At 37.8% G+C, this 144,179-nt stretch overlaps 4 protein-coding genes, 1 non-coding gene and 1 pseudogene across 6 annotated transcripts; 4 read left to right on the top strand and 2 right to left on the bottom strand.

The window, feature by feature from the left end:
* The first annotated feature begins 46,276 nt into the window (after positions 1–46,276).
* Positions 46,277–85,727, top strand: LOC107646715 (putative dolichyl pyrophosphate Man9GlcNAc2 alpha-1,3-glucosyltransferase; annotated as a pseudogene).
* Positions 76,919–77,026, top strand: LOC148554950 (small nucleolar RNA R71). The gene has a single exon (XR_015887266.1). It is a non-coding gene; the product is annotated as a small nucleolar RNA R71 (small nucleolar RNA).
* Positions 85,728–87,420: 1,693 nt separating the features above from the next.
* LOC107647915 (uncharacterized) lies at positions 87,421–91,950 on the top strand. 2 transcript variants are annotated; one of them, XM_016351967.3, is made up of 9 exons: positions 87,421–87,528; positions 88,079–88,279; positions 88,651–88,718; positions 89,169–89,222; positions 89,679–89,945; positions 90,059–90,121; positions 90,549–90,617; positions 90,725–90,770; positions 91,501–91,950. In XM_016351967.3, the coding sequence occupies exons 2-9, from the start codon at positions 88,084–88,086 to the stop codon at positions 91,560–91,562; spliced, it is 825 nt and encodes a 274-aa protein (XP_016207453.1). In that variant the 5' UTR covers positions 87,421–87,528; positions 88,079–88,083; the 3' UTR covers positions 91,563–91,950. The 2 variants fall into 2 exon arrangements, with proteins under 2 accessions (XP_016207453.1, XP_016207451.1); XM_016351965.3 differs by lacking the exon at positions 87,421–87,528 and having other exon boundaries at positions 87,831–88,279.
* A 46-nt stretch (positions 91,951–91,996) lies between these two features.
* On the bottom strand, positions 91,997–92,810 carry LOC107647916 (arogenate dehydrogenase 2, chloroplastic-like). Its single transcript, XM_088491430.1, has 4 exons — positions 92,650–92,810; positions 92,475–92,544; positions 92,311–92,385; positions 91,997–92,196 (listed from the first exon to the last, which is right to left on the bottom strand). The coding sequence occupies exons 1-4, from the start codon at positions 92,685–92,687 to the stop codon at positions 92,107–92,109; spliced, it is 273 nt and encodes a 90-aa protein (XP_088347556.1). The 5' UTR covers positions 92,688–92,810; the 3' UTR covers positions 91,997–92,106.
* Positions 92,811–127,076: 34,266 nt separating this feature from the next.
* LOC107646712 (uncharacterized) lies at positions 127,077–130,041 on the bottom strand. The gene is made up of 3 exons (XM_088489262.1): positions 129,453–130,041; positions 128,000–128,992; positions 127,077–127,900 (listed from the first exon to the last, which is right to left on the bottom strand). Exons 1-3 carry the CDS (start codon positions 130,039–130,041, stop codon positions 127,077–127,079), a joined length of 2,406 nt encoding a protein of 801 aa, XP_088345388.1.
* Positions 130,042–136,190: 6,149 nt separating this feature from the next.
* LOC107646711 (protein FAR1-RELATED SEQUENCE 5-like) lies at positions 136,191–142,406 on the top strand. The gene is made up of 5 exons (XM_016350878.1): positions 136,191–136,349; positions 141,086–141,197; positions 141,315–141,457; positions 141,638–141,736; positions 141,843–142,406. Exons 1-5 carry the CDS (start codon positions 136,191–136,193, stop codon positions 142,404–142,406), a joined length of 1,077 nt encoding a protein of 358 aa, XP_016206364.1.
* Positions 142,407–144,179: the final 1,773 nt, after the last annotated feature.

The following is a 144,179-nucleotide window of genomic DNA, read 5'->3' as shown; positions in this document are numbered from 1 at the left end:
AGGGAACAGCTCCGCTCAAACAAAGGAACAATCTCGAAGCAGGACTACAAAGAAGACGATAACTAAAAAGGTTCTATAAGAACACTAAAAAGTTGTTGGACAAGTTAGCCCGGACACCAAAGGATCACCTCGCCCAAGCAGAGAGCAAGGCATGATCCAAAAATGGGCCAAAAACCCACACTAGGTCGAACAGGAAAGGTACCAAACCTCTGTAAAAATCCACAAAAGTTACAACGGTATGATTAACATGTCAACAAAGCATATCTATCATAATAAAGCATTAAAGACTCAAATGGCCGCCCAAAAAGGCAGCCTCAAAGCTTAAAGTGTTTTGTTTTGCAAAATAAGGTTGCCAAGAGGCAACCAAAATCTCAAAGGAAGTCAACCACTAAGAGATTTACAAAAACTAAGTTCAAAAGTCCACAAACTGGACTATAACACAAGCACAAGAAAATTATAAAGGATCTAAACTCTCCCCAGTAGTAGCATCCTTGGCTGAAGGAGGAGGAATGGTCGCAATCGGGACGGCATCAAAAGTTTCATTGGGACGATTTAGGATCTGCACGTCAGGATCAGACTCTGGCTGGTCGGCCTCAGAAGGAACAGAGGAGGCTGAAGTAGCTACGGCTTTCCCTGGTGGCACAAAAGGAGGGTTCTCATCCTCATCATCAGGGGTAGGCACTATCTTGTCATCCTCGACCACATTATCCAAACTAAAAAGAGTCAGGTCAAGCTCAGGGGCCAGAACTCGGATTTGGGCTTTCAAGTTCTCATATGCATCAGTCACACTGCCTACCAGATGACCCTGGAGCTCGGCATAGTCGGCCTGGGCAAACTCGAGCCTCTCTTTAATTTCCAGCAGCTCGCCGTAAGTACGGGTATAGCTCTCCTTGTAATTTTTTGCCGTTTCTCCAGCCAGATTCGTAGCTGCCTCAGCAGCGATAGCCCAGGACTTCTCTCTCTCCACATCCAGCTCCAACTTAGCCACCCTGGCATCCAGTTCATCCTTCAAGCCCTTAATCCTGTCAAACTCAGCCTTGGCTTCCTCCATAAAAGCCTTAGTGGCATGAACAAGGGACTCCTTGATAACCCGGGAAAAAGCTGCCCCAACATTGGCCACCCAGATACTACTACTCACAACAAATTCAAGATGACGAAGAATGGACACATCATCCAAAGGAATACTACCATGGGGAGCAATCAGTTCAGTTACAAAACCCACACGGTCAAAGTCCTTGGCATTCAGATAATAAGAAACAGTAGTTTTTTGACGTTTTGGGGGAGGACCAGCAACAGTGGCAGCACCAGAAGATGGTTGAACAGGGCCAGAAGGAATCGTCCGGACTTGAGGAGTCGGAATGATCTTCCTCCACCTGGAAGCATCAGAAGTCGGCTGCTGCACCTGAGAAGACCCTTCCCCCGAAGCCTTTGCCGACAAGTTCTGTACAGCCGTCGCCTTCTTAGCCCTACGAATGGCCTTTATGGAATCCGTTGATTTCACCATTTCTGAAAAAGGAACCAGAGAAACAACGTTACAAATCGGCAAATAAATAGAAGAAAGCCATTATAAAATGAAGTCAAACACTACCCAGCTCAGCACGAAGGAGGGAAGGATCCCCTAGAAACCTTTTCGTGTCTAGATGATGAGGCTCTCCCCAGTTCTCCTCTAAAATACCAACAACATCTTATTCTAACTTGCTTAAGCTCTCCCAAGAATACTTAACAACTACTGGGTCCTTTTTCCATGACAACGGAAAGGTGGGTTCATTATTTTCATCTAAAAAGAAAGGCCGAGCACCCTCAACAGCTCGGACCTTGAAGTAATAATTCTTGAAATCAAGGAAAGACTCATCATACATAGAAAACACTTTCTTTCCTTAAGTAGCTCGGAAAGAAATCCAAAAGACTTTCTTGTTAGCTACCCCAGGCTTTGTCAACACAAAAAGATATAGAAAGAGAGTCTGGGTAGGTCAGACACCCAACTCCTGACACAACAGTTGAAAAATTATTATGAAACCCCATGAGTTCAGATGAAGCTGGGAAGGGGCCACATTACAAGACCATAACAGGTCGGTCTCAAAAGTGGAAAAAGGGATGGTAATGTTCAGCTGACTAAAAAAGTAGTCGTAAGCATAGAAGAAGGGCCGTTCTCCCTGAGTCAAAGAAGGAAAACTAACCCTTTCCTCAGGGTCAGGTGACACCAATTCATAATTCTTCTCTTCGTCCCTATCACTACAAATTCTATGGAACTTCCTAAGCCTTACACAGTACCCGGGGTCAGCTACAGTCACACACATTAGAACTATCGAATCCAGCCAATCAGCCATACCAGCAGGAACTTTTGAAGACATCTCAACAATATTTTTTCGTGAAGACATAGGCCAACTATCCCTACAGCAAGGAAAAGAAAAAGCGGTCACTACCAAATAACTCGGACAGTAAGAAGACACTAAAAGAAGCAATCAGCAAATGTCAGATATGGCAACAAAAGGGAAGCCCCCAGACTCGCAAGAAGCGGAAGATTGACAAATAAAGAACAGGGGCACCCTTTGGAGGAAACAACAAGACAAAGAACCCAGAAAAGAGAAATTGGCACAAAAGTCTGAACCCTGAAACCAGCTCTAACCCTCTAAAAAAAATACAAGAAGTTCAAATATCATTTTTTCAGCATCTCTTCATAACAAACAGCAAAGACCATGATTATCACAGACCACACAGAGAATCATCAAAATAACGTTTCAACCTTTTTCTACCAAAATTTCAACAAAGACTAAAACTTTCTACGAAAAGAGGGCATGCAAGGACGAAAAGCGACAGGAGCAGTGACAAGCAAAACATACAAAGCACGAAAGAAACGTAATAAAAGAAAGATGAGGAAAGAAAAAACCAACCTGAGCGATGGAGAAGAGGCAAGCACGATAAAACCAATGGAAACCCTAAGAAAGCCAATAAAAGGAACGAGCTTTTCGGCAAAGAAAATGAAACTCCTTTTTCGCTGGGCAGAGAAGTGTAGAAAAACGAGCACTGGGACAAATAGAGGAGGAAAGAAAGAGAGCTTCTTTCAAAATGAGATGCACAAACGAGCCAAGAGAAAAACCTCTTCTTTAATTTCAAACAAGAGCTTAAAGAGGGAAAAGAAACGGCAAAAGCAAAAAGTAAAGTCCAAATTAATGAGCATTAAAAGCATGTGCGTATTTCCGAAGAGAAATAAAAGAGGCAAACAAAAACGCTTTGTATTTAAACTTAGCGTGAAACTCTCCAACAAGAAGTACAGCCTGGACCAAAATGCTCGAGCATGACTTCCTCAAAGGGGTTGAAGTCTAAAGACACGACCTCAAGGGAAAGATCAAACTCGAGCAGGGGAACTGTTCATACCATGAGTCGAGCTAGGCGAGCCTGGCTGGATGAAGACCAAAACGACCGACCTCTTAGAAAGGTTGGTCGACACCAACCTCTTCCCGAAGAGCTCGGCCAAATTACTATAAGGGCCCAAGTAGGCCCAAAGCAGAAGATCGTAGCCCACTTAAAGATGGCTGGCCGAAGATAAGGGGACCCACCCACAAAAGATAAGATAAGATAACTAACTTATCTCAAAGGAAGGTCACTCCACACTACTATAAATACACTGGAACACCCAGGTATTAGGGGTGTTCAAAACCAAACCGGACCGATCTAAACTGACTGACCGAATCAAAAAAACCGAAAACTGAAAAACCGAAAAAAATAAGTTTTGCTGTTTTATTGCGGTTCGGTTCAGTTTTCGGTTCTAACCATGAAAATATCAACCGAACCGAACCGAACCAGTTTATGAAAATCCCTAAAAACCAACCCCCATCCCCTCCTAGACCCCAAACGTGAACACCCCCCAGCCCCCAACTCCCCAAGTCGTGACCTAAAGTCACACAACCCCCCCTCACCCCCAATTTTGAAACCTAGCTTCTCTTACTCTCTTCTCTCAGTCTCGCCCTCGCAGAGTCACAATCTCACAGTCACTCTCTGCTGCTCTCAGTCTCGCCCTCGCAGTCACTCTCTGCTGCTCTCAGTCTCGCCCTCGCAGTCGCAGAGTCGCAATCTCACCAGCCACCAGCACCCGAAGCCTTCTTCCCAGTTCCCAGCGAGCACCGACCCAGCAGGCAGCAGCGTTCTCTTCCCAGCAACGCCCAGCGTTGCCAATGAGCACCGACCCACTGACCCAGGAATGTTCTTCCCAGCAGCGCCGAGCCACCGACCCCAGTTCCCACCGAGCCTCCATTGTCTTCTGTAATGGAGGCTAAGCCTCATGTTTGGTTTTTTGTTCTGAATCTATTTTTATTTTTAAATTCTGGTTTAGTCTTATTGATTCTAATTTATAATTAATATTTGGTTGAATTGTTCTTGATTTTATGGTTGAGTTGTTGATTCTGATTTTGTTTTTTAATTCTAAACTTTTTGTTCTGTTTTGATTTAGGGGTTTAGGGTTAATTCTGATTCATGATTTTCAATTCTATTTGTATATTTTGGTTCACAAGTTTAGGGTTGTTGGTTCTGATTTTTTGGTTGAAGGTTGTTAGATTTTTATTCTCTGTTCTGATTTTATTTGTTGTTGATTTACTAAAATTGCTTCTGATTGTTGTTCATTGTTCATTGTTCATTGTTCAATGTATTGTTACGGCATAGCCTGAATAGTTGTTTTTTCAATTCCCACTGTATGGAATGGATGTTAGCAAGCAAAGTTGTATTTACTGATCATGATATCTGGAAAGCTATTTTTGGTTTGAAGACCATATATTTCGAACTCTCCATGGATGAATCATAGGCCACAGTATGAAAATCAATTATTTCCAATGGTCTTTTTCATCCTTCCTTCTAGTCTATTCTAGAGTATACTAGGTGTTTTGTTTTGTTTGCATGCTTTAGAACTCTATGAGCTAGTGAGTAGTGACCCTTTTCCTCTATTGATTTTAGGACTTTATTACTGGGTTCAGTGTTCATTGTTTTATTTGTTGTTCATTCTTTAGGGAAATTGCTTCTGATTGCTGGTTCACTAGTTCAGTGAGTTTCTCTCCATGCATCAATCCTAGACCACATGTTTTGTCTGCTCCAACGAAAAGGCACCTCACTTAACCAGTCAACTGTGATAAAATTCTTATTTAATTAGTTTGTTTTACAATTAAATAAAGATCTCTATTTTGAAGCTTTTAATGCAGTTATATATTAGAGATACACTTGACTTGTAGGTCGCTAATTAAATTTGCTTGGATATCATTGTATTCAGGAAGAGAACAGAGAAAGAGAAAATAGAGTGCATATCATTAACTTATGTAGCAAATACTGATCATGTAACTGATTTTCCTATACCATTCTTACATACTCTTATCCAGTAAAATTTTTTCACTCTCAAAGGGGAGAGGGGTGGGGCTTATATAATATTTCCTAACCAGTTCATCTTATACTTATTTTCTTTTTGACTCAATAATTGATTATTTGAATTCCTTTTGTTATTCAATTTTATTAGATCAAGATTTTGTTAGCTATTGGGAATTTGTGTTTGTCTATTTTAAGGTTATGACTTTGTGAAATAGTATGGTAATATTTCTTTTAAATTGATTGAAAAAACCAAAAAATCGAACCAAACCAAACCGATTTTAATGGGTTTGATTTGGTTCGGATGATCTTGATAAAAAAAACCGAACCAAACCGAACCGCAATTTAATTAAACGATTGGATCGGATGACTTTTTGTTCAAAAACCGAACCAAACCGCACCGCGAACACCCCTACCAAGTATAACTCATACTCTGATTCTACACAAAATACCTGCTCAAAGCCCATGCTAACTTAAGCATCGGAGTCTCTTGCAGGTACCACCACCCTCCGGTGATTAAGGATCAGCGACACCAGCTCCAACAAGTCGGACACGGCAGATCCGGCCACAACAACATATCTCATCCGAGATCGACCTACAGTTTCAGGTAACCCTCGAAACATGTAGGTTCGTTGCAAGTATAGCCCAAACCAACAAATAATCCTCTCAATCAAAGTTTAATATTTCTAAAACATATAAACTGAGAGTCTTTCAACCTCGGGTCATTCTCCCTAGGACACAATTGAGTGTTTCTCTTTCAGTTGTTAAGGGGACAAAATGGGTTTTTCAATCAAAGAACAAAAGATTAAAAGAACTTAAGAAATCAAAGAACTAAGGAATGAGCGAAATTGGGATTTAATGCAAGTAAAGAGAAAACAAGATCAAAACTAGTAAAAATGCTATAAATGCAATAAAGAGCCTTGACTTGGGAATGAGAGGATCCAAGGAATCCTATCATCGCCATAACCACAACTATGATAATTATGATGAGTCAATCTCGCCTACTTAACCCCTAACATCGAGGAGTAAGTCAAGCAAGCATAATTGACCTTAATCCATAAGTCCTGGCCAACTTACCAAACTAGTTGATAAAAAGCTAGCATCAATGGAAACAAGAGTCAACTAACTACCCAAGAATTACCATTAAATGTCGGACATTATGACTCTAGTATCCTAGGAACTCAAATTCCAAGCCAAGGTGTGAAAATCTACTCAAAACTCACAATTGGCATTTTCACAAACACCTTGGGTGCATAGAACCAAAAATAGAAAATTGCAAAGACAAGTAAAAGCTACACTCAAACTATCCACAATATCAACAATAAACATCCAAACAAGCATAAAGAAAGCATAAAATATTAAATTCATCTATCAAAATCCCAAGATACCAAAATTTCATATATAAACAAAGTAACTTGAACCATAAGAAAATAAAGGCAAAGGTAATGTAATTAAAGAGAAGATTAAAAGTACTTACAATAAAAAGAGCAAAAATCCAAAGAAAAGTTTGCTATAAAATGCTACAATGGAGATGGAAATGAAAACCCTAGGAGAGCAATCTACTCTACACTACTCTTACTCCTAATTAACTATGCTAAAAATGTAAAATGTGGCCTTCTACTCTCATGCCTTCATACGGCTTCAATCCCCTTGATATAGCACTTCCCATTCAGCATTGTTCCAAAACTAGGCCAAAGGCCTCCAAAATCGTGCAGCACGTGTTTCATTAATGAAATCATGTGTAGGGACCTGTGCATACGAACACATTGTTGAATGTCCACCTGTGCGTACGCACAGAGGGTTGTGCGCATGTACACATACAAATTCCCTCTTGTGCATACGCACGCGTACTTGTGCGCACGCACACGTGTCTGTGTGTGTTTTTTCTTGTTTTCTTCATGTGTTCTCCCTTGTATATGCTTTCTTCCACTTTTGCCTAGCCAGTCTTGCCAAAATGATCTGAAATCACTCACAAAACATATCACGGCATCGAATGGCATGAAAGTAGAATCAAAATCACTAATTTAAGCACAAAAACACATGTTTTCATATTTAAGTCCAGATTAGGGAGATAACACAAAAGTATGCTATTTGAGTGCTTAAGTGTGAGTTTATGTGATGAAATCCATTCAAATCAAGGCAAAATATATTGTCAAATATGGACTCATCAATTCTCCCACATTTAAACAATAGCATGTCCTCATGCTAAACCAAACAAGGAGAATAATCAAAGGGGAACAACTTATTGAATGCAACTATCTATATGCATGCAAGTATGTATGTATATATATATATATATATATATATATATAGAATTGGTGAAAACAAACAATCAAATTTTCAAGCAAGAGTATAGACATTTAGGGCTAAGCAAGGAAATAATCCAATGCAATAAAAAATCTAAAGAATTGATTCAATTCATCAAAAAGAAGCAACTTGCAAGAATACATGATAAGAAGGGTGGAGACATAGAATTGAGTAATTGAACCATCACTAGGTGTGTATACACTCTAAACGCTCGGTGTTTAGGGTCAATTCACTCAAGTCTCCTTTAATCATGCTTTCAAGGATTTGCTTTTTCTCTAACAATCAACAAACATATGATGAATGAATGCAATTATCATGAGAACTTATTAGGGTTGTAATGGGGCTAGGGTTAAGGTGGGATAGATATGGCTAAGTGGACTAAAGAATTGGATCTTTGATTACCTCAAGTATCTTACTCAACCTATATCAACCAAATCACAAAAATGCATTCTAACCACCCATTACTTCTTTTCACACACATTCATGCCTTAGTTTCTATTCAAAACACATATGCATTTCTTATTTATTTTTTTTCTTTGGGATAACTTTTGTCCCATTTTATTACTATATTTTATTATTTTTTTCATTTCATTTTTTTCTATGACAAATGCATATGGTTAAAGCAAATTGATACATGAATGCGCACCCATTTTTTCAAATTTTTTAATAATTACCCAAAATAAAATTTTTCTCTACCAATGTTTTCCAAAATTTCCCCACACTTAAATAACACACACTCCTCAACCTAAGCTAATCAAAGATGTAATTCAAAGTTATTCATATTTTTCCGCTTAAGGTTGTAATGTGGTAACAATTAGAACAAAGGGGATTAAAAAGCTCAAAAGGGGTTAACAAGGGTAGATACAAGGGTAAGGCTATATGGGTGAGTAAGCTTTATTCAAAGATGGCCTCAATCATGCTAAATGCATTCAAGACATCAAACATCAGAAATAAAGAATCAAGCAAAACCAAGATCACAATCATAGAAGAGATATAGCACACAAGAACAAAAATTGTGGTTATAATATGTAACCACTCATTAAAGCTCAAAAACTCACAAGGCATTTTGTTCTATCTCTCTTCTATGTTCTATAAAAATTCATTCAAGCAAGTTTAAAAACAATTTTTTTCAAATCAATTCAATAGAATGCCCTTGAAACAAAATTTTTGAAATTTTTTTTGTTGTTTTTCACCAAAATTATTTCCTATATGTATGTGATGGATGCATTTTTCAAAATTTTCCTAGTTCTATTCCTAATTTTCAACATTGCAAAAAAATTAACATGAACAATTAGGACAAAATTGAACTAGGTGCTATACTATTCACATTATCCAATCACAACTTCTATCTATAAAACATATACTATGCAAAAGATGCAAAATACAATAACTATGGATGAACTAAGATGTATATATATATACTAGAAGAAAGTGCAATGCAACAATAAAAAACACTTCAAATATCTGCAAGAAACATAGTAAAAAGAAACAAAAATAAAGTGCAAAGTGTTTGAAAAAGTAAGTTTACGCCCCAAAATGACAAATCCTCCCCCACACTTAAGCGTTGCACGGTCCTCTGCGCACGAACACGATCCGGGGAGAATGTCTCTAAGGTTCCTCCACTTTCGTTTGGCGGATGCGGGGGCTTGGGTTGTGTGGAAATCGCCAATGTCCAATGCATTCTTGGCGTCTCCATCCTCGGTGTCCTCCTCCTCTCCTAGCTCCTTGCTTTATGTCTCATCCTAAAAAAGAATGAATAAACTATAATTATGAACTCATAGGCAAGTAGCACAAAAAGGTAAAGGAGAGAGCAATTAAACATCTAATTGAGGAAGTTGCATAGTGGTGTGGTATGATAATAAAAATTGAGCCATGTGTGTATTCCAATTATGCGCGCGATTAGAATACACACAACGGCCGCATCCACACAATCAAAAAGTAAGTATGAGTTCCTCAACTAAATGGCCTAAGATGCAACTAAGAGATGAGCATCAATTAAGTACAAGCAAACTTAGGCAACTACAACAAAAATGAATTAAATGTAGGAATTATGGGATATTGAAGTTGTGCAAGTGAAAGAGCAAAATTGATATAAAATAGCACAACAAACAATAACCAATGCAATCATAAAGAGAAACTACCTATTCATCCTTAAGAATAAGGCAATAATCACATGGGAAGGTGCTTGCTACAAAAAGTGACAAGTCTTGATAAGAATCAAGTCAAGTCAACTCAAACAAAATGCAAAGCATTAACAAGGAGCAAATACCTTGTGATGTGATTATGTTGACTTAAAAACCATGATGAACAAGAAATTCCATTTAATTCACTAAATTCAATATGTACTTGTTAAAAATTTTTCCATATAAAAGACAAAAAAGTCAATTTCTAAATCAATTTGGTGCTAGTAACTCAAGACAATAAACAACAAGTACATGATTGAAAATATAACCATTCAAAGGTGCACAATTCTTGATTAGAATGCCAAACAAGGATATAGTCTAACACATATGGTCATGACTACATATGAATTAAACCAAAAGTTCATTCAGGCATTTAAACAAACACATGGTATGCGGTGCACATATTCATTAATTCAAGCCAAAATTCAAATATCAACAACCCATAAGTCAATAATTGAACACTTGCAATGCAAAAAACAAGCAACTAAGCAAAAGTTAAGCTAAATAACCAAAGTTAAATAAAGAAAACAAAAATTAAGCAAGCAACTAAGCATAAAAAGGAAGATTAAAACAATAAAATTGAAAAGATGAAGAATAGAAAAGAAAGGGATAGGTAACATTGGCACTTGTGTTAGCCACTGCGAGGGTCACGACGATGGAACTTCGCCGGAGAAGAGAAGAGAGAGAGAAGAAAAAGAAAGAAGAAAGAAGGAAGAAGAAATAAGAAGAAACAAGAAGGAGAAGAAGAAGAAGAAGAAGAAGAAGAAGAAGAAGAAGAAAGAAGGAATAGAGAGAGAGAGAGAGAGAGAGTGGTGGCAATGGTGGTTCCGGCGGCGGCGGTGGTGGTGGACGGCAAAATGGCTGGGTGGTGTAGAGGGGTGGAAGAAGAAAGAAGGAAAGAAGAGAAGGGGTGAGGAGTGGAAGAAGCTGGCACAACAGGGCACCCTTTCTTATTATTGCCCAGACCGCGACTCGTGTGTACGCACAAGGGAGTGTGCGTACGCACACAAGCAAAAACTGGGGGCGTTCAGACGCACAAGTCGTGCGAGCGCTACTGGCAGAGAGAGTCAAAAGACGTGTGCGTGCACACAGAGCTGTGCGCACGCACAGAACACTTCTTTTTTTTTAAAGTAGGTAAAATGACCACGTGTGCGTGCGCACAGAGATTCGTGCGCGCGCACAGAATGAAAATGTGGTGGGGGTGCGCGTGCATCGAGTATGCGAGCGCTGCGAATAGAGCGTGTTACAACGGGTGTGCATACGCACACTACTGTGCGCACACACAGGTGGGGAAAAACAGGGGAAGTGTGCGTACGCACAAGGCTGTGCACTGATGAGCGGATAATTTACACGCTTTTTGACATTGTTTTTAGTATGTTTTTAGTAGGATCTAGTTACTTTTAGGGATGTTTTCATTAGTTTTATGTTAAATTCACATTTCTGGACTTTACTATGAGATTGTGTATTTTTCTGTAATTTCAGGTATTTTCTGGCTGAAATTGAGGGACTTGAGCAGAAATCAGATTCAGAGGTTGAAGAAGGACTGCTGATGCTGTTGGATTCTGACCTCCCTGCACTCAAAGTGGATTTTCTGGAGCTATAGAACTTGAAATGGCGCGCTTCCAATTGCGTTGGAAAGTAGACTTCCAGGGCTTTCCAGCAATATATAATAGTCCATACTTTGGCCAAGAATAGATGACGTAAACTGGCGTTCAACGCCAGCTTTCTGCCCAAATCTGGCGTCCAGCGCCAGAAAAGGAGCCAAAACCAGAGTTGAACGCCCAAACTGGCACAAAAGCTGGCGTTCAAAATCCAAAAAGGACCTCTACACGTGCCACACTCAAGCTCAGCCCAAGCACACAACAAGTGGGCCCCGAAAGTGGATTTATGCATCAATTACTTACTTTTGTAAACCCTAGTGACTAGTTTATTATAAATAGGACCTTTTACTATTGTATTAGATCATCCTGGATTGTATTTTGATCCTGTGATCACGTTTTAGGGGGCTGGCCATCTCGGCCATGCCTGGACCTTTCACTTATGTATTTTTAACGGTAGAGTTTCTACACTCCATAGATTAAGGTGTGGAGCTCTGCTGTTCCTCAAAGATTAATGCAAAGTACTACTGTTTTCTATTCAATTCTTCTTATTTCGCTTCTAAGATATTCATTCGCACTTCAAACTGAATGTGATGAACGTGACAATCATCATCATTTCCTATGAACGCGTGCCTGACAACCACTTCCGTTCTACATTAGAATTGAATGAGTATCTCTTAGATCTCTTAATCGGAATCTTCGTGGCGTAAGCTAGAATGATGGCGGCATTCAAGAGAACCCGGAAGGTCTAAACCTTGTCTGTGGTATTCCGAGTAGGATTCAATGAATGAATGACTGTGACGAGCTCCAAACTCGCGATTGTGGGGCGTTAGTGACAGATGCAAAAGGATAGTAAATCCTATTCCAGCATGATCGAGAACCGACAGATGAATAGCCGTGCCGTGATAGGGTGCGTTGATCATTTTCACTGAGAGGATAAGATGAAGCCATTGACAAGGGTGATGCCTCCAGACGATTAGCCGTGCCGTGACAAGGCACTGGATCATTTTCCCGAGAGATGACCGAAAGTAGCCATTGACAATGGTGATGTATCACATAAAGCCAGCCATGGAAAGGAGTAAGACTGACTGGATGAAGATAGCAGGAAAGCAGAGGTTCAGAGGAACGAAAAACATCTCCATTCGCTTATCTGAAATTCTCACCAATGAATTACATAAGTATTTCTATCCCTATTCTATTAATTATTATTCGAAAACACCATTATCAATTTATATCTGCCTAACTGAGATTTGCAAGGTGACCATAGCTTGCTTCATACCAACAATCTCCGTGGGATTCGACCCTTACTCACGTAAGGTATTACTTGGACGACCCAGTGCACTTGCTGGTTAGTTACACGGAGTTGTGAACCATGGTCTTGGCATCATGTTTTTTGGCGCCATTTCCAGGGAAAGAAAGAGCAATGAACTTTACATAATTAAAGTGTAATCACGATTTCGCGTACCAAGTTTTTGGCGCCGTTGCCGGGGATTGTTCGAGTTTGGACAACTGACGGTTCATCTTGTTGCTCAGATTAGGTAATTTTCTTTTTATTTTGTTTTAAAAAATTTTTCAAAAATCTTTCAAAAATTTTTCCTTTGTTTTCGAAAAAAAAAAATAGGAGAAAAAAAATATAGAAAGAAAAAAAAAGAAAAAGCAAGTAGAAAAAGCCAATAACCCTTAAAACCAAAAGGCAAGGGAAAATAAAAAGGATCCCAAGGCTTTGAGCATCAGTGGATAGGAGGGCCTAAAGGAATAAAATCCTGGTCTAAGCGGCTAAACCAAGCTGTCCCTAACCATGTGCTTGTGGCGTGTAGGTGTCAAGTGAAAACTTGAGACTGAGCGGTTAAAGTCAAAGTCCAAAGCAAAAAAAAAAAGAGTATGCTTAAGAACCCTGGACACCTCTAATTGGGGGCTTTAGCAAAGCTGAGTCACAATCTGAAAAGGTTCACCCAATTATGTGTCTGTGGCATTTATGTATCCGGTGGTAATACTGGAAAACAAAGTGCTTAGGGCCACGACCAAGACTCATAAAGAAGCTGTGTTCAAGAATCATCATACTGAACTAGGAGAATCAATAACACTATCTGAACTCTGAGTTCCTATAGATGCCAATCATTCTGAACCTCAATGGATAGAGTGAGATGCCAAAACTATTCAAGAGGCAAAAAGCTATAAGTCCCGCTCATATGATTGGAGCTATGTTTCATTGATAGTTTGGAATTTATAGTATATTCTCTTCTTTTTATCCTATTTGATTTTCATTGCTTGGGGACAAGCAACAATTTAAGTTTGGTGTTGTGATGAGCGGATAATTTATACGCTTTTTGACATTGTTTTTAGTATGTTTTTAGTAGGATCTAGTTACTTTTAGGGATGTTTTCATTAGTTTTTATGTTAAATTCACATTTCTGGACTTTACTATGAGATTGTGTGTTTTTCTGTAATTTTAGGTATTTTTTGGCTGAAATTGAGGGACTTGAGCAGAAATCAGATTCAGAGGTTGAAGAAGGACTGCTGATGTTGTTGGATTCTGACCTCCCTGCACTCAAAGTGGATTTTCTGGAGCTACAGAACTTGAAATGGCGCGCTTCCAATTGCGTTGGAAAGTACACTTCCAGGGCTTTCCATAAATATATAATAGTCCATACTTTAGCCAAGAATAGACGACGTAAACTGGCGTTCAACGCCAGCTTTCTGCCCAAATCTGGCGTCCAGCGCCAGAAAAGGAGCCAAAACCAGAGTTGAACGCCCAAACTGGCACAAAAGCTGGCGTCCAAACTCCAAGAAGGACCTCTACACGTGCAACACTCAAGCTCAGACCAAGCACACACCAAGTGGGCCCCGGAAGTGGATTTATGCATCAATTACTTACTTCTGTAAACCCTAGTGACTAGTTTATTATAAATAAGACCTTTTACTATTGTATTAGATCATCCTGGATTGTATTTTGATCCTGTGATCACGTTTTAGGGGGCTGGCCATCTCGGCCATGCCTGGACCTTTCACTTATGTATTTTTAACGGTAGAGTTTCTACACTCCATAGATTAAGGTGTGGAGCTCTGCTATTCCTCCAAGATTAATGCAAAGTACTACTGTTTTCTATTCAATTCTTCTTATTTCGCTTCTAAGATATTCATTCGCACTTCAAACTGAATGTGATAAATGTGACAATCATCATCATTCCCTATGAACGCGTGCCTGACAACCACTTCCGTTCTACATTAGAATTGAATGAGTATCTCTTAGATCTCTTAATCGGAATCTTCATGGCGTAAGCTAGAATGATGGTGGCATTCAAGAGAATTCGGAAGGTCTAAACCTTGTCTGTGGTATTCCGAGTAGGATTCAATGAATGAATGACTGTGACGAGCTCCAAACTCGCGATTGCGGGGCGTTAGTGACAGACGCAAAAGGATAGTAAATCCTATTCCAGCATGATCGAGAACCGACAGATGAATAGCTGTGCCGTGACAGGGTGCGTTGATCATTTTCACTGAGAGGATAAGATGAAGCCATTGACAAGGGTGATGCCTCCAGACGATTAGCCGTGCCGTGACAGGGCACTGGATCATTTTCCTGAGAGATGACCGAAAGTAGCCGTTGACAATGGTGATGTATCACATAAAGCCAGGCATGGAAAGGAGTAAGACTGACTGGATGAAGATAGCAGGAAAGCAGAGGTTCAGAGGAATGAAAAGCATCTCCATTCGCTTATCTGAAATTCTCACCAATGAATTACATAAGTATTTCTATCCCTATTCTATTAATTATTATTCGAAAACACCATTATCAATTTATATCTGCCTAACTGAGATTTGCAAGGTGACCATATCTTGCTTCATACCAACAATCTCCGTGGGATTCGACCCTTACTCACGTAAGGTATTACTTGGACGACCCAGTGCACTTGCTGGTTAGTTACACGGAGTTGTGAACCATGGTCTTGGCATCATGTTTTTTGGCGCCATTTCCAGGGAAAGAAAGAGCAATGAACTTTACATAATTAAAGTGTAATCACGATTCCGCGTACCATGCACACGCACAGAACTCTGTTTCTGCAACATTTTTAAAGCCTCTAAGGCACCAACCATGATATCAATCAAGGGTTTTCGAACCCGAAACACATCATTATTTAAAAACACATGATCAAAGATAAAATGCAACTAATTTAAACCTATAATGCAATCAAACTAAGCTAATCAAAGAGGCAAAATTCAATAAACAAAAATTAAAAGAAAGAAGGGTTGAAAGGATATTACCATGGTGGGGTGTCTCCCACTTAGCACTTTGGTTTTAAGTCCTCAAGTTGTACTTTTGGTTAGAGCTCACATCAAGGAGGCTTGTGCTTCCATCTATCCTTGGTTGCCAACCATCCTTGCTCTTCAAAAAAATCCTCCGGGATTCCACACAAAGTACATCAACCTCTCAAGCAAGCAATTGGAATCCAAAATTGTTGGTTGTAAGGATGTATGCCCAGATCCCACACTTTGGTTTCTCTATCATCTTCTTGTTGACTTTCACTTGTACCCTTGGAAGAACAACCTTCCCAGGTACCTTTGAAGCACCCACTTGAATGTTGGACTCCTCCAAATTGGATCTTGCACCATTTATACCTTAAATTCCTTTGGCAACCAACACCCATTTCTTCATCATTCCATGTTCCAAGAAGGGCCTTAAGTTGATGGTCTATTTCCAATAGAGCAAATTGATGTCGGTCTATGAAGCTCAAGGAGGAAATTGTCACCCATTCAAATTGCCCTTGGATTGGAGTCATTCTCTTGGACTCTTGCAAGAATGCTTCCACTTCTTGGATGTCTAACTCTCCCTCACCACTCTTTTCTAGCTCTTCCCCTTATCTCTCAAACTTAAGAGTGGGAGGCTCCTCAAGATCATTGAAAGGGTTGACCAAGGTGGACAAAAAATCATTGACGATGCAATCCACTTCTTGATCAAACTCCCTCAACTCTCCATTTACCTCTTCCGGTTCACTAGCTCTAACTTCCTCCTCATGTTGCAATTCTTGTCCTATCTCTTCTTCTTTTCCTTGTGGTTCCATGCTCTCCTCTTCACTACATTCTTTAGTTGATCCTACACATTCCTCAAGAGGAATGCCATGATCGAATGAGTGTGAGAGAACTATACGGTTCACCGCCTCGGCTATGGTGGCCATGAACTCCCCTTACTTCTTTCGGAACCCTTCTTGCTCTTGGAAGAATCCTTGAAGGACTTGTTGTTCTTGGGGCAAGGGTTGGAAAACTTCACATTTAGGTGGAAGAGAAGGTTCAAAGGTTGGGATAAAGGTTGTGTAATTGGAAGATGTGTCATGTGGGTGGGGATATTGAGGTGGTGTATAAGGGGGTGATGGTTCATATGGTTGGTAACAAGGTGTATAGACATTTTGATTCCATGGAGGTGTATGGTGTGGTTCTTGAAGGTTTGGTGGTTGAGGGTTGTGTATAGGGTATCTTTCATATCCTTGGATTTGGTATGCACATTAGGGAGGGTTTGGGGGAGGATTTGGCTCGTTGTAGTATGGGGAAGATTGCTCCTCCCTCCATCGATTTCCCCACTCCTTGATGCAATCTCAATTTGAATTCATCATACCCTACAAAATACTCACAACCAAGCTCCAAGAAACAAGGGTGATAGATCATAGAAAAAGTAGCAAATAAAAACAAAGGACATTAACAAACAAGAAAAACAAACACCTAAGTATAAACAAAAATAACCAAACAACCAAAAACTAGGATATTTACACTATCAACATATTTACAACAACCTAAAGGTAGCACTCAATTGCGTCCCCGGCAATGGTGCCAAAAACTTGATGAGTGAGAATTATTGTCGATCTAGAATTTCTCAAAATAGAATATATAGGTTCGTTGCAAGTATAGCCCAAACCAACAAATAATCCTCTCAATCAAAGTGTAGAGGACACAATTAAGAGTGTTTCTCTTTCGGTTGTTAAGGGGACAAAAGGGGTTTTGCAATCAAAGAACAAAAGATTAAAAGAACTTAAGAAATCAAAGAACTAAGGAATAAGAAAAATTGGGATTTAATGCAAGTAAAGAGAAAACAATATCAAAACTAGTGAAAATGCTATAAATGTAATAAAGAGCCTTGACTTGGGAATGAGAGGATCCAAGAAATCCTATCATCACCATAACCACAACTATGATAATTATGATGAGTCAATCTCGCCTAGTTAACCCCTAACATCGAGGAGTAAGTCAAGCAAGCATAATTACCACTAGTTGATAAAAAGCTAGCGTCAATGGAAACAAGAGTCAACTAACTACCCAAGAATTATCACTAAATGTCGGAAATTATGACTCTAGTATCCTAGGAACTCAAATCCCAAGCCAAGGTGTGAAAATCTACTCAAAACTTACAATTGGCATTTTCACAAACACCTTAGGTGCATAAAACCAAACATAAAAAATCGCAAAGACAAGTAAAAGCTATACTCAAACTATCCACAATATCAACAATAAACATCCAAACAAGCATAAAGAAAGCATAAAAAATTAAATTCATCTATCAAAATCTCAAGATACCAAAATTGCATATATAAACAAAGTAATTTGAACCATAAGAAAATAAAGGCAAAGGTAATGTAATTAAAGAGAAGATCAAGAGTACTTACAATAAAAGGAGCAAAAATCCAAAGAAAAGCTTGCTATAAAATGCTACAATGGAGATGAAAATGAAAATCCTAGGAGAGCAATCTACTCTACACTACTCCTACTCCTAATTAACTATGCTAAAAATGTAAAATGTAGCCTTCTACTCTCATGCCTTCATATGGCTTCAACCCCCCTTGATATAGCACTTCCCATTCAGCATTGGATCTTCCAAAACTGGGCCAAAGGCCCCCAAAATCGCGCAGCACGTGTTTCATTAATGAAATCACGTGTAGGGACCTGTGCCTACGCACAGAGGGTTGTGCGCACGCACACATACAAATTCCCTCTTGTGCGTACGCACGCGTACTTGTGCGCATGCACACTTGTCTGTGTGTGCTTTTCCTTATTTTCTTCATGTGTTCTCCCTTTTACATGCTTTCTTCCACTTTTGCCTAGCCAATCTTACCAAAATGACCTGAAATCACTCACAAAATATATCATGGCATCAAATGGCATGAAAGTGGAATCAAAATCACTAATTTAAGCACAAAAACACATGTTTTCATATTTAAGTCCAAATTAGGGAGATAACACAAAAGTATGCTATTTGAGTGCTTAAGTGTGAGTTTATGTGATGAAATCCATTCAAATCAAGTCAAAATATATCGTCAAATATGGACTTATCACACAGGCAGACAACATGGCTAAATAAAAGGCTTGTAATATGCAACACCACAATGCATTGTAGTTACCATGCTTTAGGCATCTAATTTCAACAAAATATTGACAGCTTCACAGTCACCTATGCAAAAAGTAGGAAATTTGACTAAAGGATTTAAGAAGCATTTTAAAAACAAATCAATTAGTTATTATTTTAGTCAGGCTCAGCATCAGTGGGCACCACAGGGTCTTTAGATGGATTAGGCTGCCTTGATCTATCTAATTCAGTTGACCCTCCCAGCATATGATCCGCTAATGCTTGGATGTGTCTTTAATGCTTAGATGTGTCTTTATTTATAAGAGAGAAAAATTATGGCTGCTCACACTAAGTATGAGAAGTTGGAAGATATAAAGAAAGCTACAACTAACTTGGTCTCTCAAGCAGGTCAGACAGAGAAACTGAAACTCTAGGGAGCGTGATCAAGAGGTTGCTAGCATGACATCACAAGAAAATTCATATATTTCCATACAATCATTGGTGCCCTGCATACGTCTTCAACCAGTGGAAAGTTATGGTGCTCTCAATAGATGAACCATAACAAAAATAAGAATCCAAAAAATAAAATTGTTGATAATGAGTATATGAACCATAACAAAAATAAGAAGCCACATAAATTTTCATTCCTTTTTTTTTAAGGAATAGAACAAGACCAATGGAATGCTATGGTGCTCTCAATAGATGAACCATAACAAAAATAAGAATCCAAAAAATAAAATTGTTGGTAATGAGTATATGAACCATAACAAAAATAAGCAGCAACATAAGCTTTCCTTCCCTTCCCTTTTTTTTAAGGAATAGAACAAGATCAAAGTATGCAGAAAAAAAACTTAGAAGTGATAGCTTAGTAATATTAGGCAGTTAAACTATTAATGAACCTTGTGTTTAAGCCTCTGAAGTATGAATAGTCTCAGAACTTGCTAATGATCAAGTCTTCTCTTTGAACAGTAAGGCCTTGTTATAAGTTTGAAATCATGCATACAGAATAAAGAGATTGACAATTAACATGAGGCCTTCAAATATTAATAGATCAAAACATTATTCAAAGCTTACTTAAGATATCAATAAATCAAAACATTATCCAAGGCTTACTTCACAATAAACATAGAATCATAATTTTCAAAAATAATTGCATACCTAAATCTTTATTAGCAATAACAGAACATAAAACCCTCAAAAATCAACAAACAGTGCAAATTCCAAAAGGAACCAACAACTAGGAAAAAAATAATAAGATCATAAATTTTGACCCAAATCTGCCGTCTGCCATACTCATCATCATAATATATAACATAAACAACACCCAAATTGGAACAATTGAAACAATTAATGAAGAAATTGAATTTTAAATTAAACTGTAGGAAAAAAAGGAAATTGGAAAAGGAAATTGTGTCAAATAAAATCTATTAACATTTTACTTGACCAATCTTGATACTAATGTCTTAAATGAATTGCAGTCAGTAAATGGCAATTCATTCTGTTATTTGTTTAGTTTGAATTTAGTACCTAGCTTCCATAAACATACATTTGCAATGAAAAAATATTGAAGTAATGTGGGACGCAACAATGTTGGTGGATAAGCTAAGTTTAAATCTGCATTTCCTTTATTTTTTTCTTTATCATCGTTTGGGATTTGATAACTGTTGTTAGTAACTCTTTTACAGATGAGTGCATATTTTTCCCCTGCTTTTTTCAGCCATCTCCTCGGTAAATGCTTGAGGCATAAACATCCACTCCTTGAGGTATCAAAACTGAGGTTTCATGTTTTGGAAACTTTGCAGCTATGTGGCAGCCTTATATGTATTCAAAGGATTCCATTTTAGAGGTAAAATACTGAAATTGTTATCATTGGCCGCTAGAAAGTAGATTTAATCCTAAATCCACCAAAAGTTGGATTGTTCATTCCATTTGTTGTATGCTCTTGATGCATGGAATTGGAATTCATTTAACATTACTGTTACTACTGTGCTTTATTTGAACATAGATTTTAATACCTGCTTGTGCTATTTGCTATTTATTTGATTGCTTGATAGTTTATTTTTTCTTAATAAAAGTTACATATATATGATGCTTCTACCTGGTCTCTGGGGTCTTAAATGTGGTATTAGAAAGTTTGTTATTTGATATAGAAACAATAGGTCTAGCCATCTAGACTAAGTCCAAGTGAGTGTGAGATTGAGTTCGGAGCCTTTTTTCCAACTTTTTTGTCACCCATTTCTTACTTGCCATGTTGCTGCCAAATTCTCTAGCACAAGTGTGCTGAGGGGTATAGGTTTTTGATAAACCACTATTTTATGGTTTATCTTGTGCTCAATTGAGTGGTTTTTATCAAGTCTTTGCATACTTATTCATACAAATTGCATGGTTTTACAAATCCTTCATTATTCTGTGATATAGTTAAAAAATGTTTCCTAGACCTTTAAACTGTTAATTTTTTAATACTATTTATTACCATTCGATGCCATAATTTGTGTGTTAAGTATTTTCAAGCTTTATAGGGCAGAAATGGCTTAGAGGACGGAAAGAAAACATGCAAAAGTGGAAGGAACGCGAGAAAATGAAGTTTTGAGAAACTGGCAGCGACGCACACGCATGGACGACGCGGACGCGTGCCTAGTGCAGAACACGAGCGACGCGTACGCGTGACTAATGCGTACGCGTGGAAAGGAATTTCGCCAAATGACGTGCACGCGTGACCTACGCATACGCCTGACATGCGCCACGTGCAGAAAGTTGCAAAAAGCGCTGTGGGTGATTTCTGGGCTCCTTTTTGGCCCAATTCCAAGCCCAAGAACACAGAATAGAGGCTGGAGAATGGGAGAATCAATAATCATTCATTCATTATTCATAATCTTAGGTTTTAGATGTAGGTTCTAGAGGGAGAGGCTCTCTCCTCTCTCTAGGTTTTAGGATTTAGGATTTCTCTTAGGTTAGGTTTACTTCTTCTCCATTCCAGGTTCAATGTTCCTTTAATTTAGTTTCTCTTCTACTTTTATTTATTCTATTAATTTAGTTTTTTTATTTTCCCAATTTGGTTTATGAACCCCATGTTAGATTTGATTTCTTTATTTAATGCAATTTGAGGTATTTCAGATTTATGGTTGCCTTCTTCAATTTATGTGATTGATGCTTTCAATATTTAGATTTCTCTCCTTTTGGTTTTGGTTGAGTAATTGGTGACGCTTGAGTTATCAAACTCCTTTGTTGATTGATAATTGGAATTTGCTGGTTGATTTGGATCCATCTAAAGCTAGTCTTTCCTTAGGAGTTGACTAGGACTTAAGGAATCAAATTGATTAGTCCACTTGACTTTTCTTTATTTAGTAAGGGTTAACTAAGTGGGAGTAATGAACAATTCTCATCACAATTGATAAGGATAACTATGATAGGATTTCCAGTTCTCATACCTTGCTAAGAGCTTTTTTAGTTATTACTTTAATTATTGCAATTTACTTTTCCTGTTCATTATTCAAAAACCCAAAAAGATACTTCTTCTATAACTAATAATAAATACACCTCCCTGCAATTTCTTGAGAGACGACCCGAGGTTTAAATACTTCGGTTATTAATTTTATTGGGTTTGCTTTAGTGACAAACAATTTTTTTTGTACGAAGGGATTCTTGTTGGTTTAGAAACTATACTTTCAACGAGATATTATTTGTGAAATTCTATACTAGTAAAAATCTGTTCGTCAAAAATGGCGCCGTTGCCGGGGAATTGCAAATGTGTGCCTTATTATTAGTTACTGTAAATATTTGCTTTTTCGTTTCTTTATTAATGTTTCTAGTTTTAGGAGTTTATTTTCATTAATTTTTATTATTTTTTGTTTTTATTTGCTACTATGAATTCTCACCCCTTTCGCTATGAGTTTGATTCCAATGTTGTTGTAGGGAATGGGGGCTATAATGCGAACATCCATCAAGGTTGGAATAATCAAAGATGGGAAGAGCCACGAGGATTTGATCAACCCTTTCGGCAACAACCCCCTCCAATGCGCTATAACCAACAACCATTCTATGATGCATACCAAGACAATAGTTATGGTGGACCTCTTCATGACAACCAACCTCCACCAAATTTCTATGGTCAAGAGCCATTCCAGAATGTGTACCAAGATGACGGGTATGGTCGACCCCTTTGTAGTTACCAACAAGCCCCACCATATGCTTATGAACCATCTCCTCAACATAGCTTTGAACCACCATATTCACAAGCACCTTACCACCAAACACCCCCATTCCAACACAATTACTCCCAAGAACCGCCACCTCAATATATACCATCTCCTTATCCTTATCAAGAAGAACCACCTTCCTATCATGAACCATTTTTCCCATGTGATGAACCCTTCCAACCACCCCAATCCCCAATGAATAAAACCCTTGGTATACTTCTTCAAGGGCAAGAAAGGATGACTGAGAAGGTACTAGAATTCATGGCTGCCTTGACCGAGGTAGTAAATCGATTAGCCTCCCAGCGGTTGGACACTCAAAAAACTCCCATAGCTTCATGTGGAGAATCTAATGAAGAACGTAGCATGAATGAGACACTAGAAACTCTAGTGGACAATGAGAAACATGACTTTGTATTGGGACAATTGGAGGAAGCCGTAATCATTGAAGAAAAGGAAATGGTTGAAGACCTAGGAGATGTTGAACCTCCATGGAAATCGAGAGTTGTAGAGAATTTCGCCAAAAAGTTTGAAATTGATGCTAAGGAGGATAGTGAACAACCTCCGAGGCATATGCCTTATGAAGAATTAGATGGAACAGATCAAGAATCAAGTTCCCTTGGCAATGATGATCATGAATCAAGCTCTCCTAGTGATACACTTGCATCCGCAATTGAACTCCTTGAGCTTGAAGAACCTTCCCCAAGTGAATATGAAGATGATGTGGAGGTAAACTTTTCTCAACCTCCAACTTATGACTTGAGTGATGGGGAAGAAGTCGAAGAATTTGATCAAGACGTAGTTGCAGTTGAAGAGGTTTTCAAGGAGATGGAAGAATTCACAGAAGAGTACAAAGGAGTGGAGCTTGAAAGACCACTGGAAACACCTCTCCCAACGCCATTACCACCCAATACAAACTTCAAGTGGGTAAAATCCTTAGTCTTTATCTTTACTTTCCCATTTGAATATGGTTTACTTGAAACAGATGGCCAGCTTAGAGCTCTTTGTGGCTTTAAGAGTAAGAGGGAGATGGTTAGTAACAGGAGTTGGCAAGGTTCAATATGGTTCCACGCTCCAAATTGAAGTACAAGGATTGGTATAGAACTCGATTGAATGGGTCTCGGATGATGTTTGGTTATCTCAGTGAGAATTCAGATTGCGCACCACCCGGTCGGAACAATGTAGATCAAAGCGAAGACAGGTGCAACAGCAAGGTTTGGGACCCCGGAATTTAGTCTAGCAACCAACACTCCTAGAGCTTGGTCACTTGCTTTAACATGCTCGAAGGCTTTATGTGCCTAGTTTGGGACCCTGGAGGCCATTGGAATTGCAAACATTGTTGGAGATTTCTGGATAAATTCAAGCATAAGCCACCATGACAGAGAGCTCACCAAATGTCCAACTTAAGGACTTTAACTAAAAGTGCTAGGTGGGAGACAACCCACCATGGTATGATCGTTCTTTTTCAGTCTTAGTTTTATTTTGTTTTGTTTTATTCTTAGTTTTATTTTATTCTATTCTTCTTAATGTTCGTTCATAACACCTGCTTCAGCATCTACATTCTGCATTCTACATACTGCATAAAAAAATAATAAAAAAAGGGGCGCACCACGCGAGCACGTAGGCCACGCGTGGGCGTCGATCCCAAATCGGCGTCTCCATCCAACGAACAAAAAGTTGGGCTGGAATCGTTGCGGCTGGTGTGCTGTAAGCACAAATTGGCTCACAAGTATGCGTCCATGACGCGTTCGCGTCAATTCCATTCTAGCACATCACGCGTGGGCGTGTGCGACGCGCACGCGTCGCATGAAAATTTTTGCCCCCTCAAATGGAATAGAGAGTTGCGCCAAAACGATGCTGGACTCGTGCATTTAGCACAATTCTGGTCGACGCGTATGCGTCATCTTTATTATTCCCTTTTCACGCGTTCGCGTCCATGACGTGCACGCGTAGATGGATTTTTGCCTCATCCACGCTCACGCGTGATCCACGCGTACGCATGGATTTAAATTTTGATAACCTCCTGACGCGAGAACCCTAGCCCCCCTCGCGTGTTTTTCCCCTCCCCTCTCTCAACGTTCCCCCTTCTCCTCCCTCAAACCTCCATCGCAGCAACCAACTCACCACCAAACCTCCATCGCAGCAACCACACCGCAGGAAACCCTAGACCGCCGCTGACACCACCCCCTCCTCTTTTCTTCTCCTCTTCTCTGCCTTATCTCCCTTCTCAACCCCCTTGCCCCGACCCTCACTGCCGCGCCTCTGCCGCACCACCCTGTGCCACCGCAAGGATCGTCTCCGCCACCGTTACTAGGTGGCGCCACTGTCTTCCTCCCTTTCCATTTTCCAGCACCCTTCTCTTCTACCATGTTCCAGGTTCCCATGCTTCCATGGCTTTGTTTCCTCCCCACTTTAATTAATTTGTGTTGTTAATTCTAGTTTGTTAATTATTTACTCTAAATGTTAGGCTTAGATAGAAATACATGTTGTTAGGTAGCTAGGTTGTGGTTAGAGGATTCTACGTCTGATAATTGCCCCGTTCCTGCTTTGGTTTGAATTATCTTATTTTCACCATTGCTTTGCTGTTAATGTTGCTGGCTAGCTGTTCCATTGCTGTTTGATACTGTTTTGCTTCATAAAGTCAATTCACATAAGTTGATTTTGTTATTGCTGACTGACATTGTTGCTCTGAGTTCCTATACCATGCTGATTGCTGTTCTTTTCTGAACTGCTTGTTTTTGCTACATTAGTACCATATTTCAGCCTTTAATTTGTTTCTTCTCAAAGAAAGCACGCTGCCTGCACTCAATTGGTTATGAACTCGCTGCTTATTGCTATTTTATTGGCCTATTCGCTTTATCAGTATAAATTTCCACATGGTTATATTATTTTCAATTGATACAACATTCTTAGGAAATCCAAAATGCTTGATTGATTTTGGGACTAGACTGCTACTTTCTTCTACTTTATAATGTCTGCGTCACATGAATTACCCTGTTCTTCATGCTGTTGCTATATATTGTACTTCATGTGCTGATTGAAATTACTGACTTATTGCATGATTCCTGTTGCTGCTTTTCTGAAATTTCCTTTCCTTCATCAAGTGCTCCATTCCAATTCTTCCATTTTATTCCGCACTTGTATCTTTAAACTCAACCGTGCTTGATTGTTGCTTTTGGTTAGTAATCTACTTTGAGTTTATATTGATTCAAATTTCTGCTCACTGCCATATTACTTGCTGGTTTGGTACAACTTGTTCTGCGATTCATATAAGATGTTAATTCTGTTTGAAATTGCTGTTGCTTGCATTGATTATTTTGTTGTTTGATTTTTCGGGAATGCTCCTTTTACTGCTAGAATGCTGCCCAATTTTTTCTGAAATACTATTTTACTTAACTTCCACTCATAAATGGACTTTCATGCTTTTGACATTGTGGCTTACTTGGTTTACATGAAAGCCATTTCATGAGATGCTGGGCTAGCATTTCCATTCCAATTGGTTCCCTACTTCATTGAATTGCATTGTTGATGATTCTATTTCTCTTTGTGCTTTCTTTACTACCTAATTTGTCATCAATAATCTGCATTCTTTGCTTGAACGTGAGTTGCTTGTTCTTCAAACTTGTAAACTTCTGTTAACTAGGAACTCCAGTACCATGCCACTAATTTTAACTTACCTTTTTAACTCTTGACTTCCTTAACCTCCTAACTTCTCTCTTAGTTTTACATTAATTCCTTTCACCCCTTTCAAGGCATGTTTATTGTTGTTTCTTGCTAAAACAAGCATCCTACATTTCATTTAATAGTTTTTGGATTGTGATTTTTGATTGAATTCTTTGAATTTTATCTTGCATTCAGTCTAAAATTCTATATCTTTCTGACTCACTTCTATATTGCTTGCATACTATTTGCCTTCCTGTTTTTCTACTTTAGTTTGATAAATTGTATCCTGGACTTTCTGGTTTTCAGGATGTCTGATCCAACAGGAAAAGGCAAGGCTAAAGCCGGCACGGGTAAAAGGAAAAGAGGACAGTCATCTGTCGCTCTGTCAGATACTCTGCATGATGATTCCTGGCGTGAGAAGAACTTCACTCCGCAGGAAAAAGTAGATCAACTAGTGCCTGCGAATGATCCTATCAAGTTTGCAAATCGCTACTGTGAACTGAAATATCAGGTCTTTGCTGATAAGAGGCACCTATATTTGGAAAAGACCCTCAGAATACCACCTGCATTATAGCAATACACTACAGAGCAGATCAAACAGAGAGGATGGTTCTTTCTAGAAAGGAATTTGACTGAGGTTAATGCATCCTGGGTCCAGGAATTCTACTGAAACTATTACAAGATGACCCTGGATGCAGTACAACTAAGAGGAAAACAGATCCTGGTTACTGAGGAGGCCATAGAGGATATCCTCCATTTCCAGCCTAAATCAGACGAGCCAGATGGTTATCAGAAGGCTGAGGAGTCCATGACGTTTATGAGCTTTGATTGGGAGGTTGTGAAGCGCACCATAGCCATTGATCCTGCTGTTCCCTGGGTTATGGGTAAGTCGACAGTAAATCCAAAGGGCATAAAGATTATTTATCTTAATGATGAGGCTCGGCTATGGCAACAAATCCTGAGTAATTATGTTATGCCAAGCACTCACGAGACAGAGGTGCCAGCTGCTATGATAATTCTCATTTGGTGCATTATGGAAGGCAAAGACCTGTACCTTCCACGGTTCATCAGGCAGTACATGGCTAGGGTTCATGTTCGAGGCACTCTACCATTCCCCTATCTGATTACCCAGATGGCCCGCCGGGTTAAGGTACCCTGGGAGCCTGAGGATAAGAAGCCACCAGCTGCCGAATACAAAAAGATTATTCCACATGGCAAGTGGTTCGAAGCTTTAGGCCACAGACCACCATCTCTTACTGCCTCCGCTGATGCAACCACATCCTCTGCAACCCCTTCAGCACCTGCTGCACCACCCACATCCACAGCACCATCACCCGCTTCCCAACCCATCTACCACCTAGTGCACCGACTCTTTGAGTGCCTGGATCAGATGGAGCGTCGCAACCAGTGGCGTTATGAGCGGTCTGAACGTCACAGTAAATGCCGCTATGAGCATCTGAAGCTGATGATCAGGTCGGGCCATACTGACATCCCCTCTGAGCCTGACACACCATCGGAGCCCTCTAAGGAGGAGGCGGATGAGCAGGAGGAGGATGCACAGGCAGAGGATCAGCACTAGGAGCCCCAGCACGAGGAGCCTCAGCTTGAGCAGTCTGCAGCAGCACAGGCCCCTATACAGGCAGAGCCACAAGCTCCTACACTACCAGAGCCTACAGAGCCAACAGCCACATACCCCTCAGGTGGCGATGACCCTTCACACCCGGTTTGACTGAGCATCGAGGACGATGCTATGATATAAGTGTGGGGAGGTCGCCATCTCTGGCGGATTTTATCTTGTTGAACTATTTTAGACCTTTTCATCCTATTTTGCTTCATTCTTGTATTTTTATTTTATTTTATTTTATCTTATTTTCCCTTCAGTACTTGCACATTTTCTTTTACTGTATTTTTGTTTATTTCTACTTTATTACATTTTGCACTTTGGGCTGTATATATCTTAGATATTTAGCTTGAATTGCACTCTTAGTTTATTAGTTGTGATATAGAAAAATTTGAATTATTAAGTTTAGTTTACCCTTTTTAGCACATGAGAAATTGATATTGATTGAAAACAAGGAGTAAACTAGAAAATATTTAAGCTTTCATAATCACAACAATCTATTTAGTATATATATATATATATATATATATATATATATATATATATATATATATATATATATATATATACTAATAAATGTTGGTCAATGGATGACATTTTCAAGGAATATATTTATTTTTAGGAAAGCCATTTAAAGATTCACATTGATTTGAGTTGAAACTCTTTATTCTTACTTGCATGATATACATGACTGATATATGGTTTGTGAGCTAAAGAACACATAACCTGTGAGATTTGAGCTTAATTACATGGTTATATTATTTAGCCATAATATTTTATTCTTGTGTGTTTTCTTCTCTATAATTGCAATCTTTACTTTTGTTCCATTCTATATGTCCAATGTTTAGTGTATTCATATATTTGCATATGATTGAGGCCATTATTTTATTAGCTCACTTATCCCAAAAAGCCTGTCCTTTCAATCACCTTTGTTTGCCACTTTGAGCCTTTTAATCCCCATTTGTTCTATATTTTACCACATCACTAGACTTAAGCGGAAAAACAATTAATTACCCCAAATTAAATCTTTGGTTAGCTTAAGATAGAGATTATGTATCAATTAAGTGTGGGAAACCGTGGAAACTTGGGTTGATAAGGAAGTGTTGAATTGACAAGATATTTGGAATTTGGGTGCATGCTCATGTGAAACCAAAATAATTAAAATATCATGTGCATTGATATGTTATGTTTATTTTAAAAAAAATCCCTATAATTAAATAAATAAATAAGGGGACAAAATTACCCCAGTATTAAGTTTAGTAAAAGATCAATGCATATGTAATAAAATTAAAAATAATTTGGAACATGAGTGTGTGATGAAAAAAATGAGAATTATGGGTAGCTAGGCATAATTTTAGAAGTACATAGAATATGTGTATGTTAGGTGAAAATTTAGGCTAGTCAAGGATTCAATTTATAAGCTCACTTGGCCATACATATTCCTCATCTTTACCTTAACCCCATTACAACCTTGAAAAGACCTCATGATGTTTGCATTTGTGCATTAAATGTTTGTTGATTGGTTAGATGAAGAACAAAGTCTTAGAAAGCATGACTAGAGAATAGTAGAGTGATTAACCCCAAACACTGAGTGATTAGAGTGCATATACAAATCCAGTGAGGGTTCAATAGCTCATCTCCATATATCCATGTTTGATCACTGTTTGTCTTGCAAGTTTGTGAACTCTTTTGATTAACTCAACTCAATTGTGAATGTGTTTTATATGATTTAGCCCTTGGTTGTGCATATATGATCCCTTGAAAATCTGACTCAATTTAACCACATGAAAGATTTATGTATATAGGTGGATAGTAATTAGAATTGCATGATTCATATAGGTATCTTGCATTTAGATAGATTGCATTGCATAGATTCCACCATTCTACCTTCACTCCTTTTTAGTTTCTCTTAAGTTGAGCATGAGGACATGCTAATGTTTAAGTGTGGGGAGTTTGATAAACCACAATTTTATGGTTTATCATGTGCTCAATTGAGTGATTTTTATCAAGTCTTTACACACTTATTAATACAAATTGCATGGTTTTACAAATCCTTCCTTATTCTGTGATATAGTTGAAAACATGTTTCCTAGACCTTTAAACTGTTAATTTTTTAATACCCTTTATTACCATTCGATGTCGTGATTTGTGTGTTAAGTATTTTCAGGCTTTATAGGGCAGGAATGGCTTAGAGGACGGAAAGGAAACATGCAAAAGTGGAAGGAACGCGAGAAAATGAAGGTTTGAGAAACTGGCAATGACGCACACGCATGGACGATGCGGACACGTGCCTAGCGCAGAACATGAGAGATGTGTACGTGTGACTGACGCGTACGCGTGAAAAGGAATTTCGCCAAATGACGCGCACGCGTGACCTACGCGTACGCGTGACATGCGTGATAAACCCCATTTGTAGGGTTTATCTTGTGCTTAATTTAGGGGATTTTATGACCTTTTACCCACATTTATTCAATGAAATAGCATGGTTTCATGATTGCCTCCTAATTTGTGCTTAAGTGTGAAAACATGCTTTCTAGGCCCTTAATTAGCTAAATCTAATTCACCTTTGATTCCACTAGATGCCTTGATTTATTTGTTAAGTGATTTCAGGTTGAAAAGGCTAGGAATAAATCAAAGGAATGGAGAGGAAATCATACAAAATGGAGAACTCATGAAGAAACGAAGGAATTGCAAAAGCTGTCAAGCCGACCTCTTCGCACTTAATCGACCATAACTTAAGCTACAGAGGTCCAAATGATGCGGTTCTAGTTGCGTTGGAAAGTTAACATCCAGGGCTTCAAAATGATATAAGATATGCCATAGTTGCGCCACGCATAGGGGTGCGCACGCGCACGATACGCGTATGCACCGATGTTGCACGTGACCCACTTAAGTGCAACTCGTGGCCAACGATTTTAGAAGCCTTGTGGGCCCAATCCAACTCATTTCTGATACTATTTAAGCCAAAGATTGAAGGAGAATTAACATACTTTAGATCATTAGTCATAGTTTAAGTTTTGGAAGTAGTTAGAGTTAGTTTCTAGAGAGAGAAGCTCTCACTTCTCTCTAGAATTAGGATTAGGTTTAGGTTTAGGTTAATCTCTTCTTAGATCTAGATTTAATTCATACTTTGATTTACTTTCCCTTTATAATTTCTTGTTCCTCTACTCTTCCTTTCTTTAATTTTGTATTCATTCTTGTAATTGTTTACTTTGTTGTTAATGCACTCTTTCTTCTCCTATTTTCTTTTAATGCAATTTGAGGTAATTCATGTAGATCTTGTTTTCTTTAATTGTTGTTGTTGATTTCTTATATTCAATTGTTGTTAGATTCTACTCTTGTTATCAATTTACTATGCTTTTCTTTTGTGCCTTCCAAGTGTTTGATGAAATGCTTGGTTGGATTTTAGTATAGATTTTACTCCTCTTGGCTTAGGTAGAGTAATTAGTGACGCTTGAGTTATCTAATTTCTTTGTTGATTGACAATTAGAAGTTGCTAATTGATTTGGATACCACTAAAGCTAGTCTTTCCTTTGGGAGTTGGCTAGGACTTGTGGAATCAAGTTAATTCATCCACTTGACTTTCCTCCATGGTTAGAGGTTAACTAAGTGGTAGCAATGGACAATTGTGGTCACAATTGAGGAGGATAACTAGGATAGGACTTCTAATTCTCATTCCTTGTCAAGAGCTTTTCTAGTTGTTAGTTAATTTTCTTTGCCATTTACATTTCATGTCCAATATCTCAAAAACCCCAAAATACAACTCATAACCAATAACAAGACACTTTGTTGCAATTCCTAGGGAGAACGACCCGAGGTTTAATACTTCGGTTTATAATTTTAGGGGTTTGTACTAGTGACAAACAAATTTTTGCATGAAAGGATTAGTGTTGGTTTAGAAACTATACTTGCAACGAGAATTCATTTGTGAAATTCTAAACTGTCAAAGATCCGTTCATCAAAATGGCGCCGTTGCCGAGAAGTTGCAATGGTGTTATGTTATTGGTTATTCTACATATGTGAATATTGTGAATAGTTTGCTTGTTTGATTTAGTAGCTAGATTTTATCTCCTTGTTTTTGTGCCTTTTATTTTTGTCTTTGCTATTATGAATTCTCACTTTGGCTATGAGTTTAGTTCTAATTGTGTTGTAGGAAATGTGGACTTTAATGACAACATGTATCAAGGATGGAACACTTCAAGATGGGAGGAGTCTCAAGAAATTGATCACTCCTATTGGAAACAACCTCCGGATACTTATAGGTATAATCACCATCCTAATACATGTCAATTCAATGGCTATGGTGAATATTCTTGTGACAATCAACAACCACCATCATATGCCTATGACTCTTATCCTCAACATGAACCTCAACCATACTCACAAGCCTTCCCATACCAAACATCTTCCTATGATCCATATCCATCACATGACCAATCACTCATACCATATTCTTATGACCATTATGAGAAAGAACCTTTGGAACCACTACAACCTTATCATGACTACTATGAAGAACCACCTCAATGCACACCATCTCCACATCCTTACCAAGAAGAACCACCTTCCTACTATGAACCCTTTCTCCAAAATAATGAACCCTCTTATCCACCCCAAGTCCCAATAGATGATTCTCTTACCTTGCTACTTCAAGGACAAGCGGATATGCAAAGGAACACCCTAGAGTTTATAACCAACTTGACCAAGGTAGTGCATACTTTAGCCTACCAATGTTTGAACACTCAAGGTGCTTCCACCACATGTGAAGAATCAATTGAAGAGCATAGCATGAAGGAGAGATTGGAAACTCCGGTGGGAAATGAGGGATGTTATTTTGTATTGGAACAATTGGATGAGCCTATGGTTATTGAAGAAAAGGAAGAAGTGGTTGAAGATTTAGGAGATGTTGAAAGTCCATGGGAATGTAGCATCATGGAGCACTCTACCAAGAAGCTTGATATTGATGTTTAGGAGGGTGCGCAACTTCCAAGGCATATCATAGTTGGAGACTTGAGAGAGGCTTATCAAGAGATAGATTCAATCATGGATGAATTTCTATCTAGAATTGAATCCTTTCCCATTGGACGTGAAATTGAAATTATGAAAGAATGTGCACAACCTCCCATACCCTTGGTGAGCAATGAGAAAGAGAGTGAATCGGAAGAGAGCTACCAAGGAGAAAAAGTTGGCATGGTGTATATTGAAATTGAAGAATATGAAGAGGTTGATCAAGAGACGGATTCATTCATCAATGAATTCCTATCCAAAATTGAATCACCTCCCATTGGGCAAGAAATCAAAGTTCTTGAAGACAACTCCAAGCCGAGTGATAAAAGGAAAAATGTTGAAATTGAAGAAGCTTGCGAAGAGGTGGAGATAGTCAAGGGAGAGCACAAGGGAGTGGAGCTTGCAAGATCATTAGGACCACCCCTTCCTAAGTCACCATCCTACACAACATTCAAGTGGGTAAAATTCTTATCCCTAAGCTTTACTTTCTCACTTAAATATGGTTTGATTGAAAATGATGGTCAACTTAGAGCTCTTTGTGGAGTTAAGAGTAGGAAAGAGTTGTGTACTGGTTGAAAACATCATTCTAAGCTCATGACGGTTGCAAGCTCAAAATTCAAGAGCAATGGTTGGTGTGGAACCAAATTGCATGGGTCTAGGAAGTTGTTTGGAAGCTTCTTTGAGAATTCTAAGGTCATGCCATCCGGATGGAATAATGATGACCAATTTAAGGACGGGTGTCAAAACAAAGTATGGGATCCCGGATCACACAAGGAAAATCAAATTTGGGAGCTCATGTTTGTGAAGAACTCCATCAAGGCTTGAAGATATTAAAATTGAAGAATGGAGCTTATTGGAGACTCAAGCATTGGTGGATGTTCAAGGATAGCTTTAAGCACAAGCCACCTTGAGAGGAGCTCCCCATAATTCCAACTTAAGGACAATAAACAAAAGTGCTAGGTGGGAGACACCCCACCATGGTAATATCTTTTCATTTTCTCTTTTGTAAATATTAGTAAAAATTAGTTTAATTTCATATTTTTGTTAGTTAGTTGAGTATATTTGGTAGTATAATATGTTAAATAAGGTTTTAGGGTGTTTTGGTAGCTGTTTGGAGGTTTGGAATGCTTGGAATGGTGCAAAAACATAGAAAAATTTTGAAAAGCAGAGCACCATCCGTGCGTACGCGCACTGCGCGCATACGCATGCATCAAGCATTTTCGCCTACCCACACGGACCTGCCATGTACGCGTACGCGTGGATTGAGAAATTCCACCCCCAGCCAAAAACCCGAGAGTTAGGCCTGCACTGTGCGAATATTGGGCCTAAGGCACAAACCAACCCGCGCGTACGCGTCCATAGAGCTAATTGCACAATGCGCGCGCCGATAGCGCCACCTGCCCTCCTGGTACATGTTCCAGAGAGTTGGGCTGACCTTGGGCTGACATTATGTCCCGCGCATAATTCCACCCATGCGTGCGCGCACCTGGCGCGTACGCGCCCTTCGACCAATATGCACATCGGCGCGTAAGCGTGCATGACGCGTTCGCGCCGGTAAAAAAAAAGAGTTTTTTTTCTCCTCTTCCATTTTCATTTGTCTATTGCATTCGCATACTTTTATTCTTTGCATTTTAATTTTGTTTTTATAGCTTGTTTTTTATTTTTTTCTAAGTCTTTTTTTTAATAATGATGTTGAATTCTTATACTCAATTGTTGAGAATTTCTTGCATTATTTTGGTGCTTCGTGACTTGTTGCATTAATTGCAATATTTGTCCTACACACGAGATTAGTGCTTTAGTCCTTCCTAACTCATCATTCTTTGTTTTTCGGCCTCGTTATCATTTTGTTAGGATGGGACCAATTGCTCTTATCCTTATCACTAATCTTATTTGTGTCAATTCTTATTTGAACTTGATGCTCACTATGCTCTTCATGCTTCGATTTTACTCTTGCATCAAGTATTAGTTGATATGCCCTTTCCCTATATTGCTTTCTCACTTACATGCGTAGCTAACATGTAGTGAAAACCCTACTTTTATTTGGCATTAGCCCCCACCTATGTTCTATCTGCTTTGATATCTTTGCTATAGGCTTGATTTTCTTTCTTTTTCTCTCCTTTTAGGTTGGCCACCAAGAAAGAAGGAAAAAAAAGCTTTTAAATGGGGCAACAAACGAGTCATCCGTACAACCTTTTGAAGGAGCTCATTAGTTGTAGCAACCCGTCCACCTTGCTCTTCTTTGCATGCACCGAGGACGATGTAATCTTTAAGTGTGGGGAGGTCGTCCGACCGATCTCCATGGGTAACAATTTCCTTTTTCAACACCAATGTTAGATGGTTGTTGCATTTCATGTTAGGTTGCATGCTAGTTAGAATTTGTATATATTTTGCTACTTCTTTCTTATTAGGACTACTTGGTTAAGATGATGATTTCTTTTCCAAGAAACTGTTTTTAGGGCACCCTACCAATTTGAGAACTTTTTGGTTGAACTTTCTTGAAAGAATTTATTTTGGAACATGATTTTTGAGCTAAGAACACAAGCTTGTGAGATTTGAGCCTAATAGTGTGGTTACATCTTATAACCACTTATTTTCCCTTCTTGTATGCAATTGTTCTCTTTCTATGATTGTAATCTTTGATTTGTTTGATTCTTTATGTCTATTATTTTATGTATTCGTGTATTTATATGATTGAGGCCATCATTTCATTAGATCACTTACCCAAATAGCCTACCTTTTACTCTCCATTGTTAGTCAATTTAAGCCTACGATTAACCCACTTGTTCTTAATTTGGCACATTACAAGCCTAAAGCGAAAAACAATAAATGTCCTTATTTGGATCTTTGATTAGCTTAGGCTAGTGTGTGTATCATTCAAGTGTGGGAACCTTGGGATATTGGGGAAATAAAAGGGTAGTTTTGTATTTTATTGTAAATATTGGAAATTGGGTGAATACTCATGTATTAATCAAATGCTAAATCTTGTGCATTGATGTTCTTGTATATAGAAAAAAATGAGAAAAACAAAAGAAGAAAGAAAAAAAGAAAAAAATATGGAAAAGAAAAGAAAAAGAAAAAGAAAAGGAAAAATAAAAGAAAAGAAAAAAATAAAAAAAAAGCAAATAGAAAGAAAAGAAATAAAAAAGGGGACAAAATGCCCCAAAGCAAAGTAAAGCTCAATAAGAATCAATGCATAAGTGTTGTGAAATGAAAAGAAAATGCATGAGTATGTTAAAAAGTGAAAAATGGGTAGTTAGGTTAGTTTTGAATTGTATAAGATGTCATAGGCTAGGTGGGAAGTCTAAGCTTATCAAAGATTCAAATTTCAAGCTCACTTAACCATATATGCATCCTACCTTGACCTAGCCCCATTACAACCAATGAAAAGACCTCATGATACTTGTATGCATGCATGAAATAAATGTCAATTGTTAGAAGAAAAATAAATCTTGGAAAGTATTATTAGGGGAGAATTGAGTGAATCAACCCTAAACACTTGAGCGAATAGAGTGCAAACACATTCGGTGAGGGTTCGATTGCTCAATTACATGTTTTCCACCTATGATCATCACTCCTCATGCAAGTTTATAAAAATATTTAATAGCTCAATTCAATTGTGGTTTGGCATGGTTGTTAATACCCTTAGCGTTGATGCATATATGTATTCTTGGAAATTGATTAATTTTGACCAAACAATTACATTCATGTAGATAGTTGCATATAGGTAGTTTGCATTTAGATTAGTTTACATTGAATAAATGTTGATACCCTTTGTTCTTTCTTTGTTTAAGCATGAGGACATGCTTGGTTTAAGTGTGGGGAGGTTGATAAACCCCATTTGTAGAGTTTATCTTGTGCTTAATTTAGGGGATTTTATGACCTTTTACCCACATTTATTCAATGAAATAGCATGGTTTTATGACTGTCTCCTAATTTGTACTTAAGTGTGAAAACATGCTTTCTAGGCCCTTAATTAGCTAAATTTAATTCACCTTTGATTCCACTAGATGCCTTGATTTGTTTGTTAAGTGATTTCAGGTTGAAAAGGCTAGGAATGGATCAAAGGAATGGAGAGGAAAGCATGCAAAATGGAGAACTCATGAAGAAACGAAGGAATCGCAAAAGCTGTCAAGCCTACCTCTTCTCATTTAATCGACCATAACTTAAGCTACAGAAGTCCAAATGATGCGGTTCCAGTTGCGTTGGAAAGCTAACATTCGGGGCTTCAAAATGATAGAAGATTTTCTATAGTTGCACCATGCATAGGGGCACGCACACGCACGGTACGTGTATGCGCCGATGTTGCACGTGACCCACTTAAGTGTAACTCGTGGCCAACGATTTTAGAAGCCTTGTGGGCCCAATCCAACTCATTTCTGATGCTATTTAAGCCAAAGATTAAAGGGGAATTAACATACTTTGGATCATTAGTCATAGTTTAAGTTTTGGAAGTAGTTAGAGTTAGTTTCTAGAGAGAGAAGCTCTCACTTCTCTCTAGAATTAGGATTAGGTTTAGGTTTAGGTTAATCTCTTCTTAAATCTAGATTTAATTCATGCTTTGATTTACTTTCCCTTTACAATTTCTTGTTCCTCTACTCTTCCTCTCTTTAATTTTGTATTTCATTCTTGTAATTGTTTACTTTGTTGTTGATGCACTCTTTCTTCTCCTATTTTCTTTTAATGCAATTTGAGGTAATTCATGTAGATCTTGTTTTCTTTAATTATTGTTGTTGATTTCTTACATTCAATTGTTGTTAGATTCTACTCTTGTTATCAATTTACTATGCTTTTCTTTTATGCCTTCCAAGTGTTTGATGAAATGCTTGGTTGGATTTTAGTATAGATTTTACTCCTCTTGGCTTAGGTAGAGTAATTAGTGACGCTTGAGTTATCTAATTCCTTTGTTGATTGATAATTAGAAGTTGCTAATTGATTTGGATACCATTAAAGCTAGTCTTTTCCTTGGGAGTTGGCTAGGACTTGTGGAATCAAGTTAATTCATCCACTTGACTTTCCTCCATGGTTAGAGGTTAACTAAGTGGTAGCAATGGACAATTGTGGTCACAATTGAGGAGGATAACTAGGATAGGACTTCTAATTCTCATTCCTTGTCAAGAGCTTTTCTAGTTGTTAATTTATTTTCTTTGCCATTTACATTTCATGTACAATATCTCAAAAACCCCAAAATACAACTCATAACCAATAACAAGACACTTTGTTGCAATTCCTAGGGAGAATGACCCGAGGTTTAATACTCCGGTTTATAATTTTAGGAGTTTGTACTTGTGACAAACAAATTTTTGCATGAAAGGATTAGTGTTGGTTTAGAAACTATACTTGCAATGAGAATTCATTTGTGAAATTCTAAACCATCAAAGATCCGTTCATCAATGTGCCACGTGCAGAAAGTTGCAGAAAGCGCTGGGGGCGATTTCTGGGCTCCTTTTTGGCCCAATTCCAAGCCTAAGAACACAGAATAGAGGCTGGAGAATGGGGGAAACAATAATCATTCATTCATTATTCACAATCTTAGGTTTTAGATGTTGGTTCTAGAGAGAGAGGCTCTCTCCTCTCTCTAGGTTTAGGATGTAGGATTTCTCTTAGGTTAGGTTTACTTCTTCTCCATTCCAGGTTCAATGTTCCTTTAATTTAGTTTCTCTTCTACTTTTATTTATTCTATTACTTTAGTTTCTTTATTTTCCCAATTTGGTTTATGAATCCCATGTTAGATTTTATTTCTTTATTTAATACAATTTGAGGTATTTCAGATTTATGGTTGCCTTCTTCAATTTATGTGATTGATGCTTTCAATATTTAGATTTCTCTCCTTTTTGTTTTGGTTGAGTAATTGGTGACACTTGAGTTATCAAACTCCTTTGTGGATTGATAATTGGAATTTGCTGGTTGATTTGGATCTCTCTAAAGCTAGTATTTCCTTAGGAGTTGACTAGGACTTGAGGAATCAAATTGATTAGTCCACTTGACTTTCCTTTATTTAGTAAGGGTTAACTAAGTGGGAGTAATGAACAATTCTCATCACAATTGATAAGGATAACTAGGATAGGATTTCCAGTTCTCATACCTTGCTAAGAGCTTTATTAGTTATTACTTTAATTCTTGCAATTTACTTTTCCTGTTCATTATTCAAAAACCCAAAAAGATACTTTTTCCATAACCAATAATAAATACACCTCCCTGCAATTCCTTGAGAGACGACCCGAGGTTTAAATACTTCGGTTATTAATTTTATTGGGTTTGCTTTAGTGACAAACAATTTTTTTTGTACAAAGGGATTCTTGTTGGTTTAGAAACTATACTTTCAACGAGATATTATTTGTGAAATTCTATACTAACAAAAATCCGCTTGTCAGTCTTTATCTGGTAACTCTTCAATTGATTATTCCATGCACATCATATAAGCCATGGGTAAGGTGACCCATTGGCAAGCCCACTATTGGGCTCATTTTCAGGCCCATTTTCATTCACAACAGCAGTAGTTTCAACCCTATTGTTTGATTGGACAACATCACTTTCATTATTAGTTTGGGCATCTTCATTAACATCTTCACTAGCATCACCTCCTTCGGTAGTCTTATTCTCCATATTCACATTCTCTTCATCCCCATTCTGCTCATTTTTATCCTTTCCATTTGCATCCTCCACATTTCCTTCTTTTTATTCTTTGATTTTCTAGGTTTCTTAATCCTCACAACACCATACTTACACTCACACCTAATTCTCTTTTGGTCATTCTTTATGTATCTTATCTTTCTCCCTTCATATATGATATAGTCTTTTAAAGCATTCTTGAATGTTTCAATGGTTCGAAATTCCATTCCTAATTTGAAATAAACTTCACCAAATCTATCCCCTTCATTGAATTGTGGAAATTTATATCTCTCCCGCTCATCCTTAGAACTCTCAAGAGTTAATCTATCTCCTCCTCACACTCCTTATCCTCTTCATTAACATTAATGCCATGAACTCCAACACCAGGCTTAGCAGATCTTGTTGTAGTACTACTAGGCCTACCAGCCTCACTTGTCCCACCAGCAACACTAGACCTAGCAGAACCACTTGGCCCAACACTAATTGGCTTAGAACCAATTGGCCTAGCAGCAGTAATAAGCCTAGAAGCACTACTTGGGCCAGTTCTAATAAGTCCATCTTTATTCTTCCCATATGTTGAGCTGCTAGCCTTTTTGCTACTCAATTGATTCTTTCTTGTAGTTATGGTCCTACTTTTAATATCATTTTTTGTCTTCTTCTTCCACATATTTTCTTCATGGTCTGTTTTCTTTTTCACTCTTAACAGTCTTTTTCCTTATCACCACACACTCATCTTCACTACTATAAGATTGATCACACTCAAAATCATGATCTTCATCCTCAAGTGGAGCTAACATTATTGGGTGATTAAAGTATAACTCAAATTCTGGACTCTCCTTATTCTTTTCTTTATAAGCACATAACTCATTGATCTGAGCATCTCCTTCTATGGGATGTAATCCAGACTCGAGCTCAGAGGCAGAAGAATCAAACCAGTACATAGCTTTGTAATCATGATACCCTAACCCTTTGAATAGAGTTTTCAAATCAAAGAAACATAGCAAGCCAATGTTCATTTCGAGAAATTTGTATACTTTTCCATCAATATGTAGCAACAAACCCTTATGATCTCGCACAAAGTGACCTCTAAGGTAAAAAACGGGAATCACAAAATACTCCATCTACAAACAGAATTAAAATAGACCAACATTAACAAAATCAAAACTACAAACTCAAACATACCATTATTTGTTGCTTATAACTATTGAACATGATGTATTTTTTTAACAAAAACAAAACCCATATAGACTAAACACCATTACAGCTCATAAGTTTTTACCATCACTAAACCCTAACCATCCAACAAAATTAATGGATTAATCAAGTAAAATATTATTGTATCCTTTAAATTAGCCTAACAAAGATTATGTGCTCTCCTGCTAGACTGTCAGTATTTAGTAAAAACCTCGTTGCTATCGTGGCATCCACCGCAACGCTTCGTTCGATTCGAAGACAACGGAAGTAATTGACGGCCGTGATGATGATGAACGGAGTCCTAACGTTCATGGTGATGGGGTGATGTGAGAGATGAGGTTACAGGGGTATAAAGTTTCTATATAAAATGGAGAGTGGATGATGGGGTTTGCTGTCTTTTTGAGAGGATGAAGACATATGGAGGGAAAGAAGAGGTGAGAATTGGGCGTAATGTTTCATCCTATTTTGAATACGACAATGTTTTAATTAACAAGCCCAGGGACTATTTTGTCCTCCTTGCACACGTGGACACTTAACAGCCACGTGTGCGAGTTAACATGCCAAGTCAGTAATCTTCGTTGATGAGTCACACCAGAAAATAGACTGGAGACTGATATGTTTGATGGAAAAAATGATAGAAATTGATCTATGTATTAATTTTTTAGGGACTAAAATTTATGCTTTTAAAATTTTTGGGAACCGAATTGGGTAATTACTCAAAATTATTGATGAATAATCCCTTTTTTTGGACTTTTAAAGTCAGTTGAATGAATTTTGAAAATGCCCTCATCGAAGATGACAACCGATTTTTATTTGAAATCTTCCCACACCCTCCAGCAGCTGCTGCTGTCTCCTCCCTTCGCCAGTTCTCCCTTCCTCGATCTCGCCGTCGACACAGCATTCCACTCCTTCTTCCGCCGTAGTGATCATCTCTCCACATTATCATTCTCTTCGCCACTAAGTAAAGCTTTTTCTCCCATTTTTTAGGTATTGTTCAAATTTATATTGGTTTTGCTATAGTCTTTCATAATATTTTTCTGAATATTTTTGAAAATGGTAGTTTAATTTTGAATTTGATTTTTTTATTACTGTTGTGACTATGTAGTTTGATTGGGTTGCCGTTAGTATCATTATTCTGAAAATTGAACTGGACCGGCCGGTTCAACTGAGTTAATTGGGAACCGGTTACCAAGTCGGTTCGGTTGACCACATAAACCTGCTTGCAAAAAACCAGTCAGAAAATTGGTCAAACTGGCTGTTAACCGGAGAACTGGTTGAACCGATAGGTTTTTTAGGAAGTTTCCGGTTTGGCAAAAACGTCAAAACTGCGCCGTTTTACATTAAAAATAAAAAACCCCTAAATCAGCTACCCATTCAATGCACCGCAGCCCCCATTTGGGTATTCACACTCCCACCCCTCTCCGGGAGTGGATCCTCTCCAGTGGAAAAAAACTGGATGGTGTCTAGTGTTTAATCTCACCCTTCATTGCTCTCTCTATCCTATTTATTTTTTATCCCACTTATAGAATTAAAGGTGTGAGATCACACTTTATTCTCTCAAGTGTTAAAAAAAATGGAGAGGATCCATTTCCCCCCTCTCCTCTCTGAAATTGAAAGAAGAAATCAACAACTCATGCCTTAGCCACCTAGTGACCCAGCCCCACCGCCCGCAGCCACCTCAACCCCGCAGCCCCATCTCGTGTGGAATCTCGGCCCCGTCGCAGGAGCTTGACGTTGTCTCCTCTGTTCGAGCGCGCGCTCTCTGTGTTCACCGTGCCTCCGTCACCGTCTCCTCTGTTCGTGCTTCCCTCGCCACCGTTAGGTAGGTCTTCTCCTTTTCTCCATTTTTTAGTATTTATTTATTTGTGTATTCTAGCCTGAATTTTGCGCTGTTCATTCTTGTGATTACTGGTTCTGAAATTTTTTATTACAATGTTCTGAAAATTCTAGTTACTTTTGATGTCTTCGTACAATGTTCATCACCTTTATGATGTTATATTATATCATATATTATCTTCTGTGACTAGAAATCATTTAGTTTGGTTAATTACTTAATTTTGTTCATGATTTTTGTTAGCTGGATTTTGAATTTTGTTTGCTGTGACTTGGAATCATTTTGTATGCTTAATCTCTTTGTCTTCGCCGGCAGTTCCGTCTCTCACTGTCACCGCGAGCTCACTCTATCATCGCTGTTCATCTCTCGCCATCTCTCCGGTAGGCTAATGCTTCTTTAGTTTCATCTTTTTTTCTAATTAATTTTTAAGATTCTCTAGTTGTAGCAACGTTCTAAAAACTGGACCGGATCAGCCAATTCGACCGGTCTAATCATGAACCGGCAGCAATTATGGTCTGGTTTGTCCCCTGAAACTGTTTCTCCAAAAATCGGAGAAGAACCGCCGACCGGCCGGTTGAATCAGACAGGAAACTGACCGGTTTAAATGGAATGGCATCGTTTTTGGTAAATTTGGCTTACTTTCACTCTTGCTTCTGAAGCTCCTCCGGTCCTTTGTTTCTTTCTCCCTTTCTCCTTCCCTTTCTTTCATTCACAGAAACTCAGCCAAAAAACCCTAGCACTGTAAGCCTACACCACCGCCGCAAGGAGTGGCATATTGCCGCCGTCCGTTCGTCTATCTAGCTTCCCTCGTGCTCCAAGTCTTCAACCCCTATTCGCTGTCACCGATCGCAGCTGCTTCCTCGAGCTTGGCGTTCGTCGTCTTTGTCTGCTCAGCCGCGCTTCCACCGCCGTTTGTTTGCCGTTCACGTTCGCGTTCTTCGCCGTTCAAGTTTGCTCGGTGTTCACCGTTCGGGTTCGCATTCGCGCGTTCGTCTGGAAGCCACGTTGCTCTGCTTCAAACTCTGCGACCAACCCGCGTGCTCCACTTAGCCGTCAAACTGCTCTCTTTTGTTGCCGCCGTGAGTTCCCTGAACCCGCCACCAGACAATACACTCATACAACACCAATACTCTGCTTCAAACTCTGCAACTTCTTATTTCTATTACAATAAGTAACTATTTGATTTGGTAGTGGTTTCTATTTTTTTGATAGACTGAAATAAAGTATACAATAGTTTTGTTCTCTTCTCTATCACATTGATATTAAGCTTTGGATTCTCTTATTTTGATTTCAGTTTACCGTGCTCAACATGTTTGATGAAATGCTTTAACCATATTTCGGGTTGGTTTTATCATTTGTAGCTCTTAGAAACTTAGTAAGTTGATTGCATGTGAAGTTAGAATAATTGGATCTTAGTAATTAGGAAATTTTAGCTGCACCAATAGCATCTTTGTAGAAAACATATTAGCATGATGATTCCACTTGCATTAGTATTCTTCTGTTCTTGAACTTGTTAAGTTGATAATTTGCTAAATTGTTGGGCTGTTGTTGTTTTAATTTGTTAAATTGTTAGGTTTCTGCAATTTAATTTGTTGGATTTTCTATTTAGGTCTTGTTCTTGTTTATTTGCTAAATTGTTGTTATGTATTTATGTTTGTCTTTGAGATTCTTGCTGGATATTGGTGATCATTGATTTATTATATGCTTCATGTTTTCATTGTTTTCTTCTTCTAAAGGAAAAAAAATTTTCTGTTTTCATTGTTTTGTTTCAGAAATCAATTTTTTTATGATCAATGCTCAAACTCTAAATACTGTTCTGCTGGTTTTGCTATGTTTGTTTTGTTTCAGAAATCATTTTTTTGTTATCAATGCTCAAACTCTGAATGTTCTTCTGTTTTTGTTTTGTTTCATAAATCAATATTTTATGATCAATGCTCAAACTCTGAATGTTATTCTGCTGTGTTTGTTTTGTTTCAGAAATCAATTTTTTGTTATCAATGCTCAAGCTCTGAATGTTGTTCTTCTATTTTTGTTTTGTTTCATAAATCAATATTTTGTGATCAATGCTCAAACTCTGAATGTTGTTCTGCTGTTTTTGTTTTGTTTCAGAAATCAATTTTTTGTGATCAATGCTCATACTCTGAATGTTGTTCTGTTTTGTTTTAAGGCTGTGTTTGGAAGAGGTGATTGATTTCTAAGTGTTGTTTTGTTTTTGTTTTAAAGCTGTGTATTATGTTCAATTTTCATTTTGTATGAAATTCTTTGAGGTATATAAGAATTAAGAAGGAAGACTATTTCAACTGTATTATTCTGTTGATTCTGGTTTGCTATAAGCTTGAACATAGAATTGAAGAGAGAAACCTTTATTATTTCATCATTGGCCTATTTTTGGCATTGCATATCATTGTAGTTTGTTTATTCATAAAACTAGTTGTTGTAGTCTAAGGTCCCTGCCACTTGATATTGAACATTTTCCTCTGTTAGATACTTTGGTAGTTGATAATTATGACAAGTTAGAATTATCAGAGGGAGATAATGATCAACACTCCAATTTGAGGTAAAGGTTCTACATTTTGTATCTATGCCCAGTGGCTTCAAGGATCTAGAAGCCATTACAGTATTTGTTGGTTTCAAGATGCATCAATCTTGTGGTGCTCCTTGAGTGGCTACCAACTGTAGATTCAATTTAATTTTTGTTGCTGATGTGTATTTTGATTCAGAAATCAGAATTACGGGAATTGTCACTGATTATGGGAATTGTTGCTGATTTTCCTTATTATGGTATTGAAATGATATTGTTGCTGATTATGGGAATTGTTGCTGAAGTTTTGATGATTAGTACTTTTGTTAAGTTGAAAATTTGATTGTTGATTTTTTTTGTTGTTAGAACATTATGTGTTTGTCATTTAGGTGCGTCTTGATCTATTTTAGTTATAAATTTTGATGTTTGAAATTGTTTATGAATTTTTATTGATAAGTTATGTATAATTTATTATGTGAAATTGTGAAATTTTCAATTTTATTAGTTTATAAATTATTGAATTTAAATATTTAAAATTATACATTGAATTTTTAATAATTTTATTTAATATTTAATTAAACCGGTTGAATTCCGGTCGAACCACTAAACCAGTGAACCAGTCACCTTACCGGTTCATTGACCGGTCGGTTCTCGCAACCTTGGTTAGTATCATGTTGCTATACTTTGAGCTATTAATAATGTTCAAAATTGTCAACATAGAAATTCAGATTCATTTTCATACACATTCCAAATAATATAGTTCAATTCAATTAAATTCAATTATGTAGTTATCAATCAACCACACGATTTAGACTGAAAGCAATTTCTCACTTTCAGTTTTCGAATGCAGTCTTATGAAATTGGCTGCTTGCTGAAATGGTGAAAGGAAAGGAGACTAGTTACACTGTTAGTGTAGTTGATGGTGATGGAAACCAATGTTGCTGGTGGTGGTGGTGGCTGGAGCACAAGGGAACAACAACTACATTCCTTATTGTTGGATTGTTTGTGGTTTTGGTTCGTGCCGCAGTGTCCCTCCACTCTTACTCCGGTTTCGCTAACCCTCCGAAATTTGGTGACTATGAGGCACAGAGGCATTGGATGGAGATCACCATCAATCTCCCAATTCAAGAATGGTATAGAAACAGCACCAGCAATGATTTGAGTTACTGGGGTCTTGATTATCCACCACTCACTGCTTACCAGAGTTTCATTCATGGCCTTTTTCTGGGATTTGTTCACCCTGAATCTGTTTCCCTTGTCACATCCAGAGGTCATGAATCTTATCTCGGGTGCGTATTTTACCCATTTTCTTTCATAGTTTAACAGATCAGTTGAAAGAAATGGTATTTGGTTCTTGGAATTTGAAAGTGTGCCACTCTTTTCATTTAGTCCCTGGTTTAAATTATGTGCATAATTCAACAACTAAACCATGTTTCAATTTAAATTAGTGGCTAAATCACGCATGAGATATTTATATTTTGGGGGACAAAAGATAGTTTGTCCATTTAAGATCTTATCAATTGTTACAATTTTAATGCTTTCTATTTAGGTTTTGAGCTAGTACTGAGTATTTTGACTTTATTGATAATTTATTTTGAACTCTACAGAAAACTACTAATGAGGTGGACAGTGTTATCATTTGATTTGTTGATATTCTTTCCAGCTGTTCTGTACTTTGTTATTGTTCGTTATGGTCAACCTTCAAGGAGTCGTAAAAGTGACATAGGATGGCACATTGCCATGCTTTTGTTAAACCCTTGTTTGATCTTAATTGACCATGGTCACTTTCAGGTTTGCATAGAAATTCTTTTGTTGTTTATGCCCTTAACCCTTTAGGTATTTTTCAGGTTTGTAGTGTTCTAACGTTGACTGTTATATGTGTTGTATTTCAATACAACTGCATCAGCTTGGGATTTACCATTGGAGCTGTTGCTGGTGTCCTCTCTGGGAAGGATCTTGTAGCATGTGTTTTGTATTGTCTAGCTCTAAATCATAAGCAGGTTTTAATCTCTGATCTTAGTATGGGTCTATTTGTCATTAATTTCTTTTACTGCTTTCAGCTATTATACATAGTCTACCATGTATTAGAATTGCTCAACCCTGTCCAGGTGGAATTGTCACTAGAAAGTTGGGTGTGTGTGTATATTTTGTGTGCATGGTGAATGGTCATTCATATGTCTCTTAATTATACGTTAATATGTGTATGGTGAATTGTATCTTGATATATCTTTAGGCTGTATTATTGCTTTGTGTCAAATAAAATCTATTGACATTTTACTTGACCAATCTTGATACTGATGTCTTAAATGGATTGCAGTCAGTAAATGGCAATTCAATCTGTTATTTGTTTAGTTTGAATTTTGTACCTAGTTTCCATAAACATACATTTGCAAGGAAAAAAATATTGAAGTAATGTGGGACACAACAATGTTGGTGGATAAGCTAAGTCTGAATCTGCATTTTCTTTATTTTTTGTCTTTATCATCGATTGGGATTTGATAACTGTTGTTAGTTACTCTTTTACATATGAGTGCATATTTTGTCCCTGCTTTTTTCAGCCATCTCCTGGGTAAATGCTTGAGGCATAAACATCCGCTCTTTGAGGTATCAAAACTAGGGTTTTATGTTTTGGGAACCTTTGCAGCTGTGTGGTGGCCTTATCTGTATTCAAAGGATTCCATTTTGGAGGTAAAATATTGAAATTGTTATCATTGGCTGCTAGAAAGTAGATTTAATCCTAAACCCACCAGAAGTTAGATTATTCATTCCATTTGCTGTATGCCCTTGATGCATGGAATTGGAATCCATTTAACATTACTGCTGTGCTTTATTTGAACAGAGATTTTAATAGTTCCTACCTGTGCTATTTGTTATTTATTTGATTGCTTGATAGTCTATTTTTTCTTAATAAAAGTTACATATGATGCTTCTACCTGGTTTTTGGGGTCTTAAATGTGATATTAGAAAGTCTGTTATTTGATATAGAAACAGTAGGTCTAGCCGTCTAGAATAAGTCCGACTGAGTGTTTTATGTATACATGTGGTAGTAAAGTAAGTTCAACTGGTGAATTGAGAAATTTAGTTAAGAGATGTCTGTCTTCCATGATGCTAAAACTATTTTTGATATTTGATAAGAACCTTGGGTATGGATGGTCCTTGTAACAGGTCCTCTCACGCCTTGCTCCTTTTGAAAGAGGAATATTTGAGGATTATGTGGCCAACTTTTGGTGTGCCTCTTCCATTATCATCAAGTGGAAGAGATTATTTACATCAGAGTCACTGAGGCTTCTCAGCTTAATTGCAACGGTTATAACTTGTCTTCCTTCAATTGATCAGTAGTGCTACGTTACCAACTTTTTATCTGCCAAAATCTGCCAACTTGAGTTGGGCTGGGCATGAAGTCCATCTACTAAATAAAGCCACATCTAAGTTAACTATGGTTTAATCCTAATTTACCACATTAACCTAAATTACCATAGCCCCAAATTGACTGACGGTGGACTATCTCTCCCAACCTTCCTTATCCGCATCCAGGGCCAAATAAAATCCTTTGTTACCGTCTCCGCCGGTCTCCGCCGTCAAGGGAAAGTCAACTCCGGCGGGCGACGAAACCACCACGTCTAGATTATCGTCCGATATTTGCTGCGAAGTCGTTTGGTCTGTTGCAGGCGCTCATCAGAGGAGCCTTGAAGACGCATCTGGGTGTCCGGCCTTGAACCAACTTGGGCACCACCGCGACACTACGAGGTTAGTGGGTATTTGAGATTTAAATTAGGTGCTTGTATAGGTGTGTAAATCTGAGTATTACATTTTTTGAATTGAGAAGGATTAAACATGTGTCTGTGTCTCTTGGCTGTGAACGAACTTGGGTGTTGGTGTATTGAAGTGTTTTTTTGGTGATCTTGTTCCTATACGAAGGAGGTTGCTTATACTGTGTTGCATCAGTTCTTTGACAAAAATGTTGTGATCAGTTATTCAAATTTTTTTTTTCGTCGTGGTTATTTGTAGTTTATTCCGTATGTCTATGTTGTGTTATTTGCAGACAGGAAAACATTATTTAGTTTAGTGTCACTGTGGTCACCCTCGTTGACAAAGTTGTTGTTGTTGTCAGATTATTTAGTACCTTTTCATCAGTTTTGAGATTTAAAATTGTTGCAGGAACTTTATTGATATAATTTATTTATGATAGAAGGATGTTATAATATAATTTTTTAAGTGTAACATACTTTAGTAATATGATTTATTCAGATGTGTCTTTATTAAATTTTGAGATAATTTTGTGGGTATGTTTGCTTTTTTGACATGTCTATTTTCGTACTCAAGTTGGTAATATTATTTTACAATTAGGCTAAATAATTGATGTAATCGTTGTTTGTGTTTAAAAGCGAATTGGGATCCAATTTTTTTATTTTAAATGGTTTGTCGTTTCTTGATCCACTGAGTTACAGTGTGCAAATTGTTTATGTGATTGGTGTGATCTGATTTAACATGTTGCTCTTATGGAAGAAAAATTTTATATTACCTTTTTGTTTCCAGATTGGTGTTGTAATTTTTGGATCTATCAATTTTAGTTTGAGAGTACAAGTAATTAACCTCAGATGTGTCTTATTTATTTTTTCTATTTTTTTTCTCAACTTAATTTGCTTAATGCGACTTTTTTTATAGTGACTTAATGTGTTTTGTAGTGAGATTTCTTGTGATATACATAGCAATAAATTCAGTTGAGAATGACAATATATTTTGAGCAATGCATTGAGATCCATGTGTTTTTTATTAGATATTTGCGGTTTTAGGAATGGTTAAATGAGCTTTATATTAGGAAATTGAATTTGTATTTTTTGGCTCTATAATTTTTATTTGGGAGTACAACAACTTATCCTTGCATGTGTCTTGTTCATTTTAGATCATTCACTCATTTTTTTTAATGTGTCTTGTAGTGAATTTTCTTGTCATACACATGGCAATAAATTCAGTTGAGAATGACAATCTATTTTCAGCAATGCATTCAGATCCATATGTTTTTTACTAGATATTTGCAGTTTTAGGAATGGTTAAATGAGCTTTATATTAGCAAATTGAATTTGTATTTTTTAGCTCTATAATTTTTATTTGGAAGTACAACAACTTATCCTTGCATGTGTCTTGTTCATTTTAGATCATTCACTCATATTTTTTTTTAATGTGTCTTGTAGTGAATTTTCTTGTCATACACATGGCAATAAATTCAGTTGAGAATGACAATCTATTTTCAGCAATGCATTCAGATCAATGTATTTTTAATTAGATATTTGCGATTTTAGAAATGGTTAAATGAGATTTATATTAGCAAATTAAATTTAAATTTTTTCGCTCTATATTTTTTATTTGGGAGTACACCAACTAATCCTTAGATGTGTCTTGTTCACTTTAGCATCATTCACTCATATTTTTTTTCTCAGTTTAATTTGCTTAATGTGTGTTGTCCATGGTAGGTTAATATATCTTTCGGTGAATTTTCTTGTAATACATGGAGCCACAATTTCATTTGAGGATGAGTGTATATTTTAAGCATACATAGTCTTTTTGTATTGTGCAGTAAAATTTTTTTCCTTACTGAAATTGGGCATATGATTATACAAATACGTTAAGAAGATGCGGTAATTTTTTTTGCAACAAGAGCAATGGTCCACAATGATTGTACAATGGTTGAGGCTTCTTTTAACACTTAGCTAATTTTTTGAAATATATCTAGGATTTTTATGTTAGCAAATTAAGAATATAATTGGTGTCTAATAATTTGCCTGTGACGGTGTTCGTACTTTATCTCAGATGTGTCTTGTACATTAGATTAGTGTACTATGATTATAAGTAGGTTAAATAAATACTTTTTTTCTTTATTAATTTCTGTTATGTTAGAGTAGTTGACTTTGGATAACACAGGTGAAGATTATAATTGGAATCAATTTCTGCTATTTACGCAGAGATCAACTTATATATATGGGAAAGCCGGTAACAACTCATACACAATTTTGTGTTCTTGTTATAGTTCGTATTCAATTTTTTTATTCTTACTGTCCCGTCGTATGTTTTCTAGAAATTACTAGAGACAAGATGCTCACCATGTTACATCGCCGACTTGTTCAAAGAACTGGAAACCAATCAGGATCAAGCAAAGCTTGATGAGATTGAAGAAATTGGTTTTGGTTTCCTGAAGCTTGTTCCGAAGTGGCAAGTGAGGCAAGGCATAATGGTGATGTTGGCCAAAGCCTATGACACTAAAACGAGCACCCTCAAGCTAGAAAATGGGAACATCTGTATTTTGCCGGAGCTCTTTCAGCGTCTTTTTGGTATCCCACCTGGGGGTGAGTATACCTTTACTTATTACATACCACTGAATTGTTTAGTGTTGTTTCGGTCTTCATGTTCATTGCTATTATCTACGTATGACACTATCCATATTGCCCTATCTTTTACATATCCATGGTGCAGTTGATGACTTTCCACCATTTGACAGTAGCAATGCTGCTCATGTGTCAATTAAAACAAGGTATCATAGATTGAAAACTGTGCAGCTGAGGCATTTTGTCAGGCATTGTCCAATGGATACCGAAGATGACAGGATGGAGTTTAGGAGACACTTCATTCTACTGGTGCTGAAGATGTTTTTGTGCCCGACCGTGCAACATGTAATCTCCCCATGGCACATCGACACAGTCCTTGATGTATCTGATCCGGCGAGATATCATTGGCCATTGCATATTTTTAATTTTCTAGAATAGGCAATTAAGAAGTACCAACATAAAAATAACAAATCCTGTGAGGGCTGCATGCTTGGGTTGCTGGTAATGCTGTTAATTTAAAATTCAATGTAATATGACTAAGATGTGCATCCCTGAAGCTGACATCTTCTTACAATATCTCCAGGTGTTGTACTTTCAGAAGCTAAAGCACGGTGAACTCGAGGGTTGTCAAGAACCTGAGCCGTGGCTTTCCGCATGGACTGCAAAGGAACTTAGCGCTATGGCAGAAACTATTCAACCGGAGGTAATCAATTTGTTGCTTATGTGCTAAAATAGTCAATTTTTAACTCATAGCTCGATTTATGATGCGATTGACTGCAAAATGGATTTTTTGAGTGAATGAATATGATGACTTTGCATTTTATTATTAAGCAATGGAAGATGTCGCTAACGGTTGTGTCATTTATTATGTCCGTATTTGATAAATGCTACGTTAGATGTATGTGTCTTCTTACTAGTTAATGGCCACCAACAGGATTGCGGTGAACCTGGCCGGAATGAAGATGATGGCAAGAAGGATGCTGCTATGGAGGAAACAAGTGACCCAAGCCCTGAACAAGTAGACGTGGACCACAGAAAAGTGAGTTAGGATTAACATTTTTTTCGTGGTTAAACATAGATCGTGTAAACTGTCAGGCCTATGTTTACCTTTCATTTACGTTGAAGTTGTGCTGTTGATGTGATTTAAGGAATCTTCTCGCTTGGATGGAGTTAGAGAGGTTTCCAAGGACCCGGATACACATGCAGTTGCGTCGGACGGTGATGACGATGACGACGAGCCAATTGCAAAGAGATTGCGCCGGAGATCTGTATCAAGGATGACACCTCAACCATCTATGAGGGCTGAGGATGCAGGCACGACTAATAAGACAAAGAAAAAAGAGGACCATAAGGTGATCAAGATGTTCCTTGTTAGTATTTGTTACTTGCAGCTATGCAGTTTGGAACATCTGCAATGGTTAAAGTTATTGTTAAACTGGTTATTGGTTGTGTCATTATTTAATAAACCTAAGTGTAATGCTCTGTCATTTAGCATTGGGTTCTCTGTGTACTGTGAAACCACTTTGAGGAGTTTGTGAAAAACTTGTTTGATATTGTGGTTTCAAGGATCCACCATGAAAGGGGGATTTAGCAGGGCATCATTGCGCACAACCCATCAAACAGGGACTTCAGAAGATGATGACGACGATGACCAGCCCATTGGCATCAGAATCCGCATCAAAACTCTTCAAAGGAAGACACCTCAGCGCGGTATGGTAGAAGGGAAAATCATCACAAGCATGCAGTTGCACTCAACTAATCAACCAACTGAGACAGTTGCTCCTGAACTAAAAACACCATCAACAGAATTGGTTGAATTTCCAGAGGTTGAGGAATATTCTTCTGAATTTTTTGACAGGAAAGTTATTATTACATAACATTATTTCCGGTAGTAGTATAATTTTTTTTTGTTTAAATAGCCTCCCAAACAATTCCTAAGGTTGACCACTGCATTTATTTTTAATTCCAAACAGGCATCCTGCCATCTTATCTCAGCGGGATCCGGAGTGCGAAATGATTTGGGCAAATATAGAAAAAGGCGTTTACCTATCGAGACCCGTTAGCATAGACCCGATCCAGGCAATCATTCCTAGAGGTTCTTCCTACCGCACTCCAAGTCCACAACGCCCCTCTTTCTCTCTTGGTCTGACGCAACTCTTTAAATCACCCTCACCCTCTCCTCCCCGACCTATTCATCCATTACTTCGGGTCGGAAAATCACCGAGCGGGAAGAACAAAGAATCAGAGGATGGGCTGTGAACACTTCTCTTGATAGCCACGAAACTTTGGCGTCATATGAGGGTAGACCACACCTAGTGCTATCAAGGAAGGATGTGTGCACACTGAGACCACGTGCATGGCTAAATAACAAGGTATGTAACGAAAAATCATGTTTTTGCAGTTTGTTTGTTGCTCACGCGTTGTCGACATTGATAGTTTACAAATCGGTTATGTAGGTTGTACACTGGATGTGTTACGCATTCAATGATTCAGGTCTCAAAAGATTCACGTGTGACTTTTATTGCGTGTGTCCCGGGATTCTGGTAAGGAAACGTCAATATTAAAGATTTATTTACAGTACAATTTATGAACTTTTGATAATTCGTACTTGTACAGGAAATGGTTTTGGTCACAAAGAATCTGAAAAACTATCATGATGGACCGAATCCAACGTATGTCGGATTGGGTCAAAACTTTAGTGCTGATACTAGTTATTTCGACAAGGAAATGGCTTCAAATAGAAATTGGGTACGTATGTTTGCAGTGCAATAACTTACTATTATCGTAGCACTATCACAAAAGATATTTGTTTTTCTTTGTAAATGCAAGTAATATACCTAGTTACAATGGTTGGTTGTGCAGTGGTTTTTCCCTGTATGTATCACCCGTCACTGGTGGGTGTATGCATTTGATGTATCCAGGAAAAGGCTGTTTGTATTGTATAGCATATACAGTAAACCTGATACAGCACGGAGCAGGCTAGATTCATATGCGGTACCTCACCAGCTCATCCCTATTAAGCTCTATTTAACCGTTTTTCTAGTATTCCGTTTAAGTTTAGTTATTTGTGTCTTAGGCGAGGATCATTGAAGACATTGCACAGGTGGCCATCCCAACTTATAGGCCCACACAAAAAAGCCTTCCTTGCACTTATGCCTCTGTGCCAATTCAGCCAAATGGGTGACTCTTCCCTCCAAGAACTCGCAATGTATTAATTGTTTAGTTACATTGGGTTGTTCTACTAATAAAATTACATTTTTTCTGTTCGCTTAGATTTGACTGTGGTGTGTATACAATAAAATACATGGAGTACTGGACCGAAGACAAGAAACTAAATTACTGGGAATATGTGAGCTCGCTAACCTATATACCTTATTACCATATTTTGTATTCAAATGTCAATGTCTGTACCGATAAGCATTTCTTTAACATTGATTTTTATATGCAGGACGTCGTCAAGTTATACAGGCTGGAAATAATATTGGACATCATCCTATGTCACAAGAATATATCCATTGGAGCTGCCTTGAATGCCCTTGACAACCGTGCTTTACCTCCTGTGCGCCGCAACCAACCAAGGAACAAACGTATGGAGGTTAGAACTCCATTCACAGCTCCTGATACAAAGAGCATACTTCGGCGGGTTAGAGGAAAGCCGAAGAAAAATTCCACCAAAAGGATCTAACATATGGGTAGTTGAAAGCTCCAGATAACTCCTTGTTTACATGTGGAGGGAATATCCTCACATCCTATGCTATATTTTGTTGGGACTAGACAAATTACTTTTTGATGAGCGGATATTTTATACGCTTTTTGGGGATAATTTCATATAGTTTAGGGTATGTTTTAGTTAGTTTTTAGTCTATTTCTAGTAGTTTTTAGGAAAAATTCATATTTTTGGACTTTACTATGAGTTGTGTGTTTTTCTGTAATTTCAGGTATTTTTCTGGCTGAAATTGAAGGAGCTGAGCAAAAATCTGATTCAGGCTGAAAAAGGACTGCTGATGCTGTTGGATTCTGACCTCCCTGCACTCAAAGTGGATTTTCTGGAGCTACAGAACTCGAAATGGCATGCTTCCAATTGCGTTGGAAAGTAGACATCCAGGGCTTTCCATCAATATATAATAGTCCATACTTTGCACAAGGATAGATGACGTAAACTGGCGTTCAACGCCAGTTCTCTGCCCAATTCTGGCGTCCAGCGCCAGAAAAGGATCAAAAACTGGAGTTGAACGCCCAAACTGGCATAAAAACTGGCGTTCAACTCCACAAATGGCCTCTGCACGTGACTCACTTAAATCTCAGCCCCAGCACACACCAAGTGGGCCCCAAAAGTGGACCTCTGCATCATCCATCATAGTCCACTCATATTTTGTAACCCTAGGCTACTAGTTTAGTATTTAAACAACTTTTAGAGACTTATTTTGTATCTCATGACATTTCAGATCTAAACTTTGTATTCTCTGACGGCATGAGTCTCTAAACCCCATTGTTGGGGGTGAGGAGCTCTGCTGTGTCTCGATGAATTAATGCAAGTATTTCTGTTTTCCATTCACACACGCTTGTTCCTATCTAAGATGTTCATTCGCGCTTAACTGTGATGGAGGTGATGATCTGTGACACTCATCACCTTCCTCAAATCATGAACGTGTGCCTGACAACCACCTCCGTTCTATATACGATTGAATGAGGATCTCTTAGATTCCTTAGTCAGAATCTCCGTGGTATAAGCTAGAACTGATGGCGGCATTCATGAGAATCCGGAAAGTCTAAACCTTGTCTATGGTATTCCGAGTAGGATTCAAGGATTGAATGACTGTGACGAGCTTCAAACTCCTGAAGGCTGGGCGTTAGTGACAGACGCAAAAGGATAGCAAATCTTATTCCAACCGGATCGAGAACCAACCGGTGATTAGCCGTGCTGTGACAGAGCGCGTGAGCGTAGTTTTCACTGGAAGGATGGAAGGTAGCCATTGACAACGGTGATCCACCAACACACAGCTTGCCATAGGGGGACGTGCGTGCGTGAACAAGAAGACAGAGGAAAGCAGAGATTCAGAAGACAAAGCATCTCCAAAACTCCAACATATTCTCCATTACTGCACAACAAGTAACTTTTAATTTATGCTCTACTGGTTACTCACAATTCAATTGATAAACATAATTGTCTTCCTGACTAAGATTTACAAGATAACCATAGATTGCTTCAAACCAACAATCTCCGTGGGATTCGACCCTTACTCACGTAAGGTATTACTTGGACGACCCAGTGCACTTGCTGGTTAGTGGTACGCGTTGTGAAAAGTGTGATTCGCAATTCGTGCACCAAGTTTTTGGCGCCGTTGCCGGGGATTGTTCGTGTTTGAACAACTGACGGATTATTCTGTTGCTTAGATTAGGAAAAATCTTTCTTTTTTTTTTGGTTTAGAGTCTTTTATTATTTATCCCTTGTTAAAATATTTTAAACTTATAGCTCAGTTATTTAGAACGTGGTGTTTATGTTCATGATAATTGGCTATCATATTTTTTAAAACCTTTTTCAAAAATAATTTTTCTATTAAATCCTGTGCCAAACTTTAAGTTTGGTGTTTTCAAAAATAATCTTTCTAAAAATTTTTTTAAGGTCCCATAACTCATTTGGCTAGAGCGTTAATCTGTGTTCTTGGTAATTGGGTTAGAATCTTTTATACTCTTTTCAAAACCTTCTTTTTCAAAAAAATATTTTTTCTATTAAATCTTGTGCCAAACTTTAAGTTTGGTGTTTTCTTGTTGATTTCCCTTTGATTTTCGAAAATTTTGGTTTGGTTTTCTAAAAATTTTAAGTTTGGTGTTCTTCCTTCATGTTCTTGTGTTCTTGTGAGTCTTCAAAGTGTTCTTGAGTTTTCCTTGTGTCTTGATCTTAAAATTTTTAAGTTGGGTGTTCCTTGGTGTTTTCCCTCCAAATTTTTCGAAAACAAGGAGCATTAGATCTAAAAATTTTAAATCTTGTACTATCTTATTGTTTTTCTCTCTCCTCACTAAATTCAAAAATATCTTTTCAAAATATCTCTTCTAACTTCCTAACTTCTTATCTTTTCAAAATTTGTTTCAACTAACTAACTAACTTTTTGTTTGTTTCTTAACTTTTTCAAAACTACCTAACTAACTCTCTCTCTCTCTAATTTTCGAAAATATCTTCCCCCTTTTTCAAAAATTTCTGTTTTTTTTTTTTGACTAATTATTTTTATTTTTTTTACGAAAAAAAAATTTTTAATTTCAAAATTCAAATTCTTTTTAGTTATTTTATTTTATTTAAGTGTTTACTTCTTATAAAATAAAATAAATAAAAAGATAAATCAGTCCAAGTTATATCCATAGATCCATCATGGACATAAGTGGAAATGAACAGTCCAGGAGGACTCTGGGGTCATATTCTAACCCCTCTACTGCTTCATATGGGAGTAGCATATGCATACCCTCCATTGGAGTTAGTAGCTTTGAGTTGAATCCTCAGCTCATTATCATGGTGCAGCAAAGCTGCCAGTATTCCGGTCTTCCACAGGAAGAACCTACAGAGTTTCTGGCACAATTTTTACAAATTGCTGACACAGTACATGATAAGGAAATAGATCAGGATGTCTACAGACTATTACTGTTTCCATTTGCTGTAAAAGATCAAGCTAAGAGGTGGTTAAATAACCAACCTAAGGCCAGCATAAGAACATGGAAACAGCTGACAGAAAAATTCCTGAATCAGTATTTCCCTCCAAAAAGGATGACACAGCTAAGGCTGGACATCCAAGGCTTTAAGCAAGGAGATAATGAATCTCTTTATGATGCCTGGGAGAGATACAGAGAGATGCTACGAAAATGCCCCTCTGAAATGTTTTCAGAGTGGGTTCAGTTAGACATCTTCTACTATGGGCTTGCAGAAGGAGCTCAGATGTCTTTAGATTACTCAGCTGGTGGATCTATCCATATGAGAAAGACAATTGAAGAAGCTCAAGAGCTCATTGATACAGTTGCCAGGAATCAGCATCTGTATCTAAGCAGCAACCCTTCCATGAATGAAGAGGTTAAAACAGTAACTGCTGAATTCAATACTGTAAAACAAGCTGCTGAATTCAATCAGCAATTAGATTTTCTAACAAAGCAGCTAGCTGAATTCAAAAACAGGTTACAGGAGACAAGGATAGCTAATATACATATGGACGAACAGTTTAAGCAAACAAAGCAACAGCTATCAAAGCAAATAGCAGAAGAATGCCAAGCAGTTCAATTAAGAAGTGGGGAAACATTAAATACCCCACCTCAAGGCATCAAAAATTCAAGAAATGAGCGACCCACCAAAGATTCCCCTGAGGACAGTAAGAGCCCAGGAAAAAATAATTCTGGCACTAAAACGCCAGAAAATGGGTGGAAGGCTGGCGCTGAACGCCCAGACCATGCCCAAAACTGGCGTTCAGCGCCAGAAACAAGGCAGGATTGGCGTTCAACGCCAGAAATGGGCAAGAATCTGGCGTTGAACGCCCAAATGGGGCAGAATCCAGCGTTGAACGCCCAAAATGGGCACATTTCTGGCGTTCAGGCGCCAGGAACAGACAGTGAGTTGGCGTCTAACGTCACTCCAGCTTCTGACTCTGGTACTCAATTGCCAGTGAGGGATCAGACACACACAAGTGCTGATAACAACCCCTCTAAAAAGGCTTCTTTAACCACTAAGGTTGAGGAATATAAAGCCAAGATACCTTATCCTCAAAAACTCCGGAAAGAGGAGCAGGATAAGCAATTTGCTCGCTTTGCAGATTATCTAAGGACTCTTGAAATAAAGATTCCTTTTGCAGAGGCACTTAAGCAAATACCTTCTTATGCCAAGTTCATGAAAGAGATCTTGAGTCATAAAAAGGAGTGGAGAGAAACAGAAAGAGTTCTCCTCACTGAAGAATGCAGTGCAGTCATTCTGAAAAGCTTTCCTGAAAAGCTTAAAGACCCTGGGAGTTTTCTGATACCATGCATATTAGAAGGTGATTGCACCAAGACAGCTTTATGCGATCTTGGGGCAAGCATCAACCTGATACCTGCATCCACTATCAGGAAGCTTGGCTTAACTGAAGAAGTTAAACCAACCCGGATATGTCTCCAACTTGCTGATGGTTCCACTAAATACCCATCAGGCGTGATTGAGGACATGATTGTCAGAGTTGGGCCATTCGCCTTTCCCACTGACTTTGTTGTGCTGGAAATGGAGGAGCACAAGAGTGCTACTCTCATTCTAGAAAGACCCTTCCTAGCAACTGGACGATCCCTCATTGACGTCCAACAGGGGGAAATAACCCTGAGAGTCAACGATGATGAGTTCAAGTTGAACGCTGTCAAAGCCATGCAGCATCCAGACACATCAACAGACTGCATGAAAGTTGACCTTATTGACTCTTTGGTAGAAGAGATCAACATGGCTGAGAGTCTCGAATCAGAGTTGGAAGACATCTTTAAAGATGTTCAGCCTGATTTGGAGGATTCAGGGGACATGAAAGAGCCTCTGAACTTTCTTCTGAAAGAGGAAAAACCTCCTAAACCAGAGCTCAAGCCACTGCCACCATCCTTGAAATATGCATTTCTAGGAGGAGGTGACACTTTTCCAGTGATCATAAGCTCTGCTTTAAATTCACAGGAAGAGGAAGCACTTATTCAAGTGCTAAGGACACACAAGACAGCTCTTGGGTGGTCCATAGGTGACCTTAAGGGCATAAGCCCAGCTAGATGCATGCACAAAATCCTATTGGAGGATAATGCCAAACCAGTGGTTCAACCACAGAGGCGGCTAAATCCAGCCATGAAGGAAGTGGTGCAGAAAGAGGTCACCAAATTACTAGAGGCTGGGATTATTTATCCCATTTCTGATAGCCCCTGGGTGAGCCCTGTTCAAGTCGTCCCAAAAAAGGGAGGCATGACAGTGATTCATAATGAAAAAAATGAACTGGTTCCTACAAGAACAGTTACAGGGTGGCGCATGTGTATTGACTACAGAAGGCTCAATACAGCCACCAGAAAGGATCATTTTCCTTTACCATTCATAGACCAGATACTAGAGAGACTAGCAGGTCATGATTATTACTGCTTTTTGGATGGCTACTCAGGCTATAACCAGATTGCAGTAGATCCCCAGGATCAAGAGAAAATAGCATTCACATGTCCATCCGGAGTGTTTGCTTATAGAAGGATGCCCTTTGGGCTATGCAATGCACCTGCAACCTTCCAGAGATGCATGCTCTCTATTTTCTCTGATATGGTGGAAAAATTTCTGGAAGTCTTCATGGATGACTTCTCAGTATATGGAGACTCATTCAGCTCCTGTCTTGATCACCTGAAACTTGTTCTGAAAAGATGCCAAGAAACCAACCTAGTCTTAAACTGGGAAAAGTGTCACTTCATGGTGACTGAAGGAATTGTTCTTGGGCATAAAATCTCAAACAAGGGAATAGAGGTGGATCAAGCAAAAATAGAGGTAATTGAAAAATTACCACCACCTGCCAATGTTAAGGCAATCAGAAGCTTTCTGGGGCATGCAGGATTCTATAGGAGGTTTATAAAGGATTTTTCAAAAATCGCAAAACCTCTAAGCAATCTGCTAGCTGCTGACACGCCATTTGTGTTTGACACAGCATGCATGCAGGTGTTTGAAACGCTGAAAGCTAAGCTGGTCACAACACCAGTCATTTCTGCACCAGACTGGACATTGCCATTTGAGTTAATGTGTGATGCCAGTGATCATGCCATTGGTGCAGTATTGGGACAGAGGCATGACAAGCTTCTGCATGTCATTTATTATGCCAGTCGCGTTCTAAATGATGCCCAGAAAAATTACACAACCACAGAAAAAGAACTACTTGCAGTGGTTTACGCCATTGACAAGTTCAGATCATACTTAGTAGGATCAAAAGTGATTGTGTATACTGACCATGCTGCTCTTAAATATCTACTCACAAAGCAGGATTCAAAACCCAGGCTCATCAGATGGGTATTGCTTCTGCAAGAGTTTGATATAGAAATAAGAGACAGAAAAGGGACAGAGAACCAAGTGGCTGATCATCTGTCCCGGATAGAGCCAGTGGAAGGGACGTCCCTCCCCTTTCTTGAGATCTCTGAGACGTTCCCTGATGAGCATCTATTTGCCATTCAGGAAGCACCATGGTTTGCCGATATTGCAAACTATAAAGCTGCAAGGTTCATACCCAAGGAGTACAATAGAATACAAAAGAAGAAATTAGTTACTGATGCAAAGTACTACTTGTGGGATGAACCCTATCTCTTTAAGAGATGTGCAGACGGAATTATCCGTAGGTGTGTCCCCAGAGAGGAAGCACAGAGAATCCTATGGCATTGCCACGGATCTCAATATGGAGGCCATTTCGGAGGTGAGCGAACAGCCACCAAGGTCCTCCAATGTGGCTTCTATTGGCCCACACTCTATAAAGATTCCCGAGAGTTTGTACGTAATTGTGACAGTTGCCAAAGAGCTGGTAACCTGCCTCATGGTTACGCCATGCCTCAACAAGGGATCTTGGAAATAGAGTTGTTTGATGTATGGGGAATTGACTTCATGGGACCTTTCCCACCATCATACTCAAACACTTATATTCTGGTGGCAGTTGACTATGTATCAAAATGGGTTGAGGCTATCGCCACACCCTCCAATGATACTAAAACAGTGCTGAAATTCCTCCAGAAACATATCTTTAGCAGGTTTGGTGTCCCTAGAGTGTTAATCAGCGATGGGGGCACTCACTTCTGCAATAAATAGCTTTACTCTGCCATGGTTCGGTATGGAATTCGCCACAAAGTGGCCACTCCATATCATCCACAAACCAACGGGCAAGCTGAAGTCTCTAACAGAGAATTAAAGAGAATCCTAGAACGGACAGTAAATACCCGTAGAAAGGATTGGGCAAGGAGCTTGGATGATGCTCTGTGGGCTTACAGAACAGCATTCAAGACCCCTATAGGGACCTCTCCATACCAACTCGTGTATGGTAAGGCATGCCACTTGCCCGTGGAACTGGAACATAAGGCCTACTGGGCAACCAGATTCCTAAACTTAGATGCCAAATTAGCAGGAGAAAAACGATTGCTCCAGCTAAATGAGCTAGAGGAATTCAGATTCACAGCTTTCGAAAATGCCAAGCTTTATAAAGAAAAATCAAAAAAATGGCATGACAGAAAGCTGTCATCTAGAATCTTTGAACCAGGACAAAAAGTCCTGTTGTTTAACTCTAGACTCAGGCTATTCCCCGGGAAACTGAAATCCCGGTGGAGGGGACCATACGTGATTACAAGTGTGTCACCATATGGTTATGTGGAGCTTCAAGATATTGATTCTGATAAGAAGTTCATTGTCAATGGACAGAGAATCAAGCATTATCTTGAAGGCAACACTGAGCAAGAATGCTCAAGGCTGAAGCTAGATTAAAAGCTCAGCAAGGTCCAGCTAAAGACAATAAAGAAGCGCTTGCTGGGAGGCAACCCAGCCATGGGGCAACAATCCTCTAAGCATTTTGCCCTATTTCTATCTTTATTTTTTATATATAGAGTTCATTGACAACAAGGTAAATAATCATTTACAGAAGACCGCGGCACATAAAACAGAGTAAAAGAGCTCAATGGCAAGAAAACGCCAGTAAAGGGGCATTTTGGGCGTTCAGCGCCCAAAATGGGCATCCACTGGGCGCTGAACGCCAGTAATGGCAGCATTTGGGCGTTCAACGCCAGAAATGGCCACCCACTGGGCGTTGAACGCCAGGAATGGCAGCAACTGGGCGCTGAACGCCCAGGAGATCAGCATTTGGGCGCTGAACGCCCAAAACAGGCAGTGTTTGGGCGTTCAAACGCCAGGAGGACAGGGAGGAGCCAAATCCAGTAATCCCACACGTATTTCCATTCTAATTTATAATTTTATGATTTAATACATGATTTTATTTACATAAACATGTCAAGAACCCTGATTTCTAAAAATCCTACTTTCAAAATATCAAATGTATCTTAATTCATAAGCACACACCCTCTTTGCAAATTCAATCCAACTCTTTTCAAATCTTTTCCAAAAACAAATCTATCTTTCTCACTCTAAAAATCTTATCAATATCTTTTTCAAATCTTCATATTATCTTTTTCAAAAACCCAGATTTATCTTTTTCAAAAATCTATCCTATCTTTTCAAAATCAAACTATATCTTCTATCTTATCTTTTTCAACTCAATCTTTTTATCTTATCTCTTCCAACTTTTCGAAAATCCACCCCCCACCCCTTTAAATTTGGTTCGGCCTCCCCCCTCCTCCATCAACAAGTGCACCTCGATCTCCTTCTATCCCTCTCCTTTCTTTTCTTTTGCTTGAGGACAAGCAAACCTCTAAGTTTGGTGTGCTTTTCCGAAATCACTAAGATCATGGCTCCCAAAGGGAAACAATACACTCCTAGAGGCAAGAAAGAGAGCGTTCCAAAACCACTTTGGAATCAAGGGAAGTTCTTATCTAAAGAACATTCAGACTATTATCTTAAAGTAATGGGTCTGAGATCAGTGATCCCGGAAGTTAGATTCGATCTGAAAGAAGATGAATATCCGGAGATCCAGGAGCAAATTCGAATCAGGAACTGGGAAGTCCTAGCTAATCCTGAAACGAAAGTAGGAAGAAACATGGTCCAGAAGTTCTATGCTAATATGTGGCAGACTGACAAGCAAAGACTATCTGGAACAGCCTGCTACGAATTTCGGACCATGGTCAGGGGAAAGATTGTTCATACCACCCCTGACAAGATCAGAGAGATATTAAAGCTACCTCAGCTAAAGGATGATCCAGACTCCTTCAACAGGAGGATGATGAGAGTAGACATTGGCCTGGATAAGATTCTAGAGGACATCTGTATCCCTGAAGCCAGGTGGACCACCAACACAAAGGGCGTTCCAAATCAACTCAAGAGGGAGGATCTCAAACCAGTTGCCAGAGGATGGCTGGACTTCATTGGGCGTTCTCTGTTGCCCACCAGCAACCGTTCTGAAGTCACAGTTAAAAGAGCAGTGATGATTCATTGCATCATGATGGGAAAGGAAGTGGAGGTTCATCAGCTGATTTCAACAGAGCTCTATAAGATCGCTAACAAAAATTCAAGAGAGGCCAGGTTGGCTTATCCAAGCGTGATTTCTCTGCTCTGCAAGGACGCTGGAGTCAAGATGGGAATAACTGAATATATCCTAATTGAAAAGTCAATCACCAAAGCATCAATGGAGAGACAACAAGCACAGGAGGATCCTATCAAGAAGAGAGCACAGGAATTCCTCCCAGAGATTCCTCAAGCAGAATATTGGGAATATCTTGAGACGTCTGTCACCAAGATACAGGAAGCTATGGAGCAAATAATAAAATAACAGAAGGAACACAGTCAAATGCTGACCCATATGCTTAAAGAACAAGAGGAGCAGGGACGTGACTTAAGGGAACTGAAGCGCCAAAAATCTTCTATGATACCAAGCCTCCCAAGGATCAGAGGAACCCCCATACCCCCAGAATAAAGGTTGTTAATTTCCAATTTCTGCCTTAACTCTGTGACAGTGTCCTTATAAAAAAGTACCTTAGAAGTCATATAGTAGTAATTAGTATCTATTTTGATTTTATCTCCAATTAAGCTATAGTTTATTTTTCTCATCATCATTAAACATGAATAAAATAGTAGATCTTTTGAATAAGAAGCAATAAAATTTCGAGTTTAAATAAAACAAATTCTAATTGGTTAAATGTGGTGGCAATGCTTTCTGTCTTCTGAATGAATGCTTGAACAGTGCATATGTCTTTTGAATTTGTTGTTTAAGACTGTTAAATATGTTGGTTCTTGAAAGAATAATGAACATGAGACATGTTATTGATAATCTGAAAAATCATAAAAATGATTCTTGAAGCAAAAAAAAGCAGCAAAAAAAAAAGGCAAAAAAAAAAGGCGAAAAAAAAAAATATATATATATAGAAAGAAAAAGAAAAAGCAAGCAGAAAAAGCCAATAACCCTTAAAACCAAAAGGCAAGGGCAAATAAAAAGGATCCCAAGGCTTTGAGCATCAGTGGATAGGAGGGCCTAAAGGAATAAAATCCTGGTCTAAGCGGCTAAACCAAGCTGTCCCTAACCATGTGCTTGTGGCGTGTAGGTGTCAAGTGAAAACTTGAGAAACTGAGCGGTTAAAGTCAAGGTCCAAAGCAAAAAAAGGAGTGTGCTTAAGAACCCTGGACACCTCTAATTGGGGACTTTAGCAAAGCTGAGTCACAATCTGAAAAGGTTCACCCAGTTATGTGTCTGTGGCATTTATGTATCCGGTAGTAATACTGGAAAACAAAGTGCTTAGGGCCACGGCCAAGACTCATAAAGAAGTTGTGTTCAAGAATCATCACACTGAACTAAGAGAATCAATAACACTATCTGAATTCTGAGTTCCTATAGATGCCAATCACTCTGAGCTTCAATGGATAAAGTGAGATGCCAAAACTGTTCAGAAGCAAAAAGCTACTAGTCCCGCTCATCTGATTAGAATCTAAGCTTCAATCAAAAACTCTGAGATATTATTGCTTCTCAACCTATTAGTCTTCTATTTTATTTGTCAAGTTGCTTGAGGACAAGCAACAGTTTAAGTTTGGTGTTGTGATGAGCGGATATTTTATACGCTTTTTGGGGATAATTTCATATAGTTTAGGGTATGTTTTAGTTAGTTTTTAGTCTATTTCTAGTAGTTTTTAGGAAAAATTCATATTTCTGGACTTTACTATGAGTTGTGTGTTTTTCTGTAATTTCAGGTATTTTTCTGGCTGAAATTGAAGGAGCTGAGCAAAAATCTGATTCAGGCTGAAAAAGGACTGCTGATGCTGTTGGATTCTGACCTCCCTGCACTCAAAGTAGATTTTCTGGAGCTACAGAACTCGAAATGGCATGCTTCCAATTGCGTTGGAAAGTAGACATCTAGAGCTTTCCAGCAATATATAATAGTTCATACTTTGCACAAGGATAAAGGATGTAAACTGGCGTTCAACGCCAGTTCTCTGCCCAATTCTGGCGTCCAGCGCCAGAAAAGGATCAAAAACTGGAGTTGAACGCCCAAACTGGCATAAAAACTGGCGTTCAACTCCACAAATGGCCTCTGCACGTGACTCACTTAAATCTCAGCCCCAGCACACACCAAGTGGGCCCCAGAAGTGGACCTCTGCATCATCCATCATAGTCCACTCATATTTTGTAACCCTAGGCTACTAGTTTAGTATTTAAACAACTTTTAGAGACTTATTTTGTATCTCATGACATTTCAGATCTAAACTTTGTATTCTCTGACGGCATGAGTCTCTAAACCCCATTGTTGGGGGTGAGGAGCTCTGCTGTGTCTCGATGAATTAATGCAAGTATTTCTGTTTTCCATTCACACACGCTTGTTCCTATCTAAGATGTTCATTCGTGCTTAACTGTGATGGAGGTGATGATCTGTGACACTCATCACCTTCCTCAAATCATGAACGTGTGCCTGACAACCACCTCCGTTCTATATACGATTGAATGAGGATCTCTTAGATTCCTTAGTCAGAATCTCCGTGGTATAAGCTAGAACTGATGGCGGCATTCATGAGAATCCGGAAAGTCTAAACCTTGTCTGTGGTATTCCGAGTAGGATTCAAGGATTGAATGACTGTGACGAGCTTCAAACTCCTGAAGGCTGGGCGTTAGTGACAGACACAAAAGGATAGCAAATCCTATTCCAACCGGATCGAGAACCAACCGGTGATTAGCCGTGCTGTGACAGAGCGCGTGAGCGTAGTTTTCACTGGAAGGATGGAAGGTAGCCATTGACAACGGTGATCCACCAACACACAGCTTGCCATAGGTGGACGTGCGTGCGTGAACAAGAAGACAGAGGAAAGCAGAGATTCAGAAGACAAAGCATCTCCAAAACTCCAACATATTCTCCATTACTGCACAACAAGTAACTTTTAATTTATGCTCTACTGGTTACTCACAATTCAATTGATAAACATAATTGTCTTCCTGACTAAGATTTACAAGATAACCATAGATTGCTTCAAACCAACAATCTCCGTGGGATTCGACCCTTACTCACGTAAGGTATTACTTGGACGACCCAGTGCACTTGCTGGTTAGTGGTACGCGTTGTGAAAAGTGTGATTTGCAATTCGTGCACCACTTTTCCTACACAATGGGACTATTTATTTTGGATTGTTAGGTTGTTTATAGGTAGTTGCACTATAGACCTTGACAAACTTTGTTGGTTAATTCAACGATAATGCATTTCATGTTTATATGGATTTTGTCTTTTGCACCTTGGTTTGGGATAATTTTGTGCACAGGCTCGACAACTAATGCATTCTCTAAGTGTAATTGTTGTCAATGAATACACCTGTTGAGGTTCCTACATGTCTCTGGATGTCTCTACTTATCTTAGTCATGCATTGTTACTCATATTTTGCACGCAGGTGACTGAAAACAGAACTCTATTCTGGTGGAGGTGTAAATTCTAATTTATGTGTCTGTTTTAGCTGTGGATTCTTACAGGTGGCTTTCCATAGGTCTGTCACCCAATACATGTGTTTTTTACCAATGTTTTGGTTCGGATGTTGTTTAAATTCAGATGTGTCTTTTCTGGGAGAGGTGTTTTCTACTGTGACATGTTGCTAGTGGCTAGATATGGATGTGTCTTTTTCAAGAAGTGTCCTCTAGCAGTGACTTTTTACGAGGTGTCTTCATAGGGATGTGTCTTGTTCCAGGAAGTGTCTTCTATTTGTGACTTTCTAGGAAATGTCTCCATCGGGATGTGTCTTCTACGATATGTGTCTTTTACGAGATGTGTCTTTTACGAATGTGTCTTTAGTGTATTCTGCTAGATGTGTCTTCTGCGATTATGACTTTAGATTAGGTATATCCATATGGATGTGTCTTCCGTGAGATGTGTCTTACGTGTTTGTTAATCAATTTCACATAACCTTCAATGCTTAGCAAATTTTAAAGTTAACAAACTTATCAAGAGTTAACAATATTAATCAATGAACATAAACTCAATAAATAATGATATATCGTTGTTAACAATGTTTATTTATTTAACAACCTGAATAAATTGGCAATGATTAGAGTAAAAAGGTTACTCTTAATAAAGGAATATCTCTATACAAATCTATAATAAAAAATCTTTTAAGTATGCCGAAATGAGTTTAACAACGACAGGAACCCGCCATGTTCCTGTGATTCATTGGCTCTCCTAGCAGAACAACCCGCTACATCTTGATTCAATGCTTGATGAACATCCTAAAGATAACAAACATGCATAGACAAAGAGTGAATAACACTAACAACTGTATCCATTTAGTCAGGTTATCAAGTGGTTTGAAACAATGGAAAAAGGAAACGCTTACCAGCGGTGGATTCTTCTTCTTTCTTCGCATAGAGTTCTTAATTGAGGCGTCGAGTTCAGATCCAAGCCTCTTCATTCTTGGCCGACCCTTCGTTGAAACCTTTGAAGGACCTTGGATGTCAGATTCACCAAGATGGGGGTCGCCCTGTGTGACCGTGCTATTTTGTGAACTTGGAACACGCCTGGACAGCAAGTTCGCACGACAGTCAAGCAACTTTGACCTTAACTGATCAAGACCCGAATGTAACATGGCCGCTTCTTCTTCACATGTCACAAAATCTTGTGCTACATTGTAGAAGTGTGAACACAGTCGTCTAAATAAGTTGTGGCTTTCGTCCGATCGCTTCTCATCATGGCTGCTCTTGATGAAGGTGTGTTTTCGCTGTACATTCTTGCTCCATCGATGGATAACATAGCAAGATGGTACTGTGTCTACTCCATAATAAAACAACACAGCAAGACAATGGCAACAAATAATACCTCTTAAGCCAAACATGTTGCATTCGCACCGAATCTTGTGTGTCTTGGGGTCAAACTCAACACTGTACTTCCAAGATCTGGGCTCCCCATACAATAGGTATTGCTCGTTGACGGTCACCCAAAACAAATCACCCTCTTGAGTGACCCCACGGACTAAACAATCCCCTCTTTTACTGAATTCATGTTGGACTTCTCTAAACTTAGAGGTTGTGTACTCACGCTGAAATTGTCTTTGAATTGTAGAGCTCGATGAACATGGAACAACTCCTTTAGAGTCTGCAGCATCATCCTCCAGTTCTTTTTGCTCTTTGTTTCCAAGCACATTATCATACTCATGCACGAACTGAACCAGTCCACTTTTACAATGCAGGTAACCACCGAAAAAGGTGTGCATACTCTCACTCCGTTGGGTACTTCTCATACCAGCCCAAAATTCACCTTGGAAATATATTGGAACCTACATTCTCCGATCTTCGTAAAGGTCTACAAAACCAAAACATACATATCAAATCGGGAATCATCATCATGAATAAATAGCTACATCACAGTACACCACTAAAGACTTAGTGAACCAACTATACATCAACGTCTCAAATAAAAATTTTCCGTAAAAGTATCTAAATAGGTTACCCATCATCCAATGACAACGGTGGTTGAAATCGAGTAAAGTAAAAACCGAACCTTCCAAACATACCCATGGTGCACGAAATTGTGATGTCCAGGCTCAAACAATCCCCGGCAACGTGAGCAACTTGGTGCTCTGATCTCAATACATAATTGTCACAACTTCGATACAACTAACCAGCAAGTGCACTGGGTCGTCCAAGTAATACCTTACGTGAGTAAGGGTCGAATCCCACGGAGATTGTCGGTATGAAGCAAGCTATGGTCACCTTGTAAATCTCAGTCAGGCAGATATAAAGTGATAATGGTGTTTTCGAATATTCTATAATAAGATAGGGATAGAGGTACTTATGTAAATCATTGGTAGGAATTTCAGATAAGCGAATGGAGATACTTTTCGTTCCTCTGAACCTCTGCTTTCCTGCTATCTTCATCCAATCAGTCTTACTCCTTTCCATGGCTGGCTTTATGCAAGGGCATCACCGTTGTCAGTGGCTACATCCCCTCCTCTCAGTGAATAATATGCTCACGCACCCTGTCACGGCACGGCTATTCATCTGTCGGTTCCCGATCATGCTGGAATAGGATTCACCCTCCTTTTGCGTCTGTCACTAACGCCCAGCACTCGCGAGTTTGAAGCTCGTCACAGTCATTCAATCATTGAATCCTACTCAGAATACCACAGACAAGGTTTAGACCTTCCGGATTCTCTTGAATGCCGCCATTATTCTAGCTTACGCCACGAAGATTCTGGTTAGGATATCTAAGAGATATTTATTCTAGCTTTATTTCATGTAGAACGGAGGTGTTTGTCAGGCACGTGTTCGTAGGGGAGATGGTGATGAGCGTCACACATAATCATCACCTTCATCACGTTCTTGGGTGCGAATGGATATCTTAGAAGCGAAATAAGATGAATTGAATAGAAAACAGTAGTACTTTCATTAATCTTTGAGGAACAGCAGAGCTCCACACCTTAATCTATGGAGTGTAGAAACTCTACCGTATGAAAATACATAAGTGAAGGTCCAGGCATGGCCGTGTGGCCAGCCCCTATGGTCTAAGAACAATGCGTTCAAAGATGGTCAAAAAGACCAAAGATGGTCAAAAAGACGTCTAATACAATAGTAAGAGGTCCTATTTATAATAAACTAGTCACTAGGGTTTACATGAGTGAGTAATTGATGCATAAATCCACTTCCTGGGCCCACTTGGTGTGTGTTTGGGCTGAGCTTAAGTGTAGCACGTGCAGAGGCCATTTGTGGAGTTTGAACGCCAGTTTCTGTGCCAGTTTGGGCGTTCAACTCTGGTTTTGGATCCTTTTCTGGCGCTGGACGCCAGATTTGGGCAGAAGGCTGGCGTTGAACGCCAGTTTACGTCGTCAATTCTTGGCCAAAGTATGGACTATTATATATTTCTGGAAAGCCCTGGATGTCTACTTTCCAACGCAATTGGAAGCGCGCCATTTCGAGTTCTGTAGCTCCAGAAAATCCACTTTGAGTTCAGGGAGGTCAGAATCCAACAGCATCAGCAGTCCTTTTTCAACCTCTGAATCTGATTTCTGCTCAAGTCCCTCAATTTCAGCCAGAAAATACCTGAAATCACAGAAAAACACACAAACTCATAGTAAAGTCCAGAAATGTGAATTTAACATAAAAACTAATGAAAACATCCCTAAAAGTAACTAGATCCTACTAAAAACATACTAAAAACAATGCCAAAAAGCGTATAAATTATCCACTCATCACAACACCAAACTTAAATTGTTGCTTGTCCCCAAGCAACTGAAAATCAAATAGGATAAAAAGAAGAGAATATACTATAAATTCCAAACTATCAATGAAACAGAGCTTCAATCATATGAGCGGGACTTATAGCTTTTTGCCTCTTAAATAGTTTTGGCATCTCACTTTATCCATTGAGGTTCAGAATGATTGACATCTATAGGAACTTCAGATTTCGAATAGTGTTATTGACTCTCCTAGTTCAGTATGATGATTCTTGAACACAGCTTCTTTATGAGTCTTGGCCGTGGCCCTAAGCACTTTGTTTTCCAGTATTACCACCGGATACATAAATGCCACAGACACATAATTGGGTGAACCTTTTCAGATTGTGACTCAGCTTTGCTAGAGTCCCCAATTAGAGGTGTCCAGGGTTCTTAAGCACACTCTTTGTTTTTGCTTTGGACCTTGACTTTAACCGCTCAGTCTCAAGTTTTCACTTGACACCTACACGCCACAAGCACATGGTTAAGGACAGCTTGGTTTAGCCGCTTAGACCAGGATTTTATTCCTTTAGGCCCTCCTATCCACTGATGCTCAAAGCCTTGGGATCCTTTTTATTACCCTTGCCTTTTGGTTTTAAGGGCTATTGGCTTTTTCTGCTTGCTTTTTCTTTTTCTTTCTATATATATATATATATATATATATATATATATATATATATATATATATATATATTTTTCGCCTATATTTTTTTTTTCTGCAAGCTTTGTTCTTTGCTGCTTTTTGTTGCTTCAAGAATCATTTTTATGATTTTTCAGATTATCAAATAACATGTCTCCTAGTCATCATTCTTTCAAGAGCCAACATATTTAACATTCTTAAACAACAACTTCAAAAGATATATGCACTGTTCAAGCATACATTCAGAAAACAAGAAGCATTGTCACAACATCAATATAATTAAGCTAAGTTTAAGGATAAATTTGAAACTCATGTACTTCTTGTTCTTTTGAATTAAAACATTTTTCTTTTAAGAGAGGTGATGGATTTATAGGACATTCATATCTTTAAGACAAAGTTACTAACTACTAATGATCATGTAATGAAGACACAAACATAGATAAGCACATAACATAGAAAACGAAAACAGAAGAAATAAGAACAAGGAATGAATCCACCTTAGTGATGGTGGCGTTTCCTTCTTGAGGAACCAATGATGTCCTTGAGCTCTTCTATGTCTCTTCCTTGTCTTTGTTGCTCCTCCCTCATTGCTTTTTGATCTTCTCTTATTTCATGGAGCATGATGGAGTGCTCTTGATGTTCCACCCTTAGTTGTCCCATATTGGAACTCAATTCTCCTAGGGAGGTGTTGATTTGCTCCCAATAATCTTGTGGAGGAAAGTGCATTTGAGGCATCTCCGGGATCTCATGGAAATGAGCTTCTTGCGCCTCTTGAGCTCCATGATTGGGCTCTCTTGCTTGCTCCATCTTTTTCTTAGTGATGGGCTTGTCCTCTTTAATGAGGATATCTCCCTCTATGTCAATTCCAGCTGAATTGCATAGGTGGCAAATGAGGTGAGAAAAGGCTAACCTTGCCATGGTGGAGGACTTGTCAGCCACCTTGTAGAGTTCTTGAGGTATAATCTCATGAACTTCCACCTCTTCTCCAATCATGATGCTATGGATCATGATGGCCCGGTCTATAGTAACTTCAGACCGGTTGCTAGTGGGAATGATTGAGCATTGAATAAACTCCAACCATCCTCTAGCAATAGGCTTGAGGTCCAATCTTCTTAGTTGAACCGGCTTGCCTTTGGAGTCAATCTTCCATTGAGCTCCTTCTACACATATGTCCATAAGGACTTGGTCCAACCTTTGATCAAAGTTGACTCTCCTTGTGTAGGGGCGTGCGTTCTCTTCCATGTATGGCAAGTTGAACGCCAACCTCACATTCTCCGGACTAAAATCTAAGTATTTCCCCCGAACCATTGTAACATAGTTCTTTGGATCCGGGTTCTTACTTTGATCATGGTTCTTGGTGATCCATGCATTGGCATAGAACTCTTGAACCATTAGGATGCCGACTTGTTGGATGGGATTTGTTAGAACTTCCCAACCTCTTCTTTGAATTTCATGTCGGATCTCCGGATACTCATTTCTTTTGAGTTTAAAAGGGACCTCAGGGATCACCTTTTTCTTGGCCACAACATCATAGAAGTGGTCTTGATGGGCTTTGGAGATGAACCTTTCCATCTCCCATGACTCGGATGTGGAAGCTTTTATCTTCCCTTTCCCTCTTCTAGAGGATTCTCCGGTCTTAGATGCCATCAATGGTAATGGAAAAACAAAAAAGCTATGCTTTTACCACACCAAACTTAGAATATTGCTCGCCCTCGAGCAATAAACAAAAGAAATAGAAGAAGAAGAAGAAGAAGAAATATGGAGAGGGAGAGGGAGATAAGGTTTCGGCCAAGAGGAGTGTAGAGGGGTGTGTTGTGTGAATTTGGTGAAGAATGGAGGTCTTTATATAGGGAAGGGAGGGGGGGTTAAGGTTCGGCCATATGGGTGGGTTTGGGTGGGAAATTGGTTTTGAATTTTTAAGGTAGGTGGAGTTTATGAGGTAGGTTTATGGGGAAGAGGAGATGGATGTGAGTGGTGAAGGTTTAGTGGGGAAGAGAGATTGAGGTGATTGGTGAGGGGTTTTTAGGGAAGAGTGTTTATGGGGTTGTGTGAAAGAAAGTGGTGAGAAGAAGTGAGTGGAGGTAGTTGGGGATCCTGTGGGGTCCACAGATCCTGAGTGGATCCTGTGGGGTCCACAGATCCTGAGGTGTCAAGGTATTTACATCCCTGCACCCATTAGGCATGTAAAAATGCCTTTGTATCCAACTCTGGGCGTTCAGCGCCAGGTTGGTGGCCATTTTGGGCGTTCAACGCCCATCTGTGTGCTATTTCTGGCGTTGAACGCCAGAACCATGCCTGTTCTGGCGTTCAGCGCCCAGAAGCTGCCCATTTTGGGCGTTCAGCGCCAGAACCATGCTCTGTTCTGGCGCTGAACGCCAGACAGATGCTCCTCCAGGGTGTGATTTTTCTTCTGCTGTTTTTGATTCCGTTTTTAATTTTTATATTTATTTTGTGACTCCACATGATCATGAACCTAAGAAAACACGAAAAACAATAAAAATAAGAATTAGATAAACATTGGGTTGCCTCCCAACAAGCGCTTCTTTAATGTCAATAGCTTGACAGTGGGCTCTCATGGAGCCTCACAGATGTGCAGAGCTTTGTTGAGACTCTCCAACACCAAACTTAGAGTTTGGATATGGGAGTTCAACACCAAACTTAGAGTTTGGTTGTGGCCTCCCAACACCAATCTTAGAGTTTGACTGTGGGGGCTCTGGTTGGCTCTGCTTGGAGAGAAGCTTTTCCTGCTTCCTCTCCATGGTTGCAGAGGGAGATCCTTGAGTTTTGAATACAAGGGAGTTCTCATTCCATTGAAGGACTATTTCACCTCTGTCAACATCAATCACAGCTCTTGCTGTGGCCAGGAAAGGTCTTCCTAGGATGATGGATTCATCCTCTTCCTTTCCAGTATCCAGGACTATGAAATCAGTAGGTATGTAAAGGCTCTCAACCTTTACTAATACATCTTCTACTTGTCCATAAGCCTGTCTTCTTGAGCTGTCTGCCATCTCCAGTGAGATTTTAGCAGCTTGCACCCCATAGATTCCCAGTTTCTCTATTACAGAGAGGGGCATGAGGTTTATTCCTGAACCAAGGTCACACAGAGCCTTAAAGATCATGGTGCCTATGGTACAGGGTATTATGAACTTTCCAGGATCCTGTCTCTTCTGAGGCAATGTCAGTTGATCCAGATCACTTAGTTCATTGATGAACAAGGGAGGTTCAACTTCCCAAGTATCAATACCAAATAATTTGGCATTCAGCTTCATGATTACACCAAAAAACTTGGCAGTTTGCTCTTTAGTAACATCCTCATTCTCTTCTGAAGAGGAATACTCATCAGAGCTCATGAAGGGTATAAGGAGGTTCAATGGAATCTCTATGGTCTCTAGATGAGCCTCAGAGTCCTTTGGTTCCCCAGAGGGAAGCTCCTTATTGATCACTGGACGTCCCAGGAGGTCCTCCTCCTTGGGATTCACGTCCTCTCCTCTCCTCACAGGTTCGGCCATAGCGCTTATGTCAATGGCCTTGCACTCTCCTTTTGGGTTCTCTTCTGTATTGCTTGGGAGAGTACTAGGAGGGATTTCAGTGATCCTTTTACTCAGCTGGCCCACTTGTGCTTCCAGATTTCTAATGGAAGATCTTGTTTCATTCATGAAACTTACAGTGGCCTTAGATAAATCAGAGACTAGATTTGCTAAATTAGAAGCATTTTGTTCAGAGTTCTCTGTCTGTTGCTGAGTGGATGATGGAAAAGGCTTGCTATTGCTAAACCTGTTTCTTCCACCATTATTAAAGCCTTGTTGGGGCTTTTGATCCTTCCATGAGAAATTTGGATGATTTCTCCATGTTGAGTTATAGGTGTTTCCAAAAGGTTCACCTAAGTAATTAACCTCTGCTATTGCAGGGTTCTCAGGATCATAAGCTTCTTCTTCAGAAGATGCCTCTTGAGTACTGTTGGATGTAGCTTGCATTCCATGCAGACTCTGAGAAATCATATTGACTTGCTGAGTCAATATTTTATTCTGAGCCAATATGGCATTCAGAGTATCAACCTCAAGAACTCCCTTCTTCATAGGCGTCCCATTACTCACAGGATTCCTTTCAGAAGTGTACATGAACTGGTTATTAGCAACCATGTCAATGAGTTCTTGAGCTTCTGCAGGCGTTTTCTTTAGGTGAATGGATCCACCTGCAAAAGTGTCCAGTGACATCTTTGATAGCTCAGATAAACCATCATAGAATATATCCAGGATGGTCCATTCTGAAAGCATGTCAGAAGGACACTTTTTGGTCAACTGTTTGTATCTTTCCCAAGCTTCATAGAGGGATTCACCTTCTTTCTGTCTGAAGGTTTGAACATCAGCTCTAAGCTTGCTCAGCTTTTGAGGAGGAAAGTACTTGGCTAAGAAAGCCGTGACCAGCTTATCCCAAGAGTTCAGGCTGTCTTTAGGTTGAGAATCCAACCATAATCTAGCTCTGTCTCTTACAGCAAAAGGGAAAAGTATGAGCCTGTAGACTTCAGGATCTACTCCATTAGTCTTAACAGTATCACATATCTGCAAGAATTCAGTCAAGAACTGAAAAGGATCTTCAGATGGAAGTCCATGAAACTTGCAGTTCTGCTGCATTAGAGAAACTAATTGAGGTTTCAGCTCAAAGTTGTTTGCTCCAATGGCAGGAATGGAGATGCTTCTTCCATGTAAATTGGAATTAGGTGCAGTGAAGTCACCAAGCATTCTCTTTGCATTATTATTATTTTCGGCTGCCATTTCCTTTTCCTGTTCGAAAATTTCTGAAAGGTTATCTCTGGATTGTTGTATTTTAGCTTCTCTTAATTTTCTCTTCAGAGTCTTTTCAGGTTCTGGATCTGCTTTCACAAGAATGTTCTTATCCTTGCTCCTGCTCATATGACAAAGAAGAAGGCACAGAAAAATAATAATAATAGAGATCCTTTATACCACAGTATAGGGATCCCTTTGTGAGTGGAAGAAAAGAGGGGGAGACAAAGAATGTGATGTAAAGGAAGAAACACAACTGTACGGATGGAAGAGATGTGAGATGTGATGTTAGGATATGAATGAATAAATAGAATAAGATGGGAGAGGGAAAATTTTCGAAAATTATTTTGAAAAAGAGTTAGTGATTTTTGAAAATAGTTTTTGAAAAATGTTTAGTATTTTTTTCGAAAATTTTTTAAATCAAAAATAAAAATAAAAATAATTAGTTAATTAAAAAGAAATTTTTGAAAAAGGGGGAGATATTTTCGAAAATTAGAAAGAGAGAATTAGTTAGGTGGTTTTGAAAAAGTTAAGAAACAAACAAAAAGTTAGTTAGTTAGTTGAAACAAATTTTGAAAACCAATTTTGAAAAGATAAGAAGTTAGGAAGCTAGAAAAGATATTTTGAAAAGATATTTTTGAAAAAGATATTTTTGAGAAGATATGATAGAATTAGTTTTGAAAAAGATTTGATTTTTAAAATCTCGATTAATGACTTGATTCATAAGAAATCACAAGATATGATTCTAGAACTTAAAGTTTGAATCTTTCTTAACAAGCAAGTAACAAACTTCAAATTTTTGAATCAAAACATTAATTGATTATGTTATTTTCGAAAATTTGATATAAAAAAAAGATTTTTGAAAAATATTTTTGGAATTTTCGAAAATAACTAAGAATTTTGAAAAAGATATGATTTTTGAAAAAGATTTTGAAAAAGATAAGATTTTCAAATTGAAAATTTGATTTGACTCATGAGAAACAATTTGATTTTAAAAAATTTTGAAAAAGTCAACTCAAATTTTCGAATTTGATGAGAGAAAAATGGAAAGATATTTTTTTTTTTTTGATTTTTGAAATTTTTATGAAAAACATGAAAAATATGCAATGCATGAAATTTTTAGATCAAAACAATGAATGCATGCAAGAATGCTATGAATGTCAAGATGAACACCAAGAACACTTTGAATGTCATGATGAACATCAAGAACATATTTTTGAAAAATTTTTAATGCAAAGAAAACATGCAAGACACCAAACTTAGAATTCTTTAATGCTTACGCACTAAGAATTCAAGAATGCATATGATAAACATGAAAAGACACAAAACAAAAAATCATCAAGATCAAACAAGAAGACTTACCAAGAACAACTTGAAGATCATGAAGAACACTATGAATGCATGAAGTTTTCGAAAAATGCAAGATGCATATGCAAGTGACACCAAACTTATGATATGACTCAAGACTCAAACAAGAAACACAAAAATATTTTTGATTTTTATGATTTTCTAAATTTTTTTTTTTTGGATTTTTATTTTATATTTTTTGAAAATAGTCTTGAAAAAGAAAAATAAGGATTCCAAAATTTTTAGTATGAATTCCAGGAATCTTGCCATGTTAGTCTAAAGCTTCAGTCCAGGAATTAGACATGGCTCACTAGCCAGCCAAGCTTTCAAAGAAAGCTCCAGTCCAAAACACTAGACATGGCCAATGGCCAGCCAAGCTTCAGCATTTAACACCAGAGTATATTGATCTTGATAGCAAATTGCTGCTCATCATTTATCAAGTATGTAACTTACCTCTGATGGTTTGGAAGCCTCAGTCCAAAAGAATTTAGACATGGCTTTACAGCCAGCCAGGCTTCACATGCTTCATGAAACACTAGAATTCATTCTTAAAAATTTTGAATAAAATTTTTGAAAACATTTTTATTTTATTTTTTTTTTTCGAAAACAGATGAGAGGTTTTTGAAAATATTTTTGAAAAATTTTTGAAAAGAAAACAAAAAGAAAATTACCTAATCTGAGCAACAAGATGAACCGTCAGTTGTCCAAACTCAAACAATCCCCGGCAACGGCGCCAAAAACTTGGTGTTGTTGCCGGGATTGGGATCTCAGACGATTCTTGGCGCCAAACAGGAACAATTAAGTCCCCGGCAACGGCGCCAAAAACTTGGTGCACGAAATTGTGATGTCCAGGCTCAAACAATCCCCGGCAACGTGAGCAACTTGGTGCTCTGATCTCAATACATAATTGTCACAACTTCGATACAACTAACCAGCAAGTGCACTGGGTCGTCCAAGTAATACCTTACGTGAGTAAGGGTCGAATCCCACGGAGATTGTCGGTATGAAGCAAGCTATGGTCACCTTGTAAATCTCAGTCAGGCAGATATAAAGTGATAATGGTGTTTTCGAATATTCTATAATAAGATAGGGATAGAGGTACTTATGTAAATCATTGGTAGGAATTTCAGATAAGCGAATGGAGATACTTTTTGTTCCTCTGAACCTCTGCTTTCCTGCTATCTTCATCCAATCAGTCTTACTCCTTTCCATGGCTGGCTTTATGCAAGGGCATCACCGTTGTCAGTGGCTACATCCCCTCCTCTCAGTGAATAATATGCTCACGCACCCTGTCACGGCACGGCTATTCATCTGTCGGTTCCCGATCATGCTGGAATAGGATTCACCCTCCTTTTGCGTCTGTCACTAACGCCCAGCACTCGCGAGTTTGAAGCTCGTCACAGTCATTCAATCATTGAATCCTACTCAGAATACCACAGACAAGGTTTAGACCTTCCGGATTCTCTTGAATGCCGCCATCATTCTAGCTTACGCCACGAAGATTCTGGTTAGGATATCTAAGAGATATTCATTCTAGCTTTATTTCATGTAGAACAGAGGTGTTTGTCAGGCACGTGTTCGTAGGGGAGATGGTGATGAGCGTCACACATAATCATCACCTTCATCACGTTCTTGGGTGCGAATGGATATCTTAGAAGCGAAATAAGATGAATTGAATAGAAAACAGTAGTACTTTCATTAATCTTTGAGGAACAGCAGAGCTCCACACCTTAATCTATGGAGTGTAGAAACTCTACCGTATGAAAATACATAAGTGAAGGTCCAGGCATGGCCGTGTGGCCAGCCCCTATGGTCTAAGAACAATGCGTTCAAAGATGGTCAAAAAGACCAAAGATGGTCAAAAAGACGTCTAATACAATAGTAAGAGGTCCTATTTATAATAAACTAGTCACTAGGGTTTACATGAGTGAGTAATTGATGCATAAATCCACTTCCTAGGCCCACTTGGTGTGTGTTTGGGCTGAGCTTAAGTGTAGCATGTGCAGAGGCCATTTGTGGAGTTTGAACGCCAGTTTCTGTGCCAGTTTGGGCGTTCAACTCTGGTTTTGGATCCTTTTCTGGCGCTGGACGCCAGATTTGGGCAGAAGGCTGGCGTTGAACGCCAGTTTACGTCGTCAATTCTTGGCCAAAGTATGGACTATTATATATTTCTGGAAAGCCCTGGATGTCTACTTTCCAACGCAATTAGAAGCGCGCCATTTCGAGTTCTGTAGCTCCAGAAAATCCACTTTGAGTGCAGGGAGGTCAGAATCCAACAGCATCAGCAGTCCTTTTTCAACCTCTGAATCTGATTTCTGCTCAAGTCCCTCAATTTCAGCCAGAAAATACCTGAAATCACAGAAAAATACACAAACTCATAGTAAAGTCCAGAAATGTGAATTTAACATAAAAACTAATGAAAACATCCCTAAAAGTAACTAGATCCTACTAAAAACATATTAAAAACAATGCCAAAAAGCGTATAAATTATCCGCTCATCAACCCACCATCCAAAAATAATACAAGAGCACTGTAAAGCACAAACCTGATAGCCATTTATTTTTGTGTAGGTTAAACTCATTAACGAATGCACACCAATCTTTCTCAAAAGACTCTTCAAAACGGGCATTCCAAACAGTGCCATGCATTTTATCATCTATTTCCCTGTATTTAGCATATCCTCCGAGTTTATGTGGTATCTTCTTCATTATGTGCCATATACACCATCGATGTCTAGTATTTGGGAAGACATTCTTAATTGCGCCAAATATGGATTTGCACTGGTCCGTGATGATGGCCTGTGGGGGATTTCCCATGCAATTTAACCAGTTTTTAAAGACCCACTCAAAGCTAGGAATTTCCTCATTACCCAACAAAGCACATCCGAGTAGTGTGGACTTGCCGTGATGGTTGACACCAACGAAAGATGCAAACGGAAGTCCATGCTTGCAATAAAGACAGCCAAAATTTACTAAATCACAATATTGTTGGAAAAATGTAAACCCTTATAATGGAGACAAAAACACAAATATACTTGTTCCTTCTGTACGTTGTATCAAACAATACCACATCTCCAAAATATTCATACGATGCCCTGCATCTTGCATCTACCCATATCGCACTCTTAAACTTGTTAGTTTCGTCCACATCAACTGCATAGAAGAAATTCGGGGTTATATCTCTCATTCGCATGAAATATCTAATCATTTCCTTCACATCTTCGTTTACATCAGCACAACGCAAATTTCTCGTTATATAGTTCCTAACATCCTTTTCTGAGTAACCCAACTTTGATGACCCACCAACCTCATTTGCCAGTACGAGATAAGTCTTGTTAGGCCGTATGTCAGCCTCATCGTTGTTCTAAATCACACACTTGACATGCATGGTCGGTTCCCTGTACTCACTGTAATGCACAGCTTGCTCGGCAGAACACGCGTGGGTGTGCTTCAATTCTAATTTGGTCACCAGCCAATTATCATTATGCCTATCAAGCATCACGTACATCCTTTCTTTGCACCCAGCTGTTGTTATTCTCTTTACCCGCATTGCTGCCTTCACTCGAGATTCCCGATAACCTTCACGACTACAGTGTATCGATTGATTAATAGGTACCTTTAATTCCTTCCTGGTCTTGTCAAAGTTTGTATTCCTAATCCTCGTCACAAACCCAACTTTCTTCGAATAATTAGAATAGAACTCTTGTGCCCGCTGTAACGAATCAAATCTCAATCCTACGTACGGGATTTCCTCCACTGGAATTCCAGTGATCCGGGACCTGCAAATCCATTCAGAAAACGCATCACTCAACACAAACCGCATCAATCTAAACAATTTCCAATATGTCACTAGTTTTGCGAGAAGAATAAAATATATTTCACACCTCATTATTGCTTACCGTAGCATCATCCTTTTTCTGAATAGCGTCTTCAGATTCTTTCCCCTAAAATCGATAAACGAGGACATATCACCAAACAAGATACACATCAACCATTCAACACTAATAAAATACTTTGCCAACAAACAGAAAATACCTACTAATTGACATCCCAAACTAAACTAGTATAAAAAAGTACTATCGATAATCAAAACCATAAAAAAAATTAAAAAATTAAAAAAAAATTCATAGCTGGAAAAATCATCTCCACATGCTAAACTAAGAAATAATAAAACACAATTCATGCAATAAAGTGTATCCCTGCTAACTTTTGATAATACCTACTAATGGACAAACCAAATTTTTACTTTTTAAAAAATTACTATGTTTTTCTTGTAATAAATATATTAACCTACCATGAACAACACACATTAAGCAAATTAAACTGAGAAAAAAAATGAGTGAATGATGCTAAAATGAACAAGACACATCTAAGGATTAGCTGGTGTACTCCCAAATAAAAAATATAGAGCCAAAAAAATACAAATTTAATTTGCTAATATAAAGCTCATTTAACCATTTCTGAAACAGCAAATATCTAATAAAAAACACATCGATCTCAATGCATTGCTCAAAATATATAGTCATTCTCAACTGAATTTATTGCTATGTGTATCACAAGAAAACTCAGTACAAGACACATTCAATCGATATGAAAAAGTCACATTAAGCAAATTAAGTTGAAAAAAAAACACACAGAGTATTGCTAAAAATAAACAAGAAATACTATGTATGCTTAAAATATACACTCATTCTCAACTTAAATATGTGGCTCGATGTATCACAAGAAAATTCACCAAAAGACACATTAACCTGCCATGAACAACACACATTAAGCAAATTAAACTGAGAAAAAAAATAGGAGTGAATGATACTAAAATGAACAAGACACATGCAAGGATAAGTTGGTGTACTTCCAAATAAAAATTATAGAGCCAAAAAATACAAATTCAATTTGCTAATATAAAACTCGTTTAACCATTCCTAAAACCGCAAATATCTAGTAAAAAATACATGGATCTGAATGTATTGCTGAAAATAGATTGTCATTCTCAACTGAATTTATTGCTATGTGTATCACAAGAAAATTCACTACAAGACACATTAAGTCACTATGAAAAAGTCACATTAAGCAAATTAAATTGAAAAAAAAAATCACAGAGTATTGCTAAAAATAAACAAGAAAGACTATGTATGCTTAAAATATACACTCATTCTCAACTTAAATATATGGCTCAATGTATCACATGAAAATTCACCAAAAGACACATTAACCTATCATGAACAACACACATTAAGCAACTTAAACTGAGAAAAAAAAATATGAGTGAATGATCTAAAATGAACAAGACACATGCAAGGATAAGTTGGTGTACTCCCAAATAAAAATTATAGAGCCAAAAAATACAAATTCAATTTGCTAATATAAAGCTCATTTAACCATTCCTAAAACCACAAATATCTAATAAAAAACACATGGATCTCAATGCATTACTCAAAATATATTGTCATTCTCAACTGAATTTATTGCTATGTATATCACAAGAAAACTCACTACAAGACACATTAAGTCGCTATAAAAAAAGTCACATTAAGCAAATTAAGTTGAGAAAAAAAATAGAAAAAATAAACAAGACACATCTGAATCCCTGTTAATAACTCATGATGTAAAACATTAAAAAAAGGTTGCTGGAAGGCCTAAGCAAAAACGCCACTAAAAGAAGAATTACCTGTTCTATATGTGGTGTGTCATCTTCACTCAAACACAGAACATTAACGTCGGTGAAAATAGAATTCTCCCTCACGTCATACGCACTGCCGGACAATGCTTCTTCAAAAATTGGTGTATCCATAGGCATATTGTGATGCACTCGCCTTCAACACAGATACATACACTGGAAATCGGTGCTCCAGGAAGGGTCTGTGTCGCAAATGGAAAGGCTATTGTAGATTCTTATTGATGTTACTAAAATCAGGACGGAGATATTACCTGGTATAGTTCACGGCACAACGGTTTCACGACACCACCATGCACGCACGTCGCATCTATCTTCCACGAGGCTGTTGGTGTATCTAATTGGAATCGGGGAGAGAGACGGTCACTGGCGGATTGGGCACGGCGGCGTCCCGGTGACTGAAAATTTTGGCCAATTGTACGAGAGAGACGTTCGGCGATGGTTTTTTAGAAAAGAAATTGCTTGAAAGGGTTGGGATATTGAGTTTCTCTGGTTTGAGGTTAACCTGATCCACGTTTACCATTTCCTTACTTTTTCAAAATGTTTTTCATGGACCCCACATTAAACCTAATTTAGCCATTTAAATTTATTTTAATTTTTTTTTAATTTGTGTTGGTAATAGTTGGCAGACTCTCTCTTGGTAACGTATACTTTTCCATAATTCAACAAATAAAATCTCCAAGTAATCGAGGTTTCCTCTATGGGCTGCTAAATTGTTCATTTGCATTCTACTTGTTTTCTTTTCAAGGTTTGTAACATATTTTTTTTCACAATGCCAAATTGCGATCATTTTGTTGAAAATATCTTACGAGTGTATGCATGGTGCCTTACAGTGCATGAGAAGTCCATTTTGCTGCCACTTCCTGCAAGCCTACTGGCCATGGAAGAACCTTTTATTTTTAAGTGGTTCATGCAATTTGCCATGCTCTCCATGTTCCCTCTGATATGTCGCGACGGCTTGGTTGTTCCATACTTTGCTTTGCTTGCTCTCTTCATCCTGATATTCGACGTACCTGGTCAACAGAGAGTTAAAGAGGGCAATTATTTGTATAATTATTTGGGTGCAACAACTGTACGCCTTGTTTTATTTTGTTATTTCATTCTTCACATAGTTTACTTGACCATGAATCCACCTGAGAAGTATCCTTTCCTTTTTGAAGCAATAATTATGAATATGTGCTTCTCTTAGTTTGTGCTTGTAACTCTTGGCTGCAATATAAAGCGGTGGGTGTTGAATAAACCTACCAAATTAGAAGTAGACAAAAAGTTTATTTGATACAGTTTTTACTTTGGAGTAGAAACCTGAAACCAGTCCATCCAAAATAAAAGTACGTACGTATATTTAAGTGACCGGTTTTTTTTTGTGAAAATTTATATTTACTTATAAAAATTATTAAATTATTTAATATATTTAATTAAATTATTATTTAACGTTTTTCAAATATTCAACTAGATACGAAAATAATTGAAGTTGAGTCTGCATATTATTTTATGTCCATGATTAATCATTAATTTAACTCATAAACATATTTGAGTTTCACCAAGAAAATAAATAAATTAAGAGGAGCATGCATGCAAGGCGCATGTTAGCAACAAGAGGGAAGGCGAAGATATCGAAGCGCACGGCAATAAGAAAGAGGTGTTTGGTACGGTACGATCATAAATTCATAAGTATCGATATAATTAAAATATGAACAAATTAAAACACGACATGTAAATTATATTTTCCACATCAATAATTAATTTTTTTTTAAATATATATCATATCAATTATTTTACTAAACTATCCTTATACTTTAATAAAAATAAAAAATATTTTTTTATTTAATATTACAAAGACTAAAATATCCTTTTTTATATTAAACAAAAATTATTTTAATTTTTTTAATTTAATCAAAATTTAATTAACTTTAATTTTATAATTTTAAATTAAAATTAATTTAAAAATCAAAATCAAAATACATTTCATTATTTATATACATTGAAAAATTAATTCATTGATCATGAACCCTAATCTAATCTTTTTCACCCCAGTTCATACCAAAAAGAACACATCTAAACAATTTTTCTTCATCATTTTAGGAATGAAGTTGTATTTTATCGGTAGATTGATATTCAATGATGAAAAAAAAATTTAGGCTCCATCCTCCGCCGTAAACGCATAGCCGCAGGGGTTGATGAAGGAAAAAACGGCATTGTAGCTGTCAGCACCACTACTATAAGATCCAATACCAATATCCGATAGGCCATTCGCCGGTATTGGGCTCTGGCAATAACCGAAGCCGGTGCAGATCTCGCTAGTTGTTTCATTAACACTGAGGCACACTGAAAAGCACCCAGTGGCATAGTTTCTTCTCTCTATAATATTATACTGTACTACTTCTCCAATTGTGTTGCAACCAACCACTGTGAACTTGTTTTTACTCGATGAGAAGCTGAAATGTGTCAAGTTGAAGATCTTATCGTAACTGATTTCGTTGATTCGCGTGCCGTTGACGTTGTATTTTATTGGTAGATTATTATTCAATGATGAAGAAAAATTGTTTAGATGTATTCTTTTTGGTATGAATTAGGATAAGAGAGATTAGATTAGGGTTCATGATCAATGAATTAATTTTTCAATGTATATGAATAATGAGATGTATTTTGATTTTGATTTTTAAATTAATTTTAATTTAAAATTATAAAATTAAAGTTAATTAAATTTTGATTAAATTAAAAAATTAAAATAATTTTTGTTTAATGTAAAAAAAGATATTTTAGTCTTTTTATAATATTAAATAAAAAATATTTTTTATTTTTATTAAAATATAAGAATAGTTTAGTAAAATAATTGATATAATATATATTTTAAAAAAGAAAAATTAATTATTGATGTGAAAAATATAATCCACATATCGTATTTTAGTTTGTCCACATTTTAATTATATCGATAGGTATGAATTTATAACCGTACCCTAGCAAACACCTAAGAGAGAAAGACGTTTAAAACCTTATTAACACTCTTCACCATTTCATCGCTCTCTGCATTTTTCTGCAAAATCTCAATTCCTTCGCTCCATTCTCTCTTACATTCAGTATTAATTTTCACTCTCTTCTCTCTCTCTCTCTCTCTCTTTGAATGTGTTTCATATTTTGATTTTTTTTTTGCCAGCTCTCTCCTGTTTTCTTTGTGATCTTTAATCTCGCTGTTATAGCATTTCATCTTTGATTGTTTTTTTTAGGGAAAACAAAGTGAAAATCAATATATATTTGATCGGAATCGAATCGTGTATGAACTTAATATATTATTGATTTTGGATTTAGTTCTGAACTCAGGTTCTGTTGGATTAATATAGTAGTAATGTTTTTTTTTTTTTTTTTTTCATTTCAGAGCTAATTAGTTTTGTAATTGGTTTAGCTTTCTTTAGCGGTCCATTGCTTTAGATTTGGCTTATTACAATGTATAATTTTGTGAATTTAACCTTTTATGTTTGTTTGTTAAGTTACCATCACTTTAGGTGTTGTTGTTTCCATATTATGTATGCATGCATCTATTTCTTACTATCAATGCATACGTGATGATTGGAATGGAAAGAATTGCAACTAGATACTTTAATCATTATATTTTAACTTTGGCTCCCATAGGCACCATGTCCCGTATTCAGCCCTCACTTCAGAATTCTGGTTTTACCATCCACAATGCTGGAAGGAGCTCTGAAAGTAGGCTTTTGATTCAGAGCTTAACCATGGGTGAGAAGCACATGGATTCTCGTTCCGCCAAGTGGAAACGAACACAAGTATCATGTCAGAAAACAGCTGAACCCATCAGCCTCTCCAAGTCTGATGGTGGGTTATTTTTTTGTATTTAAATGAATCGTGTACTTGTCTTTGTTCATCATGGCTGTTGGTTGAAGATTTCAAACTTTTATAGCAGTTATTTTATCAATTGTACAAGTTCTACAGTTTTATATTTGTATTGAAAAGAAATAGATGAAGGAACTGTTCCATTACTATCGTTATTGAAATTGAAAGTTCACAAATATATGAATGCAAAGTACGGTATGTTACTGCTGAAGGTTAATGTTCTAACCAAGAATTAGTTCTCGGAAGTTACATGTTATAACTCTTTTATACTCTGAAAAAGGTGGCGGTTAAAGTAGTTTGCTTCTTGACATTCTTTCTTTTAAAGGCCTGATAATCATGCTATGATGATGTAGCTTCCTTGCAAAGCTTTCCTATGGAGAAAAATCCTTCGCAAGCTGCGAGTTTTCCTTATGGATTTGAGGTCTACAGCCATCCATCCTTTAATTTTCTTGACATTTCATTTCTCTGATTCTTGATAATTATATACTCGATGGTAATCAGCAATAATGTGGCCACAAATAAAAAAGCTTTATGTAAGCTTTTAGCAGGACATTGGATAAGATACTTTTTCCTTGCAATTGATGACTTTTGTCCAATCTACAGAATTGCGTTTATGAAATAGCCATGTCCCAGTATGGTTCTAAACTTCTAAAAATCCCCTAGAAGTATTCTGAAATCTGAACCACAAACATGACTGGGCATCGGCATTTTTTTTTTCATTATCCTATGATACAAAGTTATATGTTGCATGAGATGTCTTTTCGACATATGACAGAGCTTAGGTTTGACAACGATTGTATTCACAATCTATCATTATCTTTGTAACTCTTCCTTCCCTGACATGGAATATGTCTCATTTGGTTATGATCAGGCTTTGGTCACAGAGGTATGTGATGAGACTCAGATTGCTGAATTGAAAGTAAAGGTGACCTTTCTTGTCTCTTGTTTTCCGCTCTTGTAAAATTTGAAATCACTTTCAGTATAAATGAAATGAATGTCAGACTGTATCTTATAGGCTATATAAGAGGGTATGGTTTTCTGCTTTCCCTTTTACTGTGTCTAATTGTTTGGTATGAAATTATTTGGGATTTTCTATTGAAATATGTAATATAATGCAGCATGTCAAAAAATGATGTTGGCCATATGAATATAGTCCTCTAATATGCTGCGTGTGATGAAGCTTTTTGATGAATGCAATAAATTTGATTTACTCAACATATCTTTTGGCAAGTTATTGGATAATGGAGCTTTTGTCCATTTCAGGTAGTGATGCTTTTTGAGACTAAAATCCTATCTGAACATATAACGCATTTTTCCTTTTACATGGAAGAGAGTTCTGTATCAGTTTGTTTATGACCTTAGTTGACTTTTATTTTGATAGGTTGGAGAGTTTGAGATGCATATGAAACGCAACATTGGAGTAGTCAAAGCTCCTTTATCCAACATTTCACCAACTACAGCACCACATGTTCCGAGTAAACCCATGGTGGAATCAGCACCTGCTACCCCAGCACCATCACCACAACCACCAAAATCATCTCCAGGGAAGACCAATCCATTTCTGAATGATGCCACCGTGAAGTCATCAAAGTTAGCAGCACTGGATGCTTCTGGTCCCAATACTTATGTCCTCGTGTCATCCCCGACGGTATCTTTAACTGTTTTCCGCTGAACTCTGCTTTTACTGGTTTATTATTGTCTACTTAAGCCTTGTAGAGTTTGAGTGGATTTTTATTTTCATTTGTCTGTCTCTTTTTTCAGGTTGGTTCATTCCGAAGAGGTAGGACAGTGAAAGGGAAGAAGCAGCCTCCTATCTGTAAAGAGGTACATTTAGCATACCGCTTTCTCCATCCTCCACCATTCTGTTTCTAAGTAATCAACCAATTATGAGTTTATGACTGATGATTTTGTTTGTGGAAACTACATCAATGAAATGTATCTTAGGCTCTCTAAGTTGATCCATAATTTGGAAAATTTGTAGTATGTTCTAACAAATTGGCCTTTCTTTCCATACAAACTTATGAATGAAAGATATAAATGATATATTTTATCCTGGGAATACAAATATAACTGAGTTATATTTTCTACTAAGTTAATTATATATATGCTGTCATATAGTTGCATAGTCATGATTTTTGTGGGTCTAAAGTTCGTTTGACGATTACAAATCACTTTCATCACCATGTTCCTGATTCAGCACTAATATCTTCTCTTTTCCTTCTGTTTTGCTTTTTAATTTTGAAATATACAGGGTGATTACATCAAAGAAGGCCAAGTAATAGGGTATCTGGATCAGTTTGGCACTTCACTTCCTGTTAAGGTGATTTTTCTTAGCCTCTTTAATTGTGAGTAATTCTGAAATGTCTACTTCCTACTGACCGTTTCTCTTTTTATCTTTTTTTTTTGGGTTAAATTTAAATGTTGCAGTCAGATGTGTCTGGAGAGGTGTTCAAGCTACTCTTTCAGGATGGAGGTAGTGTCCACCGGAATTAAGTTATATAATATACGACTTTTGAGATAGTAGTAGTAGAAATGCGATTCAGCTGGATTTGAAATAAAGACACTTTTTAAGTTTCCTTCCAGTAAGTAATGATGACAAAATCCATAGATCAAGACTGGAGAAAAAGGGTCCTAAACTTGTTTTTCTACACTGAATTCTACCATCTTATGAGATACTTAGTACTCAACCTTTTCCCACCTTTGTGTAAGATATTCTAGTAACTTGGATGGATATGGTTGGTACTAGCCTAACTTTAAAAATGACTATTTAAGATATTGAAGAATTTATGGTTGGTACTAGCCTAAAATCTTTTCCCGTGTTAACTGACAAAGTCACATCTTATCCATGAAGATCTTGAATTCTTCTACATCAAAGACATTAGTGAAACTAAACACACTTTACAAACTGTGTGCCTGTTCTTTCGCTTGTACTTTTTAAATGATAATCAAGATTAACATGGTTCATTATAAATTAGTAAATTACCATAAAAGTCTACTGCTGGGGGTACGAGTTTCAGGGTTGCTGACTAACTTAATGGTTATGATCTACCTCTCCAATGTCCTTTTGATTGTTATTCATGATTTCCTGCATCCTGCCTAGTGCCTAGTTGCAACTTGCAACTTGCAACCACCAAGACTAAGGTGCAGTTTGATATTCATAGTTGTGATGAATTTCTTACTGTTTTTCTGTTTATGATTTACAGAGGCTGTTGGTTATGGAGATCCTCTTATGGCTGTCTTGCCTTCATTCCAGAATATCAAGTGATGAGTCATGTGGCATCATTTGTTGAGCAGCTGATATGACAAATTCATTTGTAGTCTGGTTATTCTTTCTTTTCGGCCGCAAATAAGTCAAGAAATAATGAATGGTACTGCTATATTGGGCAAGGAATCCTTTATAAGAATTTGCACGAGTTGTAGAAAAAATAGACATTACAAGGCAACTTCTAGTTCTATAGTGCTTTAGCTTGCTTAGAGATATTTGAACCAGCATTGCAACAATGTGCAAACATTTCCTTTTGCTGAATGATGTCAGAGCACATAAATAACCTACTGATCACTGATCACATCTACTGTGTCCATATATAGTTCTTAATACAGCGGGATGATTGTGAACAAATTATTATATTATAAATGAAATTGATTGATCTCCACCACTAAGAAGGCATTTTAGTGTCCAAGAAATGAATACCCATAAAAGTTAAGAGATTATGAAATCTTAATGAGCCCCATTAATCAAAGCGGGAAATCACTATTTTACTCCCTTGGTATAAAGAGATTATTATACCTACACAAACTTTACTAAAGAATTATGCAGTCTTCTCTGTACTCAGGACATCACTAATCCTTTGAACCAGCATCTCTTTCACTTTGTGTAGGGCATGTTCAAGGTTTTCCAGCTGCATAATTGGCACGATGGATGAGTTTATTTATGTGGTTTATTGCTTGATAGAATGAATGATTATTTCTTTCCTCTCTAATACAGCTTACTTGAAAAGATTTGAGATCCATACCTCTTGTCTAGCAAATCTGTTATGCAAGAATAATCCACTATACAGATCAAAACTATCTCTCATGGTGCTGTCCTTCTGCAATTAAGTTGTCGTTGTCAAGTGTCAATTTATTATATAAGATTGTTTCATGACTAGGTTTGGAAAGTGTATAATTAGAAGTGTACCAATTGAACAAGTGTCTGAAAGCCCTTTGTATCAATAGGTGTGAATTTAGCATCCATTTCTGCCAATGTCCTGGTAAAAATAAATAAATAAATAAATAACAAAGATATCCTAAAGTTGTATCTAGTGAGCATATCTTTAATGATTAAATTAAATGTATAGAAATCTGTTCTTCACTTGAGGGGGGTGTTAGAGATCCCCAAATTAATCGTCATGCAAAGTGTCAAAGAAAGGATGCCCAATAAGAGGTGCGGTATGCGTCAGCAGATTGGGCATAATCGACTATCTTGCCATCTGAATCTGCACGACCGACATAATAGGCACAACAAGGGGAAGTTATGATGATGACATGAAAGCTGCAACTTTTTGCGGACATGTCAAACAAGGTTAGACTATCCATAATTTAACATGAGTATTGACTATTTTTGTGTATAGTTCTTGCTTTCCCGTTAATACTAATGAGTGCACTTCAAGAAATGTATCTCATTATTTTTTGTCAGTGCTTCTTTGCTTAGCGCAACTGATAAGACTTTTCTCAAGCGGCCTGGAGCGACATTGGGGATGGACAATTCTCGGAGGATGGACATGAGTTCGATAGAGTAATTTTGTATTCGTACTTCAATTCTCACCTATAGAAAAATGTGATATGAATTCACATGTCAGGTTTAATCCAAATGAAGTACTTGCCACAACAAGTCCATTTTAACTTACTCATTGGACTTGATTATCCTGCTTTGTGAAACTTTGTTATTGTAATTCGATAATGGTATGTACTACATGCCCAAAGAAGACTTTATGTTGTTAAACCAAAAGAAAGTAACCGTGGATTGAATAATTGACATGTTCAATTAAAAAATTATCTTGTAATCTCCATGCTCATATAGTTGGGTGTTTCCTTTATCACATTTCCTTTATTAATTCACGGTGGATTCTAGTACTAACATGTAAGATATTTCAAGATTTTTTTTTCCATGTAATTTTTCCTTCAAGTCCATCCAAACTGGCCCAACACCTAAAAAATCCAATCCCATTAAATGAGTGTGTATTACACGCGTCCAAACCCTCCAAAACGTTAGTATACTCATTCGCGCCTTGAATATGAAACTTCCTTCTTCAACCTCGAAACTGCTACTGGAGTTCAAATCTCTCTCAAAATCTCTCAAAGCTCGTTCGTATTCTCTGTAAAAACTGCTTTTACTAAAGAATCGCAAGAAGGTTTCGAAAGAAAAAAGAAAAAACAAACAAAACAAGAACAGAGACTGGGAAAGGTATGAGATAAACTACTATTCATTGAAAATCTCGCAATCTCGCGTTTCTCCTAGATCGATTTAAGGTTTAGTGGTTTGAGTTGCTTCGTTTAGTAGATCGAGTTATTCTGATTCCATTTTTTTGCGTAACTAGAGCATACGAATGGAAATGTGTTATTATTCTGTGATATATAGTTCGGTTCATTAGAGTTGGTGATTTAGATTCACTTGATTGTTAAGTGTTCAGTTGAGTTTTTTTCATGCAGAAATGTTTTTCTTGTTGATTGAATACTTATCATGTTTTATTCAAAATATGAATGGAGATCAGTTCATTGGAATTGGTGATTTAGATTCACTTGATTGTTAAGTGTTCAGTTAAATTTTTTTGTATACACTAATATTTTTCTTACTGATTAAATGTTTATCACGTTTTATTCAAAACATGAATGGAGATCGGTTCATTGGAATTGCTGATTTTGATTCACCTAATTGTTAAGTGTTTAGTTGAGTTCTTTTGCATGCAGAAATATTTTCCTTTCTGATTGAATGTTTAACATGTTTTATTCAAAATGAATGGAGTTTGATTCATTGGAGTTGATTATTTTAATTCACTTGATTATAATATGCATGCTTATACTTACCGATGTATTGAGTAAAGTATTGACTAAATTTTTTTGTTCTTGCAACAAAAATAAAAAAGATGATAGTGACAAAAAAGTAGAAGCTGCGCTATAAAGATTTTATGATCTCATATTTCATAAAGTTGTGGAAATAATACAATGCTAATTAAAGCGATAAGGCCTCCCACCATTACACTAAGCGTGTGAGGTGGACGCCTTCCTTTATCAATGTAATGAGTAATAACTGTTATTATTGTTGTAATCTTCTCTTAATGATATATCATATTTTATATTTGTAATCAACTTATCTTTAGTAGTAATGTTTCAATCATCTTCTTGTTTTCGACCATAGCTTGCCTTATAGTGATCAAGAAATTAAAGTAAGTTAGCCATTCTAGCATCCAAATATTCCATAGTAAGCTTTATTCTTTCATTTCACTAATAAAAAGACAAGCAAATACAAAACATAGGAATTAGCTGTATATTTCAAAAAGAGTAAATAAGCAAATAAACTCGGTGCTGCAAAATATCTCTACTTGTAAAAGGAGAAACGCAGAAGACAAAAGGATCCCATCTGATCAAATATATCAAGAGAGAGAAGACACACGATATGTAATTAAATTAAATTAGTTGATTCTTAATCTCGTCTCCCTTTCGAGTCGTGTTCCTTATTTTGGTAGAAAAACTAATAAATTTGGAATAATTTTTGTAGAACTTTCTAGTTTTTTCTAGTGTCTTGAAAGTCATCTCGACCTTTGGGACAAATTGTTCATCCACAACACACCTGGTTTGCAGAATGAACTGAACATGTTATTAAGGTGAAACAATTGTATAGTACTAAATGAACGGAACATTATCCATTATATAAAATCAAATTCAAAACAGCTTTCTGCATAACGAACCGAACACGTTATTAAGGTGAAATAATTGTATAGTACTAACTGAACGAAACATTATCCATTATATAAAATCAAATTCAAAACACATGTGTCTATAATTTAGAAATTATCAATTCAATTCAATTCAGAACACCTGCGTCCATTCAATTCAATTTAGCAATTGCATTCCATTCAATTCGATTCAAAAAATAATCTAAACCTCGTCTACTTGATTCTTTTCAGAAGAATAATTCAAATCGCTCTCATTCAACTGATTTGAAGTTGAATCCTTCATTGTTTTGATAGCCTATTGAAATCCACAGATCGAAGAAAGAAAACGAAGAAGAATAGGAAGAAGAGCGACGAGCAGCAGAGAAGAAAAAGAAGAAGAACGACGCAGCAGCAGAGCAGATCTGAAAATTGCAATTAGATCGTTAACGTTTAAGAATGTTTACGTTGAAGAAGAAGAAGCTTTATGCGAATTAATAGGAGGGGGAAGGGGGCGCGCGTGTATTTCACGTAACTTAAAGAGAGGGGAGAGGCGCGTTAACAAAAAAGTGCTTGGATGACTTGGTTAGAGTTTTTACATGAATGTCGAGCATTATTCATAGAAATATATTTCTAAACAAAAGAATCATTTCAGGTTTAATTATAATGTGCAATATCAGAGTTTACCCGTGCAACTTTCTATTTTCAATCAAATGTTGTAATAATTTAAGTTGAAAAATAATGCAGTAAATCTAAAATTGTGTATGATTTAATAAATTTGAGAAAGGTTACTAGTGTGGGTAAACTAAACTAGTGTATGTAAATAATGAATTTGAGAAAGGTTACTGGTGCGAGATAATCACTATGACAAAAAGTAAAGACATGAAATGTGTATGATGCAGTGTCATAACAACAACTGGTGAAAATTATTCCAATCTTTTTTAAAAAACTGATGACAATACTACCAAGCGATACAACAAAAGCAAATCTCCGTGGTCCACATACTCCTATTTCAATCCATAAAGATAAAAACACAATGCTTAAATGTTAAATAATGCTGGAAAATTGACCCTTAATAATAAATGCTAATAACTCAAATGCGATAACTACCAGAAACAAGTCAATACTCACATAGCTCAGGCTCTGGGATAGCTTAATCGATGGATCATTGTAAGCATCCACCAAATCTGCTAAAAGTTTGGGTTGAATGACGTCATTTTGCAAATAGTGAGGTTCTTTGCTTTAGATTATCACAAAGCAAACTATTTCGTATGACACTCAGAACCAATAAACAATTGCAGGCGAGCATCAACAGGTTGGCCCATTGGGCATCTGACTGACCAAAGTCAATCTCATTGCTAACATCTCAAAGATTTTGTCATCTGAAATCTGTTATGACCACCTAACACTTTTCTTTATTATCCTTAAGTTGGACATTTTAGTGAGCTCTTGTCATGGAGGCTTGTGCTTGAACTCATCCTTATACTTCCACCAATGCTTGGACTTCCAATACTCTCTATGATTCCAATTGATGTAAGCCAAGCTTTGATGAAGTTTGAAACAAGTTAAGAGCTCCCAAAATTGATCCTCTGTTGTATACCGGGATTCTAAACTTTGTTTTTGCACTCATCTTCTAGTTGATTCTCATGGTTCCATCCAGGTGACAAGACTTCAGAATTCTCACTTAAATGCCAAAGCCCTCCTAAATCCATTCAATTGAGCATTCGGCCAACCTTGGGACCCAAACCTTGAGGTTTCAACCCTAGTGAGCCTTGATTTATATTGCCAACCACTAACTATTTGTCTCTTGCTCTTTAATCCACAAAGAGCTCTAAGTTGACCATCCGTTTCTAGCAAACCGTATTCAAGTGGGCCAATAAAGCTAAAGGACAAGATTTTTACCCACGCAAATGATGTGACAGATGGTGGTGACTTAGGAAGAGAGGCTTCCAACGGCTTTAGCGATGTGATCTCCACTCCCTTTTGCTCCTCTTGGATAACCTTCACCTCTTGACAAGCTTTCTCAAGTTCTATTCCTTGTTCACTAACTTCTTCTAACTCTTCCTCATTACTCAAGTCATGTCTCGGAGGTTGTACACAGTCCTCTTTAACATCAATCTCACACTTCATGGAGGAAAGTTCAACAATCTCAACAAGACCATTAGTTGGAGTACAACAAATAAGGATTTTCGCAACGGTAAAAAACTGTTGCCGTAGATTGAAAAACCGTTCCCAAAACTTTAGGCAACGCTTTGGCAACGGTTTTTTACCTGTGGTATATGCGGCCGTTGCCAATGCTCAAAGGCAACGGTTTTTTACCTAAGGCAACGGTAACAAAAAAACCGTTGCCAAAGTTATTGGTATAGACAACGGTTTCAAAAGAAAATTTTAAACAACGGTTTCTAACCGTTACTCGATAAGGAACGATTTTAAACCATTCTCTTTCATGATCCAATGGTTTAAAACTATAATTGAATAGGCAACGGTTTTAAACTGTTGTAGTTTTATTATTCACAAAGCCAACGGTTTTAAAGCGTTACCGTTGGTGTCGTTTTTTTGGCAACGATTTTAATACCATTGCCATTTAATAGTTGTCTAAGACAATGGTTTTAAAGCGTTACTATTGGTGTCGTTTTTTGGCAACGGTTTTAAAACCATTCTTTTTGTGACTTTTGACAATAGTTTTCTGTAGTTATATGTTTTTTTATTTACAATAATTTTCTCATGTTGCATTAAAATTAATATTCCAACTATTTTTTTAATTTAGTGTCAATAAATAACCTTAATTATTTGAATCAAATTACTAAAGAAAACTAAATGAATATTTACCATCAAATTTGATTTTTAAAGTATTCTATAACATTCATACATATTTGTGACCTATAAAAGAGATTTTAGAAGTCAAATAAACTAGGATACTTTAAAATCACATAATAAGAGTCTAAGTCATAACCATATCTAACCTTTCGTTTGTGTGCTCAATGGTGACGCACGATGATGGCGGCGACGGTCCCTCTGGTTCTCCTTGTCTCGGATGCAGCTCTTCCCCTCTCTCCCGGCGACAGCGATGGTGGCGATCTTAGGCGGTGTCGTCCCTTCTTTCTTCCCTTTCCTTCTTCCCCGAGCCCCCACTTCTCTCTTTCCCTTTCTTTCTTTTGTTTCCCCTCTCTGTATTAGTGTTGGGATAGGTTTCTGATTTAAAAATTAGGGTTTCGTAAAGGTATAAAAATAAAATATATTTTTTGATAAAATTAAAGGGTAAAATAATAATTTTAAAATAAATGTATTTTATTAAAATTATTTAAAAATATTATTTATCAATATATCGCTGAGTTTAAATAATTATTTTTAACTTAAATTATAAAATGAACAAATTAAATTATTTAACTCTTTATTGTTTTTTATTACAAAAATTTTAATTTCAAATTATATAAATAACCAATTACAATAAAAATATGCAAGAATATTAATTAATTTAAACTCAAAGTATTTATAAAATTAATTTAATCATTCTTAATAGATTATTTTCTAAAAATAAGGAACTCGAATTAAATCATAAATTATTCATAATAAAAGTTACTTAAATTAAATTATACAATTCTTTCTTATTTTTCAATTATCAAAATTATAATTTTAATTATACAAAAATTCAATTATAATAAAAATTATATAAAAATCCTAATTAATTTAAACTCCAACTATTATAAAAATTATATATAATTTTTAATTATTTTTAAATTTAAACTCCAACTATTATTTTTTAATTATTAGAAAATTATTATTTGATAAAAAATTGTTGTAATGGTTATAAACCGTTCTTTAAAATAGTCAAAAAGAACGGTTTTATTTTGTTGCTATAACGTAATGAAAAATTGAACTTCAATAGCATCACTGTAAAAACCGTTGTCTAAGACCATCTAATAGAACGATTTTAAAGTGTAGCATTTTGGCAACGATTTTTATGCGTTTCTTTTGTACAATTATTTAAACAACAAAAAAAATCGTTGCTTAAAACCAAATCATGGTAACGGTTATAAAACCGTTCTTTAAAATAGTCAAAGAGAACGGTTTTAGTTTGTTGCTATAAAATAATGAAAAATTGAATTCAACAGTAACGCTATAAAAAACCGTTGTCTAAAACTATCTAAGAGAATGGTTTTAAGGCGTTGCAAAATTTGACGTTGCTAAAGCCCATATTTATTGTAGTGAGTGGAAGTGTCTTGAATCTTGGAATCCACCTCTTGCTCAACTCCTCCTAACTTTTCAACCACTTCTTCAAATTCAATGCATTGAACCTTCTCCACTTGTTGCAATTCATGCTTCAACTCCTTTTCTTTCCCTTGAAGTTCGAAGCTCTCTTCCACTCCATATTCTTCAATTAAAATTGATTCTTCGCATTCATTCGTGGAAGTGCTTGGATTGTTGCAAGAGCGTATTGAGGCCAATCGGGTTAAAGTTTCCGCTAAGGTAGCCATGATAGCATTGTATTGCTTGATTGATTCCTGCTTTTCCTTTCTCGCCTCCCTTCGCTCTTGAAGAAAGGAGCGGAGAGTATTATCCATGGAGAGTTGTGATGGAAAGAAGAGTTCAACATTTGGGAGAAGGTTTTCATACAAGAGAGGTGGTTCATAAGGGTAGGAATATTGAGGTGGTGTATATGGAGGTGATGATTCAATAGGTCTATGAGAGTATTGATGTTGGAATGGTGGTGGTTCTAAGTATGGTTCATATGGCTCATATGGTTATTCTTGAGGCACACATGGTTGGTGATATGGTGGATATAGATTAAGATCATATGGAGGTGTTTGGTAGTAAAATAGGGCTTGTGAGTGATATGGTTGAGGGTGAGGTTGAGGAGGTAGTTCATAGGCATATGGTGGTCAAGGTTCATTACCATAAGGAGGGTCACCATATCCATTGGATTGGTATGCGTTATGGGATGGGTTGTGTTCATAACAAGGCGGAGGAGGTTGTTGCCATGAAGGTCGTCCATATGAACGTGGCTCCTCCCACAACTGATTTTCCGATCCACAATGCGAACCATCATTGAAGTTTTTATTTTCTACAACATAGTTACAACCAAACTCAAAGCCAAAAGGGTGAGAATTTATAGCGAAAAGAGGAAATAAAAACAAAAGCTATCAAGAAACAAAGAAAAATAAACTCTTAACTACTAAAACAAATCAAGAAAACAAACAAAAAGCAAGATATTTACATATTCACATATTAACAATAACTAATAACAAGAACACATTGCAATTCCCCGGCAACAGCGCCAAAAACTTGATGCGGACCAAAGTCCAACATAAAGAGAATAAAAATAATGTGCCTGAATTAGTATGTCGGTGCCTCGGCCTAGCTCCTCCGGCGCTGGCGCTATCGCTGCCACAAGGACTCTTATCTTCTTCGTTGTTGTCGCCTGTTGTGGCGCTACGGTAATGGCTCCAATTCAATCTGTTTTCACCGTGAACTAAACCGTCCGAAACCCTTTCTCCACCGTTGAGCTTCTTGACGTTAATGGAAGTAGAGAAGATTTCTTCGTCGACTTCCTAAATTCCAACAAGGAAAAAGATAACACCTCAAGAAGTTCCTCAAATGACCGTACAACAACTCCAATTCCTCTATCGCTTCTGTAGACTCTAACTCTATTTTCATCGGTGAATTGTCCGTCTCCTTATGAATTCCTGAGCAATAATTTTTTTTCTCTTATTTTTTAGTTACTTCATGTTATAATTAATTAATTAAATAATTCAACTAATTCATACTAGCATGTTTACAGGACGATGACTTTGTTTCCTCGCCAAGCACCCTTACTCTCACGCACGGCGGTAGCCTGTTTACCAAACCCATTCGTCCTAATTAACTTCCGACAATTACAATCTCTAAGTTGAAGAACTGGTACTATGCATTTTTTACGCTAATATTATTGGCAATTGACTCTGTTGTCATGTGGTTTACAAAAAATGATCAATGCTATGCTTAATTCAACTGGTGTATTTTGTTATTGGCACAAGTTGAGGGCCAAATTTTTAAATTTAAATCCCTTTATACGGCTCCAATCAGAGTCACTAGAATGGAATATTCTTATCTGTTCCTTTAAGATCTTGCTACTACTTTTTTCACCATAGACAAAACCATGTTGGATTTTTTTTTCACATTATGGGAATAGGTTAGTATAAGTATATTTGTCCACATCTTATTTTTATTTATTAATTTTAAAAAATTAAAAGAAATCTTTTAACAAGTGTCTATAATAAGTCATTAATACATATGAAAAAATTTTAGAATCTATATAACATCTCACAAATAATATACTAAAAATTATTCACTTTATTATTAATAAACTAATCTACTAATTCAATTAATTATTACCGAAGTGCTAATACTAGACATGGCAGTGCCTAAATGAATCTAGAATTTAATTTTGATGTACTGATAGTGTAAAGTAATTTTACACATGTATCTAATTATGTAACGACATATCAGTAAAAATAATTACTTTTCATATTGACTGCGTGAATGGTAATCCAAAAGAATGGATGTGATTGTTGATGAGGAAAAATCAATTCCACACAAACTAACCAGCAAGTGTACCGGGTCGCATCAAGTAGTAAAACTCACAAAAGTGAGGTCGATCCCACAGGGATTGATGGATCAAGCAATTTTAGTATGGTGATGAGTCTAGTTAAGCTAACAGTTGGTGTTTTGAGTGAAAATTGATTAACAGAATATAAATTGCAAGAAATTAAAGTGCTAAAAGTAAATTGACTGAAACTTAAATGGCAAGAAAGGTAAATTGCTGAAACTTAAAGAGCAAGAAACTAAAAGGGCTGAATCTTAAATTGCAAGAAATGTAAATAACTGAATCTTAGAATGCAAGAACTTAAAATTGCAAAATCTAAAGTACAATGAAACTTAAATTGCATGAATAATAAAGGGAATTGGGTGCATGGGATCAAAACAGCAGTAAACAATTGCAGATTAAAGTAAATCAGAGAGATCTAAATTGAAGAAATTCAAAGAAAATGATTCATCAGGGATTGGAGATATCATAATCCATCATGAACCAATTGAGTCTCAACTCCTTTCTCAATCATATGAGTAGATCTATGGCGGATTGAAATTGATTGGATCCCAATTTCTTGGCAATCCAATCTCTCTAATCACAATCAATCTTGCCAATTCCTTGATCTAATTGTCATGAGAAGAGTTAGAGCACATTCTCTTATCCATAAGTCACACAGATTCTCAAAACCTCAATTCCTCCCGAATGGTGTTGGTTAGGAGAATTGTGAAGGATAGATCTCCAATTCAAATATAGGTGATTCCCCTTCCGAGGCTCACACCCACATTCAATTGAATTAAACCCCCTTCTGGAGTGAATAATTCACAATCCAAGCAGAAGATATCCTATAGCTACACAATTGAATTGAGAAGAAGAAGAATTTCATTGATTCATTAAGATTACAATAGAGCTCCTCCCTCTAATGAATTTGGGGTTTAGTTCATCATTGCTCCAATTAAAACAGAAAACAAAGAAGTTGCAGAAAAATGCAGAAGAGACAATACAAAGAGAATTGAGTGCAGAGTTTCCCAATTGGGAGCCTGACTCTCTAGCCTCTCAGATTTCAGATCTGCTAACCTCTTCTCTAAATCAAATTCTTTCTTATTTATACACTTTCTAATTCAGTCTTCAAGTCCTTGGATTGGGCTTTTTGGCCTTGTTGAAGTGGGTTGAAGTGGCTCCAATCCTGTTGAGAAGAGATGAGTGCTCAATTGAAGAGTTCTGATATCCACGTTGGAGTCCACGTTTGAGGGTAAACATTGAGTCCAACGCTTTCTTAAGGAAAATTGGAATCTGGGTGTGTAGAGCAACGTTTGACTCAACGTTAGGGCACCAACGTTCGCCTGGCCGCGTGTGTGTGTGGATAGCCATTTTTGCCGTTCCACGCGTGCGCGTCGCCTACGCATTCGCGTGGCTAGGACAAATTGCACGCCCACGCGTACGCGTCGATGCAATTTTTCCCTTCCCAGATTTTGAAAGCTTTTCGAAGAAGTTTTCCCCAATGTTGGAGTGGCAACGTTGGCATACCCACCCGTGCGCGTCACCCACGCGTGCGCGTCCCCCACACGTGCGCGTGGATTGTCAAACTTCCACGCTCACGCGTACGCGTCGCCCACGCGTGCGCGTGGATTCCAATTTTTAAAACTCCATATTTTGAATGTTTATCGCGCACGTTGGTCTTAACGTTGGACCAACAACGTTCCCTCCAATGTTGGACAACCCACGCATGCGCGTCACTCACGCGTGCGCGTGGATCATCAAAATTCCACAATGCACGCGTGCGCGTCACCCACGTGTGCACGTGATAGTTAATATTTCCAATTTCCAGAAAGCAAACTGTATTGAAAATGTTGGAGGTAACGTTGGCTCACCAACGTTCCCTCCAACGTTGGCACCAGAATTTTGCAGCAAATTCCACTTCTCTTCCAACGTTGCTTCCGCTGCTTTGCTTCTTCCTCTGCTCTTTCCTCTTACCTATAATCAATCAACCAATTGCATCAAGGTTTGCTATAATTACAAGGTAATTGCATCATTCATAACATCAAGTAAAATTAGCATAAAATCTTGTAAAAAAAGCACATAAATACCCATGTCTAATTGAACTAAGTGATGTATGAAATTCCAATCCAATCACTTACTTATTGTGCAAGAAAGTGCATAAACCTAATGAAAACTAGCGAAAAATGCTTGTGAAACTAGCATAAGATGACTTGTCATCATAACACCAAACTTAAATCTTGCTTGTCCCCAAGCAAGCTGTAGAACATGAGAGAAATGAATGAAAATAGATAAGCATATATGTCCTTATTTAAAAGCATTCAATATAGGTTCATGGGGTTTCATGCAGGATCTATTTGAAACTCTACTTTTATTAGTTTCCTGGTTTGAATTGCCCTTTTAAGTGTTAACTGTGGTTTGCTGCTGTGAACCTTATTATTCATCATCCTTGGTGTTTGATTTTTTTTGTTTTTCTTCTGCTGAGAAACTTATTCCTCAATTGCAGCTTAGTGTCCTATTTTGCTGCAGCTTTTTAGCTTGTTTTTCAGTCAACACATATTCACTACAGACACTTGGCTTACAATTCTTCTTAAGAACATTGGTTCCCAGCACCTCTTTGGGTTACTAAATGCCTTGTAACTAGGTTGCTCTTGATAGTGGACTTTTGGTTGATAATCCCCGGTTAATTAACCCAAGTTACCAAGTTCTAAAATACTCTTCAGAACCTAATTATCCAAGCAAATTCTAGTACAAAAGCACCACAGGCATGTGTCTTAAGGTCCAAGCTATTGGTGTCTAACTTTATTCTTTGTTTTTTTTCATTTTTGTTGCCGATTCTTGGCTTTTCTTCCTTTCCTTCTTACTCTTTCTTTCTTCCAAGGGTATTTATTTACTCAGGTTTCACAGACAATAGCTAAGTCCATACTTAAAAAGGACACTCTACCCTTCCTCTTTATTAGTGAGCTTACTAAACAATCTAGCACATACCACCACTGATCTTTATTATCATTCATATCAAATTGGACCATTTTACTTTCTGTTTCAACATTTTCTTTTATTTATGCAAAGAGGAACAAGACATAAATTCAAGCAGATGAAAATAAGTCAGACACTTATACTAGAACACTTAATTGAAGAATAAAAAGACAGTAAACAAACAGAATGCACACAACTTAAACTAATCAGCAAGGGTGCACTTAGAGTTCCAACTAAAGCATTTCAAATCAGAGGGAACTAAGTAACAATACAACCTCTTAGTGGTATCTTCTAGCTCTCCCTTTGTCATCATCATCCATAGCTTTGTCTTCTTCTTTGTGTCCTTGGATGATGATGCCTAGTTCTTCCAAGAGATAGATTGAATTTCTGCAAATTTATTAGAAGTTGCGTGTTCCCCAAGCACTTGCAAAATGGTTAATATGCATGTATGTTTGTAGGCTTCTGAACTTAGATTGGTGTGTGAATACCAAACTTAGTTCCTTGCCTTATGCAGCAAATTGTGTACATGCAGAAAACCTCATGTGCTTTTATTAAGAAAACGGACTACTATGAACTAGAAAACGGACTATGAACTAGAAACAAACTGTGAACTAGAAACTAAACAATTGTTAAGTAGTTTCTCTGATTGTTTGGAGCTGATAATTAGTGATGCTGAGGGTGCAATATGTTCTTAATAAAATCTTTGGTGGAACACCAAACTTAGTATCCGACATTCACCCTTGAATTACTTTGATGGGCAACACCAAACTTAGCTCCTTGCAATACAGATGAATCTACTTAACTTTCTTATTGAAATAGTGAAGGAAAAGAGAGTTACCTCTGGTTGGGTTGCCTCCCAACAAGCGATCTTTTATCGTCACTAGCTTGACGGTTGTCCCTTGTTAGGGAGGATGATGAACATAATGCCTCAACCCTTCCCCTCTTACTGTGAACTTTCCTCCAGTATCATTCTTGATGATTTCCACATGTTCAAGTGAGAGGATCTTATTCACTGTGTAGTATCCAGAGAAATGTGGGGATGTTTCCATTGGTTGGTAAGCTAGCATCACTTTATCCCCTGGTGTGAAGCCTTCAGTGGGAATTTTTCTGTTTCTCCACCCTCTTGGTATTTTATTCTTGGGATTCTTTTCTTTTCCAGGAGGTGGTTCATGTTTTAGAGTCTCAATTTTTTTAAGGTTCTTGCTGAGGATCTCATATGGAGGCTTTGGTTGTAGTTCCATCTCAACTCCTTGAGCTTGTTGCAACACTTCTACCTCTTCCCTTCCTTTCCAACATGAGCTTGAGTGCATTGGAAGTGACTCATTAGGTGCCTCTTTCAAGTGTGAATCCCTTAAATCAATCTTCATACACTATTTTTCTTGATTGGGATCTTGCAAACCCTTGAAGACATAAAACACTATATGCTCTTCATGCACTCTCAGCATTAATTCTCCTTTCTCAACATCAATTAATGCTCTGCCTGTAGCTAGGAAGGGTCTCCCCAGAATGATGTGAGTGTTATGATCTTCCTCCACGTCTAGAATGACAAAGTCAGCTGGGAGAAAAAATTTTCCCACCTTTACCAATACATTCTCCACAACTCCAAGTGCTTGCTTCATGGATTTGTCAGCCATTTGGAGGGCTATCTATGTGGATTTCAATTCATAAATTTGAAGCTTCTTCATCAAGAATAGAGGCATCAGATTTATTCTTGCACCAAGGTCACAAAATGCTCTTTCAATTATCATGCTGCCTATGGTGCAGGGAATGTGAAAGCTCCCTGGGTCCTTCCTCTTCCTTGGAAATTCTCTCTGGATGATGGCACTACACTCCCTGGTCATCACAATCATTTGTCCTTCTTTCAAGAATTTTTTCTTTGTCAACAATTCCTTTATGAACTTAGCATATAGTGGCATCTGTTCAAGTGCTTCTATGAAAGGGATGTTGATGTGCAGTGTCTTGAATATCTCTAGAAATTTGGAGTATTGCTTCTCTTTGTTTTCTCCCTTGAACCTTTGAGGATATGGTAGCATTGGTTGGTATGCTTTTAATGCCTCCTTTTTTATTGACTTATCATTCTGAGTAGGAGTTTCTTGCTCCTACTTTTGCTTTTTCCCTTCTTCTTTTGAGCCTTCTTTGATATGCTCTTCTTGAGTGATGGCTTCTTTTTCTACCTTTTTTCCACTTCTCAAAGTGATTACTTTGCATTCCTCCCATTTTATGACTTTTTCTGTGTCTCTTGGATTGTTTTCAGTGTCACTAGGGAAGGCATTTGCTCTCTTCTCACCTATCTCTGAAATTTGTTTAGCCATTTGCCTCATGTGTCTTTCAAGGTTTCTGATTAAGGCCTCTTGGTTTTTGAATTCCAGGGCTTGATCTTTTCTTGCAGCTTCCTGATCTTGTCTTGCCATCTCTTGATTTTTCATAAGTTTCTCCATCATTATCTCTAGACTAGAGATTCTCTGAGAGTCTAAATTTGGTTGTGGTTGTGTGAAATGAGATCGTTGTTTGAATTATTTGCAGGGGTATTTTGTGGGTAGAATGTGGGTGTGGAGAAGTTATTCTGGTGGTTTTATGAGTTATTGTGGGGTTGGTGATATGTGTTTTGTGGGTTCTTGAATTGGTTAGTGTTATTGGATGAATGACTTTGGTTGTTTTTGTTGTGGGAGTTGTTGGAATTTTGGTTCTTCTGCCATGAATTTTGATTATCACCCCACCTCAAGTTGGGATAGTTCCTCCAGGATGAATTGTATGTATCCCCATGGAAGTCATTCCGAGAAGAGCCTGAGGAGTTATGCATGTACTGGACTTGCTCTGGTTGTTGCTCGTTGTTGCATTTCTCAAAAACTTCTTCACCTTGGCCCCATCCACTTGAAGGTTGACTTGCTGTGTTTACTGCAGCCACTTGAAGTCCATCTATTCTCTTTTCCATCATATCCATTTGTTGTTAGATTTGCTGGTGCATCAACTTGTTCTGTACCAAGATAGTGTCCACACCTTCAAGATCTAATACACCCTTCTTTGGAGCTGGCTGGCGTTGCCTTTGATGAGCATAAAAGTATTGATTGTTGGTCACAGTGTCTATGAGATACTGAGCTTCTTCAGCTGTCTTCATTAGCTGCAGTGAACCTCCCGTAAAGTAATCCAGAGCCTCTTGAGCTTTTAGAGTCAAGCCCTCATAGAAATTCTGAAGTCTATCCGATTCACTGAACATTTCAGGAGGACATTTCCTAATCAAGGCTTTGTATCTCTCTCATGCCTCATAAAGTGATTCTCCATCCATTTGAGTGAAGGTTTGCACTTCTGTCTTCAATCTTATGATTCTCTGAGGTGGGTAGAACTTAGCTAGGAATTTTTTCGCCAAATCATCCCAAGTATTGATGCTTTCTTTAGGAAATGTCTCCAACCATTGAGATGCCTTATCCCTCAAAGAGAATGGAAACAACAGCAACTTATAGATATCTGGATGCACACCATTCGTCTTGACTATTTCACATATCCTCAGGAAGACAGATAGGTGTTGATTCGGGTCTTCTAGAGGACCCCCTCCATAAGAGCAATTGTTTTGCACCAAAGTGATAAGTTAAGGCTTCAACTCAAAGTTGTTGGCATGGACATTTGGAGTGAGTATACTGCTCCCACAGTTTCTTGGGTTGGGAAAGGTGTAAGAAGCTAGAACTCTCCTTGGAGGTTGGCCATTGTTGTTGGCCACCTCCTTTGGTGGATTAGGGAAGTTACCCTCCATCTCTTGATTTTTCTCTTCTAATTCTTCTTCTCCAATCACTCCCTTCCCTCTTGCTTCTCTTCTCAATCTCAAGAATGTTCTCTCTGGTTCAGAATCAAAAGAGGTGGATGCACCTCTTCCTCCTCCTGGCATACAACACAAACAGACCAAAACACAAACAAAACACTCTGTTGCTAGAGTGAGATTAAGGTTAGCATAAACAAAATCTCAAACAGTTACTGTGCTTAACAAAAACAAAGAAAATGATTAATCTAGATTATCACCTACTAAATCATTGTCAATCTAAATCAATCCCTGGCAACGGCGCCAAAAACTTGATGAGGAAAAATCGATTCCACACAAACTAACCGGCAAGTGTACCAGGTCGCATCAAGTAGTAAAACACACAAAAGTGAGGTCGATCCCACAGGGATTGATAGATCAAGCAATTTTAGTATGGTGATGAGTCTAGTTAAGCTAACAGTTGGTGTTTTGAGTGAAAATTGATTAACAGAATATAAATTGCAAGAAATTAAAGTGCTAAAAGTAAATTGACTGAAACTTAAATGGCAAGAAAGGTAAATTGCTTAAACTTAAAGAGCAAGAAACTAAAAGGGCTGAATCTTAAATTACAAGAAATGTAAATAACTAAATCTTAGAATGCAAGAACTTAAAATTGCAAAATCTAAAGTACAATGAAACTTAAATTGCATGAATAACAAAGGGAATTGGGTGCAGGGGATCAAAACAGTAGTAAACAATTGCAGATTAAAGTAAATCAGAGAGATCTAAAGTGAAGAAATTCAAAGAAAATGATTCATCAGGGATTGGAGATATCATAATCCATCATGAACCAATTGAGTCTCAACTCCTTTCTCAATCATATGAGTAGATCTATGGCGGATTGAAATTTATTGGATCCTAATTTCTTGGCAATCCAATCTCTCTAATCACAATTAATCTTGCCAATTCCTTGATCTAATTGTCATGAGAAGAGTTAAAGCACATTCTCTTATCTATAAGCCACACAGATTATCAAAACCTCAATTCCTCCCGAATGGTGTTGGTTAGGAGAATTGTGAAGGATAGAGCTCCAATTCAAATGTAGGTGATTCCCCTTCTGAGGCTCACACCCACATTCAATTGAATTAAACCCCCTTCCGGAGTGAATAATTCACAATCAAAGCAGAAGATATCCTATAGCTACACAATTGAATTGAGAAGAAGAAGAATTTCATTGATTCATTAAGATTAATATAGAGCTCCTCCCCCTAATGAATTTGGGTTTTAGTTCATCATTGCTCCAATTAAAACAGAAAACAAAGAAGTTGCAGAAAAATACAGAAGAGAAAATACAAAGAGAATTGAGTGCAGGGTTTCCCAATTGGGATCCTGACTCTCTAGCCTCTCAGATTTCAGATCTGCTAACCTCTTCTCTAAATCAAATTCTTCTCTATTTATACACTTTCTAATTCAGTCTTCAAGTCCTTGGATTGGGCTTTTTGGCCTTGTTAAAGTGGGTCGAAGTGGCTCCAATGCTGTTGAGAAGAGATGAGTGCTCAATTGAAGAGTTCTGATATCCACGTTGGAGTCCACGTTTGAGGATAAACGTTGAGTCCAACACTTTCTTAAGGAAAATTGGAATCTAGGTGTGTAGAGCAACGTTTGACTCAACGTTGGGCACCAACGTTCACTGGCCACACGTGCGCGTCACCTACGCGTTCGCGTGGTTGGGACAGATTGCACGCTCAGGCGTACGCGTCATTGACGCGTACGCATCGATGCAATTTTTCCCTTCCCAGATTTTGAAAGCTTTTCGAAGACGTTTGCCCCAACGTTGGAGTGGCAACGTTCACTCCAACGTTGGTATACCCACGCATGCGCGTCACCCACGCGTGCGCGTGGATTCCAATTTTCAAAACTCCAGATTTTGAATGTTTATCGCGCACGTTGGCCTTAACGTTTGACCAACAATGTTCCCTCCAACGTTGCCCAACCAACGCGTGCACGTCACTCACGCGTGCGCGTGGATCATCAAAATTCCACAATGCACGTGTGCGCGTGACAGTTAATATTTCCAATTTTGAGAAAGCAAATTGTATTTTGGCTCACGAACGTTCCCTCCAACGTTGGCACCAGAATTTTGTAGCAAATTCCACTTCTCTTCCAACGTTTGAGGCAACGTTGGTGGGCCAACTTTGGCCACCAACGTTGCTTCCTCTTCTTTGCTTCTTCCTCTGCTCTTTCCTCTTGCCTATAATCAATCAACCAGTTGCATCAAAGTTTGCTATAATTATAAGGTAATTGCATCATTCATAACATCAAGTAAAATTAGCATAAAATCTTGTAAATAAAGTACATAAATACCCATGTCTAATTGAACTAAGTGATGTATGAAATTCCAATCCAATCACTTACTTATTGTACAAGAAAGTGCATAAACCTAATAAAAACAAGTTAAAAATACTTGTGAAACTAGCATAAGATGACTTGTCATCAATTGTATGACTATGTAAAATGCTTTACACTGTCAGTGCATTAATATTAAACTCATGAATTTATTAGGACCAATTTGAATTGATTTAGTGGTTAGTTCAACTTGCTTAAGTAAGTGTTGGAGTTCGAATCTTATTTTATGTATGAAATAATCTATTAGTCAGCGATAAAATCTTAAATAGAAGAGTTTTGATCCGCAACGAATTGGTTCTTGATTTGCCAAATTGAAAAATACTGTTAAAGAAAAAAATAACTCTACTAGATAACCAACTAGAGGTGCATGCGTGCAGCCAACTAATGAGAAAAAAGAGCCCATTAACGAAAAAAAATAATACCTCAATCCAACAGTCATCCTGATTTCACTTTCACTTCCATTCACAGTAAGAAAGATATCCACACAAAAAAACATTCGAAACGTAACAAAAACAAACATCTAAAATTTATTGTAAAAAATTATCTAAAACTCTTTCAATTATAGTAAAAAACGCATTACTTTTGGTTATAAAAACATCCAAAACTAATCCAAGAGAGATATCTAAAATCATTTAAAAAATAAAAAAATATATAACAAAATGAAACATTCAAAATTATTGAAAAAAGAACCTCTGAAAACTAAATAAAGAAATATTTAAAATTATTTAAAAAATATCCAAAATCTAAAAAGAAGAAACATTCAAAACAAAAGAAAAAAACTCTAAAACATAAAGTAAAAAAAACATACAAAACATATAATAAAAATGCATCCAAAAATTTAAGAAAAAAAATATTCAAAATTAGTAAAAAAAATTATCCAAAACTTAAAAAGAAAGAAGAGGAAGAGGAGATTCGGAAGGAGAGGATGCGGCGTTGCGGAAAGACAAGTTGGAGGAGACATCGCAGCATGAAAAATTGCAGAGAGAGACGTGTGCGTCGCGCCAAGAGGGTTTGAAAAGGAAGTGCGCAACGTCGCAGAACAAGATGTTGCATGGACAGATGCAGCATATTGTAGCGAGCTGGTGATCAGGATTGAATGGAGAGGCGGTATGACAGAGAAAAATTAGAAGAGAAAGTCGCACTAAAAATTAAAATTGGATGATGATCCTAATTTTTTAAAATTTTATAATCAAATTTTTGAAAAAAAAATTGTTCAAATTGACTACACATAAAGTGATTACCCATACTTTCTCAAAAAAAGAAAAATAAATCTATTGGGAAAAAATTGATATTATGCTCTATAGTTTTACGGAAAAGCTCTACATCCATGTAAAAATTACATAGATGTTATCCAAGTACCTTCTACTACACGCGTTTTACACTCGTTTGTTTTACACGCGCCTCATATAACGTATATAACGTAATCCTTCTTTTGCGTGATCAACCTTTCTCAACGTAAACCTTGTTCTCTTCTCGCGTTTTCTTTCTTCTTCTTCTTCTCTGTTCACGTTCTTCTTCTTCTTCTTTTTCCTCTTCTCCTTCTTCTTCTTCAACCTAATTAAATTCGTTGTTCTCCTGTGTTCGCGTTTTTCTTCTCTGCATTATGGATCTGAATTGACTTCAACGTAATTAGCTTCGTCGTTCTTCTTCTTCTTTGTTTTCTTCTTCGATCTGTACTTTTGAATTGAAACAATGAATGAATCAACTTTAAATCAGTTGAATGAGTGCGATTTGGATAATTCTTCTGAAACGCATCAATTTGATAAGGTTTGGATTATTGAATTTTGAATCGAATTCAATGGAATGCAATTGCTAATTTTATTTGAATTGAATTGAATGGACTGAGGTGATCTGTATCTGAATTGAAGTGAATTGAATTGATAATATGTAAATTGTAGAAAGAGTTGTTTCGAATTTGGTTTTGTATAATGGTTTTGTTCACTGTGAGTAACTGTTCGGTTCGGTAAGTACTATAGAGTTGTTTCACCATGTCCATGTGTTCGTTTCGATATGCAGAAAGGAGTCTAAAAAAAATTAGACGAATATATTCTATTTTGTTCCCTAAGCACTATATAATTGTTTCACCGTAATTAAGATTTCGGTTCACCGTATTTAAGATTTTGGTTCACTATGTAGACCAGCTGTGTTGTGGATGAAAAATTTGTCCCAAAGGTAGGAATGATTTTTAAGACATTAGAAGAAGCTGTAAAGTTCTACAAACATTATTCCAAACTTGCCGGTTTTTCTACGAAAATAAGGAACACAACTCAGGAAGAAGACAAGATTAAGAATCAACTAATTGTATGCACCAGAGAGGGGAGTGTGAGGTATCAGTAGCTTACTATTGAGTGAGAATCACAGAGCAAGAGAAGCAAGGATAGAAGAAAGGAGTTGCATTGTAACAAAATTGAAAAGGATAGATCAGAGTCAATATGAGCTAGTTATTTATACAAGGTGAGTGAGGTGCAGAGTGTGTGAGAGTGTAACAGCAGGTTAGTTGAGAGTCTAACAGCTGTAACTGATTCCAGCTGAGCTGGCACAGGTAGTTTCTAGAGAGTGACTACACTAACATGCCCCCTCAAAACAAGGGCCTATGATGACTCTGTATTGGAAACTCTTAGTAGTTTTCTAAATCTGTCAAAGGTTATAGTTGAGAGATGTTTGGTTAGGGTGTCAGCCAGTTAATCTTGAGCTGGGATGTGTTGAACAAATATTTCTTTTCTGGTTACATAATCTCGAATTTAGGACTGATTGAGAGCAAAATGCTTGGACTTGTTGTGCATAATTGGGTTGGCAGAGAGCATGACTGCACTTTGATTGTCGCAGTATACCACAGGTTTTATCGAGCATGCGATTCTGATTTCACTGAGAAGGTTTTGAAGCCAAATGATTTCGGTCACAGCATCTGCAATTCCTCAAAATTTAGCTTCAGTGCTGCTCTTGGACACTGCAGTTTGCTTTCTGCTAGCCCATGAGACCAAGTTTGAGCCAAGGTAAATGCCATACCCATTTGTTGACTTGCGATCATCAACATCACTGGCCCAATCAGAGTCGCAAAAGCCATAGATTCTGAAGTTTGTGAACTTGCTGAACCTGAGGCCATACTCTGTGGTGCCTACTAGGTACCTGAGGATTCGTTTTACAGCTTTCCAGTGGGACTCAAGAGGGTTGTGAAGGAACTGGGCTACTTTATTCACTGAAAAAGAGATCTCAGGTCTTGTAATCGTAGCATACTGCAGACCACCAAATATTGACCGAAACAGAGTGGGATTGCTGAAGGAGCCGTCTCCAAAGGCAGATAGCTTTAGGGAGGAGGTCATGGGGGTAGGTACAGGTTTTGCATGGATCATGTTTGCCCATTTCAAGAGGTCCTTAATGTACTTTGTTTGAGAGTCACTGTGCCACCAGGGGTTTTTGCAACCTCAATGCCAATGAAGTAGTTCATTTCACCCAACTCTTTTAAGGCAAAGGTGTTGTGGAGTTCAGTCACAAGTGCCTTAATATCAGACTCAGAGTTGCCAGTTACAAGGATATCATCTACATACATGAGGATGTATGTGGCTGAGGATGATGTGAATTTGGTGAACAGGGAGACATCAGATTGAGTGCTTGTGAAGCCAAATTGTCGAAGTGCAGTGCTGAGCTTTGTGAACCAGGCTCTAGGTGCCTGTTTGAGTCCATACAGAGATTTTTGGAGCTTACAGACTTGGAGGCAGTTTGGGGCCTTGAACCCTTCTGGTTGCTACATGTAGACCGTCTCGTGAAGATCCTTATTGAGAAACGCATTATTGAAGTCGAATTGGTAAATTTTTCACCCTTTGGCGAGAGCCACACTGAGCATGACTCGAACTGTAGCAGGGCGTACGACGGGGCTGAAGATCTGGTCATAATCAATTCCTTGGCGTTGGTGGAAGCCCTTGGCGACAAGCCGTGCCTTGTATTTCTGGATTGTGCCATCAAGGTGTTTCTTTATTCTGAAAACCCATTTACATCCTATGGGTTCAGAGTGCTGGGGCAGGTCAACCAGCTGCCAGGTGCCATTTTTTATCAGGGCTGAGTAATCCTCCTCCATGGCCCTTCTCCAATGTGGGGTAGCGAGTGCTTCGGAGACTGACTTGGGCAGGGTATCAAGTGAGATTGACGCCAAATCCACCACTGTATTGAGTGCTTTAGGTTTGAAAATTCCACTTTTGCTCCTGGTTTATATGTGGTGTTTGTTTTGATTAGCTGTGTCAGCACGAGCAGTGTTGGAATACTGCGAAGGTGTGGGTTGAGATGCAGCATTGGAAGGCTGCAAATTCGGACCAATCACCACCTGCAATGGAACAGTCTCAAGGGAATCTGCACTATTAGCACTGCCAGCAGCTGTTTCAGCATTATTAGGGACTTCAACAGGTATGGAAGGTAATGATAAAGACATGTTATTGCTATTAGTGGGAGGCCTATTATGCATGTTTGGATAGGGAGGATGAAAGGTATATGTAGCTGGGGGCGTATTGTTTGAAGGTTGGGTATGGTTAAGCTGGGAAGGGTTGGGAAAGAGGGCTGGATAGGGAAATTCTTGTTCACAGAAGATAACATTTTTGGCAGTATAGATTTTACCTGAAGGGGATAGACACTTATAGCCTCTATGGTTAGGAGCGTAGCCTAGGAATATGCATTTAGTTGACCTGTGGTCAAATTTGTTCTTGTTATAGGGTCGAAGCCAGGGATAGCATGCACAGCCAAATGGTTTTAATAGGGTATATGTTGGTATGATGTTGAAGAGGACTTCTAAGGGTATTTAAAGTTCAGGACAGGGGTGGGAAGTCTGTTGATTAGGTAGGTGGAGGTTAGGATTGCTTCATCTCAGAAGGAAAGGGGCAGAGAGGCTTGGGAGAGAAGGGTGAGAGCTGTTTCAGTGAGGTGGTGGTGCTTGCGTTCAACACACCCGTTCTGTTGGTGTGTGTGAGGGCAGGTAAGTCTATGATGAATTCCTTGATTGCTTAGGTACTGTGAAAAGGTGTTGGAGAGGTATTCCCCACCATGGTCAGTTTGGAGGGCTTTGATAGTGTTGCCTGTTTGGTTTTCCATCAGGGTCTTATACTGAAGAAAGGCTGAAGAAAGGCTGTGAAGGTTTGATTCTTGGTGTGTAGTAAGTAGGTGCAGGTGTACCGGCTATGGGCATCAATGAAACACACATAGTACCTAAAGCTAGACCTATTGGATTATGGGGAGGGGCCCCAGAGGTCTGAAAAGACTAATTTTAAGGGCTGTGTATACTTGGTTTGAGAGGGAGAGAAGGAGAGCTGGTGAATTTTGCTGATGATGCAGGAATTACAAGGTGAAGTGGTTTTGGTGGTGCAAAAGGGAATTTGGTAGCTGCTGAGGATGGCTTTGATGACATGGTTAGAGGGGTGGCCAAGTCTTTTGTGCCAGAGGTCAAGGGTGGCTGGGGGAACGGATTTTGATGTTGAGGCTGGTGGGGAAGGGTTGCTGGTTTGGCTGTCATGCGAGAGGGTAGGGTTGCTGGTTCGGCTAGTATCTTTTGCATCAGGGATGATAGGGCAGGGGTGAGGTTTGGTGCATTTTGTGTTGATATGGTTTGGGGGAATGGACGAGGAAAGGTTGGCTATTTGGCTTTCTTTTGGGAGGGTAGAGTTGCTGGTTTGGCTGACATTTTGTGTACTAGAGGCACTGGTTTGGGAGTGTTTTTGGATACTGTTGGGGCTGTTATTGACACAAGGAAAGACATTATCACTGGTGAGGGCATTAGGCTGGGTAAGTAAAGCACAGAACTTATTTTTAGTGTCAATATCAGGGTGCACAATTATATCAGAATTTGCATTAGTAGAGTCATCAGAAATCACAGCAGTATCACTAGAAGGTACACAATGACTGCTATTGCAATTACTAATTGCATTATATTTATTGCTGTCAATTGAACTTACACAGGAATCACTAAAAAAATCAATTTTTCTAGGCACACTTCTGGTGCACCTAATGCTGCTACTACACTTATTGCTATTTGGTTTTTCTTTGCATGTATTTATGTCTGGCTTTTCTTGCTTTGGAGTCTTTATTGTTACTCCTTTTTTATGCCTTTTGTTTTCTGTTTTTGCAAGGTTTGTATACATATTCTTTTTCTGCTCAACTACTAGTACTTGAGCTTTATTAGGCTGTTTGATTGGTCTTGAGATTTGTATATCCTCAAATCTATATAGACCATTGCTAAGTCTGTGTTGGAGCAGGATCTTCTTGGATTCCTGGCATTTGACAGCACATAGGTAAGGCCAGAATTCAAAGAATACGCCATTATCTAGTGCAAATTTAGAGACACTTACAAGGTTCTTTGAGATAGCTGGTACATGAAGCAAATTCTGGAGTTTGAAAAACTTTTTGGATATAGATGCATGCATAATAGAACTCCTAATATTAGCAATACATATACCTTTACCATTACCTCCGAATACTTGTTCAGGTCCTTCATATGCCGAGCTGTTGATCAGGTTCATTTGGTCAAAGGTGATATGATGAGAAGCTCCTGAGTCCGGATACCACCCCTGGTTAGAGCTGTTGGAAGCAAGCAATGCTTGAGGAGGGCCTTGATTGGTGTGGCTGGAATTTCCTGGTTGTTGATGGAAGCCAACAGTGGGTGGAGAAGGGCTATTGTTGGAAGTTTGCAATTGAGGGTTTTGGTAATTCTGATTGAACCTATGGAAGCATTCACAAACTGTATGTCCAATCCTACCACACAGTTGACACTGAGGTCGATTTCCTTGCCACCGTGACCTGCCCCCTCTAAAGCTTCTTCCTCTTCCTCTTCTGCTGGATTGCCCTCTGCCATAGCTTCTATAGTTTTCATATGACTCTTCTTTTGAGTAATCACCTTTAGCTTTGCTTGCCCCTCGGTCTTTGTTAGCAAGATTGGCATGGATCATCGTTAGATCGGTTTTTCAGAATCTTTCATTTACTTCTTCTTAAGCAAGCAGTTGTGACTCAAATTCACTAATTGTCATGTGATCTAATCTAGAGTTAACCATGGTAATGAAAGCACTAAATTCTTCATCCAAACCTTGTAAAGCAACTTCAATGTGTTCTTCTTTTGACAGTGGAGTGCCGAGAGCAGCTAGGGAGTTGGTTACTTTATTGATCTTGGAAATATACTCGATTGCAGGTGTACCTTATTTCTTGATCATCTTGAGCTGAGGTTTTAGCATCCTGATCTTAGATCTGAGCCTGGCTGTGAAGTATTCTTCCAGTGCTGTCCATATTTCATGTGCATATTCGTGTTCAACAACTTTGCTTACAAAGGTTTCATTCATAGCAGAGAGCATCCAAGCAACTAAGCATTCATCACGCTGTTCCCACTCTTCGAATTCTTGCGATATCTTTCCTTCAATTATGTCTTGATCGGAGTTAAATTTTCTTGGAATCGATAGAGAAGTCACATGGCACTGAAGTCTGTTGGCTTTGATGCACGCTAATACTTGACGCTTCCATGCTTTGAAGTTATCTTCATCCAACTTGATTGTTGCTGGAAAATTAGCAATAGACGCCATTGTTGTTTATTGGAGTCGTGAAGCTTGATTTTCTTGGTTTTGCGAAGCGGAAGATGTTGAGTGTTCCATGGATCTTGAACCAGAAAGCTCTGATACCATGTGAGGTATCAGTAGCTTACTGTTGAGTGAGAATCACAGAGCAAGAGAAGCAAGGATAGAAGAAAGGAGTTGCATTGTAACAGAATTGAAAAGGATATATCAGAGTCAATGTGAGCTAGTTATTTATACAAGCTGAGTGAGGTGTAGAGTGTGTGAAAGTGTAACAGTAGGTTAGTTGAGAGTCTAACAACTGTAACTGATTCCAGCTGAGCTGGCACAAGTAGTTTCTAGAGAGTGACTACATTAACAGGGAGGTGAAAATCCAAGATATCTCCAACTTTGAAGACAAATCCTTCAGCTGGGTTAAGTTGTCTGGCCAGAATTTACGTACACATAATGAAGGATATTGGTCTTTAGACAATTTTCAAAGTTGTTTTGAATCACTCACATCCTTGTTGTCTAGACCAGACTGAGATGCTCAAACAACACATGGAGTTTAGGGTGGTTTAAGGTTTAGGGTTAGGGTTTAGGGTTTAAGGTTTAGGGTTTAGGGTTAAGGTTTAGGGTTTAGGGTTAGGATTTTAGGGTTTTAGGGTTTTAGGGATTTAGGGTTTAGTGTTTAGGGTTTAGGGTTTGGTGGTTCAGGGTTCATGGTTTAGAGTTTAGGGTTTAGGGTTCAGGGTTTAAGGGTTCAGTGTGTTTGCAACTTTCGGTTCGTCCAGTGTATTAATTTCGGTTCAGGGTTCAGGGTTCAAGGTTCAGGGTTTAGGGTTTAGGGTTTATGGTTTAGGGTTTCGGGTTTATGGTTAGGGTTTTAGGGGTTTAGGGTTTAGGACTTAGGGTTTAGGGGTTCATGGTTCATGGTTTAGAGTTTTGGGTTTAGGGTTCAGGGTTTAGGGGTTAAGTATGTTTGCAACTTTCGGTTCGCCCAATGTATTAATTTCGGTTCACTGTGTTCTTTTGATATTCGTAATGTATTGGTAAATACAGTGATTGCAATCACTGAGAACCTGGAATAAAACAGCAGCCAGACAGTTCCAACAGATATATAAATTAACATCTCAGATGAGTAATCCATCTTGAATCAAATATAAATATTAACATTAACATTTACATTAATATTGACATATATACATTTGAAGTAAGCATTTTTTGCTTTTTAAACAAGTTAAACAAAATATTGTTAATTACAACCAGTCAATCATATATATGCTATTTACTATCTAAATCCCCAGATGTGAATTTACTATCATAGTATATGCTATTAATTTCTTCCACTATATCTTTCTTTTCTTGACTCATATCCCTGTACACTGTTGCTATTGCCTTTGTTTGGCATCTGCAATAATGAGTTTTCTGCAAGTTTTGAAACAGAATATGAGAATATATTTATAATGCGGCTTCTCCTTCATTGTTGCCATTTTCTTGTTCTATTTTGCTGTAATGAAAAATTTTGGTCAATACTTCACTCAATACATCAACAAGCACAAGCATGTATATCTTAATCAAATCAATTAAAATGCCACAAGCCACCAAACCAAAAAACATTCATTTGGTGAACCAAAATCACAAAGGCCACCGAACCGAACAGTATTCATGTGGTTAATAAATGGTGATCAACTTTCAATCAACAAGAATAGTATTCCTCCATGCAAAAGATGTACTAAAGATAGTAACAACCAATTTCAAAATTCTAGTTAAACTATCCACACTAATAAGAACAAGCACGTATATCTTAATCAAATCAACATCTTCCAAAAGAAAAGTTTTTCAAATTTCATGAATTAGGTGTTCTTTCAAAATGACATTTGCAAATTGGCCTCTTTAAAAACTCTTACTGAAACTTGATATCTTTCTTTAAGTATCAAGGTTAACTACCATTCGTGCTGAAATCTATCCAATATAATGAGACAATGTTACAGTGGTATAGCTTATTAAAGTGAAAGAGTTGTCTCTAATGTCAATTGTCCTAAACAAAACTCATTTACATCAAGTCTCGAGATATTGTCAATTTTTCTACTGAAATTGCTGACAAGTGTAACTCATGCTTAAAAAAATTGTAGAAAGGGAGAAAGACAAAGTTATTCAAGAGCGATACATTTGGACAATACACTATTTGCTTCTCAAAGGGATCCAAACTGAAGATTCTTACTAGCATTATATAGGACAGCCTTAAGGAAACTCATTCATGCACCAAATCAAACATTATAAATAATGAAACAACCAGGAAATGATTTGCTGCACGCTATCACAAAAGGAACCCACCGAACCGAACAACATTCACTTGGTGAATCAAAATCACAAAAGCCACCGAACCGAACAAATCTCAAAGCCTAGTTACACTATCCACTGAATTGAATGAAAATAACAACAAATTTCATTCCAAGGCCTAATTATACTGTAAAAATGCATTCACAATAGTTCGATCTACTAAATGAAGCAAATCAATCCAGTAAACCTAAGATGCAACTAGGAGAAATGCGCGACATTGCAAGATTTCAAATGAACAGTAGTTTTCTCATACCTTTGGTAGTCTCTGTTGTAGTTTTCATTCGTTTCTAGTTGTTGCTTGCGAAATCTTCTCCCGATTCCTTTCCAGTAGTGGTTTTCGCAGAGAATGTGATTGAAGTTTTAGTGATGTTGAGAGAGATTCGAAGAGAATGAGTCGTTTCTTGTATTAGTTTCGTTTTGAAGATGTAATGTTTTTTCATGATGAAGTGCGAATAAAAAAGGAGGGGTTTCGTTCGTCTCTGACGCGTGAGTTCATTCACCATTTAATACGTTTGATTCTGATTAGATTTGGGTCAACTTAGTTATATGATTATATGGATGTGTAGCAGCCCAGATAGTTATATTTTAATCTTTTGAGCATTAAATTGATCGACAATAGCCATCCAAATTTGTGTTGCATGCCACGTGTATATGAGTAAGGCTACACACCACACCAGTGCATATTCATCATGAATTCCTCTTCGTATTTAAGATTCATTCATACAGCAATTTAATAATTAAAAAACAACAAATTGATATTTTGTATAATATAACTATATAAGCATCATCGCATCAATGAAATAAATCATTCATAATAAAATATATTTTTTATTTGTAATGTTTATAATTTTTTAAAAATACTTTTAACATTTAATTTTATTTAATTTTATCTTTAATATTTTTAATTTATTTTATTTTTAATATTTTTAATTTATTTATTTTATTTTTAATATTTTTAATTTGTATTAAAATTATTTTTAAAATTTTTTTACATAAAATTAATGTCCAAAAATGATTTTAATATAAATTAAAAACACTAAAAATAAAATTAAATGTAATTAAATATTTTTTTAAAAAATATTATAAATATTAGAGAAAAAAGCATATTTTATCAATCATAAAAAAAATATGATGACGCAACCCATTTACTTTCTCGTCAAAGATTGGCATTATGATATACGCTTTTTAATTTCTATATGGATGGAAGGGTGGTGTTGAACCACGTTATGGGAAGGATGGGTGCTGCACAAAGTTGTGGTGTCAGCTTACATAGAAATCGGACCGTGGGTGTTGGTGCAAGCAACTCGCACCGTGCGACATGCTGCTCCTGAAGAACACGGACCCTGCGACATGTGAGAGGTGTGCTGCTCCTGAAGAACACGGACCCAGCGACATGTGAGGGATGCATGCGCGGAACAAAGCGGACCCTGCGATATGTTGGAACCAACACGGATGGTCCGTTTTGTGGGCTCACTAGACACGCGTCGTGCAACCATAACTCCCCAACGCGGTGCCCTGATAACCAACATATGCATGTAGTGGGACTCTCACCATCCGATATCTCACTATCAGGCTTCACTCCCAACCTCCAAACTCCATTTTTCTTCTTCTTCATTCCTCTGGTAGTGGCTGTGTTTGTTGAAGAAATAAGGAAAATGCCGAAAAAATATAAAACCAAAGATGTTGATCGCCCTGAGCTTCATATTAGACACTATCTCAGCCATTCTGATTATGTAAGTTTATTTAATATTTTGTTAAATTTTTATAATTATACATATTGTTCTTACAATTTAATTGTTCTTATTGTTATTAGAATCTGAACTTAGAAATATACGTAGAACGGTTAGAACTATTTTTTAAATTTTTTTTAATTTTTTCCTGAAATTTTGTTATTATTTAATTTTTAAAATTATTATTGTTGTTGTCTGAATTTTTTATTATTCTTACATGGAATCAGAAAATATAATGTAGTTAGAAATTATTTATGTAAAAACAAACAAACAGGTTGTTTTTTTTTTAAATTGTTTAAATGTTTTTAATATATTTATTAGTGGGTGAGGTGAGAATTAGCACTAAGAAAATTAGTTATAAAATGTTATAATTGTTATAAAAATTAGTTATAAAATTAGTTATAAAATGTTATAACTGTTATAAATGAAGTTATAAAATGTTATAAAAATTAGTTATAAACTGGTGTATAAATAAAATTTTTTCACAGAACGTTAATTTTTTTATTTTGTTTAAATTTTTCTAGTTATAATTGTGGCTTGTTAGTGTTTGGAAGTGTTAGTATTTAAAAAATAAATTATAAAACGTAAACCGGATTATTAACAAAATTTTGTATGGAATGTTTTTTTTATTTTTTTAATTTTTTTTAGTTATAATTGTTAGAAAATTAAATATTATTGTAGTTGTCAGTAATTGAATGTGAGAATAAAAAATGAATGGTTACTATTAATTTTTAATAGATATTTAGTTTGATTTCGCTAATAATAATCATAATTGGTAGGAAATTAATTATTCATAATTGTTATTAGAATGTGAATTTCGAAATATAATGAGTAGTGTTAGTAGATACTTAAAAATACAAATTATAGTGTTATATGTTAGAAAAATTGGACTCTACTACGAATAAATAAATATCCAGCATGTCTAATGTTGTCGTATTTTTGTGAATTGATTAGGAATGTTTTTATGTATTAGTTGATGTTATTAATGGTTAGTTTTGAGGAATTTCAAGGATTAGTGAAATATTTCTTGTAAATATTTGTTTTACTTTGACTTAGTCAAATAATTTATGAATGTTCTGTGGCTTCAACTGTTATGTGTTGTTGAGTTAGTTGTGCAATTTTTGTTAATGATTTGTTCTTCTAATTAATTTCTTGTCGCCAAGTAGTGAGTTATAATAGGTTAATTAGTTGATTGACAAGTTGTTATCTTTTTTTGTAGAAATTAAGAATGTTGACGTGTAACCATCCACTTCCTCCTGATCGGTACGACGATAGGGTTGAGGAGTATTTACGAGTTACTGGGTTTTATCATGCATCGCAAATTGGTGTAGTACAGTGCCAGAAAGCACTTGTGAACGCTCTAATCGAACGGTGGCACCCAGATACACACACCTTCTACCTTCCCATTGGTGAATGTACCGTAACTCTTGAAGACGTGGCTTTAATTCTTGGTCTTCCGACGGATGGTCTTCCAGTAACGGGGATGGCAATGAGTAGTGTCGAAGCGCTACAGGCTGAGTGTTTGGATCAATTTGGAGTTGCACCGTCTAAGGACCAGTGCCGAGGTTGCTGTATAAAACTGTCGTGGCTTCGTGATCTGAAAGAAAATTTACAGTTGACTGATGAGATAAGTATGCATAGGTATGTGAAGTGCCACATTATGTTGCTTATCGGGACGATCTTGTTTGGGGATAAATCTGGGGTAGGTGTTCACTGGAAGTTTTTACCATTGCTACGTGATTTCGGGAGTATTGTTCAGTACAGCTGGGGATCAGCATGCTTAGCTCACCTCTACAGGGCACTATGCAGGGCATCACGCTTTAACTGTAAGGAAATCGATGGTCCACTGACACTTCTGCTCGGATGGGCTTGGATTAGACTGCCCTATCTATCGCCGCTTTCTAGGGAACCCCGTAGTTTTCCCCTAGCAAACAGGTAATATTATGTTGCAATGTATCTGTTTATTGATAATTAGAATTCAGTTGCACTAGTTAATTATATCATATTAGGTGGCGTAACTGGGAGCGTGGCGACCGCCGATATAGATATCTGACACTAAGTCACTTTAGGAAGGCCTTTGATGAACTTCAGGAAGGCCAGGTTAGTTTTCATTTAAAGATGTATAAATTTCAGATTTTCTATTTGAGCTAAGTATGACGAAGCATTTGTATTGTAACTGTGATGTGGGTTGTAATATGAGTTTCATTTTTTATTGGCAATTTGTGTGGTATGCTTACTCTGTTGATCGTGTGGATCCGAATATAATTCCTCCTGAAATATACATACAGTCGGTTGTTTGGAGCGCAACAGTGCCGTTGGTGTCATTCGAATGCATAGAGTGGCATGCTACCGATAGGATTAGGCAACAGTTCAGTTTAGTTCAGGGGGTACCTTCTCAGGAACAGAATCTGGACAAGGCGCACGGAGAAGTCCTGACTGGTCCTAAGAATCTTAACTGGGCCACGGCGCCGACTCATTCATGCTGGGTAATGATGTGGACAAACAGTTATAACCACGTTCTTTCTGAGGTTCCAATGCCCTCACAATATCCATTGCATACTTACATGGACTGGTACCGATCCAAATTTGGGGACCGATTGTATTTGTCGAACCTTGTTGTAGAAGAGAATGATGAGGGTAACCAGGATATGGATGAGGGTAATGAGGAGATGGATCAGGGTAATGAGGATATGGAAGAGGGTAGCGAGGAGGCGGATGATGACAATGAGGAACAGGAGCCGCTATCGCCGCCACCACCACCTCCCAATCCGATTCCACAAGATCAACCTCAATCCTCAGGCCAGTATGTACCTCAGACACAATTTACCACATCATATCCAATGCATCAACAATATTGGGGTATGCCACAGTTTGAAACAGGAGAAGGATGTTCCTTTAGCCAATTGCTTGGGTTCATGGCTGCAGATGCTGGACATTCAGAATATCGCAGTCAGCCTGATATCATGGCAGGTAGGTATTCGTTGGATGCGAGGCTTCCATGCCACACCTCATCGGTTGCTTCTGGAGGATTTGTGTCTGTTGACTCTAGTAGAAGTGAGGGTGGGCGCGGAGTTCTTAATAGTCAAAATCCTAACCGTGTTTCCATGGTACCTCTTGAAGAAGATGATAACACACTGGACGAAGACACCAATGCGTATCTAGTAGATGAACCGGATGACGAGGAGGATGCTGAGGAGGACGACATAGAGGAGTTCGACGCCGATGAGGAATCCCGTAATGATGGTAATATTATTGTGTATTTTGCTTTACATGTTCTAGTAGTGAATCATTTGGTGTTAATTATTCGTGTCTCCATCTGATTTGATTAAATGATATGTGGTATCTCTCTTGTCTCGATTACCTCAAACCATAATTATAATTGTTTTGATTAAATTGTATGCAGGTCATTGTGACACTCCGGATGACAAAGCCAAAGGTTACAATCTAAGGATTGATCCGCCACGCCGTAGCGCTAATCGCTACACTCCATCCGTGTTCAAAAAGGCCGCTAAAAAATGCAAGAACTTTGTGAAGGACGTGAAGTGGGCAATGAGAAAGTAGTTGTGGTGTATTCATATATATTTGTGTATTAATGATGTTTAGAATACTTTATATGCATTGGACAGTATGTATTAATGAAATGGACTGTGGTAACTTCAGTTTGTATGGTCATAATATTTTAGTTTTAATGAACTTATTTATGTATTAAGGTCCTGGACTATGTATCACTGTTTCAAAATTTTGAATATATAAATAGGAATGGCATATCAAATTAAGCCATTTCGACATTTGATATCATATTATATAATGATACAGGTGGAGAATAATACCATGGTTCTGAAAACCGAACCGGACCGGTCGGTTCAACCGGAAAAACCGGGAACCGGTCACCTAACCGATCCGGGTAAGGTCATAAACCGTTTGGCAAAAAATCGGTGAAAAAACCGGTCAAACCGGCGGTTAATCGGTGAACCGGAAGAACCGTCCGGTTTTTTAGCGATTTTTTGTTTGAAAACTAAACTAGTGAACGACGTCGTTTTGAAGGTGGAAAAAAAAAAGAACGAAAGGCCAAAAAGGCCCCAATCCCCACCCCACCCCTTTCTGTCTCTCTCTCTCGCAGTCTCACTCATACCCATCATGAAAACCCTAGTCTCACTCATACTCATACGTCGTTTTTTTTTTTTTTTGAGATAATGTACTTCATAAGAATATCTAAAAAATTTGAAAGAATATTTTTTATGGCTGAATATTTATTTTGTTAAATGTAATTTGAAGATTTATTTTGTTAAATGTAATTTATACTGTGTGATTTCTGTTTAAAATTTATTAAATTTAAATATTGAAAATTATATATTAATTTTTTATAATTTTATTTTATATTTAACTAAACCGGTTGAACCCCGGTTGGACCACGGTCAGACCACTGAACCGCTGAACCGGTCACCCTACCGGTTTATTGACCGGTTCGGTTTTCGCAACCTTGAATAATACTAGATTGTTGACATTTATATCGCTACATAGAGCAGGTCATGTTACATAAAATAATTTCTTAACAAAGGTGGACAACTCATGTCATATTAAGTAATGCTACATATGTCTTATCATATGAGAATGTGAATCTACTGAGTAGCTCCGCCGGCATTCGCACCACCGGACCGACGGCATCTGCTACGGCTGTGTCCCTCAGCTCCACAAAGCGTACATCGCCTAGGCCGACGTAACATGCGCGTGTCCATCTCATTCAAGAAGCGCGTCATTCTGGGTCGGCCTTTTGTAACTCGTCTCAGGAATGGATTTGGTATGAACCGAGGTCCATTGTAAGCAGGCCATGTAGTCGGATTACCTAATGGCCTAAACCTTGCTCGGTAAACACGTCGAACTTGGTCCATCTTATACACGTCATGCACATACAGTTGCCAGTCCAGTCGCTGGTTGGCACAACATGCGAACACATGTCGACAGGGAACTCTATCCACCTGGAACTCACCACAGTCACATCGAAGGCCGCGTAGGTCGACTGCAAACTCAAGTCCACTGGGCATCTCACGCACCTCAAATACCTCATTCTGCCGGTCAAAGCAACTAACCTGTATGTTTCCTGACGCAAGTTGGTTTGCATGCAACTTAGAGGTGACCACTTCAGAGAACACATGCCCAGCATTAATCCGGGCTTCCGCCTCCGCCCTCTTTCGTGTGAACAACTCGTTAAGCCTGTAAAATGTTGCCTTCACAAGGGCAGTGACTGGTAGATTGCGAGCACCCTTCAATACTGAGTTGATGCATTCCACTAGATTCATCGTCATATGACCCCATCGATACCCACCATCAAAAGCCAACGCGTACTGTTCGCGAGGGATTCGATTTAACCAGTTCGTGTAGGCCTCGCCCCGTTCTCGTAAACGTTCGTAGCGAACTTCATACTCCCGCACCGTCCTCGAATATCCTATATGATAAAAAGAGACAAACAAACACAAAGAGATAATAAACACACTGATTGAACGTAAATATTTTTATTAAATTAATTAGCTTTGCTGAGCGTTACCTAAATTGACGACCAGTTTCTGCAAGTACGGGGCCTTGAATTTCCTCAGAAAATTCGATTCTATATGTCTGATGCAAAACATATGGAAAGCTCTTGGAGGTGACCAAGCACCATTACTCCGTTCCACAGCGGCATTTATGGATTCATGGCGGTCGGATATCAGTCCCACACCATCCCGGGTTACAACATGCTGACGAAGATTACTAAGGAAAAAGTACCATGCATCAGAAGTCTCTCCCTCCACAATAGCAAATGCAATTGGGACGATATTGTTGTTGCCATCTTGTGAAACTGCCACTAGTAGACAACCCTTGTACTTTCCATATAAGTGTGTTCCATCCACCTGGACAACTGGCTTACAATGTCTGAATGCTCTAATGCAGGGGTAATAACTCCAAAAGACTCGATGCAATACCCGAATGTCAGCCACCAGGTCATCACCTTGATATGCAGGCATAGTCTCAAAATGAACAACAGCTGACGGCTCCTTATGACACATGGCCCCAAACCATATAGGCAAAGCTTCATACGATGCTTCCCAGCCTCCAAATATTTTTTCCACTGCCTTTTGCTTAGCCAACCATGCTTTCCGATAACTAACGGTGTAGTTGAACTTCGATTGCACCTCTGCTATAACCGATTTTACCTTTAAGGAGGGGTCAGCCTCAACCAACGGCTTTATTGCTTCTGCAATTGTATGTGAATCCAACTTCGAGTGATCCTGAGAAATTGTTGCTCTGGTGCATGTGTGACTGCCATTATACCTCCTTATAACCCAACAGTACTTCCGGCTGATCATGCTAACCCGGATAAGCCAATCACACCCTGACCCATACTGTGTACACTTAGCATAAAATGTTAACGGCTCAAATTCATATACCCGGTAGTCTACGCTTCTTCGTATGGTATACTCTTTTATCGCCTTAATAACAGCTTCCCTTGAAGTGAATTCCATCCCCACAGCAAATTCACCATCTGCGACAAACGGAATTTCTGCCACAAGGACAGCCACACAAAACATATTTAAAACACAAATATTGTAACATTGAAATTGAACATAACCAATTTGTTACTGCATCAACTATGACATAACACCCATTTATTTCTATTTAACTACTTGAATTATTTACAATGACTGCGAATTTATCTTCCACTAAATTACTAACAGGTATTAATTTCTATTTAACTACCTCACTGGTTTACTATATTACTAATAAATACTGATTTATATTAATCTACTTTACTAACTTAGTTATAAATACGAATATATATATTTACTAAAGTTTTCTAACTTAACACATAAATCATAACTTGCTATTTGACTGATTTACTGATTACCTATATAATTTCTAATTTATATCTAACTAATTCAGTCACATGCTAGTTGCTCCAACTTTCAACATAAATTACTAAAAAATTCTATCACATTTTATAAATATAGACAACTACGTACCTGCACTGGTATAATCCGGAAATTCCGGAACATGCATGGCTTCTAAATCCAAAACTCGCATAAATGATGGCTCCTCAAACGACACTTCGTTTGCCAATGCATTTGCCACATCTGACACATCCGGAGCCATAGGTCCGTCACCTTGATCTTCATCTCCATCTGGACCAACAACTTCGTAGTTGCTTTCGAACTCTTCCTCGCTGTCGCTATTGTAATCTTCCCGTAGAATATTCCGGTCGGCTTCAGATTGTTCGAACTCAACATACAACTCGATGAACGCGAGTTTACTCCGATTTTCAATATACATTGAAAACATCTCTTGCATGCTCGCCTCGTCCGTTACATATTTGGTTTGAAACTGGACGAATCCACCAAACACTTGTATCGGGTATCTATATAGAATGCAGGCTACTCTTCTTGCCCTCTCAGAGTGAATCTTTTCACAGATCACACCTTTGAGCTCTTCAAATGAGATTGTGAAAGGAATCACAACATCTAACGGATTTTCACAAACAAATGTTACTCCCTCAGATGTTTGTAATAAAATCTGCCCAAAATAATACACCTTCAATAAAACTCTGTCACTCATTACTTCTAATCACATAAAAAAAAATTTTTTGAGAAATGGATCTGTAACTGTTATGGAAGTAAAGAAGAAACAGAGAACCCAAAGCCAGAGAGAAAAGAACCGTTGAAGAAGAAGAAGACGCGAGTAATAACTCACCAGCATTCAGACACTTTTGTTTAGAGTCCCCAACAAGTCGGACCCTCCGATAAGCTATACTACATTCAAAAAATTATTCAAAAACCCTAATCGTACCCTCCGATTTCCTTTGAAGAAGTAAAAAAAAAAAATAAATCCCCCCCTCAACTCGGACGGTCCGAGTTCAGTTTTAGCTCCTTCAAGATTTCATCTTCTTCAACTCGGACCCAACGAGTTGTTGGTCCAAAGAAGAAAAAAACCATGTCGCAGGGTCCGATTTCTGGCCCCTGACACCTGCAAAAAAGCTGCCCCACAGATTGGTATGGAACCCCAGCTACCCATATCCGAGAATGACACCAAACCTCCTTCCATATCAATAAAATTGAGCCTTATGATATACATTTGTTTCCTAAATTGCATCACACATTTTATTTATTTAATCTCATTGAAAATTGCATTAAATATTTAGTAGTAACCAAATCCTAAAAAAAATTGAGGATGCTAGAGACAGCTTAGATTAGAATATTAGATATATATATATTTTTCAGTGGATCCCACCATTTCACAAAGACGGCTGAGGTGAGAGCAGCAATTGATTTATTTCACACACTTTAACTAATTTATTTATTTTTTAAAATTAAGATTATTTTCCCCGCAGCTTATATTATTCTAAAACCTAAGCCGAAAAATATGAAAACAAATTTATTTACTAATTCATTAGTCTATTAAATTTAATTTTAATATATTCACTGCATACAAAAATTTTGTGCATGCATTTAGTTATACAATATTATATTAATAAAATAATTCAATATCATTAAATAGTCAACTAAAATAAGAATATAATTAAATAATAAAATTATTATTTTTATAAAAAATTAATCATTAATTCAAATATTATATATTATGTATAAATATATATTATTTAATTTATTTTTAATATATATTTTATATTTTAATATATTTTATATAAATAATTAGTAGTTAATTTTTTGTATATATCTAATATAATTAATTAAATAATTATGTTTTTTATGTATTTTTATTTAAAAAATTAAAGATTAATTTGTCTAAAATTTAAATTTTATTTAAATAAATTTTAAATTAATAATTATATATCAAATTTGAATTTTTGACATTTGTTTAAGAAGATTATCATACAAAAAAAAATGCTCAATCAACATAGTAGAACCAAAGGAAGTAGTGACCCTGCAAGAAAGAAAAGACTTAAAACCGACCAAACATCATTGAAATTCAATGATAAACAAAACAACAGAAACAAACAACATTAACAATAACATAATAACATAGGAAAGTTTTCAAGTATGGTGTTTTAGTAATTTATAATTGTTAATCTTAATTATATATATTATATATACTTTTTTATAATTAAGATCAACGGTTAAAAATCACTGAAACACTAGTATATCAGTACACTTGAAATTTTTTTAATAACATAGGAAAATTTTTACGTGTTACAATCGCTTTACTGATATATTGGTATGACAAGTACTGTTAGATAGCCAATTAAAAAGTTGTTGTGTATAATATTGTGTAAAGACAAAACAGATCATGAAATAACACTCAATGGACGGCTAAAGGTAATCCTCAAAAAAAGCTTATTTAATGAGGTAGCTGAATTAGAATTAGCTGGTGGTGGCTCTTGGCTAATGGGCTTTATTCGTATGGCCGTTTTTTTTTTTTTTTGAACTAACTTACTTCCTTTAATTAATGGTTGAGAATTTTTAGCCCAAACTGTATGATGGGTTTGAAAAAGAAAAAACATGTGAAATAAAAAAGTTATAACTAATCAGATTTATAATTAACCTAAAAAAAAAGTAATCAGATTTGTACTGTATTGGGTATAAGATATTTTCCACCGTTATGGAGGATTGGAAGGTTAGGAAAGTGTGAGGAAGAAGAAGGTGTAATTTTGGTGCCCCTGGGATGTTCGTTAAAGGAACGCAATGTTGAGAAGCATCATACTTTGCTGAGTTCTTGCATCTTCCCAACGAAAAGAGCCGATTTGAAGATATTCCAGCAGTTGACTCCTCTCCCCGGCGACCTTCTCTCCCGTGGCTCACTCCTTGCATTGTCGTCTCCCTCCACTATTGAAGCAGCAAGGTTCGCATCTGGTAGGGTCTTGGATTCATTCAAGGAGTGTCGTAGGCTTATGTGCATCGGGATTGGGGAGGCAAGTTCCACTAGGAGGGAGTGTAGTTGCTGTTAGTGTTTTCTTTTTAAATCGTATTTGTCTTTTGGGTGTGATTCCGGGTCGGGTCGGTCTTCGGCGACCCTGCCGAATGCCTTAATAAAAAAAACTATGTTTTTCAAAGAATATGATTGTTGGAGCAATAGTAGATGAGCTTACAAAGAGGAGGGAGGGGGTTTACCGACGTGGTGGCTTTTGGGGTTTTCCATTTCTATGTTTGTGTCCTTTGAATGGGTTCATCGAGTGGATGTAGTCAGGTATTAAACGGTTCCTGGCGTGGTGGGTGCAGTGCTGGGCAGACGAAGTTGGTGGGATAAATACTCAGTGCCACTAAGTGCGTTGCATTTAAAGCAATAGGTGAGTTTCACTTTAAAATCTGTAAAGTAAATGTTGTTAGCCTGGTGAAATGAGAGAAAAAGTGAACGACACATTAAGTATACCCAATTGTGCTAATTGTTGTAATGATTTCAATTTATTCAGAGAGGATGGGGTCCTGCAACGGTGTTGTAGAGGGAACGTGCCAATGGAATGTGAGGAGCAGGGATGATTGGGTTCAACACAGCGGTGTATGTTTAGATGAGCAGGTACGTTCTTATTAGTGTTTGAAAGTACGCTTTAATCTCTGAACGTGACATGGTTGGTGATATATGCTGTGGTTTAAATGTTAGCCTTGAAGGAAAAAATGGGTCAACAACTTTGTAGTCAGATTTATAGGAGTGTTCACGGAAGGAAAAATTAGTAAAAATATGCCTTTTAACATAATGTGTTGTTATAGTTATCAATTTAGATGGTAATACTAGTTCTGATGATGCAGCAGTTGTGTGAGATGCATTTGTTGAAAATTTGATGTGTATAGTAAATCAAGGTTGGGAGCAGTGTTGTTAATGAATCGAATCAGTTGTTATTGGCAGGTTTAACATTAAATTTTGACGTGTTTGTAACATTTGGTGAATGTGGTTAGTCTTTTCAGGTGTTGTGAACCATACGAGTGCAATGAATTTAATCTTTTGTGATATGCGTTGTTTTTTATTTGGCTTGAATAAAGGGTATTCATGGTTCAGTTTTTTCATAAACGGGACTGAAATTGCGTAAACCATGTTGAATGGTTTAGAAACTGAACTAAACTGCTTTTTCACATAGGAATTGGTTTTAAATCAGTTTATCATGTAGTGCATAATTTAAACTAGTTCATAAAAATAAAACATGTCTTAACTTATTAAAGTAGTATAAACTGGTTTATATGCTACACCTAATTTTTAACATACCCGAAATTAATTTTAACCTTTTTTCCATTTTTTCGTCCACCTCTCTGTCGCCCATTTTGTTGTTGTCCACCTCTGTCCTCCCTCTACCCCTCTTTTGACCTTTCTTCTTTGTCTCTCTATCATCATTTATGTTTTCTTTAATACAAGTTAAATAAGTTCTTTCAGTGTAATAATTCAATAATAGATTTTAACTCCACAATTTTAAATGTTGCTAGCTAATTAGTAATAGAAAATAATAAATTTAGTTACCGACAAGTATGTCTCAATGTATATGAACTACTAAAAAGATAAACAAAAATTGAAAGCCAGTCTAAATTTTTATTCTTAAATCTTTTGATGAAGCATATTATATATAAAGAGTCGGTATTTTAGAAAGATTTAATGAGTATTCATTAATTACAAAGATTCAATGAGTACTCATTAATTAGATCTTTTAACTAGTATTTGTTAATGAGTACTTATAAATTTAAAAGATTTACTGTAATTTTCTTTTATCCTTTAGCAGTTTATATATATTGAGGAACCTAATAGGTAATTTTCTTTTAACATAATGTGTTGTTATAGTTGTCAATTTAGATGATAATCTTAGTTCCTAATGATGCAGCAGCTGTGTGAGATGCATTTATTGAAAATTGTATTGAAAATTTTATGTGTAAAGTAAATCAGAGTTGGGAGTAGTGTTGCTAATGAGTCGAAGCAACTGTTATTGGCGGGTTTAACATTAAATTTTGGCTTCAAGTGTTTCTAACGTTTGGTGAATTTGGTTAGTCTTTTATGGTGTTGTGAACCATAGCAATGCAATGAATTTAATCTTTTGTGATTTGCGTTGTTTTTTATTTGGCTTGAATAAGGGGTGTTCATAGTTTTTTTTTTTCATAAACTGATGCACATACCATGTTAAAAGGTTTAGAAATTGAACTAAACTGCTTGTTGACATAGAAATTGATTTTAAATCAGTTTATCATGTAGTGCAACAATTTAAACTAGTTCATAAAACTAAAACTATTAAAGTAGTCTAAAGTGGTTTATTTGCTACAACTAATTTTTAATATATCCAAAATTAATTCTAGACTTTCTCCCATTTCTGGTCCACCTCTCTGTCGCTCCCTTTCTCTCTCTCCACCTTTTTCTTGACCTCTCTTCTTTATCTTTTCTATCATCATTTATGTTTTCTTGAATATAAGTTAAATAAGGTTTTTTAGTCGAATAATTCTATAATAAATTTTAACTCCACACTTTTAAATGTTGCTAGGTAATTAATAATAAAAAATAATAAAGAGTACTCATTAATTAAATCTTTTAACTAATATCATTAATGAGTATCCATAAATTAAAAAGATTTATTGAAATTTTCTTTTATCCTTTAGTAGTTTACGTATATTGAGGAATACTAAAAGGTCAGGATAATTATTATTGTTTGTCCTTAATTAGCTAGCAATATTTAAACATGCAGACTTAAAAAATATTATTGGATTATAAGATCAGAAGAATTTTTGTAACTTATATTTTTTTATGATTATAAGTCCCATTCTATTGAACACCCAATGTTTCAGGCTAAGTCAAATTAGAAAAATTCGATTAATGGAATTTGCTGAACGTTATAGAAATGGAATGAATTAGCAATGATCTATTTTGGCTTATCAAAGCCGTAAAACGAAGCAACTAGCTTCGAATTATGTCACCGTACACTTTATTAGTAAATCGAATTAAGTTACTTATATTTATCAATGCATCATAGAATGGCTGTAAATCAAATTTGTTTGCTTCAATTTACATAATTATAAACCAAAACGAGACAGGCATGTAAGCTTTTTATATGTAGAACATTGATGTAATATTAGAAGCAGTTTATGCTATTCGTGTGAATTATCCTTACATATATATTAAAATCTATTATGACCTGAGACATGAAATTAAAGCACAGACTATGGCACCTGTATATCACGTCATAATCATTTTACGCTACCAACAATCGGAAAAATGCTTAGTTTTTATATTACTATAGTGAAATTAGATACCAGTTTTGTTGGGTTTAAACCGAATTAGACCATAAAAACTAGTTTTCAACAAACTGGTTTTTATTCAAAAAGTGTAGTTTCAGTTTACTGATTTTGTTTAAAAATTCTGGTTTATTTAAAGCAGTTTTTGTTCAGTTTTGCTAAACTAATTTTCTTGACCACCCCTAGCCCCGATGATGAATAATGGATTTCATTAATTATACAGGAAGCATTATATGACATGGGAATTGAAGCGGAGGAATACTTTGGTGACTATGAAAGTAAGGATGATGGGTTCGATTCGGATGAAGGAGTGTGGCCAGATGATGTCCTTCGAATGGAATTTAACACTCTAGATGAAGCCAGATCCTTTTATAATAACTATAGCCGATTAAAGGGGTTTTCTACAAGGCAAGGGAGGAAGGTAACAAATAGTGCAGGGGATATTGTGCGATACACATTTGTGTGCAATAGGCAAGGGTATCGAGAGAAGAAATGGTTAGAGATGGCTAATCGAAACGGGAGCACAAGACTGTGACTCGTTGTGGTTGCCTTGCCGAGATGAGGATAAAGAGAAAAGATGGGAGTGGCAAATGGTACGTGTCTCAGTTTGTGGATGATCATAATCATGAACTCGCATCTGGCAAGTTCGTCGATTACTTGAGGTCGCACAGGCGGATATCTGAAGTAGAGATTGCACAAATGACTAGCTTGAGGGAGGTTGGTATCATTATTCCTAAAATATATGAATCCTTCGTGGCACAGGCTGTGTAAGGTCCCACATCGGTTGGGGAGGAGAACGAAGCATGCCTTATAAGGGTGTGGATACCTCTCCCTAGCATGATGCGTTTTGACGAGTGAGTGTGGGGGGCTTCGGCTAGCATCCCTATCGTCAAAGATAAAACCGTGAGGCCTTGTGTGCCAAAGCGGACAATATCGTGCTATCGGGTGGTCTGGGCTGTTACAGATAGTATCAGAGCCAGAACCCGGATCGATGTGCCAGCGAGGGCGTTGGACTCCCTTAGGGGGGTGGATTGCAAGGTCCCACATCGGTTGGGGAGGAGAACGAAGCATGCCTTATAAGGGTGTGGATACCTCTCCCTAGCATGACGCGTTTTGACGAGTGAGTGTGGGGGGCTTCGGCTAGCATCCCTATCGTCAAAGATAAAACCGTGAGGCCTTGTGTGCCAAAGCGGATAATATCGTGCTAGCGGGTGGTCTAGGCTGTTACAGATGGTATCAGAGTCAGAACCCGGATCGATGTGCCAGCGAGGGCGTTGGATTCCCTTAGGGGGTGGATTGTAAGGTCCCACATCGGTTGGAGAGGAGAACGAAGCATGCCTTATAAGGGTGTGGATACCTCTCCCTAGCATGACGCGTTTTGACGAGTGAGTGTGGGGGGCTTCGGCTAGCATCCCTATCGTCAAAGACAAAACCGTGAGGCCTTGTGTGCCAAAGCGGACAATATCGTGCTAGCGGGTGGTCTGGGCTGTTACAGATGGTATCAGAGCCAGAACCCAGATCGATGTGCCAGCGAGGGCGCTGGACTCCCTTAGGGGGTGGATTGTAAGGTCCCACATCGGTTGGGGAGGAGAACGAAGCATGCCTTATAAGGGTGTGGATACCTCTCCCTAGCGTGACGCATTTTGACGAGTGAGTATTGGGAGGCTTCGGCTAGCATCCCTATCGTCAAAGACAAAACCGTGAGGCCTTGTGTGCCAAAGCGGACAATATCGTGCTAGCGGATGGTCTGGGCTGTTACAGAAATGTAATACCCGGTCTAATCGAAATTAATTAAATAATAAGTTAAATAGGAGCGAAAATGGTTGGAAGATTTGGCAATTGGAATTTGATAATTTAAATATGATATTTGGATTCAGTGAATTTTTCCGAGTCAGAAAACATAGTTTTCTGCGTAAAAGCGCGCAGTGAAATTTTGACCGGCAGTACCGGTTGAGATCTGTCTGGTACTACAGCTGAGGAAATTGATTATGAGTAAATAAGATTAAGAAATGGAGAATTATAATTAGGGAAGGTAGAAATATTTAAAGTGCGATTTAGAGCGCTAATCTTAAAGGTTTTGGCCCAAAATTGGGCCAACGGACAAAAATAAGTGAACCGGGCCTAAGTGGGCACAAGACCCAACATATATAAACATTAGTTATGAGCATTTCAGCTCATTTTACCCTAAAAGGAAGGGTTGGGGCGCTGATTTGGAAAGAGAGAAGAGAAGAGAGAAAACCTAACTCTCTTTGATCTTTAAACCACCATAACTTGAGCTACGGAGCTCCGATTGACGAGCCATTTTCGGCCACGCGTCGCTCTTCTCATACTCTACAATTCTATCTAAGTTTTGTGGTGAGTATTCCATTCATCTCTGCCTAGTTTTCGAATTTCCCTACTGTTACACGTTTTTGGGTAGTTAGTGTTGAAATCTTGTAATTTTGGGTGTTTAGGGATACTCCAACATGTGTTCTAAGCGGGTTCTATCCCTACTTCATATGGGCTGAGGTAAGAAGTGCTCAAACCCTTGTGATTTGTCATTTTTATGAGCCCTAGGTTGATGTATGTATGTGATATTGGTTATGTTAGTGTATTTGGTGATGTTGGTGCACAATTGGGAGATTGGTATTGCTTGAGGAGCTTTGGTGAGGCTTGGAGCTAAGGTTGGTGAAGACTTCCAAAGAAGAGGCTCAATTGGTTTGGCTACAAGAGGTACGGTTTAAGTTTTATTTAAGTACCATGTGGTGTGATGAGAATTCCTAGGCTAGATGCCCCTATGATTAAGTTTGAATTGTGTGGCCTTGTATGCTTGGTGTATTGAAAATTTGATGTATTGGGTAATGAGTATTGATTTGTGGATTATGCATTTAAATTGTGAAATTGGGCCGGAGGCCGTGAATTTTGGGCCGGAGGCCGGAAAAAAGTAAGGAAGGTAAGTTTACGTGTGCATTGTATGATGACACAAGTGATTGGATAAATTTCAGATAATGAATATATGAATGATTGGGTTGGTTATTGAATAATAAGGTTTTAGGAGTTGAAGTGTGGAATTTGGTAATTTTGGGTGAAATTATGTAGATGAGGTATGTTTGGTTTTGGTTGAGATATATTATGTGGTCATATATGTGATTATGATTATTGATGCCTTGATGGCATGATGATGCATGAGAGATATGTATGTTGTGATATATGCTTGAGGAATGATTAAGGTTGATTTGTGGGTGAAGCCACGTGATAGTGAGTATGATATTGATTATGTATAATGATAGTTGATTAGAAATAGTATTGTTGGAAATTGGGATGAGGAAGGATGTATGACATGTTAATGTGTTTGTAATTTAGCCATTTGTTTGAAATGGGTAAAAAAAATGGTTATATGGTGGTTTTGTAAATTGTGGAAAGGTGTTAATGTATGAGTTGAGGAGGCTTGATGTTGATTTTGGTATATTTTGATTGATTTCAAAAAGGGAAGAAATTGGCATGTTTTGGTTGATTTTGAAAAGAGTTGAAAATGGCTTGTTTTGAAAATGGCACTTTGTGGTTTTGTGTGAAAACATGGTTTTTGGGCATACTTAGACGGGACATAACTTGGACTGTGGATTTCCGTTTTGTGCCAAACTTGTTTAAAAGTGGAACTGGATCCGGGATGTCCATGCCGTTCGAAGAACGGGCGAAAAACGATTTAAAATGAGGAAGTTATGTCCGCCGGAAGATTGGGGGTTGAATCTGTGAATTCTGCAGCTTTTAACTTAGAAAATTTTTAGCAAAATGACCCTCCGCGCGTAGGCGCACTTGGCGCGTACGCGCCATTCTTCAAGAAGGCACCATCCACGCGTGCGCATGATGTGCGCGGACGCGTCGATGCGCTGCACCAATTGCCCAGCCATTTTCCCGAGAGTTGTGCCAGAGTTGTGCCAGTTTTGTGCCTGGGCGCAAGTGCACCCACGCGTACGCGTGGCTGACGCGTACGCGTGGCTGACGCGTACGCGTCGTTTGGCAAATTTTCAATCCACGCGTCCGCGTGCATGACTCATACCGTCGATGAGTTTTGTGGCCATCTACGCGTGCGCGTGGAGTACGCGTACGCGTGACCCTGTTTTCATGCCAAAGTTGATTTTTGAGTTTTAAAAGCTAAATCTCATACTTCTAAGCCTCCGATCTCACCCCTTATGTATTAAATTATTATAATAAGCCTAGCAATGAGAAAGGAGCTAGGGGATGTGGTAACTTGCGAGTGAAGTAAGGGAAAAAGTTATGATCAATGATGATCAAAGATGATTATATGAGATATGGGGGATGACGGTGGAAGTACTGTGTATGCCATGAGACGAAGGGCTATACTTATTGATAAATGGCCGGTTCTTGATTGAACCATGAGCCGGATGGCTGAGTTATTGCCGGGTTACGGCAAAGCCATTATTATTTATGGCTGAGTATAAATGCATATATGATTAATGAATGAATGTGTTAAATGGATAATAATGAAAGATGTTGAAATGTGATGTGTGACCCCAGGTAGTAGGCAGTGGCGTTGTCCACTTGCTCCGGGTATGAGACGGGAAAGGATGTTTATGATAAATGAGTTTAATTATGGAGTTTTGAATAAATGTGTATTTATGATACCTGGGTAGTAGTAAGGGTTGTGGTTCGTCCCACTTGCTCCAGGTCAGAGATTGTGATGCCTGGGTAGTAGCGGCAGTAGTGGTGGATCCACTCGCTTCTGTAATAGCCCAGACCACCTGCTAGCACGATATTGTCCGCTTTGGCACACAAGGCCTCACGGTTTTGTCTTTGACGATAGGGATGCTAGCCGAAGCCCCCTACACTCACTCGTCAAAACGCGTCATGCTAGGGAGAGGTATCCACACCCTTATAAGGCATGCTTCGTTCTCCTCCCAAACCGATGTGGGACCTTACAATCCACCCCCCTAAGGGAGTCCAGCGCCCTCGCTGGCACATCGATCCGGGTTCTGGCTCTGATACCATCTGTAACAGTCCAGACCACCCGCTAGCACGATATTGTCCGCTTTGGCACACAAGGCCTCACGATTTTGTCTTTGACGATAGGGATGCTAGCCGAAGCCTCCCACACTCACTCGTCAAAACGCGTCATGCTAGGGAGAGGTATCCACACCCTTATAAGGCATGCTTCGTTCTCCTCCCCAACCGATGTGGGACCTTACAATCCACCCCCCCTAAGGGAGTCCAGCGCCCTCGCTGGCACATCGATCCGGGTTCTGGCTCTGATACCATCTGTAACAGCTCAGACCACCCGCTAGCACGATATTGTCCGCTTTGGCACACAATGCCTCACGGTTTTGTCTTTGACGATAGGGATGCTAGCCGAAGCCCCCCCACACTCACTTGTCAAAACGCGTCATGCTAGGGAGAGGTATCCACACCCTTATAAGGCATGCTTCGTTCTCCTCCCCAACCGATGTGGGACCTTACAGGCTGGGGGTTTTAACCTTGTGACGTTCACGAAGCAAGACATGTATAATGAGGTAAGGCGACAAAGAGGAATGCAAAATGGAGATGTAAGCGCTGCAATTCGATACTTGGAATGTGTTTCCCGTGTAGACAACAGAATGTTTTGGAGGTACAAGATTGGGTCGGAAAACAATCTTTGTGACCTATTTTGGAGTGACGGGCGCAGTTAGTTTGACTATGCAATATTCGCAGATGTTCTTGCCTTCGATGCTACTTACGGTCGAAACAAGTACAATTTGCCTATTGTTGTGTTCTCGGGAGTTAACCACCACAACCAAACATGTGTCTTCGAATGTGCAATGGTCTCGTGCAAAACGCAAGAGTCCTACATTTGGGTTCTGCAGTAGTTTTTGGAATGCATGGAAGGAAAGGCCCTTATGGCAGTCATCACATATGAAGATACCTCGATGCGAAATGCTATACGTCATGTATTTCCTGAAACCCATCACAGGCTATGTGCTTGGCATTTACTTCCTAATGCAACCTCCAATATATGTGACTCATGATTCATCCAGCTATTTAGACACTGCATGCTTGCAGACATGGAGGTTGACGAGTTCGAGGTGCAATGGGAGGCGATGCTGGATGAGTGTAGGGTTTGTGAAGTCGAATGGGTAAAGGATTTGTACCGCAAAAACTGCATGGGCGACAGCATACATCAGAGGCCAATTTTTCACAGGCATAAGGACAACGTCCCGTTGTGAATCTCTACATGCCAAGTTCGGCAGGTTTGTGGAGAGTAGATATGGGGTCCTTGAATTTGTCACAAACTTCCAAAGATGCATTGATTTCTTGCGAGACAATGAGGACGAGCTTGAGTTTCGTTCATGGTATGGAACTCCAGTCTTGCAAACTGAGTTTGTTGAGCTTGAGAAGGACAGGTGGACAAAGTACACACGGGAGATGTTTTGGAGATTTTGTGAAGCTCTTAAAAGGTGCGTTCGAATTCACATATGTAAATGCAATGAAAATGCTGAGGGTGAAGTATATGTTGTTCAAAAATATCGCAGGCCGAAAAAGAAGTGGGAGGTTTCGAGGCAAAATGTTGGTAATAAATTCAGCTGCACCTGCCTGAGAATAGAATCATTCGAACTGCCCTGTGTCCACATACTAGTTGTGTTGGTGCGCTTGGATTATACTATCATTCCCACTACGCTTGTGCTCCACAGATGGTCGAAGACAGCAAAGTTGCACTATGGCTTAAATTGCACTGGAAATGAAACACATGAGCAAACAACAACATATAGGTCCCGGCTGGAAGCTTTTGCTCAGCTATGCACATGACTAGGCTAGGTCGCATGCATGAGCGATAAGGACTTCAAGTACTACTCACATAAGGTACTAACTAACACAATATGCCTGGAAATTAAGAATGGCCTTAGGCCCCCGGAACACATTGGAGTAACGGCAGAGGAACAACGAGTGAAGGACCCCATCAGCGTGAGGACAAAGGGTACCAATCGACTCAGCCAGGCATCCGCATCGACCGGGAAAAAATGGCGCAAGTGTAGCAACTGTGGCCGACTCAGTCATCGAAGGACCCGTTGTCCAAATCGAGCAGGTTAGGAGGGTGGCCATCCGTGTCTGGGCGTGAATAAGAGAGTTTGAGGCACACAGTTAAAGATGATCAGGTTTTTGTTTCTTTTCTGCTGCATGGGCCCGTTCTTTGATGTAGCATATTACATTTAATTCCATGAATACTTGGTCTATGTCCTCGGTTAAAAGGTGACTATATTTTTTTCATGCAGGTGGTGTAAGAAGAGGCTGCTTCCAACAACCCGGAGGCTGTGTCACTTGGTGACCTTTGATATGCTCCGGAGTGGCACATGTTCATTTTAGTGGCACTAGTATATTAGGGGAAATGTTGTCGCTTCTTGCGGCTCCAGTAACCGTTGACTAGTTGTAGTAAGTTTGTTTTATAGCACTTGATGTTTAAAATTAAAACCTTTAAATATGGGTGTTGCTCATTTGCATATTACTAGTGCATATAGTTAAGTATCTGTGAATTCGGTCACAAACATTTCAGATCCGTGAAGTTGGCATTTATTTACTTTTATTCTTTACATTTTACACGTTACATGATGTTTTGCTTGTCAGCACATTTTTTATGAGTTAGATCTGAAACTAAAGAAGTATCTCAGAGGACTAGCTGCTTCTTTTATGGTATATAGTATTATCATGGTAGCTAGATTCGATACGTTGGCAGCCAGTGATATTAACTCTTAATCTTAATTTGTAGTATTTGAATGATAGGCAGCACAAGCTTCAAGTATCTCTTAGAGAAGAATTATATGGCAAAGCTGTGCAAGCTGCTGCGAAGGCAAAAAAGGTAACTTGTTTTCCATGTGTCCTTGACGTTGAACAATGAAACTAAATTAATTATCTTATTTGTGAACATTAGATGGTAATTGCCAGTATTGTCCCATAATCCAAGGTTAACTGTACCAGCAACAACCACAACATTTTCACTAAAGTTGTCAAAGACTGTAAGCACATGGTCCTGTTGTTTGTAAGAGATTTGAAGAACTACACATTCTTGAAACAATTAGTTAAATAAAATATCAGATGATGTCATGACCTATGCTGTTTTCATGACATACCATGGGGAATGTGTTGCTGGTGCAAGCGATTAAGATACATGTCTTTTGCACGCTTAATGAACCTTGCTATGTTTGTTCTTTTTCATTTACCTTACTCATTTTCTTCACTGAAACAAAGCTATTCTTCAAAATATCATTTTGTTGAGCCATTATTTACAGGCTTCTATGTGTCTTGGAAAATTTGAGCAATAGAGATATGAGGAGGTGGAGAAGGCGAATAGGGTGAATTCTGAATTTTCAATAGAAGTGGAGGGTGAGAGAATAGCAGTATTTTTAGAATAAATAAATAAAGGCAAGAAGTAGTTTCGCAGGCACCAACTTCATAGTGAATAGTTCTGCGTGTAATTATTTAAAATATAAACATTCATTGTGTGATGCTGTTACAGATCTTTATCATTTGTTATTGCATAAGGGGGGAAAGGAATTATTAATTTGATGGTTTAGGATTATGTTCAAG

This window comes from Arachis ipaensis, chromosome B6 (genome assembly GCF_059453495.1).
Source record: "Arachis ipaensis isolate K30076 ecotype BB chromosome B6, ASM5945349v1, whole genome shotgun sequence".
NCBI lineage: Eukaryota > Viridiplantae > Streptophyta > Magnoliopsida > Fabales > Fabaceae > Arachis > Arachis ipaensis.
Note: the sequence above shows the minus strand (reverse complement) of the source record. Positions and strands in the feature narration are given on the sequence as shown.

Coding starts and splice junctions, on each gene's coding strand:
- LOC107647915 (XM_016351965.3), top strand. CDS start 87,979: ATGCATCTATTTCTTACTATCAATGCATACGTGATGATTGGAATGGAA. Junction 89,223..89,678: donor TTGCTGAATTGAAAGTAAAG/GTGACCTTTCTT, acceptor TTATTTTGATAG/GTTGGAGAGTTTGAGATGCA. Junction 90,122..90,548: donor AGCCTCCTATCTGTAAAGAG/GTACATTTAGCA, acceptor TGAAATATACAG/GGTGATTACATCAAAGAAGG.
- LOC107647916 (XM_088491430.1), bottom strand. CDS start 92,687: ATGACGATTAATTTGGGGATCTCTAACACCCCCCTCAA. Junction 92,545..92,649: donor ATCTCTAACACCCCCCTCAA/GTGAAGAACAGA, acceptor TATTTTTACCAG/GACATTGGCAGAAATGGATG. Junction 92,386..92,474: donor TTCAGACACTTGTTCAATTG/GTACACTTCTAA, acceptor ACTTAATTGCAG/AAGGACAGCACCATGAGAGA.
- LOC107646712 (XM_088489262.1), bottom strand. CDS start 130,041: ATGAGTGACAGAGTTTTATTGAAGGTGTATTATTTTGGGCAGATTTTA. Junction 128,993..129,452: donor TCCGGATTATACCAGTGCAG/GTACGTAGTTGT, acceptor TCCTTGTGGCAG/AAATTCCGTTTGTCGCAGAT. Junction 127,901..127,999: donor GAAACTGGTCGTCAATTTAG/GTAACGCTCAGC, acceptor TTTATCATATAG/GATATTCGAGGACGGTGCGG.
- LOC107646711 (XM_016350878.1), top strand. CDS start 136,191: ATGAGGATAAAGAGAAAAGATGGGAGTGGCAAATGGTACGTGTCTCAG. Junction 141,458..141,637: donor CGCAAGAGTCCTACATTTGG/GTTCTGCAGTAG, acceptor TGATTCATCCAG/CTATTTAGACACTGCATGCT. Junction 141,737..141,842: donor GGGTTTGTGAAGTCGAATGG/GTAAAGGATTTG, acceptor CTACATGCCAAG/TTCGGCAGGTTTGTGGAGAG.